The 144,179-nt window shown below is 40.9% G+C and overlaps 2 protein-coding genes across 9 annotated transcripts; both read right to left on the reverse strand.

Moving 5' to 3' along the window:
- Positions 1-1,468: 1,468 nt before the first annotated feature.
- ANKRD46 (ankyrin repeat domain 46) lies at positions 1,469-32,897 on the reverse strand. Of its 3 annotated transcripts, XM_057737321.1 has the most exons (5): positions 32,797-32,897; positions 12,585-12,685; positions 9,457-9,794; positions 8,086-8,244; positions 1,469-3,472 (listed from the first exon to the last, which is right to left on the reverse strand). In XM_057737321.1, exons 3-5 carry the CDS (start codon positions 9,765-9,767, stop codon positions 3,256-3,258), a joined length of 687 nt encoding a protein of 228 aa, XP_057593304.1. In that variant the 5' UTR covers positions 9,768-9,794; positions 12,585-12,685; positions 32,797-32,897; the 3' UTR covers positions 1,469-3,255. The 3 variants fall into 3 exon arrangements, with proteins under 3 accessions (XP_057593304.1, XP_057593305.1, XP_057593306.1); XM_057737322.1 differs by lacking the exon at positions 12,585-12,685 and having other exon boundaries at positions 32,797-32,894; XM_057737323.1 differs by lacking the exons at positions 12,585-12,685; positions 32,797-32,897 and adding an exon at positions 10,014-10,148.
- Positions 32,898-42,165: 9,268 nt separating this feature from the next.
- Positions 42,166-108,296, reverse strand: SNX31 (sorting nexin 31). 6 transcript variants are annotated; one of them, XM_057737276.1, is made up of 15 exons: positions 108,000-108,296; positions 107,818-107,892; positions 95,992-96,106; positions 95,384-95,506; positions 92,166-92,230; positions 80,079-80,189; positions 74,981-75,071; positions 73,922-74,009; positions 70,449-70,518; positions 62,568-62,660; positions 58,667-58,870; positions 53,689-53,802; positions 50,258-50,335; positions 45,640-45,696; positions 42,166-42,928 (listed from the first exon to the last, which is right to left on the reverse strand). In XM_057737276.1, exons 1-15 carry the CDS (start codon positions 108,063-108,065, stop codon positions 42,863-42,865), a joined length of 1,416 nt encoding a protein of 471 aa, XP_057593259.1. In that variant the 5' UTR covers positions 108,066-108,296; the 3' UTR covers positions 42,166-42,862. The 6 variants fall into 6 exon arrangements, with proteins under 6 accessions (XP_057593259.1, XP_057593260.1, XP_057593264.1 ...); XM_057737277.1 differs by lacking the exon at positions 95,384-95,506; XM_057737281.1 differs by lacking the exon at positions 95,384-95,506 and having other exon boundaries at positions 42,166-43,149.
- Between the last annotated feature and the right edge of the window lie 35,883 nt (positions 108,297-144,179).

Raw genomic sequence — 144,179 nt, forward strand, 5'->3', positions numbered from 1 at the left:
ACATTTCCTATGGTTTAAGCCACTTCAAATTTGGATTTTGGCTTCCTGCAGCAGCTGAAAGCACTTTGATACATTCATAAACAATTTCACAAATCAAAGACTGAGGCTTGGTTAAAATAAAACAATGACAAAAGGTGAATATTGTTTCTGGACTTCTGTACCACGTGGTAAAAAAGACAGCAATCATGCTTTTTTTTTTTTAAGCCTGTCGTAAATGTGAGGCAGGCCATACTGGTGGAAAGCCTGCACGCTCTTACATAAAGAAGCCAGTGGTACAAGACTCTAGTCCTCCCATTCAGAGGCAGGCATACTGTGGAAGAAGAATGGCCAGCATGTTCACACATACAGCCTGTTGGAGGAAACATGTGAAAAGCACGTTTAATTGAAAAGAAAAAATAGTTATGGTAAAAAAAAGTCTTTGTGTTCAAAGAGTTCTAAAGGGTGCACTGTGAACAAATAGGAGAGAAAAAACAGACTAAATCCCTCCTCTCATGAAACTTATCAAAAAGACCAAAAAAAAAAAAAAAAAATTCAGTTGACCCTTGAACAACAAGGGTTTGAACTACATGAGTCCACTTATACTTGGATTTTTTTTGTTAAATACATAGTATAGTACTACTACAAGATCATCTACTGTTGGTTGAATCCACCGATGCAGAACTACAGATACCAAGGGCCCACTGTAAAATTACTCGCTGAGTTTCATCTGAGTAGGTCAGTGCCCCTACTCCCTAATAACCCCTCACTGTTCAACAGCCATCTGAACTTGTTTACTGAGTATGGTAAGTGATGAGGAATGACAGGTAGAGAAGTGGGCAGTCAGATATGGTTACCTATGTTAGGTTGTCTGAACATGCCAGGGCTTAAGCTTCAATATTAAGGGTTAGCAATCCTGGGAGGATAATGGAAAAATGGTACATTATAGGAGGATGAAAAGATAAGTATTTAGAAACAGGAGTGAAAGTTTTAGTAATGCATGTTGCTGAGCTGGCAATAGGCAAGATTCTAGATGGTTCCACTGTCAGAATCATGACAGACAGCAGGGTAGAAGGAAAAGCAAACTTGTAACTGGCGATAGAGCCTGAAAGTGGAATCCCTATTCTACTATGTCCTAGCTGTCTGACCTTGGAGAAGTTACTTAACCCTCTTAGTGTCAGTTTCTTCATCTTACAGAATGGGGAAATATAGCAGGGGTGGGGTGAACATAAGGGTGAAGTGAGACAAAGCATGTGAAGTTACCTGTACAACTGGGAGGTGCTTCATCATGCTAGTTATTATCACTCAAGTCCAAAAGCAACTCACCCAAATTAGTGTCAGAACACTTATAAGGCAAACATATATGAAACTTGATATACTTATTACATCAGGTTTGGAAAAAAAAAAACACTGTTTTTTCAAACAGCCAATTGGAACCCATTTAAAAAATCCTAAATTAAAAACGACGATACATAAGAAAACAGATTGTGATTAAGAGATTATAAATGTTTATTGGTAGTATTACTGAATACTGAATGCAGAGAATAGAATACAAAGAAATCAGCACTTAAAAGGAAACATAAATCTTTAAAAAATGCAATATATTTACTTATATGTTAACCAATTTTGCTCATCTGTTTAGCATTACAAACAAAAACAAAGCTAATTCCAAACCTTTTAATCTGAATACACTTTGATTTTGAGTTCTAGTAGTTCTCCATTCTAACATCCACCGTTTTGCTGTATTTACACCAAGTGTGATTAACTTTGTATCTAACCTAAATCAGGAATTTTAGAACAGCTCTTTGAGACAAGATAAAGTCACATGAAAGAAAATGCCTCAATCCTAGATATATAAATGCAAAAGAGAAAATATTAAGAAGCAAAAAGAATCACAGAAATACCAATTCTGTTTTAAATTATAACTTCTAATTCTAGCAACAATTCAATTAGCAGTAGCTTAGATGACTGTGTTCTAAAAAATAAAACCATCAGTTCGCTCAGTACAATTTTCTGACTATACCCAATGAATAATTATCATCTTCACATCCTCTTTTAATAACCCAAGAATATGATTTAAACATAGCAGAATCATTAACAAAAGAGGCCTTCAAACATACTGCTGAAAGCTGCAATACCGTTTGGGGCCATATTTCAATTTACATAATGTTAGCATTCATAAAGTTTGACACCTAGTACAATAGTGTTCAGCACTGTTAATTCATAAACACTTCATCCATTCTTGCCATCAGAGAACAACTGATATGGATGGGACTGATAAGACAATTCTAACAGGGCCTCTAAACAGGATTGCACATAAAATGAAAAAATTATGAACTACGATACAATTGTGACAACATAGCTAGCTTATAGAACTGAATTTTTCACCATAATAATAGTACTACAGAATTACAGTGAGAGTTAAACATCAGAATTATTTCCCTCTGCTAACTACTGAGTAGAGAAAGCTTTCTGACTGCATTTTTGATGAATAGAGTATCTTTGAAATAAACACTAGGAAAAATTGAAAAGTGAACAAAATGAACTTCTCAAGTTCATTTTTCACAGATATCAACAAGCAAAGCAGCTTACAAAAAATCAAAATTATCCTAAAAACAAATAAATATAAGATCAAATAAATCATTTTTGAGGAAAATATAGCTCATTTTCAAAAGTTCTGTTTAGTTTGTGACTAGACTTGAAAATATTAAAACAAACCAAACAGATTCCAATGATACTGATTTGCTCTACAGGATCTGAAAAAAAGCACTTCAAGTTTTAAGCTGCATGTTTCATTCTCCCCCACCCCCTGCCCCTGATATTCCCCAAAGAAAGTAAATAAGAAGAGAAAAGCAGCTCTTGCAAAAATAAACAAAAACAAAACTACCAACCAAAACTAATCATATAAGACAATCTGCGAACACTTCGCTTTAGTTGGTCCTGTGTTAGGGTAAGGTCTCTGTAGCAAGGATTTCCTAGTCTCATCCTCTACGTCTCATTCTTTTGTCACGTCCATGTTTTTATCAAACAAGGCCACGCAGAGCCTTTCCTAAGAAGTCAGGCTGAGTTGGAGGTAGCTTTAGGACAGTATACTTGACTACAGTATGTAGTTAGTTCAAACAGACATGTTGTTCTTCTAAAAGGATTATAACGTGTAAAAATGCAAAAAGAAAAACATGTATAGCCCTCACTGCCTTGCACTAAGCGAAAACTCTGAGAAACTGAGAGCAAACACTGGAAGCCAGGACACCGCTTCTGCCGCCTCTCCCAGGAGCTCCTCTAATGCACCAGTTCGGGCTGGTTTTCCACGAAGGGTAGCACCCCACTCACATAGTAGGCGATGCCCAGAGACAGCAGAGCGATGACAAAGATCAAGAGCAGCACCCTCCAGAAGCCCAGATCCTCTACAAATTCCTGCCACGTGGTCCGGAAGCTGGACAGGACCCCCTCACCTTGCTGCAGGTTGGGATTGAGGAGGGAATGGCTTTCCATGGCACTGTGAGAGAAGCAAAGGGAAAAGAAAGGGCGTGAAACAACACGTTTCACCCATTTCAAAAACAAAACCACAGGCACTGCATTGCTTAGAAAAGACCAACCTTAAAATACAACGTTTACAAGAAGAAAACTGACATATATTCTAACTCATCTGTGTACTGACATATATCTGCAGGTATCTGGACAATCTACTTTTAACTATATACATTGCTAAACAGTAATGATTATGTTTCTTGGTTTAGCATCTAGAAGAGTCAAAGTTAACAATCCTTTTCTAATAAAAACGTCCCAAGCAGAAGTCTTCAAGTAGGTCAAATAAGTTGTTTCCATCAGAAACTAAAGCAAAACACATTTTGGTTATTTGAAATTTAGAAGAATTCAGCACGAGGATTCAAAATTTGAGAATTCATGTTAATGAAAATAAGCAAAGATGGGCAAATCTAAAAAATTATTATATACAGTGTGTGAACCAAAGTGAAAAGGGGATTTTTATTAATTTAGTTCAATAATCTGACCAATGAAGGGATTCCTTCTTTGAACTATAATACTCTAGTAATGGAGGCTTACTCTTCAGTCTGCTGTACACTTGGGCAGGGCCAGCCATTAGGAATTCCTCTTTAACAGGTTCCTCCCACTGGTTTTAGTTCTATCTTGCACAATAACACAAAATAAGTTTATTTCTCTTCTGCATAAAGGCTGAGTCTAGTTGAAAATCAGGTAGTACAAATACCATAAAAACACCGATTCAGGTTTTCATAACTACATAAATGAGAAATGTGACTGCTACAAATAGAATACATCTGACATTGGCGTTTGGAAGCCTGCATGGTGATGAATTCGAAGCTCTGAGGGATTAGCACCCACAATTATGTCACAACATGTAGGACCAATAATAGGATATCATTTAGATTAAAGCCACAATGACCATAATCATAGGTATCAACTATCTACTGCTGTTATTATCCTTCCTAAACTCCTTCTCTTCATATTCTTCCAACCATCTTGGGATAGAACAATGGAAACAGCACAAAACAATGTCTTAGAGTCTGGTTCATCATGCAAAATTGACAGTTTCTTTTTTTTTTTGGTAACCTACAACTTTATTTTACTTCTTGACACTGTTAACCAGAGGCCTTTCAGCTTTTACTGGCATTTAGAGTCTTCTCTGATATGGGAAGGTGATTTCATAATGGGCCAGTCTGTTTGACATCCAAACTTTTTTTTATATTAAAAAATGTTTATCTTCTAAATAGGAGAATACGTTTTCAATGGGAATCTACAACAATACGAAAATTTAAAGAAAACCCAAGCAAGTTCAAAAATAAGATTAGAACTTTGAGAAGTTCAGGAGAGGTTAATTTTGACTTATACGAAATTTATTGACTATATCTGAGTCAACATGCTCATACTTAAAAGTGTTAGATATACAGGTATCCCCCACTTTTTGAAAGTTCGCTTTATGCCACCTCACTTTTAAGAAACACCCACAATACTACCAGTATTTGCTAAATGAAAGTAATCCCAAGAGGATTTTTGCTTTCATACGAAAAAAAGGCAAAAAGCAAAAACAGTGTTCAATGTTTGTTTTGCAGCAAGAGTGGCACCACCAAGCTCCTTCCCCAGGAACTACACTCAGCATCTCAGGATTCTGCTGCCATAGAACTGCGTCTGTGAGCATCTTGCTTTTAGCTCCATTTATTTTGTGCATCTGTTAGTAAGATGAGTCCTATGGTAACTGCTTCTTCACTTTATGCCATCTTGGCTTAAGGAAAGGTTTCCTAGGAACACTCTACTTTTGGATAGTGGGGGGTGGGGTAGGAACCTGTAAAATGAGAATTTAATTGCGCATTCTCTAGGAGCTTGTGAAGTTTTCCCAGTCAGAACTGTCTATAGCAACTTGATTCAATGAAATGTTTTCTACTGTCTAGGAAACACCTGATTCTAGCATGATGGTCTGTGTGTACATGTATAATTTTTTTTGGTACATGTGTCATCTACACTGTCTCTGTCATCCCATACCTACAAAGTAAAAAGGAACTAAATTAAACTTAGGATATATGGGGGTGTGGGGAAATATTTTTCATCAACTTGATTTATAGGCCCTTAAGAAGTTATGCTATGTTTTAGGGAATCATAAGGGAACCGGAAAATACTAAATACATTCAAAATCTTGCTTTATCTCCTGTTCTAGAAAAGACTAATCATCACACAGCTATGCCACAAATGCCATGGACTAGCCAATCCCTTTAAGCTTTTTCCCTCACTTTTTTTATTGATATAATTCACATACCATAAAATTCATCTTTTTAAAGTACACGATTCACTCGTTTTTCAGCAAATTCACAAAGTTGTAGAACCATTTCCACTATCTAATTTCTGAACATTTCGGTCACCCCCATAACAAACTCTGCATCCTTCAGCAGCCACTTCCCAATGCCCCTTCCCCTGCTCCTATAAACCACTACTTTCTATCTGTTGATTACGGATGCTTCACATAAATGGAATCATATGTTATGAGGCCTTTTGTGCCTGGCTTCTCCCATGTAGCATGTTTTCAAAGTTCATCCGTGCTGTAGCACATATCAGTATTTCATTCTTTTTTATGGTGGAAAAATATTTCACTGGATAGACAGATGACATTTTGTTTATCCACTCTCTTCAGTGATGGACTTCTGGGTGATTTCCACCTTTTGGTTATTATAAATAATGCTTCCATGAAATTCATGTACAAGCTTTTGTGTGAACATGTGTTTTCAATTTTCTTGGTATATACCTAAAAGGAGAATTATTGCGTCATAGGGTAACTCTGTGTTAACTTTTTGAGGAGCTGCCAGACTGCCTGCCACGGCAGCTATGCTATCTCACATTCCCACCAGCAATGCATGATGGTTCGAATTTTTCACATCATTGGCAGTACTTGTTATTGTCCCTCTTTTTTAATTGTAGCCATCCTACCTGGTATGAAGTGGTATTTCACTGTGGTTTTGATCTGCATTTTCCCTAATAACCAATGATGCTGCTTTTTAAGCTTTTTAATTTAAGCTTCAACCACACCTTCCTATCTGAAGGACAACTAGGTAGTACAAGTATTAATAATTCAATTTTTAAAGAATAGGCTTTACATAATGCTGTACATAATGCAAATTCTCATGCTGAAGTGCAATGGCAGGTATGTGAAAGAAGTAGGAATGTTTCATACTGCATTGCTTAAGTGACTCATCACTACTTAGTTAATAAGTAATCACAACTGAGGTGAAATAAAGTATATTTCTAATAAAGAGATGCCAAGAAACTGGCTGGTATAACTGGTGTAACAAACTGGTATAACAAACTGGTATAACAAAATATACCAAGTAAGGTCCTGAAAATATACCAAGAAAATGTACATTCTTGAACATTTTTCATGGTAAAGAAGCCTAAAGTAGTTATGAAAATAAATTTTAAGTTATTTTGGAAGAACATGATCTTTAACAAAAAATAGATAACGTTATTGAATTGCTTATAGCTTTCTGACTGCCAGTCCAGAGCACACAGACGAGAGAAGAGCTGGCCAATGTGTCTCTGACTTCTTATGTCATGTACTCGCCAGTCTTCAGTGATAACTCATGAGGAGCACGCACTGTTCTAGAGGTAAAACTCTTTAATTTCTTTGGACAATAATAAGTGTTTGAAACAAACAAAATAATCCTAAACTTGAGAGTAGAATTAATGGTCCCCAAGGAGTACACCAGCCAGTCCATGAAGAGGGAGGAAAGGAATCATGGGCACGGAGGAATCACATTAAGGGTGAACTATGAAAAACAGAGAGGATTTCATCTGGAATGCGAAGAAACAATGATCCCAACAGTCTAAGAGGACCATATGCTCCTAATTCAAAGTCTTGGTCAATCTGCTACTGGGTCAACAGCTAATGAGGGCCCTGGCCCGCTGAAACTTTTGGGAGGAGACTATTAGGCTCATCACCCTTCTTACCCTGTAATACTTGGAAGGCTTGAACTCCGTGATGCCAGGAGAAAAGATGACTGGTCAACTTTTCAGAGCTCCCTGAACTATGTTCTAAACTGCTTCTGTCAGTCACTGCATCACTTATAGGAGCCCAAATAACATTTCTTCCAAGTCATGTAAAAGTCACTTTCACATCATTGAACTGTGTATGTGTTAAGTCTTGTCTTACTCTCCTCCGGTTTTACTTTTCCTCAGCACTTTAATTCCCTACCTTTGAAACTATCTTTTTGGTCTTTTTAAATATTGTCTAAGTTCTTGGCCTAACTTATCCTTCTCTTCCTTTTTTGAAATTCCATTCTTTTTGTGACCTGTCCTTAAATTCTCAGACTCCTGTTTCCTTCCCTCCTATTCAGCTCTTCTCACTTGTACTACCAATACAGCAGGCTGCCCTGCCTAGTGGCTAACAGAACATTCTGTGCATGTGGGCACGTAGTACTTTCTAATAATAGCTTTTCAATTGTAATCTGGAGCCATAAGGACCAATATAAAGTTCAAAGCAAGTATCAAAGCACTTTACTTGAAAGCAAATAAGTGTAAAGCTGACAAAAAGTTGTCATAAAAGATTCACTTAAAGTGACTTGCCCCTTAAAAAAATGACATCTTAAGTACCTTTCACTCTCAGCTGTCTGCATGGTCTCCAGTTTTGAGTGAGTTCCTCTGTTAAATCCTTTTACCTCCTGTTCTTCCAAAGATTCCAGCAATCGGATGACATCTTTATTCACTCCCCTGCGCTTTGCCAGAACTAGGGGTGTAGCACCTTGATGATTGCTAAAAAGTTCATAAAAATAAAGAGGTCATCATAGCAGTTATATTATACTGTTAGTAGCCATTTGTGTAGATCTCAGTGAGGAAGCCATGAGCCCCATTAACCCAAAATTAAAATCCAGAGTAGAATTACTGGTTGAGCTGGAACTTGAATTTGGAGTTAACCTTTTTTTTTTCCTTTTACGGGAAAAGGAAAAAATATATATATAGGCAAGAGTAGATAAATGAGAATAAATAAAAGAAAAAGAGGGCATCTTCCTAGAAATTAACTGGAAAATTCTAGATTCATTCTTATCTAATATTTATATATTTCATGAGAAGAGTGTATATATTTTTTTAAAGCCTAAGAATTAAAAAAAAACAAAAAACCCAAAACACCCAAGCTCACAATCAATCAAATAAGCTGCTTTGGTTCACCTAGCTATTTAACAACAGGAGAGAGCCCAAGTAACACCGAATCCTATAGTTAATTCCCACCACGTTTTGTGCTGTAGAAGCAGAACCATTTACTGTCTTATTCAGATTTTGGGACATTATCGCACCAATAAATTAGGGTAACACGTATCTGTAGGTTAAAGATCAAGGTCACTTTTTAAAGGGGCCTGATACCTTTCCCACTTAAAAGACAAAAGTATCACTAAAACAAACCCAAAAACCCACTACTTCTTCAAACTGTGCAGTATAAAAAGGACTGTGAGCCCCAGAGGTAACGAAGCTAGCTAACATGGTATATAACATGACAGAAGGCAAACAAGCTTTGGAATCAGGTGGAATTAGGTTCAAATTCCAGGTGTATGACCTTTGTTAAGTCATTTAACCCAGAATTCTTGTCTCAACTATTTCATCTATAAGATGAATACCTACCTTAATAGCTATTCACGCTGAGGATTAAATGAGCGAACACATATGTGCAATGCCCAGGCCGTAACAGATTTTCAACAGATGTTAGTTCTTTTCTTCTTTTTCCCTTGCCTTACAATACACAATTAATTAGTAGCAGAACCTAACCACTATTTTCATAGAAAAACTTATACTGCTTCAGCTTAAATCTAGAAGTCAGTCTCTTATTTCCTCACTCACTGTCCTCAATACCCTTCTGAACATGTCACTACACTCAATTAATGAGGAAACAAAATCAACAGACTCCAACATTACACCACTGGTTGAGAGACTAATGGGAAGAAGTGACAAGACTTCAAAAACCACAGAACTTACCAAATATCAATTTTCAGTCCATTGGAAACTAAGAATTGAATAGTATCCACATGGCCACAGAGATGAAGAGCTGTGTTTCCCTGATAATCTGTGGCCAGGAGATCAGCACCAAATTTATGTAACAACTGGCAGATGTCTACATTCCCTCGGGCTGCTGCGAGGTGAAGGCCTGTTCTGCCCCTGCTGTCACGAATATTGGGGTCAAAGCCACTTTCCAAAAGCCTCTTGGAGTAGTTAAAGTCCCCATCAATACAGGCTTGCAGCAGGGGCACATTAGTCTGAGAAGAATCATTTACAAAAACGTAGGACATTGTTCAGATGTGGTAGTTGGAATGTGCCTGTAATGAAATATGAGGTGAGTGAGATACAGAGAAGCCAAACTAAATCAAGACAATGAAGTCATTTAGAAAAGCACCATTTCTTATCCTTCTTGGCCTCCCACCTCAAATAAATTACCTCACCAAACAGAAACAACAGTTATTAATTACTATATTTTATTTTCCATTAAAATGTCTCATTTTTCGTATCTGTTGAATCAAAAATTGTAATTAAATTACCATAAAGCTGTATTTTGCTTTTCATCATATAAAGAGATTTTTTTTTTTTGGGCTGCGCCACACAGCATGTGGGATCTTAGTTCCCCAACTAGGGATCAAGCCTGCGTCCCCTATATTGGAAGCTTGAAGTCTTAACCACTGGACCACAAGGGAAGCCCCTGGATTGAGATATTTTTAAGGCAAAGCAAGATATAAGTGCTTACATTTAAGTTTATTACACTGTCAGAAGACACAGACACATGTTCCTTGAACTTCAAAGAACTACCTGTACACACATGCAAATGCTACTACTGGTAGAGATTCTTATTTAAAACAAAGTAATTCTCTTTCATATATTTGCTTCTTATTGTATTTGAGATATTCTATATGGTAAAATAGGATTATCTGCTCAAAAGTTAACTTAATCAGCTTGAAAAAACCAGTAACTTAATTCACATTCAATAAGGACTTGCTAAATGTTGTATTTAAGCATAAACTTCAAATTTTAATAGAAAGGGAAAAGCTAACAAAAGCAACAAACTAAATTTAAAAACTGGAAATATCATGAAATTAAGAATGTCCACGGGTGGGAAGCAAAGGGGAAACTGGGACGAAGTTAAGAGGAGCACTGACATATACACACTACTAAATGTAAAATGGATAGCTGGTGGGAAGCTGCTGCATAACACAGGGAGATCAACTTGATGATTAGTGATGACTTAGGGGAGTGGGATAAGGAGGGTGGGAAGGAGCCACGGGAGGGAATGGATATGGGGATATATGTATAAATACAGCTGAATCACTTTGCTGTAGAGCAGAAATTGGCACAACAGTGTAAAGCAATTATACTCCAATAAAGAGCTTGGAAAAAAAAATGCCCTTTTTTAAAATAGTATTGATCCTATTCTGCTTTGTTCTGTGGTTATCTAAATATCTGATTCTGCCAAACTCCCACTGTCTGCAGACCGAGAGATGAGAAAAAACAGGTCTCTGTGGGAATATAGAGGCGGGACGGAGAGCAGCAATTCCAGCTGTGTCCATTCTAATATCTCACCCATCTGAGTAGCCTCGCTTCACCAGCTGGTTTGTCCACACCTCTTTCATTGATACCTCCCTGTCCCCAGCAATCTCTTGGTCTCTGTGTGTGTGTGTCTGTCTGTCTGTCTTCACCCCACCCACAACTGTCCCTTCCTTGGTTTATTTAAGAAAAAGTTAAAGCAAGACAAAAGAAACTTTACTAAGAAGTTAAAGAGAAAACAAACCAAAACAAGAAAACATAAAGGCAGAGACTGATGTGTTTGTTAAGATGTTCCTTTACTCTAAGGTTAAAAAAGCTTAGTCACGGATGAGCTTGGCTTATAATTTATCAGGCAGTCTTCCTGGAACACAGATGGAACTGGATGCTAGATTAATATATTGTGCCTAACCTCACGGGGATTTAGGAAAGTATGGCTCTGCAGTTTGGTGAGATTCTTGGCCCCTACTCCTTTCAGCCTGGTTTCCAGCAGAGCCACTGTGCCTCTAGTCCTGGGCCACCTTAAGCTCTGCTGCTGTCATGGGTGCAAGGGAGAAACATTAACACAGACTGAGGGCCTGTTCTGAGCCAGGCATTGCATTAAGGGGTCTTAATGAATTTTATTTAACCTTCCTAACAAGTCCATAGGAAGATTTATTATATCTGAATTTTAGTAAGGAGTCATTGAAGGATTTTAAGTCAAGGAAATGGCATAGTCTTAGTATATTAGTCTTTCAGAAAGATGACTTTCTGGCAATACAGAGAGGCTACATTGGGGGAGGCAAGATTGGAAGCAGGGAGATCAATCAATAAAGCATTGTAGAGACCCAGGCAAGAAATGATGATAGCCTGATCTACGGCAGTGGCAGAGGGAAGGCGGCATACTGGAGAGGGATATACCAGATAGAATTAACATAACTCAGTGACCTGTTGGATATAAAGGGTGAGAAAGAGCTGTTAGGGATAATTCTAAACAAGGGGAAAATCTGCTTTTGATTAAGAATTGCAGAGATCAACATAAGCTTCAGATAGTGATACTAATAATAAGGATGCTTTTTAAAGAAATTAACCCAATGGGAAGATGTTTCTCAAAAAAATAGTCAAGAATTCTCTTTCAAGAGTAATCTCCCTATTTTCCCCTTCATTGGATTGGATCATAAAAAAAGACAAAAGAATCACGAACTTTTTAAAAATTTAAATACCATATATCAAGTGCTTTCCAAGAGGTAATGTGTTTTGGTTAAATTCTCTAAGAACAGATAATGAAAAACAATCTAGTTGGTATTTTTGGCTCAAACAGTTAAGAATTCTTGTGGTCTGCAAACTGGGATTCTTTTGAATATTGGCTCAGTAAAAACGACAAGCCTTTCTTGCCTATCTTTTAAGTGAGCATAAGCATGGTGTATTTTGTGAGTTTCTTTGTGTCCTTGAGAAACTACTAACCTACAAATTTAATAAGCCCAATGATAGATAACATTTTTCATCTTGATCACAGAACTGAATCTCTCCAAAAGCAAGGCCATAGTTCACTGAAGCTTTCACATACTGTGAGGAAGTCCACAGTAGAAAATACTCACGTAATCCTTAAGATTAGAGCTTTCTCTCAGTGGTCACGTGGCAGTTCCTCTGAATTCTTAAGAAAGTTCAGCAGAACATCCAGAAATGTGCCAGCAAGTATCTACAGTAAATAGAAAATTCACTTAAAACAAAGATGTGGTGTGAAAAAGGACTTCTTGTTCTACTAAACACAGATAACGTAGAGGGACCTATTGATACTTTCCAGAAAATGTATGGGTAAGGCATCAACTTATGAGGCTAGTAAAGTCACTGTCGAGTAATAAAGTGGTGAAAAGGAGAATAGAAGGGCTTAATAAGGAGCAGCTCTGTTGCCCACAAACAAGAGAGCATGCTCTGAAAGATGAAAGAAAGAGTCCGATTGTAGCCATCAGCAGAGGAGAAAGTGGGCTCTGAAAATTCACTCTAACTTACTAGAATTTGGAATGCATATTTTTCACATTATAAATGATGGTTACATCTCAGGTTAGCCCACTAAAGCAATTTTAGAAATAAAATGCTATTTGCAGTGGGGAAAAAAAGTAAAAACAACCAATACCTGTGTTTAAACCAAGCAGGTACACTTAAGAAAAAAAATTTCTCATCTGTCTTGAATGCTGGTACTTAAAGCACCTCCTGAGATTGTCCCCCCCCTTTTCTTTTCAGTGTGAAAGAAAACTGGCTCAAATCCATCTGCAGGCTTTTCCACACGCCTGACCCCACCCCTCCTGCACCTCAGTGCTGCCCTACCTTCGTGCTTTCACTGGGAACCCCTCAGGTTCCCCTCAGGGCACTGAGAGACATCTGGAGTCCCCTGTCTGTCCCACTGCACTCTTCTCTTGAGGGAACGTGGGGGGGAGGGGGTCATGGACAGGCAGCACGAACCACAAAAAATCAACAGTAATTTGTCAGGCAAACATTTACTGTGTACCCAAAATGTCCCAGAAAATATGCTAAGTGGTAAATTTGGGATATAAAGTCTAAATCCCAAATGTATAATTCCAGCTGAAATTCATGACTTTTACTAGCCATTCAGGGTGTCATCAAGTCCCTTTAAATAAACTTATAGAGGGAAATAATCAATGGCATTTTATGAAGCTCCGTGAACCATATGTGAGTCAGGGTGTATCACAGGGGCTATCAGCGTGAGGCTGGATGTGAGGATGAGGGCTGACAAACTGCATGTGAGGTAGTACTAGTCCCATAACAGGTCAGCAAATACCAGGATGACATGATAATATGCAAAACATCCACCCCCTTCGACTGTTCCCTAGATTTCTGCCAGTCTGTAATACCAATTTAGACAAACTTCATATCACTGAGCCACTTAATTGATTTCCTTGAAGAAATAATCTGTATTTACCCAAAGCCTATCATTTTCCTTTCCTGTCCTACCCACTAGAGCTGAGTCTTCATGACTAAAGCCTCTCTCTAATATATTAATATAAGATCTGGCTTTGCCAATGTTAAAATGGTACAGGGGTTATCCTAAAGATAGCAGGGTTTATATTATGAAAAGGATGTGTTGCTTTTTGTTTGGAGACAGAATTATAGATTATATAGTTATGTGCCCCCAAGGTAATCCTAATGTTTCCTTAAATCCATAAGTAAGACCATTTTCTGCATTTCTTTTGATATGACAAGGCCACATAAGAAAATAAAATTACAAATTTTATGTGCTTTCAAACTTAATATTACATACATGCATTAGACCTAAATTACTAGACACCTGCCAAGAAAATGTTGAAGACCCTAAATAAATCACTAGAAAGATATTAATAGCTTCCCCAAGAAGTAATAGAAATGACTAAAAATTAGGACATATAAACTATTGTCCAAAGGGTGAAGAGGACTAAAGATTTTTTAAATTAAACTTTTTATTTTGAGATAATTGTACATTCAAATTCAGTTGTAAGAAACAATACTGAGAGATCCTGTGTACCTTTCACCCAGTTTACCCCGATGGTAACATAGAGTAAAACTGCAGTACAATATTACAACCAGGATACTGACACTGATAGTCAGGAATACAGAACATTTCCATCCCTGCCAGGATCTCTGCCCTTTTACAGCCACACCTACTCCCCTCCTGCCCCCAACTCTCCTTATCCCCTGGGAACTACTACTATCTTCCATTTCTATAATTCTGTCATTTCAAGACTGTCATAGAGCCATACAGTATGTTACCTCTGAGGAGTTTTTTTGTTTTTCACTCAACATAATTCTTTGAGGATTCATCTGGGTTGTTGTCTGTATCAAAAAAAGTTGTTTATTTTTTTCCCCAGAGTAGTATTCCATGGTATGGATGTACCACAGTTTAACTGTCTACCTGCTGAAGGACATCTGATTATCTCCAGTTTTTGGACGTTATGTTAAGGCTTCTAAAACATTCAGGTACATATTTTTATATGAATGTATGTCTTCATTTTTTTGGGATAAATGGCCATGAGTGCAATTTCTGGGTCATACGGCCTAAAGATTTTGATGAGGAGATTGTTGAGTCTGAAGGTGCTCATATTACTCATGCAAAATAAAAAAAAGCAAGCAAGCAAGCAAGAAAGGTCTTCTTTGAGGTCATTTTTCTAGGTGCCAGGAGGATGAGCGGTTGTTTATGGAAGAGTTTGTAGGACCCACCATTTGGAAGGGCTGAGATGGAAGCCCTGGTCTTTACCAAAGGGAATGTGTCATAAGAACCATTCCACAAGCAGAGTTAGAGGCACTAATGTGTGATATCTTTCAAGATTCACAGAAGCCTGTCTGTCACCCTGTGAACGGATGTGGGCATACTGGAGGCTGCTTTAGAGGTGGGGAAAGCAGGAGGGAGAGAAATGTGATAGTCTGACTCTCCTGAGAGGGGCTACTTTCAGGAGTAAACAGCCCTCTAGAGAGGCAGTTTCTCTACTGTCAGATGTTAAAAGGGCTTGGCTACTCCACCCAGAATGTATTTGGAGCTGGAATGCCTGGGTTTGAATCCCACTTCAGCTACTTACTAGCTGTATGACTTAGCTAACCCCCAAAATAACAGTTACTACTCTCCTGAGGCTGGGTACAGTCCTCAGCTGTACTCTAGCTTGCAGAGTACACAGATCCCCTGGCAACACAGTAGTTTCTAACAACTGGGTGACCTCTAGTGGGGGGTAAGGAACTCCAGGAAAAAAAAAGAGAACTGGTTCCTCCTGGCAGAGGAAAAACCACATGGACAGTCAATAGTGGGAACAGTCAAGTCCCAGAAAGTCCTCTGGTTATTAACCATGGCCTGGCTCTGATTCCTAAGGGACAGTATCCATAAGGGACCGTGTCCAATGACCGGTTCAGAGGCCAACTCCCTGGTATTGTTAAAAGCAGGACTTTGGGGGTCAGATCTTAGAGGGCTAGCACAGCTTAGCATTTAAAACTCTAACTCCATGCTCTGTGGCACTGCCTAGGAAACTTCATGAGGATGGAGGCACTCATCCTTTGGGACAAGACAGTCACTCAGATCTCAGTAACAAAAGCTCCTAACTTCAAACACTGCTTGTCTCAACCCACATAACAAAACAATAAGGAGGTTTTAGTGAAAGTTTATGAGTCATCAACTTGATAAAAAAGTTCTAGTTAATATTCTTTTCATTTTATATTTTATTTTATGTTAATCTTAGGTCAATCTACACAACTTTAGGATAAGTATTCTTGATGGTTAAGAACTAATGGAGAAAACATGTTCTATTTTAACATATACTTATTCTACCATAACTTTAAATTGGTCTTCTATACCCAATACCACCAACCATACATAATGTATTGATTTATTTTTCATTTTGAAAGGTCACTGGGAAAGGCAAGAGTAAGTGCAACACTCTTGGTTCAAACAGACTGACAGCTTTATGCCTACATAGCAACTTTGATCCGAGATCAAAGCACCAGATACTTCAACAAAATTCAAGGAAAAAATGGCATACCTGAAGAGATGCGCTATCAGACCCTACTGCGCGCATTTTCTAATGCCAAAGAAAAGTACTAAAACTGAAATGACATACAGTAAGTGGAACCCCCAAATCTGGAGTCATTATACCTCACTTGGTTATTCTTACCCTTTAAAAAGGATACAGTTGTTTTTAAAATATAATAAATAACCTCAATGAACCATAAAACAAGAACATCTAATGAATTCATTAAATCCTAACTGCTTGCACTTTAGAATTACTGTTCTTAAAACCTAAGCACTGCACAGATCCACAGATGTTAGGCAAGGGAGGAAAAAAAGAAGAAATTTAGCTGTGAGCAAGTACAAATTTTAACAACTTAAACCCCTTCCCAAAATATTGATAATATATTTCTTCAGTCTGTTTATCTTCAGCAGCTATATTTCTCTAAGAGTGGTCTTAATTTCCAAAGCTCAGAAAAGTTAATGTGTCTAAGGCCATATTACTGTTAGTGGCACAGTGGACTTCAAATTTAGTCTATAATATTTGCAATATGCCATGCAGCTTCTATATAGTCATCAAGATAATCAGGAGAAAATGGTTCATACAAAGCTTTGTTGCTTGTTTACAACTGTTTTCTAAAATTCCAACAGACCATGTCTCCAGAAGACAAAAACTGGGTCTGACCTGTCTGTATCCTGAGGATTTCACAGTGCCCAACAGGATGTTTCTTGACATCTAGACATAAGACAACCCAATAATTCTTTGCTGAATGTACACTCAATTAAGTTCACTGTAACAGAATTTCTTTAAAAAATCATTTATTTATTTGGCTGTGCTGGATCGTAGTTGCGGCACGCTGGATCTTTGTTGCTGCGTGCAGGATCTTCACTTGTGGTATGCATGCGGGATCTAGTTCCCTGATCAGGGACTGAACCTGGACCCCCTGCATGGGGAGCCTGGAGTCTTAACCACTGGATCACTAGGGACATCCCTGTAACAGTATTTTAAAGTAACATTTTTTTTCTTATGACTAGTCTGTAGTTCATTGTAAAATTCTTTAAATAAATAAGAACAAAGATAAGAAAATAAGTTATCCCTAATCCTACTAATTTAGAAATACCTATCATTAATATTTTGGTGCTATGGTCTCACAGCTTTTTTTCTCTATATGAATATATATTTTTAATTCATAACATACATGCTGATGTTAAACTTTTTTACTTATTATATTGTGAACATGCTTTCATGTTACCAGTCTTCTATAACTATTTTTAACGGTTATATTCTGTATGCATGTACCATAGTTTTCTTACTGAATTTCTTAGCACATTAAAACAGAATTTGCTCTATACCTTTCTATTTATTACACAGATTCAAATTCATTGACATTTTAAGCCAATCAAAACATAGATAGTCTAAGAGAATTTTAAAATAATATTTTTGGTCAAAATTTGACTATCACAATGGGTTTTTAGGCAATGTAATTAAAAGATGTGACACAGAGGGATCTGACTGTAATGTAAGGCTGTGGAACCAATTTCATTTCTTTATTGGCAAATGGTTTTACTGTGACAGCAATCTTGATGCAATGCTTGCTTTGCTCACTATAAAACTTCCAAGATTCTGGTTTACACTTCATCTTAAACTAACCTGGATTTAGGATCCTTATTTATCTGTTTTTTTGAAGATTGTCGTGGGCCTGAGATTCACATAAATCTTATGGGTAGGATTCCAAATTTTAATCTTTGAGGTATCTAACCAAACAAAGGCAAAAAATATGTGAATATTTACTTTGAGTTCTTAAAAAAAAGAAAAGGGTAGCTCCCCTTTGAAAGCATGGTAGTAAGTAAACAAAAAAGGAACTGGGAATACTATCTTTTCAGGCTATTGCAGTACCATGAAGAACATTTAAAGGAGGAAGTTTGTAAGTAGAATCTTCTGAATTTTACTGCCAAAGCTCAAATATATAATTAATAGAAGTTCAAAAAGAGTTAATTTTAGATAGATGTGGACCAACCACAGATATATTTTTACTTTAAATTTGTGGAAAACACATATTTTTATGGCATTTCCAAGTCGAATCTGACTGTGTCTAAAATTTTTAATTTTGTGATTTCTTCAATGCCAAGCTATCAATTACTTCATAATTAAAATTTTTTTAATGCAGTAAAGTGGAGGTTAACTTCAAATGTGTGAATTGCAGATGCTACTTTAAGAAAGGCCAGTTTGTTGTGTTGAAGTTCATAGTAATAATTGAAAGGAGGCTAATCGGTATTACTTAGGTAGTGTTCTTAGAGAACAAAGGATTTATTTATGTTTATAAATATTTATTATGTTATGTTTATTACTTATAATGGAAAAGGAAAAATGATTTATTTGTATGTTTGCTATTACTCTGCAAACAACTGCTTAGCAACATTTAACATTTAAGTTATTATTACTCTAGGCACTAAGTGTTTTTCCTACAATAACTAATTTAGTCCTCATGAAAAAACCTATATGGTAAGTACTATCATTATCCTCATTTTATGGGTGAAAAAACTAAGTCCCTAAGTTTGTTTTCATAAGATTCTTTTTATATAATTAATTAGTTTAGCAAATCTTTTCATCAAAGGTTATATAAAGGGAAATATCAGTACAGCCCACATACTCTGAGTTAACTCTTAGAATTACTTCGTTAAAAGTAAATTTTTAAACTGTGGAAAAACAATAAACATCTGGAAATTTTTCTTACTTTTACAGGAAGCGTCAGTCTAGCACACATATTCTGATTAGCTCTTTGCAATCATCTCACACAAAGCAAACTTTAAGAGTGAGAAAAATAAAGTATTTGGAAATGTTTTCCACTTTACAGGGAGTGACTACATTCCTGGACTCATTATTCTCAAGTATTTCTTACTTGTTGGGATAGTGAGAAAACACTTGCCTAAATTTTTATTTTTCCATCAGGAAATCAAAACACACCAAACAAGAATTTCCGAAATATATTTCCTGCAATATCTATATTACTTAACTATTATTTTTTGCATTATTAAAATTTAGTTACAATTCAAATTTCAGAAAGATATTGGCTTAAAATAAATAAAATTTAATTTTTCCCAAAGAGCTCATTGTTTATCTTGGATTTTTTTTATTCTAATACCGTTCAGTATTTTCCAAAATCTTTACTGTGTTTACCATGTTTAAAATTCTTAGCAAGGAACCTTCTCCCACAGAAGTTTCCAATTTGTAATTATATTTATAATAAAGACATTAAATAAGTACTGGGAGGCCAATGTTAAGTCTTTCATGTACATGTATTACTTTTGTAATAATACAGTTATTTGATTTTTTAAACATCAGTTTTTTCCTAGCTACAGCAGTATTTTATTTACAGGACCTAATGGTGCCACCTTGTGGCCCACCTGGGCTTCAAGAGCAATGTGAGCATCTAGTACTGGTGTAAAAAAGCAAGAGAATTTCATAGTCACTTACTGTAATTGGGATGTAGTTCAATTTTCCTTAAAAAAAAAAAGTTTGAGACTTCCCTGGTGGCACAGAGGTTAAGAATCTGCCTGCCAATGCAGGAGACACAGATTGGATCCCTGGTCCACGAAGATCCCACATGCCATGGACCAACTAAGCCTGTGTGTCACAACTACTGACCCTGTGCTCTACAGCCCACCCACCACAACTACTGAGTGCACACAATGCAACTACTGAAATCTGCAACAAGAGAAGCCACCAGAATGAGAAACCTGCACACTGCAACGAAGAGTAGCCCCTGCTCACCATAGGTAGAGAAAGCCCATGCGCAGCAACGAAGACCAAACACAGCCAAAAAAAAAAAGTTTACCTAATATAATGCTGTATGTCAATTATACCTCAATGAAGAAAGAAAGAAAAAGGAAAGGAAAGGAGAAAGGAAAGGAAAGGGAAAAGGAAAAGGAAAAGGAAAGAAAAAAGAAAAGAAAAGAAAAGAAAAGAAAAGAAAAGAAAAGAAAAGAAAAGAAAAGGAGGAATTCCCTGGCGGTCCAGTGGTAAGGATTCAGAGCTCTCTGGGCCAGGATTCAATCTCTGGTTGGGGAACTAAGATCCCACAAGCCATATGATGCTGCCAAAACAAACAAACAAACAAACAAACAAACAAAACCCACAAGTTTACCAAGCAAATAAACAGCATAAATATGATTCCAGGCCTTTTAAAAAATCTAAACCTCATTAAACCCACCTTATTAGACTTCAGACTTCATTTATACAGCATTGTTAAAGTGCTACAAAAATGACATCCTTACTTATTCATTTATTTGGTGTTATTTTAAAATACAGGAATTACAACTTTTATAAATTATTCCTTGTTTTCTAAATAGTCCACAAAATTCAACCAGACTTCACCTCAAATAGTTTGAAAGCAAAGACTGTGTTTTTAGAAGAAACTTAAGTATTTCTATGAAATTTTAACAGCTGAAGGGCCATCCAAGATCATCTAACCTGGATCATCCAACCCAATCTCCCTGTTTAACAGATATGGATACTGAGAACCAGAGAGGCTGTAACTTTACATGCCAATCCTCACCTCTAAGGTTTTAGCCCTATTTGTGATCTATGGTAGAAATATAAGGTACATCATCTTCAATATAGTAGGTTTTCACAGTTCTCGTATAGTATGTGCCAGATGGAAGCTAGCGTTTACTGCATCCTTAATATAAGACACTCATTCTAGTGACACAGGGTGGGCACAGGACCCTCCCCAGGCTACACAACACAAGAGAGGACCTAGTGGACTTTGAAGTGTGTGGTCTGGTTGCTGGTGAGGCTATGCAAATCACTCTAGAGCTCCATGATGTTTATACTTATGGCCTAGATAGACCCTTAACATTTAGGAACTCCTTACACATCATTACTAGACCCACATCCTACCCAATGTGTTCCAATCTCTAGAGACCCTGGTAAATAATAAGAACACACAATGAAAAACGACTGAAGACAGGCCTAAGGGGCTAACTTAATTAGCCAAACCTTCAAAAATGGCATGTTTATGTATAGATATCACATGGGGTAGCAGTTATTTCCTCCTCTCCCCACTGGAAATAAGAATTAAGGATGAGGCCTTTGGTAGGAAGTGAGCACAGAGTTTTAAAGGGAGGCTTTGGTTCTTTTCCTGCTGTCTCTCCTTTGAACTGTGGGTAATCTATTTTGGGGCAGCATCTTTTGATACGCCAAGAAAAGAAAGTAGAGAGATATGCTTAGAAATGGCTTTAGGTTCAAGAAAGAGAAACAGGGATTTTTTTCCCCCACTAAGGTTTTTAATTTTTTTTGCCCAGCTTAGGAGGATAAAAATAAGTATAGGATTACAAGCAGAAGTTGTATTTTTTGGCTGGAGCTTTCCTCATGCTGCCACTCAGGAACCAAAGATGTGGGGCAAGAAGTGGGAAATGCCAGTACTGTAAAGCGGAACTGAATCAGCAGTCCTGGAAGCTTCTTTAGTAGAACAGTAATTCCGAGTAGAGGGGCAATGAGTCACAGTAATCCTCTTTCTGACTGAGATCTGGCCCCACACAGCGGATATGTGAGTTGACTCAGTTTACTTAGGCCTCATGTACTCAGGTTCTAGGGTATCTTTCAGAAACGGGAATTGGGGCTGGCAAATCCCTGTATCAGTTTCCCACGGAACCAGGCCACTGTGACGAATACAGGAAAGAGTGGTCAGTGATTAAGGTCGGAAGCTTTAAACAGCTACACGGCTCTTCCAGATTCGCTGTTTTCCAGGAAATGTCTTAGCAGAGTTTTTAACACTGTCAATTAAAATTCTTTGCTAGGTTTAGCAAATACAAACCTTATTTTCCTTCTGGTCTTTATTTTCAGTCTCTCAAAATGGTTTAGTATTTTGTCATTTGGTCTGTGACAAATACTAAAGAGACAGGGAATAATATGGTAAATGTCTTCATTTCAAACAATTTTTTTCTGTGTGAACTGTAGATGGTGTCATGATGTACTACAAAACTGTTAGGAAGAGGTTTGTTTGTTTTCTTAAGTTTGAACAATTGCTACTTTGAACGTTTGTCCTTGTACTCAAGAAAACTGCATTGTCAAGCAAAGATAATTATGATAGGAAAATTATTCTTTACAATACCATTAAAAGATAATTACTTCATGTTCTTCCAACAATAGATGGGGGGATAAATTTCTTATATTTAGATAAATGAAACAAATTACATTCTCAGAATTCATAAGCTTTGGATTTGGGAACATGATCTAAGAAATGCAATGTTTATCTTAAACTGTAAAAAAGTATAAGAACAGATACAAAAACAAACTAAAGGCAAACTTTTAAGTTCAAAGTAACTATTAAATTTACTACAATATTTTATTTAGTACATCACCCCTGGTAAAAGAAATACAAATAAATCTAAAATTTATTATGGAATATACTGCCTTTTCATACCACTTTCTTTCTATCTTCTCTGGTTCAAATTTTAGTTTTTAGTGGATGGCTTCCTGTTTCAGTTAAAAAAGATTAACCCAAGAGTTCCTCAAATTTTATCTCCACTTTACTTTGGTCTCCCTTCCTTGGACTTTGTCCTTTGGAACTTGGTTCCACTACTACCCAGATCCTAACCCCGAAATCTCTCTTAGGATAACTATCTCTGGATTATCTTTTACCTTTACTACTCTCTCACACCTTATGAAATGTCTCCCATTTACATTTCTCAATATCTCCTTTAGCCCCCTTTTGGCTACCTTAAGCAGGAAGAAATCTGTCCATACAACTGTCCATCTCTTCAGCCAGCTTCTGGTTCCTCCTAAGGCTCAAGGCAGATCACTCCCATTTCTACTAGGGAAGAAAATGCCTTCCCCATGCAGAGGACCAGGGCACACAGAAGCAAGGACAATGTGTATAAGTGTAAGGTCAGAGCGGAAGGCCTAAGGGGACTAACAACCAGATAAAAGACTAAAAATAATTTCTAGAAAAAAATCAAGAATTTGATCAAAGTTCAGTGTCAGGGTTCTACTAACCCAAAGGTACCACTTCCCTCTTAATCTAGGTAAGGTTGATGCTAGAAAAATAAAGTTAGGTGATCATAAGCTATAAACAGTGAAGGCAAAGATTTGAATCAAGAGATTTTTGCTCTGTGAATTTATCAAGAATGATTCTTTATGATAGGCACTGAGGACTACATATTAATCAAAAGATTTGTATCTTAGGTCCTAACTCTGCCATTTTCTAGGGTATGATCTTAAGCAGTCAGTCTCTAAGATCCTTGGTTTCCTCATTTTTAAAATTGGGATAACAATATCTGCCCTACCTACTTTACAGTGTTTTTCTGCAAAAGGACTTTGAAAACTATAATGCAATATAAAAGATGCTAGATTTTTTTGCTTAGTTTCCTAGTGATAGTTCCCCTTAAAGAAGTTCAGCTTGAATTAAGGGTAAAAGTATCTCCACATCTTGGTAACAACAGGTAAACAGATTTCTGCCCTGCAAGAGGCCAGGGGCAGTGACGGGAGCAACGAGTCTGGTCTGAAAGGGCAGAGTGAGCAGAGAAATCCAAAGAGACAGTAACAGTACCGTACACCGGCATGTGAGCACACCAGGCAGTTCTACACACAGTCCCATCTGGATATCTCGCCTTCACATCAGAATCACATCTAACATCCAACACTTCTCACACACCCCCCTCAACAAAAACACTTCCAAATTTCTGTCAGTGGTACAGAGTTTTTGTTGGGGATGTGTGTGTGTATCTGTGTGTGTGTGTGTGTGTGTGTGTATGTGTGCATACATATGACGCTGAGGTGAAGGCAAGATATCCAGATGGGACTCGAGTAAACCAGGCTTCTAATCACCATCCTTGACGCCTCCTTTTCTCCTGACACTGACAAAGTCCTGACAACTCTTCTTTCACTCTCAAATTTTTCCCTTTCCATTTACACTATTTCCACTCTTAATTTGGGTTCTAACAAACAACCTTATATGTGTTTTCCAATGCTTTCCTAATTGGTCTCTCAGTCTCGTTCTCTCCCCTATCGCCCTCATCCCAGTCAATCTACATTAGGCTGCCATGTTCATTTTCTCATCTTGGTGAATATATCTTCCAAGCTAAAAAAAAAACAAACTTTTTAGTGGTTCCCATGGTCCAAGAATGACCTTTTATCTAGCCTACTCCAATAAACCCCTAACCATTCTCCATTTATACCTTCATTCCTCTACAATTCATTTTCCACACGTAAAGTAAACTCTTTCAAAAGCACAAATCATTTCATGTCATCACACGGTTGTAGTTGACGGTTACTTTCCCTCAGCTCTATGAGGCTATCACTCCACTGCTTCCTGGCATCTATTATTGCTAGGAGACGTCTGCTTTAGTCTCATTGTTGTGTAAGAAAAGACTTTTTTCTTTTTCTTTATTTGGTTTAAAATTTTTCACTTTATCCTTAATGTTCTACAGCTTCATTGGGATCTATTTAGGAGGATTTACTTATCCTGTTTGCAATTCTGAGTGTATTTATAATCTAAGGACCATGTCTTTCTTGAATCCTGGAGAATTCTCATTTATTATCTCCTCAAATATTGCTTTTCACCCATATCTTCCTATTAGATACATGTTGGAAACTCAATTTATGCTTTTCTTAAAAAAAAAAAACAAACCCAAAACTTGTCTATGCTACACTGTAGGTACAGCTCTCAGCACTACCTTCTAATTCACTTATCCTCTCTGGCTGGATTGAGTCTAAAAGTTTATCACATATTAAAAAAAAAACCTCAACTACTATACTTTTCATTTCTAAGAGTTCTAATTTTGTCTTCATATCAATCTGCTCTTGTTGCTTTTTGTTTCATAATTTACTGTTCATTTTTAATAAATGCAAGTCCTTTTTCTACTTGAGCATAAGAACAATTAAAAGTGTTTGTTGGAGCAACAAAGATACTGTATAGCAGAGGGAATTATAGCCATTATCTTGTAATAACCTATACAGAAGTATAATCGGCAAAAATACTGAATCACTATGCTATACGCCTGAAACTAACACAAAATTTTAAAGCAACTATACTCAATTAAAAAAAAGAAAAAAAACTTTGTTGGATGGTTTCCTAAAATTATTTACATCAGGATTGAATTTGTGTTCCAATGCTAACATTGTTGGATGGACTTTTCTTTGCACTGAATCATTTTTCATTCATTTTGGAATTTTTGCTGCAAGCTTATTTTGGGAGAATGGTTTGTTTGTTTTTGCTCTGCATTCCTCCTCCCCTATGCTTACTTCTCCACACAGTTGCCTCCAGCTGGCCACCTGACAATGAAGTTCAGAACCAGGTCTTATAAAGGTATAAGTCTTATATAATTGGCCAAAACTATTTTTCATTCCCTTGGAGGCCCAGTGCCACCACAGTGGACACAACTGGTTGCCTGTCATTTCTACCTTTTTCTGTCCATAAGTATCCAACACTATTAATCTTGGTTGTCTGTATGTATGTTTTAAAGGGCTCAGCTCGGACTTTAAGCCATGTAACATATTACACTTGTCTAGCTATAGTGGTTTATTTAGAAGTAGACATATCCCAGTCCAATAAGAGCCTTTACTTGGAAGGCTAAAAGTGATATATTCTTTTTTTCTGATAATATGGTGTAAACATGACATTTAAAATTGCTTTAGTCATTTTGATACATATTTCAGAAGGGACAGAGAGAGAGAGAGAGAAAGAGAGACAGAGACAGGGAGGGAAGGGAAGCACACAGGGTATGGCAGACAGAGAAACAGAGCAAAGCCTTGATTAAACCTCACGGGAAGCTCATACTAACTCTGGACTTTTCAAATACAGGCATCAATAAAGTCCCTCTTTTATCGACAGTTTAAATTAGGTTTTCTGTTACTTAGAATCAAATATTTAAACGACACAGAACCTAAAGTAGTCATTACCACTTGATTCCTAATGCTATATGCTTCTGCCACTGCTTTCTAAGCAGGAAAAAAAATATTGCTTGTGTTACGCTTCAGCAAAAGACAAAGGTCAAAGGAAGGGTGGGGTGTAATGATATCTAACTCTCTTCAAGAAGGAGTTGAATTAAGGTCTAAATCTCATATTTAAATGAAACAAGTAGCACAGCAGGTTGGAAGTAACTGAAAGCTGGGTAAATTCTAGGAGCTCAGCAAGGAGGTAACTTAAAGAACAAGTTGAACTGGATACTCTGAATAAATGAGATAAGAGTAAGATCACTGCAGGGAAAACTCTTACAGACAATACCAGTGTTTGTTTTCTTTTTAAGAAAAACAACCAACAGGCAAAACATAGCCCCAAACAGGGAAGTGGCAGAAAGAGATTTACATGAAAGAAGCAGTGCCATTTGACTCTTGGAAAAAACTGATATTGGGACTAAAAATGCCACCGAAGTTTGAATGCCTAGATAAACTGTTCTGACAATGTCACACTCAGGACATTAAAAAAAAAAAAAAAAATTAACTTAGGCTAAAGGAAAAAAGACACCATAATGCAATAAGAGAATATACAGGTTTTTTGACTAGTTTTAATATACTTAGTTTAAAAAGTAAAACACAGCAGAGTACCTAATCTCAAAAACACCCAATGCTGAAAAGATAGCTAAATAAACCATTTGTGTTCCCGCACTTGTTTCTGACTGACTTGGCACCATCCCTAAATAACAATGTGCACATATCTTTTAATTGACTATGTTCAGAAATTTGTTAAAGGTGGTACTTACTGGATAGCTTACTGAATACACAGAAGTATTAGTATTTCGTTGGCTTATGAGTGTTTATGGCCACATGACCAAGGGCTAGGGACAAAAAAATCATCTATTTTTTATCAACTGGGTGTATGTCTACTGTCCATTGAACATATTTTAGTCTTAGAATTGTTTTATTTCTCTAATAATTACTGGCAAGTCAGAAGTTAAGGTTTCTAAAGACTGCAGTGAACAAAGAGGTCTAGAAAAACTGAACAGCACTAAAAAAAAAGGAAAAGTTTTTCTTCAAATTCTATACTTCTTCAAGTTCTATACTTCTGAGTATATATCTAAAGGAAATGAAATTTTATCTTGAAGAGGTACCTGCACGTTCACTGCAGCATTATTCACAATAGCCAAAGTATGGAAACAACCTGTGTCCACTGACAGATGAATGGATAAAGAAAATGTGGTATACATACACAATGGGATATTTTTCAGCCATTTAAAAAAAAAAAAAAGGAAACCCTATCATCTGTGACAACATGAATGAACCTGGAGGACACCATGCTAAGTGAAGTAAGTCAGACACAGAAAGACAAATACTGAGTGATCTCACTTATATGTGGAACCTAAAAAAGTCAAACTCATAGAACCAGAGAGTAGAACAGTGGTTGCCAGGGGCTGAGGGAGGCGGAAATGGGAAGATGTTGGTCAAAGGGTACAAACCTTCAGTTATAAGATTAGTAAGTTCTGAAGAGCTAATGTTCAGCATGGTGATTACAGTTAATAATACTGTATTGTATACTTAAAATTTGCTGAGCAAAAAAAAAAATTTGCTGAGCAGATCTTAAGTGTTCTCGATACACACACACACACAGGTTAGCTATATGAGGTGATGGATGTATTAATTAACTGGATTGGGATAATCACAATGTATGAGAATATTAAGTCATCACACTGTACGCCTTTAAAAAATCACACTGCATAAACACTACATACAATTTTTATTTGTCAATAATATTCAATGAAGCTGGAAAAAAGGAAATGGGAACAAACATCTACTTAATTTGGAAATTAGCTATTCCTTTGTTACTGATTTTATTTATATATTATTATACATACTTATATACAAAGTTTAAGCTGATCATTCTTATGTCTGTATGCTGGTTTGGAACAAAAGGATTTTATTACAAAGATATAAACCATAACTCAAGTTCTAATAATACCGAAAATAATTTTAAATAGGTAAATCTTTTTCAAACAACATAATACAATCCTTTACAGAACGCCCACACAAGATCCAATTCTCTACTTTCCTTGTAAGAAATCTAGAAAAAGTCTTTAATAGAATGTTATGGAACAAATTTGGTAGAACAAATTCAATAGTATAGTGATAATCTTAAAAGTTCTTCCATTTTTAAAGGATGAATAACAAAAGAAATTAAACATAGAGTTAATGAAAAATTCTGCACCATAAGAGAAGAGGTTCATTAGCTCTACACAGAGATAAGCAAACCACCGAAGACTATTTACTAGGGGAAAAAAAAAAAACTGGATTACGAATATTAAAAAAAATTAAGAACTAAGGGTCTGGGTAAAAAAAAGTACAATATAGAAATTGGGATAAAAAGGACTATGAAGTAGGTAAAAACATAAAAGAAAATTTAAAATCCAAATTGTAAACAGTAAGGAACAGAGCAAACGTTACAGAAAATCAAATCAGTGATGCAAAGGCCTAACAAGAAGTTTTGCAAAAGAAAGTTAAAAAGGACATGTGAAATGACTATGACAACTAGAGAGCAGAGCCAACCCCTGAAAAGCTGCCAGAGGAAAAAACAAAAACAAAATAAAAGACAAAGTTAAGAAAGTACTTCCCTCAACTTAAAAAAAAAAAAAGATTTCCATCTGTAGACTGAAGGATGCATCATCTTCTAGATAAAATTAATGGATTACAAAAAAAAAAATCAGTAGATATAACCCTAAACTTCAAATATTATAGCATTTCCAATGCTATGGAAAAGGCACATAACAAGACCATGGAAAGAGCTTACATCCATAGTAAAGATGGTGTAATTCTGGTATACACTGTATACCTTGTAGATTACTTTGTATTTGGGTAATAATTTACTGAGGGCAGAAACAAGAACCTAAACACACGCCTTTAAATAAAAAGATAGCATATTCAAAATAAATCCTGGTTCTCAATTTTTTGTGCATGTATTTTGTTTCAAATGCACAGTTTGGTGACTTCCCTGGTGGCCCAGTGGTTAAGAATCAGCCTGCCAATGCAGGGCACACGGGTTAGATCCCAGGTCAGGGAAGATCCCACATGCCTTGGAGCAACTAAGCCCGTGGCCACAACTATTGAAGCCCACACACCTAGAGCCCACGCTCTGCAACAACAGAAGCCACAGCAATGAGAAGCTCACACACCACAACAAAGAGTAGTCCCTGCTCGCCACAACTAGAGAAAGCCCACTTGCAGCAACAAAGACCCAATGCAGTAAAAAAAAAAAAAAGTGCTGTTAAATGCACAGTTTGCAGCACCACTAAGTTAATTTTAACTTAAGGCAAGAACAAAGGTAAGTGACAAAGGAATACCATCCCCCAAAGTGCTTTTATGAGCTCTGACATGAGTTATGTAAAAAGGGCGAGCTTCACTGTGTATTGGCTTTGGAGGTTAATAATGCATTACCATCATCAGTAGTAGTAGTACAGTTATTTTATTTCCACCAGTCATTGATGAAACAATCCAAGTCTAACTGCTAAGCAGGTGAAGCTGGAAATAAAATTATTTACTATGGAGATGACTACAGTGCTTTCAAACAATTTATACATGAAAAATCTATAGCTAACCTCTTCTAAAGAGTTGTGCATACTTAGAAACTCCAATCCCTCTCCCTCATTCTCTCTTTAAACCACACCAATTGGATTTTCTCCCCACTCTTCTTAAAACGCTCTTGCACTGTCACCAATGACCTTCATGTTGCTAAGTCCAAAGCTCATTTCACAGTCATCTTACTTGTCAAATCAAAGGCTTCTCTTTCTCAGTCTCCTTTGTGATTCCAACCTCTGAACATGGAAGGTCCCAGAGCTCAACCCTCACTTCTTTAGACCACATCTCATGGCTTTAAATACTATTTGCTAATAATTCCCAAATTTCTGTTTTGAGTCAGGACTTTTCCACTGAACTCCATCCGCATATAACCCCACCTCAACTGGCCTCTCAAACCTGACATGTCTAAAACTGAACTCAATTCCGGCTCCACCCACCTCCCCATCTCTCTCCATCCTCAAGTCTTCCCCACGTCAATAAAGAGCAACTCCATCCTTCCAGTAGCTCAGGCCAAAGGCCTTGCAGTCATTCTTCACTCTTTTATTCTCACACTCCACATCCAATCCATCAGCAAATCCTGTCAGCCATACCCAGAATATGACCACTTCTTACTACTCTATTGCCACCACCTGGTCTTAAACCCGATCACCTCTCATTCGGATACTGACCCAACTTCCTAACGGGGCTCCCTGCTTCCATCCTTGCTGCTACCATCCGTTCTAAACACAGGCACCAGAGTGATCCTTTACACCCATTAAGTCAGATCCCCTCATTCCTCTGCTTAAAGCCTTCCATCCACCTCCCTCCTCACTCAGAGAAAAGGCCATAGTCTTTACCAGGACCAGTTAGTTCTCACACCCACCTCGCCCTCCTTCCTCTGCTTGAACCCACTGGCCTCCCTGCTTGTCCTTCAACAAGCCTGGCAGTTTCTGGGCCTGTGCCCTCGCTTGGTGCACTCAACCTTTACGCAGGTGCACAGCTGTCCCTGACTCCTTCAGGTTTTGCTCAAAAGCCTTCTCCATGAAGCTGTTTCTTATTTCAAAACTGCTTCTGCTCCTTCTCTGGAATTCCTTATCCCCCTTCACCGCTTTATTTTTCTTCTCAGCAAGTGTTACCACCTGCCTGGATATATTTTAATTTTTAAAAAGTATTTTATTTACTGTCCCCATCCCTACCTTCCTCCAGGGGAATGTTAGCTCCAGGAGGACCAGAATTCTGTTTTGTTCCTCTCACATCCTCCGTGCTTAGAACAGTGCTTGGCCCTGGGAGGTACTCAGTGTACATTTGCTGTGGGAATGCTGAATATGCAAACTCTTAAGTCCTGATAAGGCTAAGTGATTTAGGACACTACAGCATCTAACTTCTTTCCACAAAGGGAAATACCATTTCCCTTCTGACACTGACAGCAACTGGAAATTTTTTCTCTTCCATACAGTAACACAATTTGCTCTAAATAACATGCCCCAAACCTCTTAACTCCTCTTTTCTTCAGTCTTTCAAATGCCTTTTCTACATCCTCTAAAATATTAACTTACTGTCATTAAAAACTCCTTCATTTCCCTTCAACACTACTGTACATAATATTGCAAAGGCAAAGTGAACTCACTAAAAATGGTATCAAAATACAAACAACAAAAAAAAGTAATGAAGCTCATTAACAACTAAATAAACCCAACTCCACTTCAAATCAAATTGGATCAGAGTGGTGAGGGAGTCTATGCTTAGCTTGATTATCACTATACTCCTTATTGAGCAAACATTTTTCTCATTAAACTGCTTTTAAACTAAAAAGGAGTTGGTACAGGACTTTTGCATTTAGCCATGAAAATTAAACCTGAGAGAAATCAGTTCAAGCTACAAGTCAAATTAATAAACAAACAAGTCTTCTGGAACATGTCTGGATCGGTAACAAGCAGGAACGCTGGAGTAAGAGAGAGATGAGGTTCAAATCCCAGCTCATCCTTTACTAGCTGTCTGACCTCGGACAAGTAAATTTAGACTATGTTCCTCAGTTTCCTTATCTGTAAAATGGAAACGGTACCTCTTACGGTTGCCACGAGGGTTAAATAAAGGTACTAGGTTTTACAGCACCCAGCACAATGCCATCTAGTAAGCGCTGAAGAGAGCTTTTACTATGTAATTCCCACACCACTGCTAGCCCAGCTCTCTAAGCTAGGAGCTCCCTGGTACCGCCGTCATTTTTTAAAGAGTGAGAAGCGTTACTGTCCAACGGTATACACACAGGACCTCGTTATGTCCTGTAACCAATCCCCAACACGGTGGACCGTTTTAATGAATCAACGCCTCCTCCTCGCGGCAGAGCACCGTCCTGGAAGACAACCTGCTTCCCGCACTGCATGGTAATAAGAGGCCACGCTGTCTTTTAAGCGGGGCACCTGGGGCCGTGTGCCGCCGCGACGGCCCACTCACACCTCAGCAGCTCCTGTTCACGCCTGGACCGCGAGTTCCCAGCAAACGGTCACGCACGGTCTGTGCCAACGCCGGGACACGGCGCGCCTTCCTCGGCCTGACGCCGAGAGGCCGGCCGGCGGCCCCCGACTCGGGCCTCGGACCGCGCGAAGCCCCGCGAGCACGCCCGAGCCGCCCCGCCCGCGCGGCCTCTGCCCACACAGCCCCCGGCACCTGCGCAGGCCCTCCCAGCTATCGCGAGCGCCGCAGACTCGCGAGGGAGACGCCCGTCCCGCCACCCCCGGTCTGGTTCCCCGCGGCCAGGCCCCGGGCCGGGGCTTTCCAGCGCTTCGAGGCCGGGGGGAGAGGTGTCAGTGGCTTCCGCCCGGAGGCCGCCCGCGGGCCGAGGCCCCGGTACCTTCGAGTCGGCCAAGCAGCTGCGACAGGGGCAGCACCTTCCCAGCGGCGGCTGAGGCGGAGGCTGCGGCGGAGGCTGCGGCGGAGGCTGCGGCGGAGGCTGCGGCGGCAGGCGGAGGGGAGGGGCTGGACACTGGGACGAGCGGGGGGGCCCCAGCTGGCCAGAGCGGCCTCACTGCGCCGCGGCTGGTGCTCCCCCTGGAGGCGGGCGGTCCGCACGGCGGCTCGGCCAGCTCTGAATCAGAAACTCGAGTGATTTGGGTCTGAGCTAGGCAAAGTACCAAAACTGTGGCGGGGGAGAAGACAAAGACAACCGAAAGAGGTTTCATTGATCGGAGTCCAGAAGCATTTTGCACTTTTCACGGCTTTTTCTAAAGAAACATCCCACCCCTCAGCTAAGTGAAGGCTTTAAAGGCAAGGACAATTTTACCAAGAGCTATAGGCTTCAATTAATAGTTGCTGGCCGAATTTAGGTAAGTCTTCTCTGTAACCCAAATTGATGTATTAGTAATAGCAACTAACGCCTGGCTGCTCTAATTCTAAAATATGACCCTGAGCTTTTTTCAGAAAGGGTTTGAATACTTCCGTCCCACTTTTTAGGATTCCTGGAGAAATGCAACGTGTCCAACCAAAGCTAAAAAGGTGGTAGGCTGTGGGAAGTTCATTTACTGGAAACTTTTTTTTTAGACTTCCCTGCGCAGTGATCCTCCCTCCCCCGAATTCTAGCATCCTTGCCCAGCCAAGCCACTGGGGGTGGGGGTGGGGGTGGGGGGGTGTCTCTTGTCCATCCATTCAATGGCTATTACTTAGTCAAACAGTTTGTTCCTGGAGAGGTCATGTAACTGTTTAGGATTTTTGTCAAATTTGAGAAAACCTCTATCAAATCTCTTTCACATAAGAATAAGATTTAAGGCATTTCGCATTTTCTTGTGCAGTGACTACTCATAAATATTAAATACTCTTTGAATTGATGACATTTATTAACCAGTTTGTCATTGATGTCCTCCTTAAGGTTGTGTGTTGAGTTTATAATATCTTCATTGATCCCTGTAAGTTGTGTCAAATCAGCAATTTCAACCTTCTCCCAGTGTGTTCATAGGATTCCCTCCTTTTCACTAATTGGTTTCTTTTTTTTTTTTTTTTTACTAATTGGTTTCTTAAACAATCCAAGAGCCTATTCATTTCTTCTATTAAAATGAATCTCTCTATCCTCATGAACTACTGCTTTTGTTTGATCTGAAAAAATGTAGAGATCATTAAGTGTAAGCAGTGCTGCATTGCTTCTGGAGGCTCTGAGAATCCATTTCCTTGTCTTCTCCTGCTTCTAGAGGCCACCTACAGTCCTTGGCTCATGGCCCTTTTCTCCATAGTCAAAATCAGCAGTCTAGCATCTTTTCACCTCTCTGACCTCTGCTTCCAACCTCTCATGTTCTCTAACTTTGACTGCCTGCCTCTTTATAAGGACCCTTGGATTATGATGGGCACATCAGGATAATCCACAATAGTCCCTCCATTTCAAGGTCTTCAATTTTAATCACATCTGCAAAGTCCTCTTTACTGTACCAGTTAACATAGTCACAGATTCTGGGGATTAGGACATGGACCCTTTTGGGGGAATGTTATTCAGCCCACCACAAGGGCCCTGATGCTTAAACTCCATTTCCTTCAGGTGAATCTACCATTTCTTCCTCATTACCAAAATCTATTTGGTCCTGAGTTCTGATTGTGAGAGTTCCAGCAGGGAGGAATACCAGTAATTATAACTGGGATAAGTGTTATGAAGGAAAAGAGGAGAGATGTTGTATGAAGGCAAACAGTCCAGGACCTAATTTAGATGGAAGGGCAGCAATGCCTTTGAATAAGTGATATTTAACTAAGATGCAAAGGATGAGGAATTAATTACACACTAAATGGGGAGAGTGTTTCAGACAGAGGGGACAGTATGTGTGGCCTGGGAATGACGATGTCAGAAGGTCGGTGTGGCTGAATTGTGTCCCTACCATCAAATCCTCAGCACCACCACAATGAGTGGCACACAGTTGGTACTCAAGAATATCAGCTTAGCAGTTCTTAGCCCTGGCAGCACGTTACAGTCACTACCTTAAAAATACCAACACCCTAGCCGAGACCCAGTCAGAATTGTTTGGAAGTGTGGCCCAACATCCACCGTTTTTAAAGCTGCTCAGAGAATTCTAATGTGCAGTCAGGGTTAAGAGCCACTGTGTCAGATACAACCACAGGAGTAAAGAATGAAAGAATGACAAAATATTTGCTTGGAGTAGGATTTTCTCTTAGGAGGTTTTCTTCTGTTTAAAGAAAAGAAAGGTTTTGGCCATCTTGATTATACATTCCTATTCAGTCTTAGAAAATGCAGGAAAGGCTTTCAGAAACATTGTTAAAATAAATAAGCTACAAGTATATATTGTACAACGCAGGGAATATAGCCCATATTTGCTAAATAACATTTATAATGTAAATGGAGTATAACCTTTAAAATTTGTGAATCACTGTGTTGTACGTCTGTAACATATAATATTGTACATCAATTATATCAATTTTTTTAAAAGTAGAAAAAATCACTTTGTAATAGAATGCTTATCAGAAGAGACTCAGAGTGATCTAGCAACCATCCCAGTGTAACCCGTTGTCTCTGTAGAAAAGAGATGTGTTGGAATGTAGAGGTGTTTAAAAAATACATTATATCTACAAAAGACAGGGCATTTCTTAATTTTGAGCTCTATTTCCCAGAAGGCATTCCAGTCTTTTGTAGTACTAACAAATGACCATGAGAGGGAGACATGCTCCCAGAAAGCGTGGCTTCCCCCAGTCTCCAGTCTACACCAGGCTAACAACAGTCTGGTGTTTTTAACTCTGGGCGGTCTCAAGGGGTAACCAAAGAGTGAGCAAGTCACAGGGTTAGAGGTAGGTAGCTTAAATTTATCTGTGCTAGAGTTCAGTTCATTTCAGTTGCCCAACAGCGTAAACATTTAAATCACCAGGAAAAAAAAAAAAGAAAAAAAGAAACGTGTATGTGTGTCAGGTATTGTATTTGCAAAACTAAGGAAAAAAATTGAAACCTGGGAGGATGTTTTCCTTTAGCAGCCAGCACAATTAGAAATGAAGTATCAAGCAAATCTTTCAGAAAGGGATCTCTGGTCTTTTAATTGCAAAGTAAACATCTTAGGTCTCCTTGAATTTCTGGAGTTAACTAAGATAACAAACAACTAGACCCCTTGGGAAGAAGAAAAGAGCTTGGCTACTTGCTGAAAACCCAATTTGTTATTTTTCTTTGCATTCACCCACACATGGCAGAACCACACAGGTTTTCACATATACATTAGATGAAATAATGTATGTGATGGGAATGTATTGAGTACCTAGCCCCAATTAACCTTCCCTTCCAAAAGTAAAGTAACTGATCTTTAGCAAGGGAATACCTTTTGCAAAGGTTTAAGCAAACGCATTGCTCTGCAGAGACTTTAAATGTGGCTGGTGAGATGTGGGTTCAGTCAGGGAGGCAGAATGGCTGTGTGATGGGTTAATGGATTTATTGTAGGCATTCTGTCTCACATAGCTGGGGTAGGAGTCCAGAAAGTGAGGGTTTGGAAGGAGATGTTGGAGGCTCAGATAAAAAGTTACAAACTAGTCTGCCTGAGGATTCTGGGAAGCCAAGCAGGGCTTGGGGCCCACTGAAGTGGGACCATGCAGGGGATCTTAGGACCTGCTCTCCCTGTGCAGCCAGCTACTGCTCTGTGAGTACCCCCCGCCAAGCATCTGGTGGTGGGCCTGCACTCTGCTGGTCAGCAAGGCCAGAAGGCAAGAAGAAGAGCTGGATATGGAGTGGAGGGGGACAAGGACAAGGCAGAAGCTGCCAGGAACTTGCCTTTCCATGTCACTGTGTCTGATTGTGAAAAGACTGTCAGAAGGGAACAGCCACTGCCTTGCTCTGTCTCCCAATTGTCCTGGAAAGTCCTCTTTGTGCTAATTTTAAACTGGAACCATACAGGAAAGGGGACACTGGGAAACATAGTTCCCACTTTAACCAAGGTGACAAACAAAAAACAGCACACATATAGGCTCTTACAACTGATTTTGCAGATGAGAAAACTAAGGGACGTATAGTTAGGTAAATCACCTAAACTCACATTACTACCTCGAAGCAGAAGCAAGCTCAGAATTCAAGTCAGAGGGGTAATCTTCCACTCCACTATCATGCCTTTCATCCTTCGTGGTACTTAAACACTCTAAAGTAGTTCAAGAAAATGGTATAAAAATTTCATGCATCACTCCTGAGTTCTCTTACTAGGAGTCTTTGAGTAGCCTGTGTACCACCACTAGGCATAAATCAGACTATCTTGCCTAGACTGTCTCTGGGCATCTGGGTTACAGGGGCTTTTTGATGAGAAGTTATGCCTGTGATGACCAGATTTCAAAATCATTGAGTAATGAGATATGAGCTATTAGGCATGTGATGGATCATCTTACTTGGGGTGTTAGGATTATGTGAGAACTTGGATTCCCAATCACCTAAGAAATGACTGTCCAAAGAGCACTGTTGCATATCATAGAAAACATCAATAAAAACTCTCCAAAGTGCCTAAGAAATTATGTCCACATGTTTGATCATTTCCTTTATACTTCAAAATAAGCACCAGAAACTCATAGTCAATAGGTTTGTGAATTTTCTCAGAAACGGGCAAGGAAATGCGAAAGGATAACATGGGAAAGTCCAGACTGGCTTTGCCCTTTTTCTATTCCTTTCTGGCCCTGGGTTTCTTTTCTAACCCTTTAATATTCACACTCTTTAGAGACCACACTTGTTCAGGGTTTGTTACATTTCAGCAAAGAAAAGCTAAGGGCTCATACGGATCCCCAAAGGCTCTGAGATGTCTTCTTGGTCCAAATTATGAGCAGTTTAGAAGATCCCAGCAACCTGTGCTGTTAAAACATCCGCTTCCGCCCTAGAGTGATGCTTAGCTCACCCCAGGTGTCAGAAAAATAAGTTTGAATGTAAATCTCGCCCAGCGTGAGATTTACACTCAAACTGAACTGAAATTTTAGGCTGAGAGGGATCTTAACTCTTAGTCTCAAAATGAATTCCTGGTGATCAAACAGAAGCAAAGCACATCTCCTTCTTAGTCTTGAAATATATTCCAGGAAGTGGACTTTATCAGAACTGGCCTCAGTTCCACTCTCTTCCTCTCAAAACACCGATCCTGTGGTTTCATTTTCACCTTCACAAAATTGTGATGCCACAGACAAGATAAAGTCTGATGCGATTCTTCTCCGACAGTTATTTTCTGCAAATACGACTGGACTAAAGCATCTTTTGACCTTACACTTTTGACTAACAAGAAAGGAAACTTCTGACATTTTTATGGGGATAAAAAAGGTGGATGTCATGCAAATTGCTCTTGGCCCACGCATTTGTTTTAAGGCAAATAGAATGATAAAAGACTTACAAATGATTTTTTTTTTTAAAACCCCAAAAATGTATTTTACATGTCTATCTTCCAGTCTCACAAGGTACATAAAAAAAAACAAAAACAAATGGAGTTAGTTACTTTTTGTGTTTGTTTTTGTTCTGTCAATCATCTAGCAGGATTTTATTTTAAAGTCCCAGGTAAGGGAGTTTGCCAGGACAGTAAGGTTTTAGGATTTTTCTTCAGTGAATTCACTAAGATTTCAGCCTGTCTTCATTGTAATCCCCAGACTGCATGTCACCTATTTTAATTTTGACAAATGAAAAGGAAAAAGAGGAGATGAGGTAAGACAAAAGGGGAAAAAAGAACATCTAAGACACAAACAACCCATAGTTAATTGCAAAAGACTAATACTTATGTACATAATGGATATAAATTCAGTTACCTGTAAGCATATTGGGTTTAACCACTGTGGTACAGGTTCAGTCAATATGTGAAAATAAACTCTGATGTACAGTCTTCCTATTTCCTTCCTTAACATGGTGCTATACAAGTGATGGGAGTGGAATTGCTTTCCGTCTGAGCATAAGGAGGTGTACTTATTGGCCTAGTGCTTCTGGAAAGCATGCAGCTCCACCAGCTCTTGTGAAGCAGAATCCGGGAATCAGCTCTACAATTAATTGATTCTTGAATAAAACTCCTCTACAAGTTGTTGACTTTTGCAACATGTATGTTTAATAACTGTCATTTCACTTGTCTTACTCATCATTTTTGTTGTGACCTTCCCTTGATTGGGACCCACAAGTAGCAGATTTACATCATCTCTTCCTCTGCTCACTAGACCCCATTCCAAAGGATTGGAGCTCCTCAGAAATTCTGCAGGAACCAGTTTCTAGTGAGAATAAGAGCACGCATGTGCACAGCAAAGCCAGCTCATACTTTTTCAGCCTGCTGCTCCAAGGGCCTCCACCCCAGACAACTGCCGTACCACAGACCCCATCAAATATGTGCTCATGTGGACAGTTGGAAAACCCATTAGAAAGTACAGCCAATTCTGTGTTCCCACATTTCCGGGAGAGAAACCACATTTGGTGCAAGAGCAGTGCAAAATCACTAGGGTCAGTGCCTTTAAATCAACTGAATGTCTAACCTCTTCCAAGATATTACATAAGCAAAGCCCATATGGTTAGGTAAAGACTCTGCCCTACAAAAAGTACATGGGCTAGGGCTAGACCAAAGACCCAAGCCTGCTATGTAATTTTTCTATAGCTCTATCTGTTTTTTCTTATTTGGATAATTGTTATACAGATGATTTACTTTTTAAGAATACTAACAAATAGCTATTACAGAGCAACTTATAAGTATAATTATAGCTCAATAAAGTGGGGGTAAGTACAATTCCAAGGCTTAAAAGCCATCTTATAAGGGATTATTAGTTTGCCATACTTTTTCTAAGTTAACACGTCTTATTTTGGGGTGATATGAGCCAGCAAAATGTACTTTTTCTGGACTTTTTCTCCCGGGATCACTGATGGCAGGATTGAGAGCTTCCTCATGAAGGACAAGATCAATTTCTACTCCATCTTCTACCTGAGTCCACATGGGCCCCTCCCTCAGCCTGCCTGGTGGACCACTGTCCATACTCTGCAGGAGGAGGGATGACCAAAAAGCATCTGGAGAAGTAGTTGCCTCCACTGTGGCGTTTTCTTTCGTTCTGTATTTTAGGATTATTTTGGCCATTGTTTTCCCACTGAGGCTCATAACCTACTTGGTTTTCCACAAATTAAGATCCCTTAGCTTTTCTTAAATTCACTCTGAGGGGGAACTTAAGGTAATTTCTAATTTACATATTTAACATAAAATTTTCTCCTTGATTGTGCACATGGGAAGGTGTGCAAGCCTTAAGCTCACCACACATTGGTGGCTTTGGCAAGCAGGTCAGCTCTTCAGACAAAGCCCACGTGTGCTTCCCTCTGTGGGACCCAAAGGGGCTCAGACCTCAGGGCCTAACCACAATTTAATCAGTTCTGTCCTTGTTTCTTATAATCATTTTAATGAAATTTTCAAACCCAAGTGAGTTTGCCTATGGGCAGAGTACTTGTGCCAGTTATTTTAGGAGTTTGGGCAGCAGTAGAAACAAATATGCATGTCTAGACGTGGAGAGAAGTGATATTGGTGAACGTAGATGTATCAGGAGAAAATCTGGCTGAGTGGGGACCATTTTCGCAGGTATGTGAGGAGTGAATCTATAGATTAAAGCATATGCTAATTTGCAAAGCCACGTCACACGCCTTAGGTGTTACTTGAAGGAATTAGCAGTTGCCTACCTTCATAACTCACGCTCTGGATGATGTCTTCTCCCCTGCTGGATGGCTGTGCCGTTGGGAAGGGCCTGCCCCGGCAACACCACCTGAAGAGGGAAGGCATCACCCCCAGCAGAGACCAGGTCTTACTCACCATCTCCTATTGGAGCCTGCAGCAGGGCAGGCCAGTCTGGCAGTTGGAGTTTAGGCTTTTTTCTCAACGATGAAGTGCTTTGATTCACAAGTGATTCAAACTCCCAACTCCTTCTAGATAAAGATAGGCCCAGTAACCCCCAAAGAGGCTAATAGCCCCTTCTTCTCTTGCATAAACACTGAGGAATTTTGTTTTCTACTGTCTCAGTTTCTTTATTCTTCATGGTATTTACTGTGGAATGCACTTCATTACTTGTATTTTTCTTCTCTTATTTTGATATTGATGGTGATCTCAATGTCTTGAAAAAAAACTTTAAAAAAAAATGTGTTTATTTATTGGCTGCATTGGGTCTTCATTGCTGCACGTGGGCTTTCTCTAGTTGTGGCCAGCCGGGGCTACTCTTTGTTGTGGTGCGTGGGCTTCTCTTGTAGCGGAGCATGGGCTCTAAGTGTGCGGGCTTCAGTAGTTGCAGCACACAGGCACAGTCTCAGTAGTTGTGCTACACGGGCTTAGGTGCTCCACGGCACGTGGGATCTTCCTATGTCCCCTGCACTGGCAGGCAGATTCTTAACTACTGCGCCACCAGGGAATTCCCGAAAAAAAAAAAAACTATTAAATTCAATGCTTCTGTTTTTGTCATCTTCAAATAGGGATAAATTGCTTTACTTACATTATAGGGATGCTGTAGTCCTGTATGCATATATACTGATCCCTCTTCCCTCTTATCTCCTAATCACTACCTTAATCTCAAACTTCGCTAGCACAGAGAGGGTTTGCTTATCCTTTTTTAAACACTGTACTCACTCTCCCAGCAGTGTCTATCCTTTCCTTTTACATGTGTGCCCCCATTTCTGCCTCTACTTGACTTTACTCTTTCTTCAAAGGCCCTCTTCCCCTCAGGCCTTCCTGACCTCTCCACCCCACCCTTGCCCCCGTCACTTCCTATGACACATAGGTCCACACTACACATTGGACACCTCCTCCATGCTGTCTTGGATTACTCACAATTATATATCTTTGCAACATATTAAATGGGTAACATCCAACTATTTTTGACCTGCAAAACAGCAGTTACATATGGTTCAATCTAATATATGCATTTTCTCACCCCAAATACAAATTCTCTTTGCATTCCTAGGGTCTTCAATAGATCCTTACAAAGTGTTGGCATTTTGTATTAAAAAGAAATAGACTTTGACTATTCTTGAATTGGCAAAATAGAGGAGAAGCTTCTATTTTAATCTGAAAATGCATCCTAGCCCATTAATATACTCACTGTGGCTGATTTGGGATGTTTATGATTCCCCCTTGCATAAATGTCCCACTATAGCCTAAAATATAAATACAAAACTTTATGACTCATGAAAAAAAAAAAACTTTATGGTGCTAGAAGTTATGGTTAGAGACATTGCTTTATAAATATTGTAGGGCCTTAATAAATTCCACACTTCAAAAAATCATTCACAGAATTTTCATCAATAAATTCTATGTTCAGTAGAATATATTTCATATTTATTATATAATTAGTTACACAACCCAGTTAGAAAAGAACATTAGATTATCGCACTTTATCTAATGACATTGATTCCTCTGTCCCTCTCCCTTATTGCAATCTTAATTCCATATATAATTCTGTTAATTATCATGATGCACTGAAACTGGATAAGGAAAAGTCTAGTGAAAAAGTATACATAGTTTTAAAGCTAAGGTATCTGATATCGAGTGCAAGGCCCCATTGGTTTCCAAAATAAAAATATTCAAAATAGCGTCATGACTATTGAACTGAATCAATATTCTAAGGACAGAATACAATTGCAACAGTGGAGAACCAGAAAACTGGGCACCTATTACTTTGAGTACATCTATTAGTAGGCTAAGAATTAGATAAGGAAACAAATCGGCATTTCACCACCTCCTTGCTCTGGTGCTGTGTATGGATCAGTGAAGTCCAGATTTCTTTTTCCATGATTGCATTTCTTAGAGCCACAGCTGATGAGTCATGTCTTCAGATCTTAAGCCCACATGCATTTATGGTGTTTTATATTAAGCCTTTCATTCATGCAATATCAGAACATATAAAAGGCTTCATGAAGCCAGGTAAATATCTATTTTAGGGGAAAAAGAAAAGAATGAGCCCCATACTAATTGATTCAGATTTGCCATTTGTCATTTATAAGTCACTATAACTTAGTTTGCATTTCCTTTCAATCTTGAGATGAACAGAGTTCTGAAGTCTTGATGAATATGGTCCATCTGAATGTGAAAAAAATGGGAAGGAGTCACATTTCTTCCATTGGGGGTAGGAAGCCCACTTTCAACCCCCAAGCCCTTTCAGGGTCAAGATAGCCTTTGAAAACACTTTAAAAAGTTAGACTTTCTCTTCAAAGATCTTCTTCCTTTATGGTCCCAAAACCACAGTCAACTTCAGCTATCTTAATCTTGTTTTTTCTTGGCAAAAACCTAGAATAGTCTTTCTGTTATGAAGTAAACAGAGAAGTCAGAAATATATATGAAAGGAAATAATTTCCATAACAACAATAATAGTTAAAAGGCCAAAGATTAAAATTAAAAGGGAAAAGAAAAGTTATATCTGTAGGCTATGGTTGTTTTAAATGGGGTTTTACCCTGTAGGAGCTTTGCTCCCGGGATTAATATACATCTGTTCCTGTTGAGAGTGCCCCCTACTGGTATGAAGAGGTAGGCATGTCCAGAGCACCTTTCTAGGCACTGGGATGTCTCCAGGTAGTACTTGAACTCTGCCTCTCTTGTCTTTGTCCCCCCTCTCTTAAAGACACGTGACTTTCAATTGTTAACTTCACCCCAAATCTTTAGTGTACATCCCACACAAAGTTTTAAAAAGTATTATAGTTTGAAAATATTTTAAGAAGTTATGGTTGCTACAAACCTGCAGTGAGTGAACAGTCGGCTTTCAGTGTTGATAAATCTCTAAGACAGAGCCATGGAGAGTGGGCTTTGGCCCTGGTGAAATAAATGTGTGGCAGCTCACTAGGCAGAACAGCTAAAATTTTTTTTCTATGAGAGATTTGTCTTGATAGAGAGGCCCAATGGCAGAATGGTTAAAGGAACAAACAAACTTTATTTGTTAAATAACAAATAAAGACTGCTTGGGTAAGGATACTAACTCCATCATTTATCAGCTGTGTGACCTCGGGCACGTTTCTTAACCTTTCTGTGTTTTCAGTTCCCTTGACTACAAACCAAGGATAGTAATAATACCTGCGTTGCTGTGAGAATTAAATGAGTTTTATGTGAAAAGCAATTACAACAGTGCCTAGCTCAGGATAAGCTCTCTATAAAGTTGGAATTCATATAATTGGACACCAGGCACCCTTCTGACATGCTGGCCCTGCTCAGAGCATGAGGGAGGTTCACCTGCCTTAGCATTGCTGCTCACCCATGCTGACTATTGTGTTGTCTGTTGTTCTAGCACAGTGGCTCTCAAACTCAAACGTGAATCAGACTCATCTGGAGGGCTTGCTAAATACAGATGGCTGGCTTCCAGCCCCAGAGTTTCTGATCCAGTAAGTTTGGGGCCTGAGAATTTGAATTTCTAGTAAGTTCCCAAGGGATGCTGACCCTCCTGGTCTAGGAACCCCACTCTGAGAACCACTGTTTTAGGATAATGGTTTCAGTCCTGGCTGTACTTTAGATCACCTAGGGAGCTTTAAAAAATTCCACTGCCAGACCCCTCCGATCAGTTAAATCAGAAACTTTGAGAGTGGGGCCCAGCCATCTTTAGTTTTTTGCGCTCTCCAGGTGATACCAATATGCAGCCCAAGTTGAGAAACAGCTCTGTGCCATCACTATGCTGCCAAAAGGGATGAATTGAAGTGATGGGGTGATTTTACAAAGAAACTGAAGCTTGGTGCAGTGTTTCCCATTGGAGTTCTTGCTATAAATGCTGATCTACTGAATCCATCTTTTGGGGTGAGGCCCAGGAATTTGCATTTTAATAAGCACCCCAAGAGTCCTTCATACACATTTAGTTTGTTGATCTGCCTGAAGAAACATAGCCAGTGATTGGTGGAGTTCTCACCTCCTGTCTCTGATGTAAGCGGCCAGAAATGCTGTTATTACGTAAGAGAGAGAGCTCTGCATTTAGCCTGTTTTTAAAATTTTTCTCTGAGCTTATTCACTCAAGGAAGGACCTTATATATTTATAAATACTGTACTTATATACCAACTACCTTTATATACACAGCAGGCTCTGTGACGAGCTGGACCAATAATGAATCCCATTCAAACGCTACTTAAAGGCCACCTTTATTTCGTCGCCCACGCTAGAATGTGAACCTCGAAAGGAAGACTTAGTTAAGGGCACGGCTCTGGAGTGACTGCCTGCTTCCTTCTACCATTGATAACTGTACAACCTGGAGCAAGTCACCTAACCTCTCTGTGCCCCAGTTTCCTCAACTGATTTACAAGATTGTGGTGAGGATAAGCGCACTGATCCACAGAAGAGTGCTTCGAACAGAGCCTGGCAATGAGTGTCTATTAATGCTTTCTATTATGATATTTACTGTTATTATGATCTGCACAGCAGACCTAAATGCTGGAAAAAGTAATTCATAAACTTGAAAGTCATTTTATACAGAGTACACTGCAGAAAGTCCATGACACTAAAATATACAAACTAGAAAGAGGATTTAAAAAAAAAATGCATGGAGTGGAGAAGAAAATCACTAAAGAATTTTGTGTTCTTCTTGGAAGTTTTCTGTATATAAACTCAGGAGAGTATTTCTCCTAGACCAACTGGGTGCTACAGTAAAAACACTGTATTTCTGTGATGGTTGTCCAATTGGACCAGCCTACATGGAGGATCTTCTGAGAAAGAGAATTCTGGCTTAATCTTAAAAGTAGAATGCCTTTGGTTACTTAAAGGAGAAAAACAGGCAGATTTATCAAAATTATAATATATCCATTACATAATTTTACTCACAGACCTGGCTTTGTTGACTGTGGTATGTTTTACTTTTGCCTTGTTCTGGAACTTCAATCTGCTAAATAGATTAGTAAAGTGTCAGTCAGCACAGCCAGAGGAGCAAGCACACAAATAATCTATCTAACCAGCACATTTCTCCTTCCACAACAATCCTCTTAGTGGTCCCGCAGGCTGCCAGTCAGCAGGACACCTGCTTGTCATCTGCACAGTCCCCCTTCGTTTGCAGGTATCTCAACGTTACAGAAATTGAGTCCCCAAAAGTGAAGTGAAGCTTAATGTTTAACATTGGTGGCTGCCTGCGGATTTTGTGATTTAACACAGCTTTTAAAAGGACTTCACACGAAATGAACTCCTAAATCCAGAAATAATCCACAGAGCTCCAATCCATATGCTGAACCAAAGCCAAATGGGGCTTTGATTCATCAAAAGACATCATTAATCAAGGCAAGAATCCAATGGAAGTTTAAGATACTTGAATATACCTCATGAACATAAGATAAACTTAATATAACAGTCAGGGGCCCAGCAGAAAACAGATGGCCTACTCCTGGGGTCATTGAGGGGAGTTTCTAAAAGGAACTGCTTAATGGAGGTGTGGGGAGGATTCAAGTGAATCAGTGATGGGATGTGGGAGCCCCCAGGGGCTAGCAGGGAGGGGCTGGGGTGGGTGGGGTGATTCTTGCTGCTTCTAGGCCTGAAGGGGTGAGGGGAGCAGCTGCCACTGGAATCAGAGTGGCCATAACAACGGGGAGAAGAGGTCACCTACAGGAGCTGTGGCCCTCAGTAGACCCGGCAGGGACAGCGTTAGAGAAATAAATACCCCAGGCTCCGTTTTCTCCCACTGTCCAACCTCACTGGGTCTCCCCATGGGTGACCCTGGTCGGAGGCTGGAGGTCAGAGGGCAAGGTCACATCACACAAAGGTCAGACTCCTAGCCAGGGTTTAGGGGGTCCTTAGACTCTTCTTACAGAAAAAGACCTACTATTAAACAACCATGCATTATGTGCATATCTCAACTTATCACTCTGTAATCCTGCGTACTTCTTTACTAACTGCCTTCCTCCTTCAACAAATAAACTTATTGATGCTGGAGTCTCCTCAGTTTCTAGCCACTGTATGGGAAATACAGGCATTTGCAAATGATAGAATGTGGGGGTGAATTAAGTCGTTTATTATTGCTTTTTATTCATGTAAGACTATATAGTGGGACGTTACAAAATAAGTGGCATAAATGACATGAAACTGCAAAAGAGCATTATCTTTTAACATAATTTTGCCATAAAACACATTGCTTTGAAGGATACATAAGATTTCCTTTAAGTTAGTGTTATAGAGATGGTCATATATTTGAAGTCTATCTCAATAATTTAAAAAAATCATTATTAGGTCTCGGTAAATGAGAAATTAATGTTCTGATATCTTACATGTTTCACAATTATTATTATTATTTCACAATATTACATTATAGTTTGTAAGTAGTCTTGTGCAATGAAATACAGACGTTGGGGGAACCTCTCAGCATTCTCTTCTAGTCTCTTTCCCCTTCCCCTCCCCATTTAGAAATAAATAAAATAGAACCCAGTACAAATGTTAAGCAATTTCTGATATAATCTGTTTCCCTGACTTATTTCAATAGGCTTTATATATTTTATATGCTGGGGTAATAAAGTTGGGGGGAAGCTAATCATTTTTTCCTAATGCAGTGTTCCTGCACTCTCTCTCATCAACAGAGTTATCAACAGAGTTAATAACATAACCCTTCATTCCTGCACAGTAACCTCCCCCTGGCTCTCTAAAACTTTGTCCTCCTGCTATGCTCAGACCATTCTTGTGATGGCTGTAATGTCAGTACCTTTTGTTTTCTGAACTTCACCAGCTGTGCAAAGGCTGCTGTTCCTGGGACATCAGATAGCACTGCCCTTGGTGTTTCCCCTTCTCATCCCATAATAGAACCACACTTCAAAGTACCCATCTCTGAACCCCATGGCCTTTTACATAGTCTGATCTTGCCCCAAATGAAAGAGGAGTGGAGAGAGAAATGTATATGGCAATGGTAGTTGGGGAGGGGATGGGAGGTATGAGGCAAGCTGGAATCAGAAGGCCTCCTGTTCTCTGCCATTTTTCAGAAAACCAATGTAGCAATTCAGACCCACTGAAGATGGTAGAGCAGATAGTAACATCATGGAGCCACCAGCCCAGCCCCAGACGGCCTACTTCTGGGCTTCTTTTAGATGAGAGAGAAAAAAACTTTTATTTTGTCCAAGACACTTATTTTGTCTTGTTTTGTTTTTTTTGTCATAGGCAGCCAAATCTACTCCTAATATACTTTATTTTCAAATAAAATAATCCTTTAATTCTGTTCTAGTTAAAAGTAGCAAATATTAAAAAAAAAAATTTAGGTTTTTGTGTAGCAGCATAGCTCTAAGAAGAATGTTACACTTTTTTTTTTCCCCTTTCTGGTTTTCAATTAATACTGTCTTAAGAATTTAACACGTTTTTTGTTGCATGTTTACATTTTTCTTTAGTGCATTTGTTTGACTTCAAATTTTAAGAATCTCTTCATAAATGGTTCAAGTTTTGGCTTTGAAAGCATTGCCTAAAGCTAACTAAGCTAATTAACGTCAAGTTAGCACTAAATTTCTTCTTTCACTCCTTCCTTCTCACCAGGGTAAATCAGTACTATTTAATCTCCCTAGGGACCATCTGCTTTATTTATGGGGCTCATCTGGTTACAGATTCCTCAATTTCTCTTTCCCCAGATTCTGCACAGTTCTCAAAATCTTAGAATTTAGTCTGCCTTGTAAATTAGAGACCTCTGTATCTTAGTCCATACAAGCCTTCTGTAAGCAATAGGTGTCAGTTCAGACCTTATGTGTTTACCTAGAAAATGAGTGAATGTCACAGTCAAACATTTACATGGCTACTTTCAGCTCCATAAATGACTTGTTCTCATCAGCAGTGCTTTGTGAGGAGGTCCAGAACGTAGTCAAAGTTCAAACAGCTGATCTGTCTGTTCTGTTTCCCTTCCAGGGCCCCATTCTACCCAGGGGTTTGTAGATGAAATTCCAGACTAAAATATGGGCTATTCCTACAACATTCTCTTGAAATGTGGACTATTCCTACAACATCCAGTTTTTAAGAGGAAGGGTCTTAGCTTTTCTTTCTAAGGACCAAAATAAGGAAAGAAATAAAGAGTTTGTGGAAATAAAACTTGTTGAGTATTTGGATAAAGCAATACCAGGTTTATTGACTACCATGCCGATTTTGGTATCAGCCACTGGGATAAACTATAGATTTCAATTTGCATGCAAATCTAAGGAATGTGGTAGCCTGGTTGTTTTTCTTGAAAACTTTAAATAGATTACTACCTTCTCCTATTATAGAGCAAACTCTTTAGCTACTCATTGTACAAGTATTTCCTGCATCAAGTAGCTTATACTTTATTGAACCACAACTGAGAACACTTCTTTTTAATGGGGCTACAGTTACTTTTCTGTCTCTCGCTACATATATATACACACATATATAAAACATGATCTATGTTTATGTTTATACATATTTATAATGTATAATATCTATAGGAGCTTAAGAGGGTCCATCCTGCCTAGGGGGCTAGATTTTATTACTCTTTTAAAAAGAGCATTCTTGATTCTTTTATTGCTTTGATTTGCTACTCTCTAGTACGTTTTGAAGTGTTCAAATACCAAGGGACAGTGAATTTTATCTTCCCTGGGAAAATATTTTCAGTTCTAGAAGAAAGAGAAATAAGTATAAAATGCAAGTTTTTTCTTAGAAAAAAGCTGCAAAGTCAAGTAAAGATCAATGTTGAACTAAAGGTATCATCCACCCTTTTATAAAACACTAAAATTATATGAAAACATTAGGGAAAGTTTTCAAATATTTTCTGTTGTATTTTTAAAGACCAGTGTACTATTTTACGAGAGAATTATGTTTATAAATGTCAACCAAACATTAGTATTTGTAATCACTTTTAAAAATCAAACTGTACCATCTTATTTGGGACAAGTTTATATCATGATGGTGACAAGGCAAGTAGAAAGTTTAAAATCTCAGGACCTCTCTTTACAGTCCACCACCAACACTTTCAGTGAGTAACTAGGCCTTTGTTGAAGAGATGGAGACTAGAAAAACAAAGTAAATTTTACACTGAGAAAAAAGTTGAGACCTTCTTTTACTCCATGGCTTCTCCCAACTGCTAAAGGAATTTTGATTTGGCACAGTGGAAGTATCAAGAGGCTCTGAGTTCTTTCTAGAGACAAAACTGCAAAGCTTATGTAAACTTATCGCTGCTGTGTTAACAATCTCTCAAGATCCTGTCTTTATGATGTTGCTTTTACGGTAAATCTGGAATCTTCCATTTTGGGGAAGGCAGAAATAAAAGGATACAGAATACAGGGTTAGAGAGTTCTCAGCGATCCAAGGACGATTTTTCTTTGGAAAAATGGCTTGAATTCTGAAGACTGAGCTCCCAGAGGGCAGAGAGGCTCACTTCCTCCCTTGAGGACCAGACTTGCTGGCCCAGGGAATTCATCAGTGTAGTTTAGTGTCAGCTGATGGTGGAAACAAAGTGAAACATATACACAGATAAGAGCACTTACCATTTCTGGATTCTCTGCAGCTTGCTTTACCATCTTTTCTGAGATCATCTTTTTTAAGCAGCTACTCAGCAAAAAAGCCTAAGAAACCCAGAAATAAAGAACTCTCTCAATTCAAGAGATCATCATTCTCTTTCTTCCCTCTTCATACCGCAAAGCAGATTTTGTGCTCTGCCCTCCAATAGTATGCTTTTAAGAATTTAGAGTTCTTCTTTAACTTTCATTAATTTGCATAAGATGTAATTAGCAAGTAACCATAAATTTTCTTGATTACATGGGTATATTTGCAGTAATTTTTTTGAAAGATAGATTAAGGGACTTCCCTGGTAGCGCAGTGATTAAGAATCCACCTGCCAATGCAGGGGACACGGGTTCCAGCCCTAGGTCTGGGAGGATCCCACATGCCTCAGAGCAACTAAGCCTGTGCACCACAACTACTGAGCCCATGCACTGCAACTACTGAAGCCCGAGTGCCTAGAGCCTGTGCTCCGCAACAAGAGAAGCCACCTCAAAGAGAAGCCCCAGCACCCCTCTCTGCAACTAGAGAAAGCCAGTGCAGCAACAAAGACCCAATGCAGCCAATAAATAAATAAATAAATAAAATAAATTTTAAAAATAAACAGATAAAAAGATAGATTAAAAATGACCAGGATCTCATTATTAAACTTTTCCCCCCTTACATTCCATTTTTTTTCTATTATTTTGTAAACAGCTCATGTCTTATGAGCAACAAATAATAAAAACTGGCTTATAATTGCAATCAAACCAACTGATGATGGTCAATCTTATATTTAACTGTATGTATGATGATTGAGAGACTGATTATTAGACCTGTTTGAAAGAATATATTAGTACCTTATAGCTTTTACTGAACTAAAGACAAAATTAGTTGTTTGAAAGAATATATTAGTACCTTATAGCTTTTGAAAGAATATATTAGTACCTTATAGCTTTTACTGAACTAAAGACAAAATTAGTTGTTTTTCTGCACTTTCTTATTTTTCTGGTATTTTTAATTGTTCAGTTTTAATCAAGACTGAAGTTGCTCCAACATCACCTGTGGGTTATTGTTGGCTCATCACCGTTAGTGTCAAGACACATGTGTCATCCATCCTGCTGCACAGACGCTGGGGCTTCCTTCTTCCAGAACTTCACCCCATGTGCTAAATTTAAGGTTCCCTGTGATTTTCCCATTTGCTCCTTTCCCACAAATCCCTTTTCCCCTCTTTTTTCTGCTCTCAACTTTTGGCTTGTTCTTTTCTCATTCAGTCCTACTGAGGTCTGAGACAACTGAAGCTCAAAGCTTGAGGCTACAGAACTTCAGCATAAATTTGTGTTCATGAATGGTCACTGAAGGGGGCGGGGGGGGTGATGTAGGAGAGGAGGAGGGAGGAGAGGGAGAGAAAACTCAGGTTGGAGTGGTAGCCAATGTAGAAAACTCTTGGACATAGAAAGCAGAATTAGAGGCCAAATGGGCTACATAGAGGGAGCATTTCAAAGTTTTGCGGGACTGTAGAGCATGATGGGTTGCATTTTACTTAAGGGGAGAGAAAGGAGGCAAGAGAAAAGAAAGGGGTGCCACCAATAAGGAAAAAAGTCACAGATGTGGGGTCTGAACACAGAAACAAAGTTTGCCTTCCTGGATTAGCTAAGAACTAACCCTGTTTATCTGTGCATATATGTAACCTACACAAAACCAGGGTATGAAATAGTTAAACAACAAAACCTGAGCTGATGCAGCTAGGAAGGGTGTTTAATGGTGTCTCGCAAGGTGTGGACTGATTCCATACTCCTATACAATGTACAGAGATATGCAGGTTAGGACTCTGCTATAAGCCAGGTAAGGTTTATTAAATATAAAGGGACTGAGCGTCCACTTAAAGAGCCCAGGAAAGATTTGGGCCCCAGCCCTGTTTTGTATTTGTAAGGCACACAAGCCACATTTCTGCCTTTTGCAGATGTAGCCCTTGGGTGCATATCAATAAACCCACACTCCAAAGGAAATAAGACCTTACCAGGAATCCTTTAAAAGGATGTTTATTGCACCTCTCTTTAGTGGCTTAAACTCATTTGCTACAGACTAGATTAAAAGACCATAATAAAATTTAACTACTGCACTTAACATTCTGGGGGAAGGGGGTGGTTTCACTGCCAAAATCTCTCTGTGTCTTTCCAAGTGACTGCAGATCTTGCCTCAGCAAACCATCCTATCATTTCCCTAATAGATGTTTTCTATATAAGGTGAACCTGGGGAGCCATTTCTTTAACCTAGGATGTTGGTTTAGTACTTTGTGTTTTTCAGAGGATGTTGATATCTATTATCTCCTGATCACCATTGTACTAGCAGAGAGTTGAAAGGGAGCTTTGGTTCCCTGAAACCAGAATGCTCCGTGGAGCACAGAATGGCGTGTGATCTCAGGGACTCAAGTTGAATATAATGTGGATGCAAAGATTATTTTGATATTTTGGTTTCACTTTAGAACCTTTGTAGTTTTGACTCCAAATTGAAATAGTTATCTCAGAAAAAGAATTTTCAATTGGATTTGGCATTTAGAAAATTAGATTTTTTAATGGATTTTAAAATTTCAATTATTTCAAATTTACTTCAAATTTAATTATTGCTACTGAACAGCCATTGTCCCTTCTTGCCTCGTAACAGAACCCTGATTTGGGGATGACAATGTACCCAGCTCTAGTCAATGACTCACGCTTGTTCTAAACTGATCATGAATCCTGTTCCTCTATGCTAAATGCTTGATTCCCAGACTCCCTTGCAGCTAGGAGTGCTCATGTGACCCAGTTCCAGCCAATGAGACAAAATGGAAAGTCTACTGGGGGGCTTCTGGGGTAAGGCTTTTGCTTTCCAGATAAAAGGGATAGCTTTTACGTACTTCGTAAAGGACAAAAGAATTATAGAGATGCCAATCATTGACCTCCAGTATTCTTATTAATGAGAATATAAAAATCTGTATTGTCTAAGCCAAATATAGCCCCCCACCTGTTTTTATAAATAAAGTTTTATTGGAACATAGCTATACCCATTTGTTTAGGTATTGTCTGTGGCTGCTTTTGTGCTACAACAATAGAGTTGAGTAGTTGCAACAGAGGCCATATGAACCTCAAAACCTAAAATATTTACCAACCGTTTCTTTGGAAAAAAGTTTACCAACCCATGGTCTAAGTCACTGTTGGTTGAATCTTATGTTACTTGGTAACTAAATTCATTTCTAACTGATATGAACGTTTTGGTGAGTAGTGAAGTAAAATAAAACAAAAACCAAACAAAATAAATGATATTACAGGCCCAAAAGAGCATGTGTAGCCTACTGGAGTACTCTACTGCAGTTGGGTTAGGGTAAAATGCTTTGTCCACCCTAGCATGCAAGACAGCATTTGGGCACAGAAGGTTTTCTTGCTCTGCCCTAAGAACTTACCTGTTTGGTAGAAATAACAAACCACTGCCAGTGACTATCCTCGTTATACTGTAGCCTGAGCTCTAAGTTCTGGTTGAGGGTGTGCTGGGGCCCATCCGTATCCAGTAGAGTCCCCTACAAAGGAAAAGATATTATTTGATATTCAGTGGAAATGTGAGTGGCTATTATGTGCTGGGAAAAATATCAAAACAAGTGAGACAATTCCTATTCCCAAGAAACTATAAATATCAGTGTATTGGGGAGCCATGAAAATAAACAATCATAGTTTGATATAGTAAGTGTCATAAGGGATGCAAACACAGGTCTGTGGAAGTAAGCAGGATGGACACCTAATCCAGACTAGGATGTAAAGGAAGGCTGGCAGTGGGGAGGAGGCGGGGTGTTATAGGAGTAGAAGTGGAAACGAGCCAAGTTTGTTATGTGTTTTTTTTTTAGGGGGGGAGGGGGTGATGGTGTCAGGCGGTTCCTGGTAGAAGAAAAAACAAGTGCAAATGCACTGAGGCATGTCTGACACATTGGAGTGTGGCTGAAGCACAGACTGCGAGGCATGGGGGGACTGGTGAGAAAAGAGGCTTAGAGAAGTAGGGCAGGACCAGATCCCGAAAGCCTGGTAGGAAGCACCTGTGATTTTTGCTATACAGCATCTATCTCTTTCTCTTCTACTACTGGAGTTTCAAATTCCCTTGGGAAACATTTCCCTCTTCACTGTGGCTCTCTAGGTAGGACTGTCAGGAATGCTGCCCTCCTGGAGGGTGGCACACGTATGGTTTGTGAATTATTTCTCACTAAAGCTGTTACAAAGGAAGAGAATGATGGTGTGCTATTGGTGGAGGGATAGACACAAAGATCAGTGAAACAGAGCAGAGAATCCAGAAACAAACCCACACAAATGCGCACAACTAATTTTTGACAAAGGTACAACAGTAGTTCAAATGAGAAAAGATAGCCCCTTCAACAAATGGTGCTGGAGCAATTGGACTTCCATAGGCAAAAAAAAAAGGGAACCTTGTTCTAAATTTCACACCCTATATGAAAATTAACTCAGAATGGGTCAGGGACTTAAATGTATATAACCTCTAACTATACAACTTTAAAAAAAAACCCAAAAAACCCTGGGGGGAAAATCTTCAGAATTTAGGGTTTGGCAAAGAATTCTTACACTACACACACACACACACACACACACACACACACACACACACACACACACACACAGATGAATTAGACTTCATCAAAATTAAAATCTTTTGCTCTGCAAAAGGCCCTCTTAAGAAAATGACTTAGAGGGCTGGGACAGGGAGGGTGGGAAGGAATCGCGGGAGGGAGGGGATATGGGGATATATGTATAAATACAGTTGATTCACTTTGTTCTACAGCAAAAACTGGCACAACAGGGTAAAGCAATTACATTCCAATAAAGAGCTTAAAAAAAAAAGAAAATGAAAAACTGCAAAGTGAAAGAAAATATTTGCAAACCACATACCCAACAAAGGACTAGTATCTAGAATATTTTAAGTACTCTCAAAACTGAAGAGTAAACAAACAATCCAATTGGAGAATGGGTGAAAGAAATGAAAAGACATTTCACCCAAAAAGATATACAGATGGCAAACAAGCACGTGAAATATGTTCAACATCATTAGCTGTGAGAGAAAAGCAAATTCAAATCACAATTAAATACCATTACACATTTATCAGGATTACTAAGATAAAAAATAGTAAAAACACCAATTGCTGAGGAGGATAGAGACTGGATTGCTCGTACATCGCTGGTGGGAATGTAAATTGGCACAGCCCCCTTGAAAACAGTTTGGCAGTTTCTTAAAAAATTAAATATGCAACTTCCACATGACCCAGCAACTGCACTCCTGGGCATTTATCCTAGAAAAATGAAGACTTGTGCTCAGACAAAAGTCTATATGTGAATATTTATAGAAGCTTTATGCATAATAGTTAAAAACTGGAAACAGCTAGATATCTTTCTTTGGGTGAGTGATTAAACAAATTTTAGCCATTCCCTACCATGGAATACTGCTCAGCAACAAAAAGAAACAAGCTACTAAAATACACAACAAGCTGAATGAATTTCAAAAGAATTATGCTAAATAAAGAAAATCCCAAAAGGCTACATACTGTATGATTATATTCATGTAATATTTTATTTTTTAAGGTAATCAGTTCCTTTCTTTTACTTATATTTTTACCCCCTAAACGCAGTCAATTCTTATTATTCACAGAGTCATGTTCTATACCATAAACAGTAAATTAGTGGGTACTGAAACACAGCCCAAGGGGAAATATAGGTTTAGGTTCCTGCGAACCTCTGGTCACAACATTGTCATCAACTGATCAATACATAATCTTATTTTATGTATGTTTGTTTTTTCAATTGAGGTATAATTGATGTCCAAAAAACTGCACATGTTCAATGTACACAATTTGAAAAGTTTGGATGTATGCATGTATACATGAAATCATCACAACAATCAAGTAATAAATACATCCATTACCTCCAAAACTTTTATATAATATTCTTGAAACGATACAATATGAAAACAGCAAACAGATTACTGGTTGCAAGGGTTTAAGGAGGGATGGGGGTGGGAGAAAGTGGATGCAGCTATAAAAAGCCAACATGAGAGATCCTTGTGATGATGGAAATGTGTTGACTCTTCACTGTATCAATGTCAATATCCTGGGTGGTGATACTGTACTATAGTTTTGTAAGATGTAATAACTGGAGAAAAGTGGGTAAAGTGTATGCAGGATCTCTGAACCATTTCTTTCAACTGCATGTGAATCTGTAATTATGTCAAAATTAAAAGTTTACCTAAAAATAATTAACTGTTTAAAGCAACAATAATTATAGCATGAGGCTTATAATATATGTAAAAATAAAGTATGGCAACAAATACCACAAGGGACAGAAGTGGCAAATACAGGTACATTGTTGTATGGTTTGTACACTTTTTGTGAAAAAGTGTAATACTTGGAAGTAGACTCAATAGGTTAAAGATATATATTAAAAACTCTTAAGTAACCATAAATTAAAACAGTATAGCTGAAAACAAACAAAAACCAATGATGCAAATGAGTAGAATCATAAAATAGTCACTCAGTCAAAACAAGGCAGGAAAAGAAGGAAAAAAAACTGATAAAACTCAAAGAAATGGACAAATCTACAATCATAGTTGAAGATTTTAACACTCCTCACAAAAACGGACAGAACAAGTAGAGAGAACTACATAAGCATAGAGGCTGTCTGAACACCATCAACTGCTTGACGTCATTGATATTTATAGACTTTTACCTAATAGTGGCAGCATATATTTACATTCTTTTCAAGTGCACATTGAACATTTCAAGACAGACCAAACTTTGGGCCACAAAACAAGTTCCCATAGTTTAAAAAGACTGAAATCATATGATGTATTTTTTTCTGACCCCAAGAGGGAAAGAGTGGCTCAGGAAGAAGGGCAAGGAGGCTATGGATTTCATCCAGGCAGGAAATGTTGAGGCCAAGCTGTGAGGGCAGAGCAAAAGGGAGCGTTGTGAGGGATGGCAGGATCACAGAATAGACCAGGCCTCCATCAGCGATTAAAGGTATAAGGTGGGGGGGTGGGGGGATAAATCAGGAATTTGGGATTAACAGATACACACTGCTATATGGAAAACAGATAAACAGCAAGCACCTACTACACAGGATGGGGATAATATCTGATATCTTGTAATAACCTATAATGGAAAAGAATCTGAAAAAGAATATATATATATTATATATATAACTGCTATATAACTGAATATATATATATATATATATAAAACTGAATCACTTTGCTATACACCTGAAACACTCTAAGTCAACTATATACTTCAATAAAAAATTGTTTTTCACAACATGTAAGGTAAGAGAAAAGCTAGAGACTATTTCAAGATGACTGGTTTGGCAATTAAGGAGTGTGGTGGAAGTTCCTTTTACCAAGGCAGGGAACACGGGAGGAAGAACCCTAGGATGGGCATGAGAAGGAAAAGATGAGTCTGGTTTGGGGAAAGGTTGAGTTTGGGATGCCTATGAAACACTTGGTGACGATGTCAAGAATGCAGTAGGAAATACTGGACCTTCTGACAGGCATCTGTAATTGATTTTAGGGAATATGCAGAGGTAAGATGTTAAAAACGGAGCCTCAGGAAGCACCAGCATTTCAGTAGTGGTCAGAGGGAGAGGCAGCCCACAAAATTAAGGGAGGAAGCAGGGGGAGTTTTTGAAAAGGAAGATATGGTTGACAGTACCAAATGCCGCAGACAGGCCTAGTACTGAGCCAGCTAAAAGATCCCCATGGGTTTCATGAATTTAGCAACTGGGTATTATGATTGCTCTAGTAGCACTTGTCCTCTACTAGTTAACCTCCATTTCCTGTGTAAAGAGGATAATCCCTCTTAGCTCACTCGGTTATTTTTAAGAATTTAATTAAATAGCAGATGTGGCATTGCCCAGCACAGCACCTGGTACAAAATAGGCACTCAATAAGTCTGATCAGAGGGTTTCTCTTGGGAGGAGATGGCAGTGTAGGTATGATGCCAGGGATCCTTAGAAATAGCTCTGTTGGGCAGCATTCAGTTTCCGAGCATAGAGATCTTGTCCGTACTGAGTACATATTAAGTGCTCAATAAATGGTAGCTATTATTTCTACATGTTGTTATTACTTTAGACACTCTTCAATCAGTAGAGAAGCCTGCAGTGGGAAGGTGGGAAGATGGTTGTCTCCACAGCAAGGGTGGGGAACTTGTACCAGATCATAGACAGGTTTTACCACTAGGTGATGCTTACTGTGGCTTAGATGCCGGTCCACCCAAGGTACTGATTCAAATGGCAAATCTGTCTCCCCAATACCAGCACTGTCATCCAAGAACACTAGGATTTTAAAATCATGGATGGAGGCTTTAAATCACGGGTAAGGCAAGGTGCGAAGATACTCACAAGGAAAGTGACCTGCCAGCACTTCACTCTGTTCATCTGGAAAATGACGTCCCGGGTCTGGTTATCAGGCAGGGTTATACAGCAGCTGATCTCATTATTGCCAACAGAAAGCATGGCCCCGCAGCCCGGTTCTGGGTAGTCACAGGTACAGGGATCCAGCTGCACGTACCCATAGTGCCGTACCTCCTGGGACAGCTCCAAAAACTGCTCCAGAGAGGGGTAGGGGTCAGAGGAAGCAAAAGACCACTGGAAGCAAATGAAAATCTCATGCCAGAAGCTACTGCCATCGTAACGTAACACATGGCATGGAGTCACAGTCCGAGCACCTTTTTCTTCTGGACGATACACATGAAGACAATGCCCCTTGCCCTGAAAACCAGGGCTGTCCACATTCATGGTGTGTCCTGCCTCGTTGACCATTGTGTCCCTGTTCCTGTCACAGCGCTCAGACATAGTGGAAATAAAAATATTCGATGCGCGAATGAAGAAGGAAGAAAAGAGTAGAATGAAATCGAGTGAGTAGTTATGATTCTATCTTAGCAGATTAGAGCAGCAAAATAAACAAAAAGTGTATATTTAAAATGCTGTGTCTTAAAGAACTAAGCTGAGATCAATGTGTGAGGAAAGTAGTTCCTTTTTACAGGCTGCTTTATATCCTGGTGGTATTAATTGTCAGAGGCAGAGTTTTTGGAAATGGCAATGAAATGAGGGGAAGCTTGAGTCTTCTCTCTAAGGAGAGTTCCACAGCCCCCAAAGCGCCAAGGGAATGTTTAATGTTTTATGTTAGTGATGTTTAAGGTTTAGCTTTTCCCCCTTGCTTCTGATGTTATTCAAGAACAGAGGACAGCTGCAGTTCACACCTGTGGTCCTGGCATCCTGTCCTGTTAATGTCTATTGAAGCCTTTCCTTTTTTTTTTTTTTTTTTAGCAAAGTGATTATTAACAACTGCATTCAAATAACCTCATATCAGTTTAGTGACCTCCACTTTGTTCCTCCAGCCTTCACCATGGTTCTGCCTGATGGGGTAGGAGATGTGTGTGCAGAGAAGGTAGTTCTCTTTACCACATGGTTAAATCAGAAGGACCACCCAGTGGCAACCTGGCTCTCTCCCAATCCTTCCCTGAAGCACTGTAACTTACACCTCCCTTTCAAGGGCTTCATGAGCACCCTCTGATAAAGGGAAATGTGCTGAGACACATGTGGAGAGGGACAGCTGACTCTTGCTACCAGGTGGCAGGAGGATTCCAGACTACTGTCCCTCCTGACCACATGCTGGACCAGCTCACTGTCCTGCAGCCCATGCATTCAACTTAAGAGATGTGTTAAGCTGCTGGGCCTCCCTTTTGGTCAGTGGGAAACATCAGAAATGACAGGTTGTAAGTAGATGCTTCCTACCTGTGTGGGTGGGGACAGGGGCTGAGTAACCCTGCCACAGAGCCTTTAGAGAAGTTTCATGGCTTTTACTCCAGAAGTTATTTTTTATTATACGGTATAAATCTTTGTTTATTTTATTCTTTGGTAACACAAAAAATTTGTAATAAACTCTTGGATGCAATGCTCTAAAAGAGATGAAAGTATTTGTTTAATTAAAAATTAAGCTCCATTTCTCAAGAAAGTTGGTGATGAATATGTCCCTTGCTCAAAATGCTGGCTGGCATTTGCCATTCAAAGGGAGTGCACTGATATTACTGACTGAGTGAAAACCAGAGGACAGAAATCTAAAAGGATTATCTATTTGAAAATTAGTTCTGGTTTTTTTTTTTTGGTTTTGTTTTGGCTACACTGCACAGCTTGCAGGATCTTAGTTCCCCAACCAGGGAATGAACCCAGGCCACAGCAGTGAAAGCACCGAGTCCTACCCACTGGATTGCCAGGGAATTCCTGAAAATTAGTTCTTTTAAGAAGTACTTAAAAGGGACTTCTCTGGTGGTCCAGTGGTTAAGACTCTGTGCTCCCAACGCAGGGTGCACGGGTTTGATCCCTGGTCTGGGTACTGAGATCCCGCATGCTGCATGGCGTGGCCAAGAGAAAAAAAGTGCCTGAAAAGGATAATTTAACATGTATAACTGTATAATTTAACACGTATAACTGGTATGATTATATATTTTCGTTTAGATCAGGGTTTGGCAAACTCTTCTGCAGAGCCATGTAGTAAATATCCTCAGTTGTGTGGGCATATGATCTCCATTGCAACCACTCACCTCTGCCACTCTAGCACAAAGGCAGCCTTTGACAGTACATACAGGAATGAGCGTGGCTGTGTGTCAATAAAACTTTATTTACATAAATAGTGGCCCATGGGCCATAGTTAGCCTCTCTCTGATGTAGATCAAATGACTGCTCCTTTACATTAATTTCATTCATTTTCAATTCCAAGTGTTCTTGTACACGTACAGAAAATAAAGCAATAGTTGTTAATGTGTTGACTCCGTTAGCAGAACTTCACAAACAAATAATGCCAGTTTCATAGCAGTATTCTTAGATGCTTCAAGAGAAAATCATTTGTTAACTTGAATGATGGTTCAATTTTTTTTCAAATGAAAGAAAAAAATAAAACCTCACACATACCCTGTCCCAAAGCAGTATGTATGAGTCTGACAAACAAGACATATTTTAACAAAAGAAAGGGCCTCTGTTTCACTGTGTTATCTTTTTTTATTCTTTATATTTGGCCAACCATTAAAGCATTGATTTTGAACAAAGTGCAAAGAAAATTTAGGGGACTAAATTCATGCATTCAAAGCAAGGTTTTTAAAAGACCACTATCAAAATAGTATGGTAAAATCAGGTAAAACATTCAACACGGGAAATAAAATTTGTTTTGTGGCAAAAATACAAAAACAAATCTTGGTAGAGAAAAGCAGCATGGTCAAAAACAACATTCTTACTAATTAAGAAGTTTATAGAGCAGAAATGTCCTTAGAATTGGTAACTGTATCCAAAGTAGTAGCAATATGCTATCCATCAAAATAGAAGCAGTAATTATAAAAACTTACAAATACACAGAGAAATTGAACTTCAAATTTCTGAGACAAGGCTGTGATGGAATACCAAGGGGGGAAATACTAAATTATGGCAGTATATGCTTTTTCCCTTTCTTTGCAGCTCATCAATAAAATTCTCAAAATATGGTAGATTTTGAAGAATTACTTTCTATATCAACCTAAGTATAAATGAGTTCTCTAAATTTTGTTTGCATTTTCTTCAAAATCAGTGCTTTGGTGGTGAACACTGATAAAGTATAAAGGATTAAAAAAAAAAAGACAACACAATGAAGCAAAGCCCATTTCTTCTGTTAAAATATGACTTGTCAGACTCGTATACACTGCTTGGGGGTATGTGAGTTGGTACCATCTTTACAGAAGTTTTAAAAATGGACATTTAGAAATATATCCTAAAGAATAATAGAACATGTATTCAAAGACAGAGGAAGTTGGCTGCTCTGTCCAGGGACCTTCAGCCAGGAACCATACCAGGTGTTGGGAACACACAGAGTGTCCATAAATTAGACTCAGTCCGGGGCCTCATGGTACTCACTGCCGAAGTGATTTATAGCAGCAAATCCTGGAAACAACCTGACTTCCAATAATAGGAAATTGGTTAGCTAAATGATAACATAACCCTAAAATGGAATACTCTGTGTCATGAAAAATGATGTTGAGGGTCTATATTAATTAACTTGGCAAAGGACTCACAATATATTGTCTGTATTTTTTAGAATCTTTAAACAATAAGCCTTTATTAATTTTATAAAAATGAAAAATCAATGAAGGTATTCTCTTTTTAAAAAGAGCCCCATTTTTAGTGCTTGATGGGTTTATAAATTATAGAAACAGCTCAATTCAATATGTTTTTTTAACTCCCTTCCAAACGATTTCTCTTGGTGTAATATTTCATTCACCTTAGTTTGGTTGTCTTCTTTCTGGAGAGCCTCTAATTTCTGTCTCTGCACCTCTGTGGGTTTGGTCCATTCTTTTTCAATGTCCTGTATTGCCTTAAAACAATATAAGTTGTAAAATTAGCAAACTTAACAGAAGTGAATCATTAAACAGAATGATTAATGTTTTGTTAATCTGACAAAAACATACTTGTGTATGAAAGGCTATAAAAACAGACCCAAGTGGAGATATATAAGGATTTAGCATGTTAGAACGATTGCTTTTTAAATTAGTTGGACGTGGGAAGCAATTGCTCAATGCTTTGGGGACAACTGGTAGCACTTAGGAAAGAAAATAATATTAGCTTTTTCCCCATACCACCCAATCAAATAAACACAGATAGGTTAAAGATTCAAATGTAAAAACCATAAAAGAAACAGAAGAAAATGAAAGGTGAGTATTTTTATCTGATCTTGTGATAGGAAGTACCTTTCTAAGATACAAAGATAAAATGTAACATAAATGAATATATAATTACACAAAAACATAAAACACCTGTATGGAAAACCACCAAGAACAAAACTAAGAAGCAAATGGCAAACCAGGGGAAATGACTGCATCATACGTGGCAAAGAGTTAATCTTATTTATGTAAAGCAATAGTAAAAATGTAAACACCCCTAATAGGAAAATGGATAAAGGATATGTATCAGCAATTAATAAAAAGGAACTCCAAGTGACAAATATAGATTGACTCTCACTAGTAATCAAAGAATCTGTTTGCCTCTCAGCTTGGCAAAGACAAAAAATATATACAATATTCAGAGTTGGCAAGGGTTTGGAGAAACAGGAAGTTTCATATAGATGTGACGCAATTTAAACTGGTACAACTTTATGGAGGTGACTTGGCATATAAATCTAAAACCATCTACAGGAATATTAAACATAGATGTGGGGAAAATGTATTGATAAGGCTATTACTACTATTGTTTGTAATGTTGAAAAATGTTCAACTATTAATAGTGGCAAACACATGTATAGTGCTTACTATATGTCAGGCAATATTCTAATTGCTCTAAAGCAAAAGCCAATCCCACCCCCTCCCTTCTGGTAGCTACCAATTTGTGCTCGGTATCTGCATTTGTTTTTGTTTGGTTTTGTTTATTCATTTATCTTATCATATTATTTATTACTTAATTTATATTTCAGTGAAATTGTATGGCATTTGTCTTTCTCCATCTGACTTATTTCACTCAGCAAAATACCCTCAAGGTCCATCCATGTTGTCACAAATGGCAGGATTTCATCTTTTTTTATGGCTGAGTAGTATTCCAGCCAAGGAATGCTCAGAGCCACCAGAAGATGGAAGGGGCAAGGAACAGAAACTCTCCTAGCACCTTCAGAGGGAACATGGCCCTGCCAGCACCTTGATTTCAGACTTCTGGTCTATGGAACTGTGAGAGAATAAATTTCTATTATCTTAGTGTTCCTCCTCCCCCCACCACCATAAAGAAAAAAGTCAATCCTCATAGCCACCCTATGAAATAGGTACTATTATGAAATGCCCCAAAATAGGTGATCGAGTTTAGGTACAACCAAATAATAGGTTATGCTATCATTTAAAATTATATAGAATATTTAACAGCATGGGGAAAGTCTATGATGAACTGATATGTGAAAAAATGTCATTACAAGATAAGGGCATAGTAGTAGATCCTGACTTTTATAAAACAAAAAATATATATAAAACAAAACCCCAAAGACTGTGTATCCACACTTAGGAGTCAAGAAAATGGATGTACATATGAGTGAAATGTAGTGTATGAAATAAACACACCAAAAAAGTTGAGTTTATACGCATGGTTGATTTAAGATTTGAGATCATGTTTCCTTTTGTTTTTGAGCTCTTCCAAACTTGCATATTCTTATAAGATGAAAACAAATTTTACAACTGAAAAACAAAAGTGAATACACTGTTAGGCCCTTTTTGCTTGGCTTTGGGTAACTACTACCAGCAAGTGTTCCCAAAGTCCAACTCCCTGATGGGATGCTCAGTTCTGTTTCCTAATCTGCACCGCAGATTTAAGCAGAACAACACTGGTCTCAAAGACAGAAATTACCTGAAGACAACTGCCCCATGGATTGTCCTGAAGCCCTTAGCAACTTTTTCTGTGCTCCTCCCTTCTTTTCCTGGCACCCAGCCTCCCTTCCCCTTTATTCTGCCTGGCCCCAGGGGATCAGCTTTCCATCTCATCAGTACATACACTTAGCCTGTGCTATGCTGACATCATACTTTAAAAGAGTTTTCCATTGGTCCCCAGACTGCTAACACCTCAAGGGAAGAGCCTGAGTCCTCTGCCTCAGTGTATCTTGTCCAATGTCTTATGTACAGCAAACCTGCAAACAATTCTTTGCCAAATATCAGCACTTATTTGTATCTTAGTGGGAATGTAAGTCTATATGTTATGTCCCTCATATCACTGAGGGACAGGTTATGCCTTACCTCTAAGAGGAGAAAGAAAAGCTGAATAAACTTTTGATGTTGCTATTAAGGTTGGGGAAAAGGAGATGGATTTAGAGAGGAGTAGAAAAATAACTACTATTTGTTGAGAACCTGTTTTAAATAAGTTTTCTCATTGACTTTTTCCAAACTATTAGGTGGGTTAGGAACATTTACCCCCATTTTACGGATGGGTAAAATCAAGGTCCAGAGAGGTTATGACTTTCAAGACAACCCAGTAAGTAAGTGGCAAGAGTTGGATTAAAACCCAGATCTGACCACTCCATGAAGTCCTCCTCCTGTTGCCCAAGACACTAAATTCTGACAATGTAGGCAGCTACACACCCCATTTCTCATTGTTGCCAACTGTTCCTAAAACTGAAGCTAGATACCACACCAGAATGGAATCAGCATGAGTGTGAAGAACAAAACACCTTTTCTTGCCAGAATTCTACTTATCTTAGACCCCTGTAAGGACTGTTAGAACAGGGCAACAGTGTCAAAGAGAGACATGGCTAAATATACAAGGTAAACAGCAATCATGGCGGTAAGTAGGTAAGCACTAACCAAAGATGCATCAGTCATCAGCAGAGGACCTGGGACTCTCAAACACAGATTTAAATGTCCTACAGGAGAGGTAACATAACTGTTTTTGTTTTACTACCTTTGAAAACCTTTGACCCTGATTATGACTTCACAAGTCATCACTCAAATGTATTACATACAGCACTTCACTCCAGACAATGAGAGACAAGTTTAGATAAATGTCTCTACTCAGTTATATGGTTCCCTGAAGACTGGCTGATAGAGGCTCACGCAGAACCTAATTTTTACAACTGCATGAAATCACATAAGTCACGGTTTTCATGAGCTTCAATCACGCATACTCTCGTGCCCTCTGCAAAGGCTGTAGTAGTGAGAGATGCAGAGTGCATACCTTTTTAAATAAGGCACTTGGCTCCAGGCAGTTGAGGCACAGCAGAGTAAGGCCAGGGATGCAGGAGCAGATTGGGCCCATACAAGGGCACCGAGCCACGGGGGTATTACGAGGCTAGTGGTCAGCCCACACTCCCCTCACCACACCACGGGCCCTGGTGCAGGGCTGGGCCTGTCTGGGGGAAGGGGCACATTTTTCTAATTTGCACAAATTGTAAATGGGCCAGTGGTGGCTCCGCTGAAGTGTGGGCCCAGAATTGACTGAGCCTTCAGTATTTTTTTAGAAACTCCAGAAACTTATCCTTTTATAGGCAATCTCCCATTTTATTTAATGTCATTCAAATTTTAAAAAACAATAAGGGGGCTTCCGAGGTGGTGCAGTGGTTAAGAATCCGCCTGCCAATGCAGGGGACACGGGTTTGATCCCTGCTCCAGGAAGATCCCACATGCCGCGGAGTGACTAAGCCTGTGCGCCACAACTATTGAGCTTCTGCTTTAGAGCCCATGAGCCACAACTATTGAGCCCATGTACTGCAACTACTGAAGCTCACGTGCCTAGAGCCCGTGTTCCACAACAAGAGAAGCCACGGCAATGAGGAGCCTGTGCACCACAAGGAAGAGTAACCTCCACTCACCGCAACTGAAGAAAGCCCGCGCACAGCAACAAAGACCCAACACAGCCAATAAATAAATAAATAAATAAATAAATAAATAAATAAATAAATAATAATTTTTTTAAAAAAAGAATAAGGAAGGAAACACCTTATGGGAATCCACTTGGTTGCTGGGACATCACTGCACATGCTCGCTTTAAAAAAATAGTGTTCCTTAATGGTTAATTATGATGGCACTGTTACTTATCAGAAGAACTTTTTTAAAAGGATGATTGCTTCTCACTCACTCACATATCCTAAGCACCCAGGACACAGTCTGTGCCCTTAGCCATTCAGAGTCCAGTTAGGGAGATATATCTGTAAACCAGTATTCACACTGAGTGGGAGCGCCATGATGGAGGGCAGAACAAAATCCCATGGGGGCAGGGAGGGGGGAGGTGTTTTCTTTTTGGAGGAGGCAAAGAAGGCTTCCCAAAGGTGGTGGCAACTGTGGTTCCCTCCCTCCTGCTGGCCTTGGGCCTCCTTTCGATTTCTCAGTGGCCCCGCTTGAATTCAAGGAATGTTAATGGCACAGGTTATTATGACATCAACTACAGTTTTTTGAAGACTTTGCCAGGCAAAGAGCTAAAGTTTGAACATCAATCTGTTAAAGAAGAAAGAAGAAAACTTAGAGACTATTAGTTCAGTCTCATTGCTTCACAGGGAGACATTGTAGTTCCAGTTCCAGAAGGATTAAGTGGCCAGCCCAAGGTCACCCAAAGAGAGAGCCAGTGACAGAGCAAGGGACAGAATGCATTTTTGAAACTACAATTCAGTGTGCTTTCCATGAAGCCAGCTTTTCCCCAGCTATAAGCAGAGGAAACACCATCAACATCTCTCTGGTTTACAACTCCTTAATGAAAACAGGTAAATATCATGATGCTAGTAGTTCCAAATTCTCACTACCCTGTATCCCTGGAGATCATGCCACAGAAACAATATTAGAATTAGGTGATGCATTCTCAACCAAGGATACGCTAGCAAATAAACCAGACACAACTAATAATGTATCATAACAGCAAGGATAATATGGCACTGAGCCTCAGGAAACATTTAAAATGGTAAATTATGTTCCAGCTCATGTCACAGGGGTGTAAGTGCACTGCACATGGTAATGCATGGATCAAAGTAGGATATAAAAAGAGCCCAAAACAATATTCTAGCCATAAAAAACACAATAGTGAACATTAACTATTTAATAAGTGATATTTTGATTTGCCTTCTTAGAATTTAGAAGATTTTTGTGGAAATCATTTACTAGATGGTCTTGGTCTCTTAAAAAATCATCTAAGGAGAAACGCGTACTAAGGTTGTGACTCTTCCTGTAACACTCTGGCTGCTGGGGTCCACTGTGTTTGCGCAGCCATGCACCCAGTTTCTCTGCCCTGTGCTGAAAAAGCCAAGGTCCCTACATGGGGCTGGTGGTCTAGTAGGGGAGATATATACACAAATGATGCTCTACTTTTTCAAACTGAAGATACCATTGATTTTATGATTCCATGATCTTGTGTGACACTAGGAAAAAACACTGCCAATTAAATCACGACTCAGTGCCATGTGGCAGTCCTGTGCAGTGCATGAACTGCTCACGCCAGTCTCTCCCAGCTGGTAATTCCTTTCCTTTCTTCTGAGATTTGGCGATTTCTCTCGCCTTCAGCAGCACTGCTCAGCCTGTGCTAGGTAGTCCTTTTGCTTGATCTTAGTATAAAACAGAGCAGTTGCCTCTCTCTGGGAACATAAACACCTGGTTGTTCCTCTGCAAGTAAATATGGAACATGGAACTGTGGTCATTTCTTCAAAGATTAACACGTGCTTTTCCAGTATAAAAGGGAACCCTGCCACTCAGTCATTGCCTGTCCATATAAGTGATAACTCCCATTCCATGCAGAATCATACTTTTTGCAGTAATTTTAAATGACAATTAGACTCAACACATATGTCAACAACACACCTAATCCAACTAAAGGGAAAACAGTATGAACAGCTATGTATCAGTTAGCTGTTGCTGTACAACAAACCACTCCAAAAATGAAGACTTGCTTAAAAGAATCCAATTAAAGCAATGCAATTGCTTAAAACCAAACCAAAAGTCACCTAAGGAAGTACCTGCTTTTCCTCTTCTATGCTCATTCCTAAATCAAAGCATTAAAATCTACCCTTTTACCTTGTTGCTATTACCAAAGTACTGCAGGAGGTTCTATTAATGTTTCCTTGTCCCCTTGCAAAGCTCATTAAAAGTAATGTTTGATCTGACACTTCTCTCCTGTCTTCAATTCTACCTCCTTAGTTTATGAAAAGCTACAGAGTATAGCAGCTTAGAACCACACTAAATAAAAGCCACCTGCAAATGTGTTGTTAAATCCCTTTTCTAAATGCTCCACATCTAAGCCTACTCAATCCTTTGTCAGCCAGCTTTGCTTCTTCTTCTTCTTCTTAAAAACGGAGATGGTATCAACTAACTGCCTGGGAGAATTATTATGAAGTGTAAATGAAACAATGCGTTTAAAACAGTTAGTACAATGTTGGGTCCCCCAGGAGGCTTAATGCTAAGGTCATGCCAGCAATAGTTCTAGTTTCTGGAGATACAGCAGTGAACAAATTTCCAATTTCATGGAGAAATCATTCTAGTAGGGAGAGAGACAGTAAACAAAAATTTTATATATAGTGAAATTGTGGAAAGGCTAAGGAGAAAATAAAGCAAGTACAGCAGGATGTGGGGTTTAGTCTGAGGGAAGAGAAAACCTTGGGAGGGTTTGAACAGGCCAGGAATTCAACCCACCATTCTGGGGCTTGAGAACAAACTGGGGGATAATCGCATGGAATGCCTAAAAAAGAAGCTTCCAAACCTCCCTCCCAGAACTGTCAAGCCAGGCCTGGGAAAGGATCAGGCCACTCGCAAGGCTGAACAGTGGGGAAGAGGGTGGGAGGTGAGGTGGGGGTAACCGGCGGTGCATAACAGAGGCAGCATGTACTGACCACAACTTTCACCACGTGAGTCAGGAAAGGAAAGGAAGTCAAACTCTAAATGTACTTTTCTGGAGGTTGAGGGGCAAGAGTAAGGTAGGACTGATTACATAATTTGCAGAGCCTAGTATAAAATGAAAATGCAGGGTCCTTTGTTAAAAAAATAAGAATTTCAAGATGTGACAGCAGAGCATTAAATAAGCCTTGGGCCCGTCTGAGCACAGAGGGCAGAGGTCAGTGCAGCCCCACAGGCCGCTTGCCCTGGGGGCAGATACACTACTTGTTGGTTTAGGGAAAAAGAAGATTATGCTAAAGTGAGACTTAGGGACCATGTGTGACTTTAAACTAGCAGGGATATCCTTTCCAGGCTCCTGTAAATTAGCCTAGGTGATGGAGTGTTGGCTGCCAATTCAGAGACATTGTTAGAATGGAGGTGGAATTCTTTTCCTTCTAAACGCAACATCTTGAAAAATTTTTATTTGTTTATTTATTTTTATTTATATTCTATTTATCTATTTACTGTGGTTAAAATATACATAATATTTATCATTTTAACCACCTACACGTGTAAAATTCAGTGGCACTAAAAACACTGACACTGTTGTGTAACCACCACCACTCTCTATACCTAAAACTTTTTCATCATCCCTAGCAAAAATTCTGTACCCACTAAACAATAACTCCTCCCCTCCCCCCAGCCCCTGGTAACCTCTGTTCTACTTCCTGTTTATATGAATTTGCCTCTTCTAGGTATGGTGGTAGAATTCTGAACTGCCACACATGTTCTGTAACGGTTTCAAACCCAAAAGGCCAATAATATCTCGTGTTCTCATAGCTCTTGGTGCCTCTCACCTGCATGTAGATCAAATCTACAGCTGCTCTGCAGTCCATCAGCCTGGAGTCGAGGGATGGGTCCAGGTACCTGCACGATTCAAGAGCATTCAGTCAGTTCATGACACGGCTAATGGGCACACCTGGGAGTGCGTGCTCTCTGAAGTGGCGGCCCTTGATGCCTCGAACCAAGGCCCCCTTTTCTAGCAAAGCCACAGTCCTCAGCTTGCCTAGTCTTCAACTGTCCTTCCACCTCTTCTGTTTCCTACTGTCTTCATATTGCAATCTAATCTGGTGGGCTCTGAGAGTAGAGATGCAAACGAATAAAGCTTTAAGGGAATGGTCCACATCACTGTTCACACCCAGCCCCACTGCTGGCCACCAAGTCTTTACGCCCTCTCCCCAGTTGCAATTCCTGGCATAGCCACCCGCCCTGTATCCCCATCTCAGACCTCCTTCCCCCTCCCCCATACTCTACATTCCAACCCTGTTTTGTCTCCTCTCCCTCCACCCGGAAGACTGCTCCCTCACCAGCCTCCTGCCTGGACTTATCTGCCTCTCTCACAAGCTCCATCCTCACGTCCTCTCCTCTGGTCCCTACTCCCCAAGGCTGTGTGAGAAACCCACCACCTGTGCTTCCTCCACATCCTGAATGTATCCTGATTGCTGCTCTGATCAAGCTGATCTTGACACCAGGTGTGAAGACCCCTTAGCCCAGGGGCTGGGTCCCTATTCAGACGTGCCCCTCTGGACCTTGGCAAAGGGACTTGCAAATAGCAGGGCTAACAGATCCAGAATCAGCAGGATGAAGTGAAATTACAGGTACCGTGTAAGCCCAGTAACATGCTAAGAACCGACAGAAACCGTCAGGAGAGGGTGCGCCAGGGCTGGTCTATCACCCGTCTGAAAGCAGAGGTGAGCAGAATCACGGCCTTAGCAGTGGAGGGGGAGGAGAGGATGGGACTGGCATAGAGCAGGAAAAGGATGAAAATGTTGCTTGAAGATCAGCTTCACTCTAGGGGCTGGGGAGGAGCAACTGAAGCATTCTTCCTTATATTTCACTTAGTTATTTCAGCCCTGCACCCCAGGGGCCTCTGTGGCAGAGAATAGCAACTGCTGCACCAGATGGAGAGCCCCCCGACCCATCCCAGACTGGGGCTCTGAGAGGCCAGGGAAGGCACCCTCTGGTCTAGAGGGAACTACACCGTCTTTGGAGAGATGCACCAGGGAACTCACAGACAGAGAAAATCCCTAAAACTCAACTAGGTCTCGCTGTGAGGCCTCACCTGCTGGGAATCCCACAGCTAGTGTTAATCAAGAGAGCCTCCCTGTTCCCACCCAGGAAGACCTCACTCTGGACAGAGGACCTGGCACCTGTGGGATCCTACCTCCAGGCTCTCCCCTTCCAGTGACCTCATCCTCAGCACTAACAGCTCAAGTGGGACCTCCTTTCCTCCCAGTTCCCATGAGCAAAGGCAATCTGCCCAGATCTAAGATACAGGCTGGTGATGGGGTAGATAGTTTGTCTTGGACTTATGATCAAGAATTTATCTATTTAACGAAGATGCAGGCAAAGCCCAATTCCCAATTCAAGCTTCAAGGTGAGGGACAGAATCCTCATCTCTTCTTTGATCTCAACTTCTCTGGAGAGTTCATGGACAAAACAGTCTAAGCCCCAAGGATTTTTTTTTTTTTTGGAGGGGGGGTTATCATTACTATTATCGATATAACAATTAAAAACATGGCCAAAACTTATTGAGCATATAGGATTACTTCATTTAACTCTCACTATAATCCTATGAAATAGACTCTATTATTATTATTCCCATTTTATACATAAAGAAACTGAGGCTTAGAGAGCTCTCTCTATTAGTTATTAGCTAATATTGGCTAATAACTAATAGCTAAAGTTATTCAGCTAAACCCTGAGAGTCACATACTCAGACCCCAGGAACAACTGTGCTTAGCCACCTGTTATTATAGGCAGCTTCCAGAAGAACAATTATTCTCTAAACTCTCAGACAGAATTGCATCCTTTTCCCCTTCTCAGGGCTCCATGCCACAGGTTTTGACTATTTCTCAGAATACTTCTGAATAGCAGTATGTGAACTTCTAGCCTTGCTGGGAATCTTCTTCCAAAATTCAAAGCCACAACCTGGAGCTCTAGCAAGGCATCACAAGGTCAGGATAACTACTATTCCTTGATGTCAAAATGCCTTTCTTTAAAGCTTCTGGGGACTTCCCTGATGGCGCAGTGGTGAAGAATCCTGTCAGTGCAGCGGACACGGGTTTGATCCCTAGTCTGGGAAGATGCCACATGCCAAGGAGCAACTAAACCCATGCGCCACAACTACTGAGCCTGCGTGCTGCAGCTACTGAAGCCTGTGTGCCTGGAGCCTGTGCTCCGCAACAAGAGAAACCACTGCAATAAGAAGCCCACGCACCGCAAGGAAGAGTAGCCCCCGCGCTCAACTAGAGAAAGCCTACACGCAGCAACGAAGATCCTACACAGCCAATAAATAAATAAATATTTTTTAAAAGATTATTTTAAAAAAAGAAAACTTTGTTCACATTACAGAATAACTGGGCTGGGAGAGAATGAACCAAAGAAGCAATCCAATACAGCCACAGTAATAAACATTGGGAATTACAGATTAATTCCCCCAGGCCCGGGGTGGGAGTGTCCTGCTTCTCACTGTTATTTGCATTGTTCTTCAGGGGACCCCTTGTTTCTGGGAGAGATAAAAGTATTTTCTGCAAAAATAATGCAGATTTTTTTTCTCGATTGCATCCCATCAATCTAGAAAAGTAGGTCTGGCTCTAGTAAATAACCATGTATTGGTGGACTCCTTTAGGCATGTAAGCCATATAAGTAGAGTTCAAATTCACTGCCCGGGAATCCCCTGGTGATCCAGGGGTTAGGACTCCTCGATTTCACTGCTGAGGGTGCAGTTTCAATCGCTGGTCAGGGAACTAAGATCCCGCAAGCTGTGCAGCACGGCAAAAAAATAAAAATAAAAATAAAAAATCACTGCGAATTGGCTGAGTCCACACTTTGCCTTCAGGGAATACCACAGTTCAGCAGATAAATCAGACTTGCCTGTAATTATCAACAAAGTCCTTCAACTAAATACAGTCAGTCATCTATTCCAAAGCAAATCCATGGCTTGTAATTCCTCACCATTACCTGCTTCAATCCCCAACCCCCCTACCCCCAGCCTTACCTTCATGGCTGTCATTCTCATGATAATATCCCTCAAGTTTTTAACCTGAGACCGGTGAAAGTCATCCTCAACATCCTATTCTTTAGGACAAATGTTCTGGTTCATCCCCTCCTTTCTCTTCTTTAATGCTTTCCTCTTCACCTTCCCCAAGCTGCTGAGGTCCCTCCAGCTGTCAGACTGTGAGCTGGATGTGGTGAGATTCTGACAAGTTCTGATCAGCAAAACTAAGATATACTGAAATACCTTCTATCACGATAAATGCTTACTCACCACTTCCTGAGTCCAACCTTGCCGTTTTCCACTTCAGAACTTCGAAGGCTAATATAAGGGAGTTCAAAGTCTGCCAATTTTTTGATGACTAGAGAAAGGGAAAAGAGTTTTATTGGTTGACACAGCACAGGATGTTTTCATACAGTGCTTGAAAATGAGAAAACAGCATTACTATTGAAGAATAATAATATTGTCTTGCATTTTTATGTAATTTATAACTTTCTGAAGTTCATTTAAAAAAAAAAAAGTAGCATTTGATCCTCATAAAATACCAGTGCCTTGAGTAGGGGACATTTTCATTGTGATACAGATAAAAAAAACTAGGGTCCAGAGAGGTCCAGCGCCTTCACCAGCACACCACAGCTCCTGGTGGCCAAGCTGACACCCAAACCCCTTAATTTCCAACCTCCAAATCACCTCCCCACAGCTTCTGAGGACATATATAAACTACTCAGAGATAACGGATACCATTTCACAACAAAAAAAAGTTGCAATATCTAGAAACGCACTGTAGAGAAAAGCAAAAGCTATATGAAACATAATATCACTGGTTCACTATCTCACTGCATGTATACTTTTTAAAGAATCTAAGAACTTATTTATATCATCCACATTTTATAACAAATATTCCTTAGCAAAGAGGTACAATGGTCTGATGGGATCTGCTGATGCCCGGAATCGGGCACTCCATCCACGAGGGGGTTGTGATGTGGCTGGAGGCCAGCAGCCGTGCGCAGGGCTAAAGGTGCACCGGACGGCAGCACTGGGGCTCAGGAGGCACAAGAGGAAGTGTGGTTACTGGAGAGAACTGCTGTCTTGCTTCTGACCGCCCTGCCTCTCTGGAGCTGCTCACCCCCAGCTCACCCTGAACAAAGGCACGATCCCCCATCCCCAAACGTCCAGTTCAGGGGCCGAGGGCCGCAGCAGAGACCACACACTGGGGGGTTCCCCGGGGGGTGACTGGCCCCTCAGCTGCAACCCCACACTTCCTGGCTGAGTGCCTGTCCAAACCTGCCCACCCCGTCTCAGGCTGCCCTGCATTTCCTTCTCTCCTCTTACCAGACAGCTGGCCGTCTTTGTAAAACTGAATGAGAAATAGTCCAAAGTAGCCCAACAGCTCCCGACACAGTCCAATTTTGTGTGACACCACCTTTAACCAAAGATGAGAAAGATGAGGGAAAAGTTAGCAGTGTCCACCTGTAAATATCAATAAAAAGAGCTTTAAGGAATCAGAGGGACATCAAGAGAAATCTTTCCCAAATCTAAAAATGGTACATATTCATTTTAGAAAATTTAGAAATTACAAAACATTACAGCAAAAATAAATAAATAAATAAAAATCAGTCCCTCCCACAACATATGTGAACTGGTCCCAGCTGAGACTGGTTTGTCCCATCTGGGATGTAGACTGGTCTCCCAGATCGGTTTGGTCTTTCTTGTCCACTGAAGGGTAGTAGCCATTCTCCAGGATCATCAGTCCTTCTGTAATACCTGCCCCTGGGGCTGGATTACCAGATACTGGGGAAAGGGATGTTCCCACCACTGGGCTGGCATATAAAAGTATACAGGCTAATGTCCACCTATGATGCTCCAGGCCTGCTTCTTCTCTCTGATGTCTGCTGTGATGGTCAAGTCTAATTTATGTGGCTTTTGCTCAGTGAAACCACAGATCCTTGGCACAGGCTGCCCTCATTTCATATTCCTCTCTGACCTTTACCTCAAACAGCTTTCATTTCAACACCAGTGATTTCGTTTTTATCAACTGGTCTTGAGGCTGTAACCTTGCAACATTTCACATCCATTCACTCTGCCTTAGTGCCGAGACCAGCTCGGCGACTCGAGGTGAGTGACGGGTGCCGCAAGCTTGAAGAAGACACAGACACAGACTGAAGAGAAAAGTGGGACCGGGGGGCTCAAGACCTCTCGGATCAAGAGCCCCGCTGACTCATCCCAGGCTGCTTTTATTGAGTTCCTGGGCTAACATTCTCAGGTTACACTCATAAACAATCAAAGGCCTCACATGACTGAGGCAATTATCTTTGTTTACTTCCTGGGTCTGAGTTGAGCAGGTGTGGATTTGAGCTGGGGGTGGAGAGCAAAACAGCCCTGGGGGTAGGAGACCTCTCTCAAAAGGATTAAGGGTCTGTGCCCCACCCGTGTTGGCCCCTCTGCGACTGTGCCTGTCTTAGGTTGTTCCTCCCTTGAGGAATCTTACCCGTCTCTGGCTAACCAGTCATCCTCCAGGGCCAAACACGGTGATATAAGGAAGGTTCTATGCACCACCCCTGTTGGCCCCTCTGCGGCTGTGCCTGTCTTAGGTTGTTCCTCCTCTGAGGAATCTTACCCGTCTTTGGCTAACCAGCCATCCCTCAGGACCAAACAGGGTGATATTAGTCTCCACGCCCCGCACCCTCAGCTCCTCCACTGCTCAAGCAGGATATTCTGAATCCCATTGCTCGGCCCACATACTTCAACACTTTCAATGCTTCAAAAAGGTTCCAGAATGTCTTCCCACACCTTAGCAGGAACGTTCATGCTTCCACAGGCTGTTTCCCTCTCCACTCAGCCAGCCCACCCCCCTTTAAGGCTGGGTTCCTGGGTGATTTCTTTGCATGTCTAGTTTGAATTTGCTAGACCACCTCTGCAACAGGCGAGGGTCCACCTGTACGGCTCTGGGTATGAGCTGATCCGTTGACCATGGCTCCAAGTTCTCAAGGTGTCAGTTGTATAAATACCAGGCTCAAAGTGGTACTTTTCTTGTCTGAGATCTGTAAATGACCTTGTGAGACAGTCTGATTAGGTGGATGATATGAGTGGATATTCTCAGTATAGCTCTGAAAATAAACAAGAGCCTGGGAACTTTTCACAACTCAATGTTTATCCCCATTCTCCTTTCTACCTCATTCTCTTCCCCATGCCCTTGCAAAACAAAAACAAAAAACAAAACAAAACAAACCCCTGAACCAAAACACAGGGCACCTCTGTGTGTGGGGCTGAGTGTGCACCAGTGGTAACAGATCACAAAGTCATCTTTTCCTAGAGTAAGTATGAACCCATGTCCACTGAAATTAGATTTCTCTCTTCTCTGACTCATTCAGTGAAAACAGCAAGCTTACATGTCAAGGAAGATAGAGGAGTGGGAAAAAAGAGAAGGAGACACTTTCTATAATTTGTAAAGACATACATACAAACACCTGGAGAGGAGAAAGTGGCACAAAAAGAGCCACAACAGTGTTTCCTTCTTAGCCAGTATTAACAATGCTTCAAAACACAAACACCGCCAATAAAACTACATTAGCACCAATGCATGGAAAACGAAAAAGAGATTTTAGTTTTTTGCTGGTCCTTGAAGAGCCCATCAGGATGGCTGGAGAAGCAAAGTGAGTGTGGTGACAAGCATGCTTGAGAAGATATGAGCAACAGTTTTTAATTACAAAATGTAAATTACATATTTATGTCAGCTAGAGAATTTCCCAGCCCCTGGAAGAGAATTCATATCTGTGCCTGGCCAAGTGCTTGTTTTACCATATAATAGAAACTCCTTCACTTCATTTTACTTCCAGTGCTAATGATGTCCATGCTGTGAGTTTGAATTTTCATGAGCCAATGGGATGGAAGAGGGGAAGTACATTTTTCTGAGGTTAATGTACCTCATTCAAATTATGCTATTAGTTACAAGGGGAACTGGACAAAACAGGTGGCACCGTGGGGCCCCAGACTTACTGCCCTGCTCAATACTTCCTCAGCCCTCCCCCAACATCAATACCAATCATGGTAATGAACCAGACCCGCCACTGCTGATGGATCGTGAGCTATTCCTGTAATTACTTAAATATCATTTCAAAAAATTAAATAACTTACCCAAACTCACACATGGCAGCTCTGAAATTTGAATCTGGGACTTGTCCTAACCCCCACAGATAGGAGACCCCATACTCCCACCAGCAGCCAACTTTGGCTGCAGTTATGTCTAGTTTGGCCAGCGAGCCCAGTGTGTGAAAAACACGTCAGTAATTGTGCCCTGGGGCAGGGCAGCTGCTCCCCATTTCTCTGCAGGCCCAAGCATTTCCAAACGAGCTTACGTCCTCAGCTGCACCCCTGCCTCACCTGCCTGGCCCCAGAGACATCTGAGTTTGTGATCCTCACCCTCACTATTACTGAACCCTCCTCCTCCTCCTACGTGTCTGTCTCCCGCTCTGTAATTCCTGGGAGGGCAGTTTATGGAACTGTGTTTTCTGTTTGGTGGTCTCTTGGTATCAATCCACCCAAGCGTGAAGCATCAAGGGCCTTTGCTAATTTCTAGAAAGATCATTCCAGGAATCAGTACCGATTAGCAAGACTGGACGCAGGGAGACTAGTTAGGGAGATGCTAGGGGCATGGGGAGGAAGAGGAGGAAACGGAGAGGGGGATGAACAGGAGAGAGATGGGATGTAGCGTCAGCAGGATTTGGGGGGTGAAGGAGGAGGAGCCAGGGTAACTTCTCAACGATGGCCTCAGCAACCACGTGGCTGCTGATACCATGCAACCACGTCACAACCCAGGGGCCCAGAAAAGGGTGTGTTTAGTGACTTTAGCAGGAAGAAAAGTGCAAAATCATCATTCTCGAGCAGAGCAGGATCCGGAGAAGGAGTATTTCTTCATCTGGGTGTGCAATCAGGAGGGCACAGTGGGCTCAAACCTCCAGGCTGGGAAGGAGAGCCACGATGCAGGAGGAAGCCCCCACAGTCTCAGCTAGAGGCAGGCTCCAGAGCTGGGAGCCCAGCAGGGAACACTTCTGGTCATTGGCTCAGAAGGTGGCAGACGCCAGGACCCCAGCATAAGAATCTTCCGTCCTTGGGAAGGTCCTAGAAACTTTCCGACTTCCTCCTGTTTATAACTTCCTATTCTCCCTTGAATGTTTCTCTGGAAGATTAGAATTTGTGAAAGAATTTCAATCTAAAATGGAACCGGAGGATGTAAAATGGAAAACCCCACAAGCGTGCCCTCAGGAAGACAAGACTTAAGGACGGAGAGGCTGATTTCCTGTAAATGCCTAATTCACAGAACACTGATAATACTGGAGTTTTCTTGAATGATCGGGAGTTGGTCCAGGGTTGCCTCATATCAGCCTTGGGAAATTTTGCTCATGGTTTCCAGAGACCCAAACAAGATATGACCCAGGTCAGGTTGGTCTCATGAAATAAGTGAAATTGAGCTTTGTTTGTCTGACCGAACTGGTTTTGTCTGCTCGGGGAATTTTCAAATCCGGTCTCCGTTTGTTTTGATTTTCACGGACTCCAGCTGAACTCTCTCCTCTTTACATTCCCGGCCCATAAATACAGCCTCCCCCAAACCCTCAGTGGACACGCCAGCAGCCTCTCCAGTTTGTGTGTCCCCAACTGCAGTTCCTCTCTCTTCCTGAATACGCTCATCTTCTTGACAATTTTCAGCTGCCTCATTTTACCTTTTCATTTAAGTTGACAAACAAAAACCCTCCAAAGGAAAGGGACATGGGAGCCGGCCCTCGAGCAGTGTGTGGGTGTCAGCAGACGGAGTCCTCTCTGAAGCCCAGCTCGGAAGGGCCTCAGGGACAGAGCTGGTAACGGCTGCATCTGGAGAAGGAAGGATGCTTTCTGGGTCTCGTCCTCTGAATCCTCACAGAACTGACTAGACTCAGATCTGGCCCTGTGAACCCAGAATTAGAAGTTCTGGGCATCGTCTTCAAGGGTTTTCCCTGTGAGGGAGGAGGGACCACTCTTTCTGGCTTTGACAACCCCACTGTCACTCTCTGCCAGAACCTGTCACCAGCCCACCTGGGTAGACTCATCTGGCCTCCACCCCCCTTCCTGGTCCCAACTATGGACATCCCATAATAAAGCATTTGGCATATTTGCAGGGCACATCCCTAGCTGAGTTCCAGAGAGCCAACAGCAGCCTCAGGAAGGACCTGGAAAGTTGATGCCCACAGCAGGGGAAACAAACAGAGACCCTGGGGACTGGCTGTGGCTGAGATGCCTCCATCAGTCTCTCAGAAAAAGGCAGCACCTCTACCGACAAGTCATCCAGAGTAAAACGATAGACAGGAAGCTTCTGCAAGGTAACCATAACCTAGTCCCTGCCTTCAAACAGAATGATTCCTAAATTCAGTTCAGGGGCTGGAATTTAGATAGAATTTACCTCTAGGACTCTTTCGGCAGTATCTGATGTTAGAATTTCAACTTTAATGCTCCTTCCATCGGGCAGAAATATATCCAGAGACACTCTCTTGGTAGTGATGCTAAATGTGTCCTATAAGCAAAAGGAAGCACAATAAACTTTGGTGCCCTCCCGTGGGGAATGTTGCTGTGGGAGACAGTCAGCTTCCTCTCCTTGGGCCCTTGGGGAATACAGTATCCAAAGAAAATAAAAGCCAAGTGCAGAGATTTGGGGGATTGGTTTGGGGGTGGGGGTGAGGAGGGGGTGGAGAGGAGCCCAGGCAAAGCAATGACATGCAGCTTGAATAATTTCCAAATGAAGAAGGCATCTAGGGACTTCCCTGGTGGCACAGTGGTTGAGAATCCGCCTGCCAATGCAGGGGAAACAGGTTTGATCCCTGGCCTGGGAAGACCCCACATACTGAGGAGCAACTAAGCCCGGTTGCCACAGCTACTGAGCCTGTGCTCTAGAGCCTGTGAGCCACAACTACTGAAGCCCAAGCGTCTAGAGCCCGTGCTCTGCAAAAAGAGAAGCTACCACAATGAGAAGCCCCCACTCGCCAGCAATAGAGAAAGCCCGCGTGCAACAATGAGGACCCAGCACAGCTAATAAATAAATAAATTAAAAAAAAAAAGAAGGCATTTGTCTTAGGAAAAAAGCTTTTGATAAAATTATCCATGTGACTCTTGGTCATCCCAGATTTTTTTTTTAATTTATTTATTTTATTATTTTTTTTGGGGGGTACACCAAGTTCAATCATCTGTTTTTATACATGTATCCCCATATTCCCTCCCTCCCTCGAGTCCCCCCCACCCTCCCTCGAGTCCCCCCCACCCTCCCCATCCCAGTCCTCTAAGGCATCTTCCATCCTCGAGTTGGACTCACTTTGTTATACAACAACTTCCCACTGGCCATCTATTTAACAGTTGGTACTATATATATGTCTGTGCTACTCTCTCGCTTCGTCTCAGCTTAACTCTCATTTTGAATATTTCCAGGCATCCCTAAAAGTTCGTGATATGGAGTAATTTATGATTCTGCTACAGGAAAACTCTGAAGTTGCAAACTCTGAAGCCCATGTAGGGATCAAGTCTCTATCTGGTAAATGGGCACCCAGTTGAGGGGCCAATGCCCCAGCCCAGCACAGCCCTGACCGCACTTACACGTTTGGCCTTCTGTGAGGGGATGCGTACGAGCCAGAGGTGACTGCACATCCAGGGACCTGTGAACCTCTCAGAGGGAGGGTTCTAGTGTGTTAGAGACATGCTAGAGACACAGGAAGCCTGCCAGGGTTCAGGAAAGCACGAGGCTGGGGTTGGTGCTCAGTTACCACAGACAGAGGGGCCCTGGGGGGAGGCAGGGCCAGTGGCTGCCCACGCGGGCCTCCCGGGGTGGCTGCATCTGGGGGTGCTGCTCTCAGCACCTCCGAATGGGAGCCTGTTAACCCAGAGCTGCTCCTCTCTGGGAGGCTGGTCCAGGTCACAGCCGTTCCCATCTCATCTTCCACGATGGACTAAACCCGAACGCAGCCACCGCGTGCCGTGCGTTCGCGTCTCTCCTGGGCATCGAGAACGGCACTAGCGATGTGTCATCCTTGGGAGGACTGAGAAAAGAGCCACCCAAATCATCTTCTGTGTTCTCAGCTTACTATAGAAGCCAGAATATTAGTAATCAGCAATACAGTGCGTGGGGATGAGGGTGGGGTGGGGAGAGGGGGGAGGCAGTATCTCTTTCTAGCGACCAGAAAATTTGCATCCAGGTCACCTCCTTCCTGGTATCGGTTTGGGAGAGGGAACATCCAAATGGCTGATCAGAAGATTGTTTGGGGAGCACAGGGCTGGGCCTCAGTTCAGCTGACCAGGTGAGACCCCTGCCCCTCAACAAGCAGCACCTCCCCCCTCCTCAGTCCTCCTGACCACCCTCTGCCATTCACAGACACAGCAGATTAGGCCCCAGGCTTTGTAGGGAATCAGGGAATCCAACAACCCAATCGCATTGCCCAGGTACCTCAAAAGGCCCATTGCGTTAGCGACGGTAAGTTATTTTTTCCTAATTTTGTTATCCAAGGGCAAGCTTTGACTTTAAATTTTAACCACTCTCTCCCTGAATCCACCTACTAACAATTACTAAACATCTATGATTTTGAACCTAAGTATTTTTTTAAAAATTTTTTTAAGAACTTTTATTGAGATACAGTTAACATACCATAAACTGCATATATTTAGAGTATACAATTTGGCATTTCTTTTCTTATTAGTAATGTATATATGGCAATCCCAATCTCTCAGTTCATTCCCCCCCAACCCTCCCCACTTTCCCCACTTGGTGAACCCAAGTATTTTAGATGAGAAAGGCTGCTGTTTTCCAAATTCAAAGGATTGGTCCACAAAAGCCGTGTATGTTTGTAAATGTGTTAATATCTACGTATACAGGCAACATGTAGAGATAGCATCTCATTTATGAGTTAATATAATATCTATGTATGTATTACATACAAATATATTGTACGATCACAATAGTGATAACTGTACTCTGCGCTGCGTCACATATAGTAGCTCATGTAATTCGCATAATAACTCCATGAGGGACATACACTTATTAAGCCCCCTTTTTCGGATGAAGTAAAAATTTGCAAAGGTTAAACAACTCCCCCCAGGACATACTGCTAGTTGGTGGCAGAGGCAGGATTCAAGGCCAGCTCCTCATGACTCTAGGGTCTGGGCTCAGCTGGGGTGGACCCATCTCCTGGCTGGTCCAGGAAGGTCGCTCCAGCACTGCCTTGGAGCCAGTGCTTGCATCCCCCCCACGCCCACCCCGCCATTCACGCTGAAGCCCTAACTAACCTCCAGTGCAACGGTATTTGCAGATGGGGCCTGTGGGAAGCGATTAAGCTTAAGTGAGGTTCTGTACCTCATAATGGGATTAGTTAGTTTCCTTGTAAGAAGAGATACCAGAGAGTTTGCTCTCTCTGCACACATGCCCAAAGAGGAAATTTATTTCTCACAGTTTCAGGGATTTCTGTTCTTTAAGCTATCCAGTTATGGCAGCCGGAGCAGACTAACATATCGTAACAATTATAGTGCTCCTTCCATTCTCCAAAGTGTCTAAGTTTGGATAAGCAATATGGCCGCCATGTTATCTCCATAGTACTGGTATAAGGTATCACGTTATGCCGCCTCCTCCACGTAAAATAAGTGTCCGTCTGCCTGAGTGAATTTGACACATTGATCACCGTGTTGGTCACTTTTCAAACAGTTCTGTGGCTTCTCCCTGTCAGTACTAGCCTCCAAATCAGCAGATGTTGAACCAACCACCTGCCAGGTTTTCCCTTCAAGCATCCAGTGCTGGGACAACCCCCCTCCTGGGATCCTTTGAGAATCACTCCAAGGCCTTCCACGGCACATCAGGGCCACTGGTTCCCCACCTCCACAGCATAGGCCCTGAGCTCCCCTTACACAACCTCAGCCACACTTTACTTCTACCTTCCCGGGGGAATTCTGGCAGATTTCCCCAGTTCCCCTGCAATTATGATAACTGGTAACAGGAGGGCCCTCCAGACCCCATATCTAGCAGAGTAGTCAAGGGTCAGGTGTTTCCCCAGAGCAACTGTTGCAAATAATCTCTTTCTAGGTACACATTTGCCTAGGTCTCGCGTTCTTAAAGGTATTTGGCCTGGACTCACAAACAACTCTTACCTCAGAGGAAAAACACTCTTGAAATGAATGGAAAGATGTCATTGCCTTTTGATATGATTTAAGGAAAAGCCTACCATTAATTTGTTACTTCAGTGCACTCCCAACTCAAACTATATTGCAGACCAAAAGATACCTAAACTATATAAACAGCATGATACAAATGCATATCCGTATTAAATCCTTCTGCAAAAGAAAAGTGAGGAAGCAGATTGCATTGGTAGAGTGGGTCAGATTACAGATGGCCCTGAAATCAGACACTCGAGGCTTTTATTAAACAGACAAAAGGGGGTTGTGGTGATTCTGGATGAGGGACATGGAAGGATGGAAATGGAAAGATCTGTCTGGCACTGTCATGAGACTGAACTAGAGGAAAGACTGGAGGATGTGGGGGACTTGAGAGAAGTTGGTGGCAGTCATCCGCTCGCGAGGTACCGAGGGCCTAGGCTAGACTGTGGGGTTAAGAAACCCATGATCCACAGAGCTGCTTGGTGCCAAGCCTAGCTCTGCCCTCACCGCACATGACCTTAGGTAAGCCCGGACAGGTGACTTCCCCCTGTGTACCTCATTTCCTCAGCTCCACAGTAAGGATGGCAGCAGTGGAATGGCACTCATTGCAAACGCTCAAGCTGTATGGTTTCACTATTGTTAGCAGCGGGAATGAGGAGGCTGTTACACAGCTTTGATTTCAATTCGTGGCAACAGATAAGAATTAAAGGAGTCAAGAAAAGATTCAGGAAGATGTCTCCCACACTCATATCTCACCAAGTGCTGAGTCCTGTGTATTCACATCTTTAACTGTCTCTTCAGCCAGTTTACTTCCCTTCATCACTAGCCCTTTAGTCCCAACTGATATGTCCTCCCTGCTAGACTCCTGCAATGGCCTCCTTGTTTCCATTCTTGCCTCCCGGCAAGGCACTCTCCACACAGCAGTCAGGGAAATTTTTTTTTTTTTAATGCAAACCTGAAAATGTACCTCTCTTGCTTAAAACTCTCTAATGTCCTTACATTGTTCATGGGACACTAAAAGGAAAAACACTGGTTTTCTCTACTCTGCTCACATCAACACTGCTGGCACTAATTATGCGGAGCTAGCACAGACCACACAGATGAAGGACCGAGTCCACGAGACTGCCCCTCCCCCACTTGAGAAGCCAACTGCAAGTCCAGGCCTCCCACACTTCTGATCCACTCACTACAAATCTGGGATTCCCATGAGCCCTTATCAAGTTTGATAATTTTCTAGAATAGCTCATGGAACTCAGGAAAGCTCTTCACTTACTGTAAACCATTTATTATAAAGGATACAACTCAGGAAGAGCCAAATGAAGAGAAGCACAGAGCAAGGGATGTGGGTGCACCACTCTCCCAGTACCTTTACATGTTCACCAACCCAGAAGCTCTCTGAACCCCATAGTTCAGGGACTTTTATGGAGGTTTCATCGTGCAGGCATGATCGATGATTAACTCAATCTCCAGCCCCTCTCCCAAACCAGGAAGCCAGGGGGTGGTGCTGAAAATTCCAACCTTCCAATCATGCCTTGGTCTTTCTGGTGACCAGCCCCCATCCTGAAGCTCCATGAGGGACCCCAGCCACCAGTTATCTCATTAGCATTCAAAAAGACACCCTTAGCACTCCAGAGATTCCAAGGGCCTTAGGAACTCTGTCAGGTGCTCCTATCACCCACATCACTCAGGAAACTATGAGGGTTTTTGGAGCTCTGTGTCAAGAACCAGGTTCAGAGACCAAATATCTATTTCTTATTCTGTCTCAGAGACCCAACCCTTTGCCACTGGTCAGGATGAGACAAGTCAGTTGGCAACTGCTCTTCACTTTCCTTCCTCCTTCTCTCCAGCAACTGCTCTACAGGTTGCCTCAGCCGGTGGACCTCTGACTCCATCAGAGAGAGGGAGGAAGGACAGTGAGGGTGCTCTCCTGCAGCTGGGGCTACCAACCTTGAGGCAGGGGCCCTGGCAGGAAGAGGCTCTGTGAGAATGGAGCCAACACAGAGAAGAGCAGGGCTTGGCTAGGGAGTAGAAAGAGCATGCCAGCCAAACTTCCCCAGCTTTTCAGTTAAATGAATACATTTCCCTTTTCTGTTTGTCCCTTGTGATTGAGAAAGGCCTGACTAATATGGAAGAAGTTGAACTCCACTTTCCCTATGCTAGATGTTCCCTTGTTGTATGCTCTTGGCCTTTTTATACATAATTTGTTTAAAGCTGAGTCAGATGGCTGCTTAGATGATAAACTCCTTCAGAGAAGAGATTATGCAGTATCTTTATTTTGAAGAGTGCCCTGTGCAAACAGATATTTGAATAATCTTGGTGCTAAATTTCTCAAAATGATCCAAGTGAGAGGATCAAAGGAACTATGATAGCGGCATCTAAAATGGCGCATTTAAAATTCATTATTTATGCACATAACCTCCCTATCGAGCCCCCCACTCCATATTTCCAAGACCTCTATTTGAGAAGAGAATATTAAGATTAAAGTCTCCAGGGACTTCCTAGGTGGTGCAGTGGTTAAGAATCCACCTGCCAACGCAGGGGACACGGGTTCGATCCCTGCCCCAGGAAGATACCACATGCTGCAGAGCAACGAAGCCCGTGCACCGCAACTATTGAGCCTGCACTCTAGAGCCCGTGAGCCACAACTATTGAGCCCATGTACCGCAACTACTGAAGCCCATGCACCTAGAGCCTGTGCCCCGCAACAAAAGAAGCCACAGCAATGAGGAGCCTGCGCACCACAACAAAGCGTAGCCCCCGCTCACCGCAACTAGACAAAACTGTGTGCAGCAACGAAGACCCAACCCAGCCAATAAATAAATAAATAATTTTTTTAAAAAAAAGATTAAAGTCTCCAGTGTTCTGTTTGACACAGCAACACTGGTTTCAGCTGGGCAGCCTCCTCTCCTCAGGTAACCTCCACATGGAGCGAGGTACGAAGTTTAACTACTACCCAACGCTTTGCCATTGGTTAGAAGGAGACGTGTTGGTTGGCAACCAGCCCTCACCTGCTCACCTCTGCAGCTTGTCCTCTCAGTTGCCTCAGCCAGTAGAGTTCTGACTCCCACTCTACTTCAACCTTCCCCACTTTCCCCAAGACTCCAACCACATCTACCTCCTCCCTCATCCCCACTGGGTGACCTCATCTCTTATAAGTCAGAGGAAACATCAAGAGGGGATTCACTGTACTTCAATTCACAAACCTCAGACCTGCCTGTGTTCTCGTCCAGTCTTTCTCTCTGTCTCACATTCAGTTTAAGAGGGGTCCTTCTTCCACCCATTCCCAGTTCGTGTTTAACCCTCCTTCCTCAAGGATTTGGTCCCGTTGATGATCAAGGCCAATCCCACCTACTCCCATCTCCTTGTCTACTGACTACTTCCCACCAGCAGGCAGATTTACTCAAATCTCTCTCAACTCAAACAGCAGAAAGACAGGGACTTGGGGTGGATCACCTGCAAGAAAAGAATCTGACTGGTTTGACCATGGGAGAAGTTCTGTTTTCAGCGCTGCTGTGGGTATGGATAGAGCCATATGTTTAAAAACAACTAAGCATCTTCTTTTTCTTTTAAATGATGCCATTTTGAACTCCAAGAAAAACAAATGTTGTTCAAGAAAGTAAAGGTAATCATAAACATAATTTGTTTAGTAGTAAGAAATATTTACGTATTATAATGATCAAAATATGGACTAAGGATTAATTTTTTTAAAATTGTGACATAAAACTGGGGAGAAGAGGGAAACAAAAGAAGGTGATACAACAAAGTTAAATCCTCATCCTGCATAACAGGATGGATCATGTTTACAAATTGAAGAACAAGGGAAAGAGATGTATATCATTCACCTCCAGTTATTTAAATATCTAAAGAAAAAGCTAAAAGATTTGAAAGCCATTGCCTCTGGATAGCAGGAGATGTTTATAATATAATCCTTTCTAGCACTGTTTTACTTTTAAATCCTTTTTGCACAAGTTTAAAACTATCAGCATATTTTGCTTTGATTAAAAAAATCAACATTTTTAGAACAATATGGTAAAGAGGAGAAGTAATACCATTGAAAAACCTTTGTATTATGAGATAAAAGCAAGTGAACAACAGATAAAACATTCTAGGTTTAGAGTGGTGGTCGAGGAAGAATTTGGCTCTATTTGTGATGTTTGAATTTTACTTGTACATAACATATATAATTTATATATAAAATGTAAAAGCCATAGAAAAATACAATTAGAGGAAAAAAGCCAATGTTCATATTGTAGGAAAACAAAACTTAACTCATCTTGATCTAGCACAGATCAGGAATTAAAACACACAATTCACACCAGTAAACCGAATGCACTTATCTTTAAGAAATCTCGAAATCCTCCAATGCCATGGTCTGCCTTAACACATTTTAAAATATGCGCTAATTCTTTTCAAATCCAATTTAACACCCTGAGAAACTGTTTAATTTATCAAAGAAGCTCCATCAGTGTGCTTTATTGATATTCTGCTCTGAGGCAGAAGAATGTCTGGTAGCCATGGTGCTTACCCTGTGCTTTATTACCCAAGAAAATCCATATTTGGACTCACCAACCTCTAAATTTCCATCACACTTAATAGTCGGCCCTAATCATTTCACTACAAGGGACACAGGGAACATTCTCAAGAGGAAATGGGAAACGGTCATTTCCCACAGCCCCCAGAGCCCCCAGAGCTATGGTGGGCAATGCTTCCCCAATACATAAATTGCCCCTAACTTCCTAGGTACACAAAAGCCACTCCAATACCTTTTTAGTCTCCTTGTTCTCAAGTGCATTGTTCACACTACAGATTAAGAATCAGGAACATAAAAAGTGTTTCGTCTAAAGACTTTGGTTTTGCCTTTTCAAGAGTCCCTTCATCTCAGAGGCAATTGCAGAGCAAAAGCACAGCGCGTGGTAGGTGGTGGGGGCCGGATGCACAAAACAAGGGGGACCTGGTGAGGGGCGGGGTTGCGGTGCTGCCCCCACTCTAGAATAATCTCATGACATCGATGGGTCCAGGCTCCCTGGGCTCCTCCTTATTAAGATGTGGGCCCTTGGACAACTTACTTAACCTGAAAAAGAGATGCTAATAGCAGCGCCCTCAACAAGCTACGAGGGATAAATGAGACACCACACAGAAGGCAGCAGGTCTAGCCCAGAGTGAAAGCCCTACAGAGGCAACCCCCTCTGATGACTGCAGCCTGCCTTTGACAGAGGCTCCTCGGAAGGCTCCTACGTGTACTCACATTTCTAACCCAGTGCGTCCTTGCCCAGAGACAGGAAGATGTGCTTGTACTTGCTGAGCCCTGGAGAGCCAGGCCCGTGAGCATGTGATTATTTGGCAATAACCACTGGGAAACTGCAGGCCAGGCACTTATCAAAGGCAGTGAAAATATCTAGGTGGGGTCTGCATAATACTGAGGTGGGGAAACTTCCCAATCCCTGCTCTGTGGGCTCCTTTAATGGTCTGGCAAACCCACACATCACCATCTTTGAAGAAGTTGAAAATGGTCCCAAGTCTGAACCAATGGGTTTTCAGAGAGGCTGCCAAGTCTGGTGAAAACTGGATCTGGTCAGGGAGGAGGGAAGCAGAGGTACAAAAGTGCAGCAGGCAGGACTCAAGCCACACAGCAGATGTCTTAATGCAGTTCATCGGGAGGCACTAGGTGGGTCTGGCAGCACAATTCTGGGCCCATCTGACACCACCTAGCGTCTGGGGAGAGATGTGCAGACCCACCATCTTTGCTAAAACAATCTCTCGGCAGGCTGGGAAAAGGGAAAAGGACTGGTGTTGGTAATGGCAGGAGGACCTCATAGGCGTTAACATTGGCCAGATGACATTTAAGTGCCTAAGAGCTCTGGCTCACTTAATCCTCCCAACAACCCTAAGAAACAGGAGCCATTCTCCCCATTTTAGAGATGGGGAGACTGAGATACAAAGAGACTAAGTAAACTGCCCCAAGCCACACAAGTCGAAAGTAGGGCAGCCAAAATTTGAACCTTGGCCATCTCACTTTAAGCCTGCACTCCTAACCACTAAGCCAGTCCTGAGGCTGATTAGTCAGCAGGATGGTTGAAGATGTGATCTTGATAAGATGAACTGTGGTTTGGGTTTCACTGCAGACACACTGCTTCAGCCTGGGGCAGAGCGTTAGTGAGAAAGTGCTCAGAAACAAGAGGCAAGATCCAGAAGTAGGGCAGACAGCTTTCAACAACTCAGCTCCTGCAACTCCCAACACTGTGGGTCAGTGAACAGCGGGCTCACTGAATGCAGCTCTTTTCAAAGTTGAGGGATCATCTGGAAAGAACCAGAGGCAAAAATCCCTCAAGAAAGGAGGAAAGAAACGTGACCAACTAAAGGTGAAAAATATATCCCCCCAAAATGATGCCACTGAGGAGATGAGAATAATGGCTGTATTAATCAAAATAAGGCTTCTCTGAACTTAGACTTCAAAGAACAGATCAAGGCCTCAAGAAAGAGGTAAGCGAACAGAAGGACATAAAAGGAAGCTGGCCGTGTTCACGGAAGCAACAGAAGTGAAAAATAAAGGCATTGCAAAAATGAAAATCTCATCAGCAGAAGCAAGAAGAGACATTGCAAACTGCAGCTGGGGCAAAAGGCAGAGTTATACAGATTTTAAAAAAGGACACTAAAATCAGATAAAACTCCTCTAAATTATCAGGAAAGAAAAGACAACCAAATCAAAGCTACAAAACATTGCCACTCCATGAATGATTTTTAGAAACTGCTGAAAACAAAAACCTTGACACACACAGAGATGACAGAACCAAGGCCGATTACACCTCCGTGCATTCACACAGAATGATTTGCAAGATGTAAACTTTGAAAAACAAAGTTCAGAAAGTGGGTAGAGAATGTGCTTATTTGCAGAGCAGAAAAGGAAATGCATACATATGAATGCTTGTATTTTTGCGGAAATGTGTAGAAGGGACACACGTTAAACTGTAAACAACAGTCTCTGAGGAGGGAGCCTGGAGACCTGTCGGGGGAGCCAGGTTACTTTGATCATAAACCCTTTTGTGCTGTTTGAATGTTACCACCATCATCACCGCAACAACAAACTTTTCAAAGGAAAGGAAAGTGTGTTATACACACACACACACACGCACACACACCTACCATTAAGTATATGTGAAAGTACGAGCAATTATACAACAGGAGGCTCTGGGTGCGTTTCTCAGTTCGGTGGATCAGTACGTTTATCAACACACTTGAACCACTGAGTAAATGTAAATTTGCTCCCATTTTTACAAGTCTGATCAAGGCATCATTCCTCACTGAGCTAAGAGGCCAGTTCAATAACATCATATCATTGAGCAATTTCAACCCTTCTGAAGCTCTTCCATTCAGTCAAGAACATACATGCAGGCATAAAAATGTTCCCACGTGTACCACCCAAATTGGTGCTGTGCTAAACAAATGTACTTGGCCAAGTTTTAGCCTCTAGGGGGCAAGTGGCCAGTGGTTCTTTAAACCAACAAAGGAAAGGGAGATGCAGTCTGTCATTCTGTTGAGACTGAATTTTCTCCATGATCCAGTAAGGTTAGGGGCAGAGAATATATAAGTAAGAGCTGACATGGCTATTACTGTTGTTCTGAGGTCTTTACTGTCCCACACTTGGAAGTCCCAGCTATACAAGTAGGCTCCCTCAGCTGTCACGGGGGCCCTTCATCATAAAAGGTTCTCTTCTTCATGCCCAGTTTTGAGATGTACAATGCTTAGGCTTCAGAAAGAAAAAAAGAAAGAAAGAAAAAAGGTATCTCTTTCATTAAAATGGGCAAAAGATCAAGTGACACACCTAGTTTTCCATCTAGAATCTAACCTTCCAAAAGAACAAAATAGGAACCATCTTGCCATGTCATCCAAATGAGTATTTTATCTGAACCCAGGCTCTGTAGGGCTGATGGCCAGAAACACACACATGGAGACATATTCTGCAGTAAAATAATGACTTTAGTCAAGAAAGCAAGCTTGGACTTCCCTGGTGGCACAGTGGTTGGAAATCTGCCTGCCAATGCAGGGGACACAGGTTCAAACCCTGGGAGGGGAAGATCCCACATGCCTTGGAGCAACTAGGCCCGTGCACCACAACTATTGAGCCTGTGCTCTAGAGCCTGTGAGCCACAACTATTGAGCCCACATGCCACAACTACTAAAGCCCACGTGCCTAGAGCCCGTGCTCTGCAACAACAGAAACCACCACAATGAGAAACTTGCGCACCACAATGAAGAGTAGCCCCCACTTGCTGCAACTAGAGAAAACCTGTGTGCAGCAATGAAGACCCAATGCAGCCAATTATTAATTAATTAATTTAAAAAAAAGAAAAGAAAAGAAAAGCAAGCTTACCAGCTGCACCAGTTTTAAAAAACCAACGAAGACATCACTTCTCAACATGTTTGAGTCCACGGTTACTGAAAAACAGGGACAGGAAACCAGGTTAGCACAGGGCTGGGTTGCCCACTCTATTAAACTGCTCTGTCCTCCAGGGCACCCTCCAGGCCTTGCCAGTGCACAGCTGCCTCCCTGAAGACAATGAAGCCTGAGCCTGTGACCTCACAAATCCAAGAAAATCTACAAATCCGGCCTCCTCCAGGCAGCCTCGCCGAAAACATGAACCCATCACACCAACCCCAGGTGACTGTTTCCAGGAATCCTACTTTACTCATGTACACTCATCGCCCAGTATCCTTCTAGCTGCCCTTACTAGAAGGATGATGAAGTCAATACGAGGAAGCAATGAGATCTAGAAACTTGGACCTAGACTCCCACTTCAGTGAGATGCTTGGTAATTTGAAAATTTTAAATCAACCAAGAAACATTGATTGAGAGTACCTCTTTTCACAATGGGAGCTCTCAAGAGGTTACCAAAAAAAAAAAAAAAGCAATTATAAGTCTGTCAGAGATTTAAACTTTCATTCTTCTATACTTATAAGAGCATTTTCCCCTTTAGGTTTAAAGCTCCAGACACCAATACCCAGCGCTGTGGCCAGAGCAGATGGGCTGACACTTTCCACTGAGGACCCCACACTCACACGTGAGGTGCTTCTCAGCGGCTTCCTACTTCTTATCTTCCTCCCCACAAGTCCTCTCCTGGACCCTGCACTTGAGCTAAACTTATGCACTTTCTAAATCTATATTAAATGTTGGGCTTTCCTGGTGGCGCAGTGGTTAAGAATCCACCTGCCAATGCAGGGGACACGGGTTCGAGCCCTGCCCTGGGAAGATTACACATGCCATGGAGCAACTAAGCCCGTGCGCCACAACTATTGAGCCTGTGCTCTAGAGCCCGTGAGCCACAACTATTGAGCCCATGTGCCGCAACTATTGAAGCCCATGTTCCTAGGGCCTGTGCTCCACAACAAGAGAAGCCACTACAATGAGGAGCCTGTGCACCACAATGAAGAGTAACCCCCGCTCGCAGCAACTAGAGAAAGCCCGTGTGCAGCAACAAAGACCCAACGCAGCCAATAAGTAAATTATTCTTATTTTAAAAATTTTAAAAATAAAGTATATGATTTAATGATCTTTAAAAAAAAAAAAAAGAATCTGCCTGCCAATGTAGGGCACATGGGTTTGATCCCTGGGCCGGGAAGATCCCACATGCCACAGGGTAACCAAGCCCATGCGTGCCACAACTACTGAGCCCACATGCCGCAACTACTGAAGCCTTCAACCTAGAGCCCTTGGTCCTCAACGAGAGAAGCCACTGCAATGAGAAACCCTTGCACCACAACAAAGAGTAGCCCCCACAACAAAGAGTAGCCCCCGCTTGCTACAACTAGAGAAAGCTCATGTACAGCAACAAAGATCCAATGCAGCCAAAAATATAAAAACAAATAAGTAAAAAAATTTTTTTAAATTTTTAAAAAATACAAAATTAAAAAAAAATCTATATTAAATGTCTTTTTGTTGCTGTTTTACTGATTTTGTCAAATAACTTCTGCCAGCATTCAAAATGAGCACTGACTGAAGTCATTTCAGGTGTGCTTCCCAAACAATGCCACGTTTTTCAAAATGAAGTAAGAGTGTGTCTCTGTAACAGGAGGAACTTTTTTTATAAAAGGTATTCCTTCTTTTTTAAAGAGAGTAATTTAAGGGGGGGAAGCTCTTATCTTATTTTCTGGAATATATGTGGCACATATGCAAACTAATCATTATAATCCTTAGCATGGATTCTCGGGAATGGGGAAAGCTGTTGAAAATGTGTTCATCCAACTAGTATTTACTGTACAATTGTTAAGTACCAGGTACTATGCAAAGCACTTGGTATATTTTAGCTCACTTAATCTTTACAACAAACCCCGAATAAATAGTATCTCCATTTTACAGATAAAGACACTGAAGCTCAGAGAAGGTAAGTATCTTGCCCCAGGTCACACAGCCAGTGAGGTGCAAACCTGGGACTTGGACTTGACTTTAGGTCTGAATAGAGCCTGTATTCTCAGCCACAACACTATGCTGCACTGTCTCCTTCCTTTACCTTCCAGAGGCATCCTGACTATGGATAAAGGCCAGGCCTGGAGAAGTGACCCTTTAAGCACGGTGATCATTTGTGAAAAGGCCAGTTGTTAAAAGGAGTATTTCACAAAGATGTGAGAAAACAAATCAATTGATTTCATTTCAATTTTGAATGAAAATTCAAAAGCTATTACATTTTGAGCTTGAAAGGGTTTATTTAATAGGTTTAAAAAAAGGTACACTCTCCACTACAAAAGATGAATGGAAAATAGATGACTTCTAGAATTTCTATTTACTATGCCTAAAAACAAAATGTGCAGCCCTGAGAAATAATTTGGTAAATCTATAATTGCTGACCTAAAATGATCTGTAAGATTAATATTTTAAGAGGAACAAAATCAACATACAGAAGAAAAAACTTTTTTTCTTTTGTTATTAAGGACATGAGTGAGATAGTTGGTAAAGTTTGAATAAGGTCTCTATATTAGATAGCATTATTATACCAACGCTAATTGCCTGATTTTGATAACTATACAGTAGTTACAGAACAGAGTGTCCTTGATCTTAGGAAATACACATAGATGTATTTAAGGGTAAACTGGCTTGTATATGCAAAACAAGCATCTCAAAAAATTATATATAATATATATGCATACACACAGTCATAACACAAACACAGACATGGGAAAGTGAGAAAGAATGAAAAAGCAAATGTAAAATGTTAACATTTGAGAAATCTGGGTAGAGTATACAGAAACTTTTGCATTAATTTTGCAACTTTTCTGTAAGTCAGAAATTCTTTCACAATAAAAAGTTAAAAAAAATCAGATACAGAAAAGTGTATAAAGTAAGGTTCAATTTGTGTTTAACCAACAGGGATGTACATCCACACTAGAGTACACAGGATGGTTTCTGAGAAATACACCAGCCACTTGTAATAGTGTTCTACTAGAGGCTTAGGAATCTGAGGGGGAAGGGAATGTACCTTTCATTGTATACTCTTTGGACAGGTTATATTTTTTAAAACATTTTATGTCTGTACCATACCATTTCCTTCTTCTCAAACCTTTAAATATTTGAATGCCAATGTTTCTACTTCTCCTCACCCTCCTCCAGTCTTGCTCTGCATACACTTTTCAGGAGCCCAGCAAAGGGCCAGGACCTCTGTACTGCCAGCCTCACAGGACCAGAGCAGAGCTCTGAGCATCCCTGGTGCCTTAGCATGGCTCCTGGGGAAGACAGAGATGGAATTACCAACTCTGGCACTGTCAGTAAACACCTCCAGTAGCTCCTGAGAGCTTTCATGTAAACAGCTTATTTTATCCCTTTATTCAGTCTTAATCCAAATGATATCTCTTTAACTTCTCCCATCAAAGCCAATACAGAGTGCCCAGGGGGTGAATCTAAACAAAGCATTTTTAAATCATACAAAGACCACATATTGTATGATTCCATTTACATGAAATATCCAGAACAGGCAAATTTATAAAAGCATAAATTAGTGTATAAAGACAGCGGCTGGAGGAGAAGAGAAGCAGGGAGTGACTGATAATAGGTATAAAATTTCTTTTGGGGGTGTTAAAAATGTTCTCAGATTAGATAACGGTGATGGTTACACAATCCTGTAAATATACTAAAAACCATTGAGTATATATATATAAAATGGGTGACTTTCATATCTCAATAAAGCTGTTTTAAAAATTCAAATACCTACCATTTTGCAAATATTGTTCCAACTGGTCCCTTCTCTCATCAGCCATAGATGCGGTCATTGCAAGATAGTACTTTGGTGGAAAGGGTGGCAGGCAATTTCCAAATACCCGCCTCAGCTGAAAGATCCAGGAAACACACGGTTAAGGCAAAGTGCCCATAATTCAAGGTTGGCGAGATACCAAAGCCCCCTCTTGGGGCAAGTCTCATTCCAGCACTTTATTTAAAATTAACCCTCCCTAGTGGCCAAAAGGAAGGAAAGGGGATACCTTGATTTTCTTAAGGAGAAATTTATTTCACTATAGGTTTCTAGATATTAGACATATCACAGAGTGATGACTCCAGTCTTATTTTGGTAGATTTGGGGTACATTTTAATTTTTCAACTGTTTTTTTACAAAACGGACACCAGTCACATCATACAATACTCCTTAATTCATACCTTTAATTCAGTAGTATCTGTGATATCAATGATAATAGTTAGGAATTTAATTCTTCCACCCCACCTCCACCCAATCTGAACATAACAGCAGATGTTTACAGCTGTGCTATTTAATTCAATACCTACTGACAATGCAGCTAGTCCGAACTGAGATGTGCTATAAATGTAAAATACACTCCAGCTTTACACTTACAGTGACAGCATGAAGATAAGATACTGCATCATTCTCTTTGAAATAGAAGAAAGGAAACCAGTAAGAAACCCAGGGAGTTTTTTTTTTATATCCCCATATCATTCATGTATCCACATAGGCAGAAAAATAAAAAATTAAATGAGAAACCAAGGAAAAAAAATTTGGAGAGTTTTTGTAAATTGATGTGAGATGAGAGAGAGATGAGAGAACATAAGAGAGGGGTAAAATGCATGACTATGTACAGAGAAACTTGGGAAACTTGAGAAGAATGTGTTCAGACAGCGAAAAATGCAGATGGAATGATCAACAGAAGACGCGGAATGTGAATTAGAGTGTAAAAAGGAACTTGGCCTGTATCAGGAGAGGCATAGTGTACTTTGAGGCCAGAATTTAATTTTTTTTTAAGAACTTTTATTGAGATACAGTTAACAGACAATAAACAGCATATATTTAGAGTGTACAATTTGGTATCCCAATCTCCCAATTCATTCCCCCCCAACCCTCCCTGCTTTCCCCACTTGGTGTCCATATGTTTGTTCTCTACATCTGGGTCTCTATTTCTGCCTTGCATTTCCTCTTTCATAGTTGTTAGCATTTGCCTTATGTATTGAGGTGTTCCTATATTGGGTACATATATATTTGTAATTGTTATCTCCTCTTCTTGGATGGATCCCTTGATCTTTATGTAATGTCCTTTCTTGTCTCTTATAACATTTTTTATTTTAAAGTCTATTTTATCTGATATGAGTATTGCTACTCCAGCTTTCTTTTGATTTTCATTTGCATGGAATAACTTTTTCCATCCCCTCACTTTCCATCTGTATGTGTCCCTAGGTCTGAAGTGGGTCTCTTGTAGACAGCATATATATAGGTCTTGTTTTTGTATCCATTCAGCCAGTCTGTGTCTTTTGGTTGGTGCATTTAGTCCATTTACATTCAAGGTGATTATCGATATGTATGTTCCTATTATCATTTTAACTGTTTTGTTTTTGTTTTTGTAGGTCCTTTTCTTCTCTTATGTTTCCTGCTTAGAGAAGTTCCTTTAGCATTTGTTGTAGGGCTGGTTTGGTGGTGCTGAATTCTCTTAGCTGTTGCTTGTCTGTAAAGCTTTTGCTTTCTCTGTCGAATCTGAATGAGATCCTTGCTGGGTAGAGTATTCTTGGTTGTAGGTTCTTCCCTTTCATCACTTGAAATATATCATGTCGCTCCCTCTGGCTTTCAGAGTTTCTGCTGAGAAATCGGCTGTTAACCTTATGGGAGTTCCCTTGTATGTTATTTGTCGTTTTTCCTTTGTTGCTTTTAATAATTTTTCTCTGTCTTTAATTTTTGTCAGTTTGACTACTATATGTCTTGGCGTGTTTCTCCTTGGGTTTATCCTGCCTGGGACTCTCTGCACTTCCTGGACTTGGGTAGCTATTTCCTTTCCCATGTTAGGGAAGTTTTCAACTATAATCTCTTCCAATATTTTCTCGGGTCCTTTCTCTCTCTCTTCTCCTTCTGGGACCCCTATAATGCGAATGTTGGTGCATTTAACGTTGTCCCAGAGGCCTCTTAGGCTGTCCTCCGTTCTTTTCATTCTTTTTTCTTTATTCTTTTCTGCATCAGTGATTATCACCATTCTCTCTTCCAGATCACTTATTCGCCCTTCTGCCTCAGTTAATCTGCTATTGGTTCCTTCTAGTGTATTTTTCATTTCAGTTATTGTGTTGCATATCTCTGCTTGTTTGCTCTTTAATTCTTCTAGGTCTTTGGTAAACTTTTCAATCTTTGCATCCAGTCTTTTTTCAAAGTCCTGGATCATCTTCACCATCATTATTCTGAATTCTTTTTCTGGAAGGGTGCCTATCTCCTCTTCATTTACTTGTTTTTCTGGGGTTTTATCCTGTCCCTTCATCTGGTACAAAGTCCTCTGCTTTTTCATTTTCTCTGTCTTTCTGTGGCTGTGGTTTTCAGTTCCTCAAGACAAAATACTGCTGATACTGCTCGATACTGCTGTCTGCTCTCTTGTGGAGGAGGCTATCTAGGACTCTCGTGCAAGCTTCCTGATGGGAGGGACTGATGGTGGGTACGGCTGGGTGGGCAGAGCCCAGGGAGATTTTAACATGGTGCCTCTAGAGCAGGAAGGCTCAGTGGGAGATTGGGATACCAAACTGTATACTCTAAATATATGCAGTTTATTGTATGTTAACTCTATCTCAATAAATTTCTTTAAAAAAAGTGAAAGCAGGTCTAAGAGAACTGAGACTGCAAACAGGTAAGAACTTTAATTTCATGACCTTGTCAAAATACAGAGTGTTTAGCAAATATTTACCTTGCATAGGCCCTACCTTCAAAATACAGCCAGAATCTGACCACTTCTCTCCACTCCCAATGCCATCACCCTGGTCCAAACCACTGTCATCTCTGCCAGGCTATTGCAGTAGCCTTCCAACAGATCTCTCTGCCTCTGCCCTTGCTCCCCTTCTGTCTATTCCTAATGCAGAATCGCAGATTACACCTTAGAAATGTAAGTCAGACCATTCCTCTGCCCTGTGCAACATCCCTCATGGCATCCCATCTCACTCAAGTACAAGCCAAAATCCTTAGGGTGGCCCAGAAATGTGCCATTTGATAAGATGTCCATCAGCCACCTGTGATTACTTAAATGTAAACAAATTAAAATAAAATAAAATTTGAAATTCAGTTCCTCAGTCATACTAGCACATTTCAAATACTCAATAACCACAGGAAATATGGCAATTTGCCACTGGATTGGACATAGATATAGAGCATTTCCATCAGCACATAAAATTCTATTGGACAGTGTTGATCTAACACCTAGAAAGGTTATTAACTGCCTGCCTGTAGGTAAGATACAGATCCCTGATGTGTTTTGTTTGGTCTGCTAGACTGTTGTTTGATTTACAGAGAATTTGAATTTGATGCCAACATTTTATAATTTAAAAATTTAAAAAGTTATCCTGGAGAGAATACAAAATGGTACAGCCACTTTGGAAGATAGTTTGGCAATTTCTTACAAAGTAAACATAGTTTGACCACATAATCCAACAATCACACTCTGAGTTTTTTATCCAACAGATTTGAAAACTATATCCAAAAAAGCCAGCATACAAATGTTTATAGGTGCTTTATTCACAACCATCAAAAACTGAAGGCAACCAAGATGTCCTTCAATATGTGAATGGATAAACAAACTCTGATATATCCCTACAATGGAATATTACCCACCAATAAAAAGAAATGAGTTGTCAAACCACAAAAAAAAAATGGAGGAATCTTAAATACATTTTGATAAATAAAAAGCCAGTTTGAAAAAGCTACATACTATAGGATTTCAATTGTATGATATTCTGGGAAAAAAGCAAATTACAGAGAGAGCAAAAACATCAACAGACATCAAGAGCTTGGGATAGGGGGTGTCGAATTGGTGAAGCACGTGGAATTTTTAGGGCATTGAAACTAGTCTGTATCATACTGTCATTGTGGATACGTGATCCTGTGCATTTGTCAAAGCTACTGAACTTTACAACACAACCTTAATGTGCACAAATATTTAAAAAATCATTTAGGAAGTGGGGGAAAACCCAAGATGGAAGCAGAATGTGAGAAAACAATTTAACTCTACTACAAATATAGGAAACAACTGCAGTGAAGGGGGTGAGGGAAAAGGTGCTGACCCAAGTAACTCTGCAAATGAGTGGAGTCTGTGACACTAAAGGCAAAAGAAGCTGTACAGAAGCTCTGCATTCTACTTGATAAAGCTGTTTCCTACATGGGTACAGCTTAACAAGTCTAATGCCACTATATGTGTGTACAGAAGGAAATAATTAAGTAAATGGATGGCAGGGGTGGGAGTCAGATTTCTCACTGTTGGAATGAGAGTTTTCAGATAAGTAAAGGGAATAGGTTAGAGTGAGCCACGTAGTAATGGATTATTTTCGGAGATATTGGTATGCACTCATGTTTAACTTAACATAGATACAGATGGTTATACATAAAAGTATTTATAGACGTGCATATATACATGTATATTTTCTTGCTGTGACTGCTGAGAGCGCCTAGAAGCAACTACACTGTGGTAGCAGGGAACACAGCTGGTGCCCAGATCTTGGTTTCTAATATCATTCTCCAATAAAAGCAACTAGGGCGTCATGGAGAAATGGTTGACTCTAGGACCAAGGCAGGAAATATACAAGATGAGTCCGGGTCATCTTGTAGCACCAGAGAATAAGAAACGTGCAAAAGAAACAGAGAAAAGTCAACAATGGGGTGTGTCAAAGAAACACAGGAGCAAACTGAAAGAGCTCCCATAGGACAAGCTGGAACAGTCTGAACGATAAAGTCTTATTGAAGCACAACCCAACGTATAAAGAAAACGTCCAGGAGTCCACACAGATATAAATTATTGAAAAAATAAATTGGATAGAACAGACAAATCTCCAGCAGAGAAAAATCCCAAATAATGTATGTAGACACTTATCCCACAAGGAGATGGAACATAAATTCTCACTCTTTAAGTGTGGGCTGTGCGTGGTGACTTCCCTCCTAAGAGCACACTGTAGAAATGGAGGGGAAAAGAGTAACTTTATATGGAGAAACCTGACAAACACTACGTCAACCAGGTGATCAAGGGCAATATCAATACTGTTAGATCGATAGCAAGTGCCCCAGACATGATATGATTGGAGGCACTTGGCCCCTGTGGTCTTCCTCCTAAAACCATAACCCCAGTCTGCTCACATGAAAAACATCAAATTCCGATAGAGAGACATTCCACAAACTACCTGAGCAATACTCCTCAAAAATGTCAAAATCATTAAAAACAAGGAAAGTCTGAGAAACTGTCACAGTCAAGGGAGTCTAAAGAAACATGACAATTAAACGTCACATGGGACCTGGATGGGATCTTGGAAGAGAACTAGAACATTAGGTAAACACCAGAGAAGTCTGAATAAATTATGGGCTATAGTTCATAATACGGTATCAATACTGGTTCATTAACTGTAACCAAAGTACCATAGTCATGGAGGACAACGGGGGAAACAGTGCAGGGTAGATGGGAGCTCTGTACTATCTTTGAGATTTTTAAAAAATAAACCTAAGATTGGCCCACAAATATAATGGTTGTGTAAAAAAGAAAAACTGGAAAAAATAAATAAATAAAAGAAAAAAGAAAAACCGACATTCTGGCTTGTCTTGGAAAATCCGAAGGTCTGGAATCACCTGAGTGTACACACACGCAGGCCGTTTCCACCGCACCCACCCCCCTGCCCCCGTTAGAGCGCCATCCCAGGCGGAGTTGCTCCAACGACCTGGGATTTATACACCTCATCTCTGCGAATTCCATTAAGTAGAAGCAGGAATTTGTCTTCTTTGCATGCAATTATTTCTTGATTAACTGACTGAGTGATCTTTAAAAGGCAATTGTCTTCCTTGGCCTGTGTTCAAAAACGCCGCAGATGCTCCCAAATTGGTTGGAATCACAGCAGACTTGAGCCAAAAGGGCTGCCTGGGTTACCCATCTGCAGGGGAGAATCTGGGGGGAGCCCTATGGCCAAAAGCCAGGGGGAAAAGTCAACAAGGATTAAGGTCCTAATACCCATACCAGAGCAAAAACTCCCCCAGCAGGTTTTACACCCTGAGCTGACTTGGCAAGAATCTTTCCCCTCCTTTCTCAAGCACTGGTCTAATGGGGGTGGGGGCAATGAACCCACAATAAACTGAGCAGTTGAGTCTGCCAAAAGTCAATCACCAACACCAGAAGGTCTTCAATTCTATTGCAACATAGTATTTTCTATCAGTCTCAAATAGCACCTAGTTTAACTCTTAAAAGCACTAGCATACTGAGGATTATCAGGAATTAGAGTTTAGCCCCATCACTCTCTCAAAATCTGTTTTGAGAGATGAAAAGGAAAAGACGCCTCTTCTCTTCATTTATTATGAGATGTTTTTGCTTGTTTGCTCACGTCGAAAGACCACGTTCAGATAACATATTTTTTTGATCCCAGCACAATCTCCTGCTCCAATTTCTCCATCGTACAGTTTTGCCTCGTAACATGCAGAGAACTTTACTGGCCAATTGAAAATATCACCTCCTTCCTCGTTCCATGCACGTACAGCCCCCTATTCCTATCCCACAGTGGTGACCTGGGCCAAGTGGAATTACGGTCACAAACACTGTCCTTTTTACAGTGTCTGTTTCTAATGTTGACTCATTCATCCCATCTCTCCAAGGCCCCTGGTAATAAAAATCTCAGATTTTCCAGATAAAGGGCCACAAACTCAAAGCAGTCTGGATTGTGATATCTTGTACCAAAGCACATCAGTCTTGTGTATTATCCCATTTCTTCCTCAAAACAGTCCTGTGAGGTAGATGACCATCACTGCCATTAACACTGCCATCTGCTGTTCCGCCTTGACAGCAGAGCACTCTCATAACATCCTTCCGCCTGACAACAAGGTTACTGGACAGTAAGAGTAACCTGAAGCTCAGGCAGCTGAAGTGACTTAAACCAAGATCCTAGAGCTGCAGAACCTGGATGCAGTCTTTTTACTACTTTTTCCTTCTCACCCTCTTTTCCTCCTGTCCTCCTCCTCCATCAGATCTCTATTGGGCATCTCCTAAAGCAGGATTCTGCACTGGATACACTATGCCTATAGCCTTCATTCATTCCTTCATTTAAGTATTTGGGTTTTTCAGCTAAATAAACAGGGAAACAATATCTTCATACGAAAAAAGGGAACATGACAAGGCCTAAATACAAAGTGGCACAGGAATCAGAGAAAGGCATTTTGTGGAATCAGAGAAAGGCATTTTTTGCAACCAAGGGGGACTTCCCAGAGGAGGTGAGGCTTGAGGTGAGCCTTGAGAAAGGGCTGGTCCCTAACCCACGGGCCAGAAAGCAGGGGTCTTCCCAGAAGGGTGAAGTGAGCCAGGCAGAGGCAGTGGGCCACTTGATGAGAACAGAGGGTCTGAGTCAGGGAAAAAGGGAAGGAGGCAGGCTGAGTCAGCACTCGGCAAGGAGGAAGATGAGCCAGTGCGTAGCCTTCCTCTCTCACTGAAGGATCCTTCGCAAACTTCCCTAGCTTGTCCTCATTGCCATGTCTGATGCTGGCAGGGTGTTTTCAAAGAAGCAAGCATCCTTTCCACACACTCCAGCCTCACTTACACAGGATGGCCAAAATAAGCCATTAAAGGTTTCCTTCACAGATTTCTTTAAGTCCCCTTGAGGGAGGTGGTGCAGACAAGGGCATAGATCAAACTGGTTTTATTCATAAAAAGGCACAGAAAGCAGTCAGGTCAGTCAGTTCACAAGGCAGTTCACTCAGCAGCGGAGGGGAAGCCGCCAGATCTTAAGGGACCCTCAGTGGGGACCAGGCTGCCAGCGATGACTTCAGAGAGCTCAGGTCACAGCTGACCTCTGGGAAACACAACCAGCTCTCCTCAGGTCAGTCTTATATGCTTTAGCCTCCACACAGCTTGGCTGAGAAGGAGCAGGGGCCACTTCACCTGGGCCAGGTTCTCCTCAACTGCAGAGTTCTCCAATATACAAAACAGAAATTCTATTCATAAATCCAGAAATAACACGTGCTGAAGTCAGAGTCTTCACTTAATTTAACATAGTGCTTGGCATTTAATAGGTACTAGTAAACATTCTTGAGTAAATCAGTCAATTCTATTAAGGTGAAATTTCTGTTCTATTGTGGTGCAGAACCTCCCAGGAAATCAACTAGAAATAAACTTATACTCACCAAACATATACAATAACACACACATACACACACACACACACACACACACACAAACACAGATGGGGCTTTTATATTGTTTCCCTTTTTTGTAGTGCTTAGTATTAAATCAGATTAAGAATTCTGAGCCATTTCACATCTTTCATGGAATAGAAAGAATAAAAACTAGCTGAGAAGTGGCTGGGAGAAGTCACCCAACTTTTCAGTCTCAGACTTAGGGTTGCCAGATAAAATAGGGGATGTCCAGTTAAGAGTAGGCCAAATATTGCATGGGACATACTTATACTAAAAAAAGTGTTTGTTGTTTGTCTGAAATTCACATTTAACTAGGGATCCTGTATTTTTATTTGCTAAATCTAGCAACCTTACACGAACCCTTCATCTATAAAATGGGAGTAACGGTAACGATTGCAACACCAACCTTACAGGGGCTTCCTGTGCGAGTGGAATAAAACCCTGTGCCTGGAACTTTAATGACAGAAATCGGGTCTTATTGTCTGGGGCTAGAGGTGGAGGGAGGGGATCAAGGGCAAAGGGGACAGGGAACATTATGTGTGTGGAAACTTATCTGTTGGTGGTGGTAATTGTATACATTGACCAAAATTCATCACACTGAATACATAACATTAGGGAATTTTATTATGTTATGCCTAAATAGAGTAAAAGGATGTTAGTTTAGGGTGCAATTGTTTTTCTGATGCAATTTATTTTGTCAGTTTGATAAAGAACCACAAAACGTAATGGGTTAGAGCAGGTTCTGGAGATCAAATCCTGGCTGCAACACTTACTAGCAGTATGACTGTGGCAAGTTGTGCCTCAGTTTTCTCATCTATTAAATGGGGCTAATTATAATCCTAACTCAGAAGACTGTTGTAAAACTTAAACATGATAAGACATGGAAAGCTCTTGGCACCAACCTTAGCACAGAGTAGCTGATATTAGTTATTGTTTTAAATGAATAATAATATCAATAGCCATCTCCTAAGATCTAAATAGTTTCTTTAAAATGAAGTTATTCCAGGATTTCCTTGGTGGTAGAGTGGTTAGGAATCTGCCTGCCAATGTAGGGGACACGTGTTCAATCCCTGGTCCAGGAAGATCCCACATGCCACAGAGCAGCTAAGCCTGTGCACCAGAACTACTGAGCCTGCACTCTAGAGCCCACATGCCATGACTACTGAGGCCACATGGCACAACTATTGAAGTCCATGCACCTAGAGCCTGTGCTCCGCAATAAGAGAAGTCACCACTTTGAGAAGCCCACACACTGTGAAGCCCCTGCACCGCAACGAAGAGTAGTGCTTGCTCTCTGCAACTAGAGAAAGCCTGCACGCAGTAACAAAGACCCAATGCAGCCAATAAATTTAATGAATTAATTAAGTTTGTTTAAAAAAACAAAAAAAATGAAGTTATTCCTACAGAAAAGGGAAACAACGACACGTGTAAGGTAATTAGAAACTGGATAAAGAAATCCCCACTTTAGAAAGTGCAGGGTGGTGAGGGGGAGGTTGGGGTGGGATGAATTGGGAGATTAGGATTGCCATATATACATTACTAATAAGAAAAAATATATCAAATCGTACACTTTAAATATATGCAGTTTATTGTATGTCAATTGTATCTCAATAAAAGTTTAAAAAAATAAAAAATAAAAATTCTCTCACAGAAGAAATTATTAAAAAAAAAAAGAACTGGCTTTATATCTCCACTTCTGGACCTTGTAAGATTGGATAGGTCTGAATTTTTCTGAAAATAAGTATTTTCCTGAGTCTATTGGTTAATAAGGACCTGATTCAGGAATTCTTCAAGTCTCTGAGTCAGTAAATGTTTACTGAGCATGTAAACCATGTGCCAGGCTCTGTGAAATACTGGTGTCTAATCTTCATAACTGCCCTGTGAAGTTGACATCCATAACCAACTACCTGATTATTTCTGAAAGGAAAACTGAAGATCAGAGAAGAGGTGAAGTGTCCTGCCAAGAAGTGGTCAGTCAATCTCACCCCCTCCCTGCTCTCCTTGCTGTTTCCTGCCTTCCACCTGTGATGGTAACCTCCCCAAACACACCTCACACACAGGAAGACAGATGAGGGCAGGAGATGATCCTCAAATTCCTCCTCCAAATGCCTAAACCACCTATACTTTCTCTTCCTTTGAGATCCACGTCTGCCTGCCTCTGTAGTCCTCCTAACTCCCCAGACATGTTTCGGTCACAAGTAGCTTGTCATCCTTTATCCATGCGCCTTTTATTCAGCCATTGATAATCATTCCTAAGGACCTGTCAGCTCACAGGCACTGTGTTAGGTGCTACCAATTCAAAGACAACCACAAAAATTAACTGACAACCACAATATACCTGTTTTTGTTGACTCCAAAGAAACTTAGTCATACCTTGAAAATGGACTTTTCCAATGCACTATGATGTATGAGCAAGAAGGCTCACTGCAGTGATATTTTTAATAGTAGAACAATCGAATTGAGCTGTCCATTAACAGAAAATGGTCTTAAAGGAAACATGATGTATTTACTCACTAGAAAGGACTCTCCCCAAAATGTTAATAGCTGTTGCCTAGGCAAGCCTCTTTCTGTCTTTTTTCTCCCTCCCTCCCTCCGCCATCCCTTCCTTCCTTCCTTTCATTCTCTTTTTTTCTCGCTTTCTTTCTCTCTTTCTAACTTTAGGTATGTGCTCTTTGTAATCAGGATACAAAATCTTTAAAAACAAAACAAAACAAAAAACTGTGTATGACTGTGGGGGAAGGGTAAAGCTCATTTCAAACTTCCATGTACTCCTCTAACCCACTTTGAAGACTTGCAACACTTCCTTATTAGGAAAATAAAACCCATTAGGGCAGGCTAATAAATCAGTCTGCCTCCTGTAAGAAAATGCCATCAGGACATCAGAGTGAGAAACTAGAGTGGGAAATGGACTTCTGACTTGATAAGCCCTCTGTTTCCTGGGTTTCCAGCCCTCCCCTACTTGAAGCCTATGAATACCCTCGTTTGAAAACAAAAGTAGAGACACACCTTTTTAAAGGGGAGAAAATCAAACTCTGAGAGAAAGGAGATTAAATACCCATGTACAAGATTCCTAACACTACACCTTGATCTAGACTTGGTTTGCTCATTTTGAACAGGGATGTTGTTCTGGGGGAACAGCTGGCAGTGAAATGGAGCCCAGGTGGGGCTGGTGGGGATCACTGGGCTGGAATGGGTTGGGATAATTACCTGCGCGCTGTTCCCTCATCTCACAGCTGGAGGTGATTAGAAGCCATAGCATGTATTCATTGAGCTGTACGCCAAGCAATTCACAGTTAATCTTTACCACGATCCGGATTAGGAGCCTGAGGCCCTCAAGAGGTGCAGTGTCTTGCCGGAGTCAAGCACCCAGAGCCCACCGGGCGCACTTTTCCCTCAGGTGGGCGGGCTGGTCCCCGCCTCGAATCCGCTCACCTGTTCGTTCCAGCGATGCAGCTGGCTGTAGCGCACCTTGCAGAACAGGAACCCGTCCAGGTACACGGAGTACAGCTGCAAACAGAGACATCACGTCTCGATTAGCCGAGCGAGGTGAGCCACCGCCCCTGCCTTGTCACCGGCCTCCTCCCTGCCCAGTCGGACCCCGACCCCCCGCGCACCACGTAGCGGCCCCCCAGCGCGTCGGTCCGCTGCTGGGACACTGGGATGCAGAAATGCATCTTCATGGCTCGGGCGCAAGCCCCGGAACAGCTCTGGGAACCCGACCCCTGGCGGCGGCGGCGGCGGCGGCGCGGTTAGCAAATCCGGACTCCGGGGTCAACCCGGGAGCTCGACCTGCTGCGGCGGCGCGGTCCTCTGCTTTGAGCCCCGCGGCTGTGGGTGCACCGGGCTGGCCTCGCGGCCCAGGGCGGAGCTCTGCTCCCGCTGCCTCCCCGACTCAGGTGTCCGCAGCTGGGGCCGGCCTCCTGGTCCCCGCCCCGCTCCGGCTGTGCAGCTCGAGTCCCGACAAGGGAGGGAGGCGGAGCGCGTCCACGGCCAAGGGCTCGGGCTCTGTCCACAGCCCAGAGCCAACCTGCACCCCAGGCAGGGCTCCCAGGTGTTGAGGCGGGGCTTGGGACGGAATTCAGGGTAGGGAGACTCTAGAAAGTGGCAGTGCCTCCCTCGGGCCAGCGGTTTCACCCTGGGGTCTATGGACTCCAGGGGGCTCTTTGGGAGAAAATTGTGCTTGGACGACGGGTGGGATGATGGAATTCTTCTGGTGAGAAGGCCCAGGGTTTCATCAGATTTTCAGAGCGTTCCTTGAACCCACAAACGTTAAAAATCGTTGCTCCAGAGGCCTAGATGTCCCGTACAGCTGCCACATGAGTAATTCACTAACTACTCCTGACCCGGCTCCAGCCTCTCCGGTCAGGCTTCTTGCTGGGGCTTAGGGAGTGGGGGACGCACAGCCGAGAAGAAACCGGTCTTCTCCAAGGGTCGGTCCCAAGGTGGCAGTCCAATTCCTGTGGCCTGCAGAATGTCCAGTCTGCCTTCCACTGGGTCTATCATGAGAGACAGAGACAGATCACATTCAGACTGACCCTCAAACTCAAAATGTTGACATTTTCTGCAAGTCAGAGCCCTGACAGGCTTGGAAAAAGTTTGTCCCATTACCTGCCAACACTGCCTGCAGTGCACTGTGAATTAAGATTTTCAAAATATGCGTACATCTAGTAATTACCCTATGACTAGAACATTTATATTAGGTTCAGTTTTATGTGTTAACATTTGTTACATATAATACTTAAGGCAGTGGTCCCCAACTTTTTGGCTCCAGGGACAGGTTGTGTGGAAGACAATTTTAGCACCGGGTGGGGTGGGGTGGGGGGATGGTTCAGACAGTAATGGTAGCAATGGGGAGAGACAGATGGAGCTTCCCTCGCTGGCTTGAGGCTCACCTGCCGCTGTGGGGCCTGGTACCTTACAGGCTGCGGACAGGTAGCAGTCCACAGAACTGGGGTTGGAGACCCCTGACTTATGGTATGCCGCAGTATTTATAACCCTGCTTTAGTATTTTTAAAATGCTAAATATTTTTCCTTTAAAAAAAACAAACCTTTTTTTCCCCTTAATATACCAGAAACTTCAACAATTTTTTCCCCTTAGTAAACCAGAAAACTTATCAAATGGAAGTGGTTTGGGCAACTCTTGATCCCCAAGAAGCCTTAATTTCAAATAGGTGCCAGCACCCAGTTAGCTGGGTTCATAGAAGCCCTTTGTTCTTTGGACTAACCATCCCAAGTTCTTTCAACAGTCTCTCATTTTTAGTTGCTGTGGAAAATAATCCTCCTAATTCTCTTAGTTAAACCAAGATCGTGTTCCTCCCGACTTGTGGTGGTCCTCAGGGTGGAGGGAGGGTGGAGGGAGGCAGTAGTCACATGTGTGTCTGTCACAGGCAGGCACTGGGCTTTCTCCATGCTTCCTGCCCTTCAATCCTCCCATAACTCTTCCAGGTGAACCTTAAGAGCAACAGCCTACCAGTGACAGGCCCAGAGAGTGGAGTAACTTTTCCAAGGTTGCAGATCCCTTTCTCACAGGTCTGAATCGTTTCTTCTAGGATTTCATCAGAATCATGGAAAGTCCTTAAAGATGCACGTCACCACTGGGTGAGAGCTGGGAGCCTGACATGGGAATCTCAGCCGCGGGAAGGAGAACAGCACTGCTGAGCCCCTCTTTGCTCTCACAGGCTTGCTGGTTGCCAGGCTCTGATGTACATCATGCCATCTAATTTCCCCAGTAACTTTGAGCTGGGAACCTTCGACTGTTCTGGTTTTCAGAAAAGGGAATTGAGACTTGGGGCCTTAGAGTTAGGAGGCTGTATAAGGCAGTGGCTAAGAGCATGGCAGAAGGAATTCATATCCCAGTTCAGTGGCCTCTAGCTCAGGAGCCTCAGGCATATTAGTGGATTCTTAAACTGCACTTTTCTCCTATGAAATTGTGTTAATAACTCTACCCACTTCAAGAGAATTTTCATTCCAGGATCGATGGGCCTTAGGGTTTTTCCTTTGCCTTTGGGCCATCTCTGACCTGGAGGACTGCTTTATAGCAAGGCCAGGGGTGTCCCTGAGTTTCCTCTTGACTGGAGGCTGATTAGGTATGCTCTGGGATCCCGTCCAGTCTTCAGGCAGCAAAGTGGAGCACCCTGGTCAGGCCTGGGAACTTACTTCTAACTGTGAATGGCCTGGGCCCTGGCTCAACCCTATGGCAATGTCCAAACAAGGTCATTTCCTTCCTTTAATGCCACACTTTTAGTTTTGTTCTTTCTCAGGACTGCTTTGGCTATCCGGGACCTTTTGTGGTTCCATACAAATTTTAGGATTGTTTGTTCTATTTTTGTGAAAAATGCTATGGGAATTCGTGATAGGCACTGTGTTGAATATGTAGATTGCTTTGAGTTATAGGGACATTTTAACTATTAATTCCTCTAATCCATGAACACAGAATATCTTTCCAATTATTTGTGTCTTCTTCGATTTCTTCCCTCAATGTCTTGTAGTTTTCAGTGTATAGGTCTTTTACCTTCTTGGTTAAATTTATTCCTTTTTATGCAATTGTAAATAGGACTGCTTTCTTCTCTTTCTAACAGTTTGTTGTTAGTGTATAGGAACAACAAACTTTTACATATTGATTTTTGTATCTTTACTGAATTCATTTACTAGTTCTAACAGGTTTTTGATGGAGTCTTTAGGTTTTTCTGTGTATAATACCATGTAATCTGCAAATAGTGACAGTTTTACTTCTTCCTTTCTGATTTAGATGCCTTTTAGTTCTTTTTTTTTTCTCCGATTGCTGTCGCTAAGCCTTCCAATATTAGGTTGAATGAAAGTGGTGAGACTGGGCATCCTTGTCTGGTTCTTGATCTTCGATGAAAAGCTTTCCGTTTTCAGCTTTTTTCATTGATTATGATGTTAGCGTGGGCTTGTCATATGTGGCCTTTATTATGTTGAGGTATGTTCCCTCTATACCCACTGCATTGAAAGTTTTATCATAAATGAATGTTAAATTTTGCCAAGTTATTTTTCTTCACCTATTGAAATGATCATATGATTTTTAAGTCCTGTATTTTGTTAGTTTGGTACATCATATTATTCAATTTGAGATATTGAACCATCCTTGCGTCCCTGGAATAAATCACACTTGATCATGGTGCATGATCCTTTTGATATATTGTTAAATAAGTTTGTTAATATTTTATTGAGGATTTTTGCATTTATGTTCATCAGGAATATTGGCCTGTAACTTTCTTTTTGTGTGGTGTCCTCTCATTTTGGTATCAGGGTATTGTTGGCCTTGTAAAATGAGTTTGAATTTGTTCCTTCTTCTATTTTTGGAAGAGTTTGAGAAGGACTTGTGTTAATTCTTCTTTAAATGTTTGGTGGAATTCACCAGTTAAGCCATCTGGTCCTAGACATTTGGTTATTGGGAGGTTTTTAATTACTGTTTCAATTGACTTACTAGCAATTGGTCTGTTCAGATTTTCTATTTCTTCATCATTCAGTCTTGGTAAGTTGTATATTTCTAGGAATTTATCCATTTCTTCTAGATTGTCCAGTTTGTTGGCATATAATTGTTCATAGTAGTTTTTTATGACCCTTTGAATCTGTGGTATCAGTTGTAACATCTCTTATTTCTGATTTTATTTGAGTCCTTTTTTTTTCTTGGTTAGTCTAGCTAATAGTTGTTAATTTTTAAATCTTTTTAAAGAACCAATAGTTTTGTTAATCTTGTCTTTTTCCTCTTCTCTATTTCATTTATTTCTGCTCCAATCTTCATTATTTTCTTCCTTCAGCTAACTTTGGCCTAATGTGTTCTTTTTCTACTTCCTTGAGACATACTGCTAGGTTGTTTGAGATCTTTCTTTTTTCAAATATAGGCATTTATAGCTGTAAACAAACTTTCCTCTTAGAAATGCTTTTGCTGCGTCCTTTAAGTTTGATATATTTCCATTTCTATTTGTCTCAAGAATTTTTTAATCTCCCATTTGATTTCTTCTTTGATTTCTTCTTCTATTGGATGTTCAGAAGAGTGTTGTTTAAATTCCATGTATTTGTGAATTTTTCATATTTCCTTCTATTGATTTCTAGTTTTATACCATTGTGGTCAGAAAAGATACTTGGTATAATTTCTATTCTCTTGAATCTTTTTTTTAAAACTTTTAATTTTATATTGGAGTATATCTGATTAACAATGTTGTGATAGTTTCAGATGATCAGCAAAGTGACTCAGCCATACATGTACATGTATCTATTCTTCCCCAAAGACCCCTCCCATCCAGGCTGCCATATAACATTGAGCAGATTTCCTGTGCTATACAGTAGGTTCTTGTTGATTATCCATTTTAAATATAGCAGTATGTACATGTTGATCCCAAACTGCCAAACTACCCCTTCCCTCCCACCCTTCCCCCTGGTAACCATAAGTTCATTCTCTAAGTCTGTGAGTCTGTTTCTGTTTTGTAAATACATTCATTTGTATCATTTCTTTTTAGATCATGCATATAAGGGATATGATGTTTCCCTTTCTCTGTCTGGCTTACTTCACTCAGTATGACAATCTCTAGGTCCATTCGTGTTGCTGCAAATGGCATCATTTCATTCTTTTTAATGGCTGAGTAATATTCCATTGTATATATGTACCACATCTTCTTTATCCATTCTTCTGTCGATGGACATTTAGGTTGTGTCCATGTCTTGGCTATTGTAAACAGTGCTGCAATGAACACTGTTGTACGTGTAGCCTCTGGGACCATGTTTTTCTCCAGATATATGCCCAGAAATGGGATTGCAGGGTCATATTGTAGCTCTATTTTTAGTTTTTTAAGGAACCTCCATACTGTTTTCCATAGTGCCTGTACCAATTTACTTTCCCACCAATAGTGTAGGAGGGTTCCTGTCTCTCCACACCCTCTCCAACATTTATTATTTGTGGATTTTTTGATGATAGCCATTTTGATTGGTGTGAGGTGATATGTTATTGTGGTTTTGATTTGCATTTCTCTATTAATTAGTGATGTTGAACATCTCTTGATGTGCCTCTTGGCCATTTGTATGTCTTCTTTGGAGAAATGTCTAAGTCATCTTCCCATTTTTTGATTGGGTTGTTTATTTTGATGATATTAAGCCTCATGAGCTCTTTGTAACTTTTGAAGATGAATCCCTTGTTGGTCACATCATCTGCAAATATTTTCTCCTAGTCTGTGCATTGTCTTTTTGTTTTGTTTATAGTTTCTTTTACTGTACAAAAGCTTTTGAATTTAATTAGGCCCCATTTGTTTATTTTTGTTTTTTATTTCTATTATTCTGGGAGACAGACTGAAAAAGATATTGCTGCAATTTATATCAGAGAGTGTTCTGTCTATGTTTTCCTCTAGTATCTAGTCTCACATTTAGGTCTTTTTTTTTTTTTTTTTTCACATTTAGGTCTTTAATCCATTTTGAGCTTATTTTTGTGTGTGGTGCTAAAGAATGATCTAATTTCATTTTTTTACATGTAGCTGTCCAGTTTTCCCAGCACCATTTGCTGAAGAGACTGTCTTTCCATCATTGTGTAGTCTTGCCTCCTTTGTCATAGATTAATTGACTATAGGTGCATGAATTTATTTCTGGGCTTTCTATCCTGTTCCATTGATGTATATTTCTATTTTTGTGCCAGTACCATACTGTTTTGATGACTATAGCTTTGTAGTATAGTCTGAAGTCAGTGCACCTGATTCCTCTAGCTCTGTTTTTCTTTCTCAAGATTGCTTGCTTTGGCTGTTTGGGGTCTTTGGTGTCTCCATACAAATTAAACATTTTTTTTGTTCTAGTTCTATGAAAAATGCCATTGGTAATTCAATAGGGATTGCATTGAATCTGTAGCTTGCCTAGGGTAGTAGAGTCATTTCGACAACATTGATTCTTCCAATCCATGAACAAGGTATATCCTTCCACCTGTTTGTGTCGTCTGATTTCTTTCATCAGTGTGCTATAGCTTTTGGAGTACAGGTCTTTTGTCTCCTTAGGTAGCTGTATTCCTAGGTATTCTTTTTGATGCAATGGTAAATGGGATTGTTTCTTGAATTTTTCTTTCTGATCTTTCATTGCTAATGTATATAAACACAACAGATTTCTGTGTATTAATTCTGTAACCTGCAACTTTACCAAATTCATTGATGAGCTCTAGTAGTTTTCTGGTAGCATTTTTAGGATTTTCTATGTATAGTATCATGTCATCTGCAATAGTGACAGTTTAACTTCTTTTCCAATTTGGATTCCTTTTATTTCTTTTTCTACTCTGATCGTTGTAGCTAGGACTTCCAAGACTATGTTGAATAAAAGTGGTGAGAGTGGACATCCTTGTCTTATTCCTGATCTTAGAGGAAATGCTTTCAGCTTTTCACCATTGAGTATGATGTTAGCTGTAGGTTTGTTGTATATGGCCTTTATTATGTTGAGGTAGGTTCCCTCTATGCCCACTTTCTGGAGAGTTTTTATCATAAATGAGTGCCGAATTTTGTCAAAAGCTTTTTCTGCATCTATTGAGATGATCATATGATTTTTATTCTTCAGTTTATTGATGTGGTGTATCACACTGATTGATTTGCAGATATTGAAAAATCCTTGCACCCCTGGGATAAATCTCACTTGATCATGGTGTATGATCTTTTAATGCATTGTTGGATTTGAATTGCTAGTATTTTATTAAGGATTTTTGCATCTATGTTTGTCAGTGATATTGGCCTGTAATTTTCTTTTTTTGTGGTATCTTTTTTTGGTTTTGGTATCAGGGTGATAATGGCATCATAGAATGTGTTTGGGAGTTTTCCTTCCTCTGCAATTTTTTGGAACAGTTCAGAAGGATAGGTGTTATCTCTTCTCTAAACGTTTGATAGAATTCGCCTGTGAAGCTATCAGGTGCTGGACTTTTGTTTGCTGGGGTGTTTTAAATCACAGTTTCAATTTCAGTACATGTGATTGGTCTGTTCATATTTTCTATTTCTTCCTGGTTCAGTCTTTTCTTTTCTTTTCTTTTTTTTTTTTAGAACTTTTATTGAGGTTTGGTCTTGGGAGACTGTACCTTTCCAAGAATTTGTCCATTTCTTCCAGCTTGTCCATTTTATTGGCATACAGTTGCTGGTAGTAGTCTCTTGTGATCCTTTGTATTTCTGTGGTGGTGGTTGTAATTTCTCTTTTTCATTTCTAATTTTATTGATTTGAGTCCAGTCCCTTTTTTTCCTGATAAGTCTGGCTAAAGATTTATCACTTTTTTTTTAATCTTTTCAAAGAACCAACTTTTAGTTTCATTGATCTTTGCTGTTGTTTTCTTTGTCTCTGATTCATTTATTTCTGCTGATCTTTATGATTTCTTTCCTTTTACTAACTTTAGGTTTTGTTTGTTCTTTCTCTAGTTGCTTTAGGTGTAAGGTTAGGTTGTTTATCTGATATTTTTCTTATTTCCTGAAGTAAGATTGTATTGCTATAAACTTCCCTCTTAGAACTGCTTTTGCTGCATCCCATAGGTTTTGGATTGTTGTGCTTTTATTTTCATTTGTCTCTAGGCATTTTTTAATTTCCTCTTTGATTTCTTCAGCGATCCATTTGTTGTTTAGTAGCATATTGTTTAGCCTCTACATGTTTGTGTTCTTTATAGTTTTTCTTTTCTTGTAGTTTATTTCTGATCTCATAGCTTTGTGATCAGAAAAGATGCTTGATATCATTTCAATTTTCTTAAATTTACCGAGGCTTGCCTTGTGGCCCAGTATGTTGTCAATCCTGGAGAATGTTCCGTGTGCACTTGAGAAGAATGTATATTCTGCTGCTTTTGGATGGAATGCTCTATAAATATCAATTAAGTCCTTCTGGTCTAATGTGTCATTTAAGGCCTATGTTTCCTTATTGATTTTCTGCCTGGATGATCTGTCCCTTGATGAAAGTGGGGTGTTAAAGTCCCCCACTATTACTGTGTTGTCAATTTTTCCCTTTTTGGCTGTTAGTATTTGCCTTATATGTTGAGGTGCTCCTATGTTGGGTGCACATATATTTACAATTGTTATGTCTTCTTCTTGGATTGATCCCTTGATCATTATGTAGTATCCTTCTTTGTCTCTTATAACAGTCTTTAAAGTCTATTTTGTCTGATATGAGTATTGCTACTCCAGCTTTCTTTTGATTTCCATTTGCATGGAATACCTTCTCCCATCCCATCACTTTCAATCTGTATCTGTCCCTAGGTCTGAGATAGGGCTCTTGTAGACAGCATATATACACCTCTTGTTTTTGTATCCATTCAGCCAGTCTGTGTCTTTTGTTTGGAGCATTTAATCCACTTACATTTAAGGTAATTATCGATGTGTATTCCTATTGTCATTTTCCTAATTGTTTGGGGTTTGTTTTTGTTTTTGTAGGTATTTTTTCTTCCCTTCCTCTTTTGTTCTCTTCTCTTGTGGTTTGATGACCATCTTTAGTGTTGTGTTTGGTTGATTTTTCTTTTTTGTATGTATATCTATTGTAGTTCATGGGTTTGCTGTTCCCACGAGGTTTTGGTATAGCTGTCTATATATGTACAAGGTTTTTTATTTAAGTTTCTGGTCTCTTTCCTGCCTAGAGGAGTTCCTTTAGCATTTGCTGCAAAGCTGGTCTGTTGGTGCTGAATTCTCTTAGTTTTTGCTTGTCTGTAAATCTTTTGATTTCTCTGTTGAATTTGAATGAGAGCCTTGTTGGGTAGAGTATTTTTGGTTGTAGCTTCTTCCCTATCATCACTTTAAATATATTGTGCCACTCCCTTCTGGCTTGCAGAGTTTCTGCTCCTTCCCCCTGGGTCCTGGTGTGCACAAAACTTTGTGTGTGCCCTCCAAGAGTGGAGTCTCTGTTTCCCCTAGTCCTGTGGAAGTCCTGTAGTCAAACCCTGCTGGCCTCCAAAGTCAGATTCTCTGGGGATTCCTACTCCCATTGCTGACCCCGCAGGCTGGGAAGCCTGACATGGGGCTCAGAACCTTCACTCCAGTGGGAGAACTTCTGTGGTATAATTGTTCTGCAGTTTGTAGGTCACCCACCTGGCAGTTATGGGATTTGATTTTATCATGATTGCACCCCTCCTACCATCTCATTGCAGCTTCTCCTTGGTCTTTGGATGTGGGGTATCTTTTTTGGTGAGTTCCAGTGTCTTCCTGTCAATGGTTGTTCAGCAGTTAGTTGTAATTTCAGTGCTCTCACAGGAAGAGATGAGTGCATGTCCTTCTACTCTGCCAGCTTAAACCAACCCACCTCTATTCTCTTGAATTTGTTAAGACAATTTGTTTTGTGGCCTAACATGATCTATCCTAGAAATTATTGTGTGTGCACTGAGAAAAATGTGTATTCTACTGCTGTTGGTTGGAATATTCTATGTATGTCTGTTCATTCTGTTTGGTCTATGGTGTTGTTCAAATCCACTCTTTCCTTATTGGTTCTCTGTCCTGATAATCCATCCATGATTGAGAGTGGGGTATTAAATTCCCTACTGTTATTCTATTGCTGTTTCTCATTTTAGTTTTCTTATTATTGCTTTATATGTTTCAGTGCTCTTGAGTTGATAAATATTTACATTTGTTATACCTTCTTGATGAATTGACCCCTTTGTCATTATATAATGATCTCCCTTGTCTCTTGTTAACATTTTTAGCTTAAAGTATATTTTGTCTCATATAACTATAGCTACCTTGCTCTCTTTTCATTACCATTTGCTTGGAATATATTTTTCCATCTCTTTTCTTTTAGCCTGTGTGTCCTTCTATCTAAAGTGAGAGTGTCTTTTAGGGAAAATGACATAAGATTTTTTTTTTAATTTATTCAGCCATTCTATATCTTTTTATTGGAGAATTAATTCATTTACATTTAAAGTAATTATTAATAAGTAAGGACTTACTATTGCCATTTTAATTGTTTTCTGACTATTTTGTATGTCCTTTGTTCCTTTCTTTCTTGCTGTCTTCCTTTGTGACTTGATGACTTTTTGTGGTAGTATGCTTTGATTCCTTTATTGTAATCATTTTCATACCAACGACAAGCTTTTCCTTTGTGGTTACCATGAAGCTTACATAAAATATCTTATAACATCCTATTTTAAGCTGATAATTAAATTTGATAGCATGTAGAAATTCTATGCTTTTACTTCTTCCCCTCACATTTTAGGTTATTGATGTTACAATTTATCAAAGAACATTACTGAGTTCCTTCTGTGTACCCTGCACTAAACATTGCTCAAATATGTCCATGAGATAAGTATAATAATAATAATAGCTAACACTTTTTAAGAATTTACTCTCCCAGGCATTGTTCTGAACACTTTACATAAATGAACTCATTTAATTCTCACAACAACCACATGTAGTAGGTACTAATATTATCCTCATATATAGATGGGGAAACTGAGGCACAGGGGAGTTGAGAAACGTGCTCCAAATGGCTGAATTTGTAAGTGGTGGAGCCAGGATATGAAGCAGGCAGTCTGCATCTACAGCCCATGTTCTAGGAAATTGCTTTTCAACTTGTGCCCTGTGAAATCTGTACCATTACTTTACCATCATGCCCTTTATAGTTTTTAATTCTTAATGCAGTTGTAAGTGAATAAATTTTATGGTGCTCAACCTCTGAATCAATTCTATATTGTTTTTAAGGGGTATTTTAATTTACTCTGTGCCTGGCACACGGTAAGCATTCAACAAAAGCTTAACATCCTTCAGTCAAGGACTACTTATTGACTGCCTCCTATGAGCTGGGCACAGCAGTGATAGATTCAGTATCCTAACATCAGACAACCTATAGCCTAGTTTACAGATTTTTTTTAAAAGGAATTTCTGTAGTGTGATCCTTACTATTACCAAACAAGTACACAATTTACTGCTTTTTAAGCCTTTTAAATGTTGTTTGGATATAGCCCCTTACCCATGTTATGTAATCTTTTTGGTCCTTTTATATATAGTGCCCACACTCTTTTGAGGATGTGGATAATGAGGTTGAGCTTTCTGCCTCTCCTGAGTCCTTCACACCCTTGGGCAGTAGGGTCCATTAGCGAGCCAGCTGGGTGGTTCCTAATGGCTGGTGCTCTCATATACACTGCAGGGACCCATCCAATGTGTGCATAAGTGCCCTTTGCTCCCTCTTTTCTTATAGCCCAGTCTCTGGGCACCAGTAGTCAAAGCCATGGGCCATATGAACAAAGGTACTTGAGCAAACATGCAAGAGATTCTGGGTTGGCAGGTAGCTTTTTTGAACAAATATACTGAGGTATAAGAGGCATAAGACGAGGGGTGTGGAATTAAATTTTCTCACCCTGGTTTTCTTCATTTGTCAGCATTCTCTTTAGTCCCTTGAGGTTCAGACAGGTAAGTCAGAAAGGTGAACTGGAGAGCTTGGGTTGTGTGTCTTTGTCTTGACTCTATCTGTATTGGGCTGTATTGAGTGTTTTGGGTCCCTCAGAACTAGAGAGAACTACAGAACTACAGAAAAATTAGAGCTGCAAAATTATACTAATGGGTAGGAATGAAATATCCATGGCTCTGCTGGGTGATTTTCTGATCTGGAACACCTAAACCCAGAGACTGACTGTAACCAGTTGGATAATGTCCTCCCCAAATTCGTGTATACCTGGAACCTCAGAATGTGACCTTATTTGGAAATAGGATCTGTGCAGATGTATTTAAGGTTAAGAGTTGAGACGAGCTTCTTCTAGGTTAGGATGGCTTATTCAATTAAAGTGTCCTTACAAGGCACAGAAAAGGTCATATAGATATGCACGTAGAAAGCCATGTGAAAAGAGAGGGAGAGAATGGAGTTTTGCTGCCACAAGTCAAAGGATGCCTGAGGTCACCAGAAACTGGAAGAAGCAAGGAAGTATTTCCCCCTGAAAATAATAATAACACAGGCTAACCCTTATGTGGTGCTCACTCTGGGCCAGGCGTGACTCTACCTGTTTACACATACAAACTCACTTAACCCCCATAACAACTGTATGAGCTTGGTTCAGTTGTCATTCCTGTTTACAGGAGACCAAACTGAGGTACAGGGAGTTTAACCTTTGTCCGAAGTCACACAGCTTCTAAGAGGCAAGTCGAGATGAAACCCAGGCTGTCTGGCTCTAGAACCCTCCCCATGACTTTTCCAAATCAAAATAACTTTTCAGTCAGCACCTGCTAATGGAAGGAACTCTAGAAAATCAAGGACCTTCAGATTTTGGGTGCTGATGAGGCAGGCTGGGACCTGGGACCTGGGACCCTTTGCTGCAGTGCTTGCACCTGGACACACCTCTCCTCAAGCAACAAAATACAAAGAAACTTTATGGGACTAAAACTAACTGCATGCATGCACAGTTGGGGCAAATTCTGGACAAAAGACTCAGAGAGACCAAAAAACCCAATTGCTGTTTTTGAAGAGCCTGGAGCAAAATCAGGGAGTCGGGAGCAAAAGCAGCTCCAGGAAGATCCCACATGTCTTGGAGCAGCTAAGCCCGTGTGCCACAACTACTGAGCCTACACTCTAGAGCCCATGAGCCACAACTACTGAGCCTTTGTGCTGCAACTACTGAAGCCTGGGTGCTTAGAGCCTGTGCTTCTCAACAAGAAAAGGCACCGCACTGAGAAGCCTGCACACCACAACGAAGAGTAGCCCCTGCTCACCGCAACTAGAGAAAGGCCTGTGCATAGCTACAAAGACCCAAGACAGCCAAAATTAAATAAACAAATAATAAAAAACAAAAAGCAAAAGAACCTTGCGTGAATTTCTTGTCTGGCCTCTCATCAAATTCTATTGATTAAGAAGGCCAAGAACTCTGGTTGGTAACACTGACGTTAGGAAGAGATTACCCTATGGATGTGAAACTGCAGGGAACTGGGCGTTGCAGAAGTGTACCCATCGAGGGGGCCTGCGAATACACTGCTGAGGAGCTCAGTTCCGCTCTGGCACCTCTGTGCAGGTACCATGTCAGGGGCTGGGTTGGAAGGAGGGGTGGGACTGACTGTGAGGCTTCACTGCCTGGTCAGGGGAGGCAGAAAAACACTGAAACACCAGCACTGCAGTGAGTTCAAGGACAGAGGGACACCCCATGCACAGCAACAGCACGAAGAGGGGACATTGACGCAGCCAGCACGGAGAGAGGTGGGAGGCAGCGGAGGCTTCCTGGAGGAGGGAAGGTTTGATGCGGTCCTTTTGGGATGAGAAGTTAACTGGTAAGGATATTCCAGGAAGGCAGAGCAGCAAAGATCTAGGATGACTGGGAAAAACAAAAAAATCAAGCAACTAAACCAAACCAAAACAAGGAGTTTATTGTTACAGGAAGGCTTGAAGAGGTACATGTTGGGACTGAAGAGGGAGGCAGGTGAGATCTGAAAGGCGTCACCTCTGGGCCAAGAAGCTTGGAGTTTGTTCCGTAGATGAAGAGCTACTGAAGGTTTGTGAACAGGGAGAGGATGCTGTGGCTACATTTCAGATGAGTCCCTCTGGTGACTGCACTACTAAAGGCAGTCAGACCAGCAAGGAAGTCTTCGGCAAAAAGAGATTCTAGATCAGAGGTCCTATAAGGTGCTCCTCAAAACCTGGGTGCCCTACTCTAAGAGTTTGGGGTGATATGGCTTGTGACAATCCCCTCCTGGGCTGTCAACAGAGTACTTTAGTGTATAGAGGATTCTGAGAAGCCTGCAGCAGAGGAACTGAACTCTTTGGGGTCTTCCCTGTTCACACTCTGAGGAGCTGATGTCCCGGGAAATGCTGTCGTTGTGCCAGAGAAGACAGGGCAGTGTCCGCAGGGATAGATTTAAAATATGAAGGAGTACAGCACAAACTATATACTTCGTTAGAAAGGGCTCCTGTTCTCAAGCAACCAAGGGATATCCATTCAAGGCACTGGTAACTTTTTATTTGACCCTAAAATGCTTTGTAATCCTTTCAAAATATATTGCAAAGTTTGGCTAATTATACTTGATTCAAATTTTAAAGGAATTTGTAGGCTTTTGTTCCCTTTCATGGGAGGAAAAAAGAGGGAAATTTGCAGGACTCAGATTGATGGGGCATGGAAAGTGAAGAAAAGGAGGTAAAGGAAGTCCCAGGCTGCCTCAGGGTTTGGGTGGGAGAAGCTTGATGGACTGTGGGGCCGCCATCCGGGGAAAGAGCAGGTAGGGGATGGGGGAGTCCAAGCCCAGTTTGGATGTGCGGAGTTGGATGTGCTGGAGAGAGAGCCAGTTGGAGGACTCAGATATCCAGGCTGGAGAGGAGGGATGAGACCGTGAACAGGAATACAGGTAGAGGCCAATGTCACAGGAGAGGATGCCGTCACCTAGTGAAGGCACAGAGGGTGAGAAGTGGGCTCATACTATGGAAACCTGGTAAAAGCTGCTAGGTGTGGTCAAGGCACCTAGAAGACTTCCTCTGGAATGAATGAAATTGGAGCTGTAACCTAGCCAATTTTACTGAACTGTGAATGTCTGAAAAAGGATGTAGAAACCTAAGGCCACTGGCTGGTGGAAGGGCAGCCAATGAGCCCAGGCTACTCCTGTCTCTCCTCCAGGATCTGTCCAGGGGAGGAAGTGACTGATACATCCTGTACCTGTGGGAGTCTAATCACTGGAGTTGTGAGGCAGGGGACCATCATCAGCCTTTTTACAACTGGGATGAGGTATCACTCAAGACCATCCAGCTTCCTCTGCTTTGACTTGATGCTCACCACACAAACTTCTGATTAGTAACTTGGGTTTCTGGGTATGCCGGCATAGGGGTGGTGCTCTGGACAGCTCAGCCAGCAGTATCCTGTCACCAAGAAGTGCCCTGCCCTTGGTGGTTCAATAAATGAGGCCTGGCCAGTACATCAGCCTCCTGGGAGCCTGGTTCACGTGTCCTTTCTGAGCCTGACCAATTCTAGGTACTCAGGCAGGCCCGTGGTGATCTCAGGAGACATTTGTGACACTGTGTGAGACCCGGAGGGGGCAGGCCACCAGCACCCACTTTGGCAACGTTCCCTAAGGGCAACGCAGCTTTGTGGAGAAAGCTAGATGGTTTGATGAGAGGGATAAAGAACAAATGACCTTTTGTAGAGAAATGGGGTATAAAGTGGAAGCGTGCTGGTGAATTCTTACAGGTGCTGTAGATGTCAACCATGATTATAACACAAGCACAGACCTTGAACATCAAAGACCACCCAAAGCATTACCCCAAAGCTACAGTGGAAAGGAGTTTGCTGCCTGCCAAAGGGGATGGGACTGTTATTAGGAAAAGTTCATCCAGGTCGTAGAAGAGTCTGAGCAGCCATTGCTGCCTAATTCTGATGGTGATGACATTAAGCACAGCTCACCTTGTGAGGGCTCTCCCAGCGCCCAGCACCGCCTACCTTCGTGTGCTCCGCGAACCTCGTCTGCACGTGACCCTGACGTAGGCGCCACGATTCCCACTTGACCTTTGAAGAAACAGGCACGGTGAGGTTGAGAAACTTTCTTAAGGACACACACCCCATGTCCCTCATGGCCTCCTCTGGCTGCCTCTCTCCTCTTCAGAGACTGCCCATAGCCCCATTCTCTGCTTTCAGGTGCAGCTCCCATCTCCCCTGCCCTGCAGCATGTGCGGGAGGGCTGGTCACTTCCCCCTTATACGTCAGTTTTCCTTGTGAGATACCGAGTGCCTCCAGGGCAGGGCCATTTCAGAAACGCGAGCCTCAGCTTTGCCTTTGCCCAGGCCTGCCTTTAGGTTCACGTGGGAAGTTCTGAGAGCAGGACAGGAGTTAGTACACAAGAGGGAACTGTTCCCCTAAAGCGCTGTAAGTTACAAGAACACAAGCAGTACTACCTGAGAATGCCCCAAACCAAGCATCTTTTGAAAAGGAGATCAAATACTATGGAGCTTTGACATCTTAATGTTACCGACCCAGGTTCCTGGACTCTTTAATCAATAGAAATTGCTAAGAGGCCAGACGAGGAACTCAGGCAAGCCTTCACTGGGACTCCTGCTGCAGCACGAGGGAGAGAAAATCAGTAACGGGTGTCCTAGCGTGCTCTCCAAGGTGAGGCGAGTGGTTCCCTTACATGGGGTGAGGCTGTGAGCAGATGGGTGGGTCAGGCTGGAGGGGTGGCTTAGGCCGTCTGCCCGCCCCCTCAGCGGTGCCGTGTGCAGGGATCACGTACAGTCTCCTGCTTTTGCTTCCAGCTCCTCAGAAGTGAAAACTGGATTTTGGGGGATTTTTGTATCTTGTTCATAATTTGTCCCAACTGTGCATGTACACAATTATTTTTAGTCCTTATAGTTTCTTCATATTTTGTTACTCAAGGAGACATCTGTCCAGGTGCAAGCACCACAGCAAAGGGTCCCAGGTCCCAGCTCGTCTCATTAAGAGCCCCATTCCTGAGCCTTTTCTTCCCCTCATCTTGCCAGTTTATTAGCATCTCATATCTTTAAATATCAACATACGTTCGCCACCACCTGTGACCCATGACTATTGTGAACGTATTCACCAGCCCGTGACATTTGGTTTCGGCCCAGGCAGCGCTTCTCAGCCTCGACTGCCCATTGGAATCACCTGGGAAGTTTGTAATACTGAAGCCTGGGTCCCACCCTTCGGGATCCTGATTTAATTGGTTTGGGGATACATTCCGGGCGTTAGGCTTTTTTTTTTTTTTTTTTTTTTTAAGTTTCATGAGGTCCCATTTGTTTTATTCTTTTTTTTTTTGGCACACGGGCTTAGTTGCTCCGCGGCATGTGGGATCTTCCTGGAGCTGGGATTGAACCCATGACCTCTGCATTGGCAGGCGGATTCTTAACCACTGCGCCACCTAGGAAGCCCAGGCGTTAGGCTTTTAACACTTCCCAGGTGTGAAAGCTACGGGATGGTGAATAAAAGTCATCATGGCCAGAGCCCCTCATAGCCTTTTAGGATTCTGAAGGTCGTGTTTGGCGCCACCTTGCTCTCTGTGAGATGACATCTAATCTTGAAGCGGTGGCTCCCTGGGAGGCTGCTTTGAGAGCTTCATCCACGCTGCTTGCTGGGATAAAACTGAAGTCAGTGAAGCATCACCTGGGATTTTAGTCAACATCTTTTTCATCCATTTGCAGAAGGAAGATTTGCTTCACACGCTGCTGGGGACCTCCTGAGGGAGGTGAGTGGATGCTCAAAAGCTGAGCAGAGGCGTTGGGGAGGAATAAAAAGAGTTCACATGTCTGAGTACTTCCTGTGTGCCAGGCCCTGCTCAGAGCACTTTAGAATATCCATTCACTTAATTCTCATACCAATCCTAAGAAAGAGATATTATTGTTTCATTTTACTGATAAAGATACTGAGATACAGGGAAATTACCTCTCTTGCCCAAGGTTATACAGCTGGTAAATCCCAGGATTTGAAATTCAGCTGTTTGGGCTCTGCAGTGAAATGTAAGACAAAAGGACAGTGGTGGGGCACGGCCAGAATGGACACATGAAATGCTCCTGGGGTCACCATATTTCTAGAAGGTTCTTTGCAGTGGCTCCTGGTCTCGGTTTGAGCAGGGATGGCCATGACCTGGTGACAGCTGTTTCATCACTTCTGGTGGGACCCAGTGACTGATAGGCTTGGAAGAATTCAGGGTCCAATACGATTAGGTTCAAGTTGAGTCATACAGGTAGAAAACATGTTAATTCAAGAAGAATTGAGATTTATGTATGGATTACGGAGCAAAATCTAGCATTAAGGGACATGAGGAGGCTTGGGGACAGCATTCTCTCATTTGGGTGTCAGGGGGCATAGTGGGACCTTCCTGAAACTACCCAGGGGCACAGCTCTCAGAGACGGATGCCTGAGCTGGCAGCTCATACTTAGAGGCGTTTTAATTCTTTTTCTGTTTGTTTACAGCTGATGGTCATCTTTATTGGTTAGAAGTAACAGGAGTGTTTCTTGCTTTTCCGAACAAAGGTAGCAATTCCATACCAGAAATACTTTGTTTTTTTTTAAGTTTCTTATTGCAAAAGTGATGTCCACCTGTAGAAAATTTAAAGAATACAGATAAGCCAAGAGAATAAAGTAAAAAACTTAACCCTAAGTCTAAAAATAACCACTATTAGTGTTTTGGTTTATACCTTTCGGCACATACATGGTACAATTTTAGTTTGTATCTTTCCAGTCTTTTTTACTCTGGGTTTATAAACTCCCTCTCACCCCTAAAATGAGGTCTTCTAACAAGTGCTGTTTCCTGCAAACACCCCTGCAGACTCTCTGGAGTGATACTGAACAATTATTTCTTTCTAACACAAAAGGTTAAACCAGGCCCCGCTAGGCCACTCAGCAGCAGGCTTTAACTCATCAAAGGGTAGAGGCCCCTGGCCAGAAGGAAGAAGCTTTGATAGGTGGCAGAGCCTCCGCCTGGAAAATTCCTATATAAGATGATCCCGCTAACACTGGCTGTGCCCCTCCAAGTGGTCCAGCCTCGGTCCCTCAGACTCTGACATCTCTGAATCCCTCCTCTTCACAGCCTGATGAGTAACCATAAAAATGAGTTAACAAAGGTATTCATACAAAATCCATAAATCCAAGTAGTACTTGTAAAAGGGCTGCTGTAAGAGGTGCTTAGTAGCAACTTCTGCTGGCAGACCAAGTCCTGGCATATGCATCAAATATTCAAACGAGTGCGGCTCACGTCACTCCTTCGTGTTTGCCTAACACCGTGCAGTGTCTTGGAGCACTTTGATGAACGTCTCCACTGTCAGCCTTCACAACAACCCAGAAAGTCAGGTAGATGTAATTTCCATGTTACTGATGGAGAACATGGAGGCTCAGAGTTTGTGGCTTATAGGTCTCAGGTCAGAGGACTAGTAAGTTACAAAATCGTTAATTCTCAAAAGTAGGAGATGACTAGAAAAGCTCATGTAAACCAGGGATAACCAATAGGACTAGAACTGAGTGCTGACTCTGATCCAGTAGTGACCACCTGGGGCACTGTGCTAACAAGGGTGGGATCAATGGGAAATTGTAATGGCCGACATTTTTCTTAAGCAGTTTTATTGAGATTTAATTGACATACAAGAAGTCACACATTTGCGGTGTATAATTTGACAAGTTGTGACATATGCTTACACTCCTGAAACCATCACCACAGGCAAGATAGTAAACCAGCACCATCAGAAGTGTCCTGTGCCCCTTTTTCTTCCCTCCACCTCTCCCTGCCCCCACCCATTCCCAAGCAACCTCCGATGTGCTGTCACTATAGATTCGTTGGTTTTTTCACGAGTTCTGTATAAATGGAATCGTGTCGTTTTTTGATTTAGGTTCTTTCCTTCGGCACGATTATTTGGAGATTCATCCAGGTACTTGTGTGTGCTCATAGTTTTTCTTTTCATTGCTGAATAGTATTCCATTGTATGTATATACCACAGTTTATCCATTGGCTTGTCGATGGGCACTCGGGTTGTGTCTAGTTTCTGACTTAAGAGCTGAACATTTCTTGAGTCCTTACTTTGGGCCAAATACCCTTTTAAGTGCTTTATATATAGCAAGTCGCTTAGTCACTGAGCCAATTACAGGATATGAGGCAGGTACTCTTGGCCTGCTTTGCTGATGAGCTCACGAAGCACCGCAAGGTTGAGTACACTGCCCAAGGTCGTGCAGCAGTTAGAGGGCAGAGCCAGGATTCAAACCCAGACAGCATGATTCTAGAGCCAGCATTCTCAACTGTCCTGCTTAGCTGTTACCAAAACGTGGCCACCCCGGTCATAGGTGGGGGAGATGGCAGTTGTATGTTGTGTTTGCAGTAACCAGGCTCTTAATAACTGCCATCCTTTGTCATCTAAACGGTCCTACCCCATGCTTAAGTTCCCTTATACCATCCATTTCACGTGTTCATTGGATGGAAACTATTTCTAGCTATGAATTTGTTTAGCGCTAGAAATTTCTGTTGCAACAATAGAGTGTCATAACACAGCTGGCCTTTTTAAAAGAATACTTTTGACTTTTGAAAATCAACGAAAATCAGGAACATATGATTGCCACTGAATAGTATCTTTGTATTTGAAAATTTTAGAGAATTAACGCTTTTCCTGACAGTACAACTGGAAATGACCCAAGCGCCCTTTTCTGAGGGCACAGGGCTTTCTTGAAATGCCTTTTCGGAAAAGCTTTGTTTCTGCTTTTGATTCTTTTTGGCTCCTCTTCCTCTTCCTCAGTTGTGAGGATACCATGTGAACTGCAGTGATACCCCACAGCTCTGCAACAGAGCAGGGCTCTCCCTGCCGCTCGAAAATGTATCGTTTAAGGGTTCACATATAAGAAGATTTTGTTTCTTCAACAGAAATGAGAGCCACAGTTCCATGGCTGGCAATGAAGACAGTGTGTTACCAGCCCGATCAGGACACACTGTAAACAATAACTGCCCGGGTATGCCCCGCCTGCCGAGCCTGTCTTACTATTCAGCTATCGGACTTTGATTTTGGTAAGATAAACATGAACAACCAGCTTTTCTGCATCTCTAGTCAGGGAGTTGTAGGAGCAAGACTGAGCTGGTGGTTCCAGCAGTGAGCTGGTCCAGCAAGATGGACTGGTATTCAGCCAAGGGAGAGGATGTTTAGTGGAGATCTACCACGTGTCTGGCCCTGGGCCGTAGGTACCGTGGTGACTGTGCAGATGTTGTTTCTGTGGCCATACAGTCTCAGACATTCAGCAAGAAAAAAACACAACAGACTCCAAGCAAGATTCACTCTATGCAGGACAAGCGTAGAGCATGGAGCATGTGTGGAGTTGGGGCAGGGGGGTGGGGGTGGGGTCATCCTTGAGTCAGAGGCAAAGGCAGGGCTTCCCTGGACCAGGGACAGTTAGCTGAGACCTGAAGTGTGAGTAAAGATTAGTCAGATGAAGGGCCTGTGAAGAGAGTGAGAAAGAGAAGTGTTTAAGGTAGAAAAACAAGCAAGTATGAGGATGCCCTTAGTTCTCATGGAGAAACAGAAATAAGACCATTGAACTGTAATGGAGGAGTAGGAGGTAAGATGGGGCTCAGTGAGGCCTATTGTGCTGGCAAGGAAAATGAGGCTCTGGGAAGTGCACTAATGTACCGACACTGTTTTTTTAAAGACAAGAACCCCCTTTCCTAAAAAGTTTTTATTTATTTATTTATTGGCTGTATTGGGTCTTCGTTGCTGCACACGGGATTTCTCTAGTTGCAGTGAGTGGGGGCTGCTCTTCATTGCGGTGTACAGGCTTCTCATCACGGTGGCTTCTCTTGTTATGGAGCACTGGCTCTAGGCACACAGCCTCAGTAGTTGCAGCACGTGGGTTCAGTAGTTGTGGCACGTGGGCTCTAAAGTGCAGGCTCAGTAGTCATGGTGCACGGGCTTAGCTGCTCCTTGGCATGTGCGATCTTCCCCGCCCAGGGCTCGAACCCATGTCCCCTGCATTGGCAGGCAGATTCTTAACGACTGCACCACCAGGAAAGTCCCCACCTACACTGTTGTAGCTGGAACTCACAATCATCACTCATCTTCATACAGCATTTGACCATGTGGTCCCCCTTTATTCCTGTAAGTCCTTAAAAATATGCCCATTTTGGAGATAAAGAAACTGAGGCTCAGAAAAAGTTTTCTCAAGATGATGTAGCCAGAAGCATCAGAGCCAAGACTTAAATGATGAAGTTCTGCCTCCAAAGCTCTCACTGCCTTGGCTGCAGCTCTCAAATTTGCATCGAGTGTGAAAAAACTCTGAGAAGCTTTAAAAAAAACAAAACAATTCTCTGACCTCAGCTCCAGATTATCTGAGTGGGGCCTTGGGCAAGTCACTGATCTTGAACCACTTCAGCTTCCTGATCTGCAAAATAAGGGAGCAGATCCTCATTTTCTATAGAGAGGTGAATAGATAATGCCTAATGTCAAAAAATAAGTAGCATTACAAGCGTGGTATTTGGTGGCATGGGGGTTATCAGCCAGGTACAAGGAAAGACTGCCTCTCGGAAGAGTAAGATGGGTCTAAAGACAGCTGTTTTGTCTTCATAAACCTTTTAGGATTAGTTGACTCTCTAACCTATATGCAACTCAAACATTTTGAAAATTTAAAAAATTTTAAATTAAATGGGAGTGGGGTGTGGACTAGATAACCTTTAAGACCCAATCCTCCTCTATCATTCTGTGCTTTGTCAGAATTTCAAATTAAAATTCAAGTGCAAGAGAGGCATTACCTGTTGTGCTGATACTGTGGAACTGGTTAACAGCTAAGAACAAGATGGCAAAAAGGAAAGGGGAGGATGTAGCATATTTACTGAGCCCAGACGACTGTGCTGAGCACATTTCTGTCTACATCTCACTGAGCTGTCATTGCAACCCTGGGAGGTGGGTTGTTATTGTCCCTAGTTTAAAGATCAGGGGAGTTAACTAACTTACCCAAAGAGACCTAGCTGATGAGGCTCAGAGCCTGGATTTCTGGATTTGATTGCGAAAGCCTGTGATTGTTAATTATGTTGACCTTTGATTGAAGTCAAGGGCAATTCTTACCTCCCCACTACCTCTCCCAACCCCCTGCTTCAGCAGGGATGACCCACCCCTAACCCTCACTATGCAGTGTGTCTTCCTAGTGATCTGATGTGAGGAGAGAATTTAGAATACCTATAGGAATAAAGTGTTAGATAAGAATTCCTTAGAGGCAAGTAATAGAAATCCACTGGAGATGTAAACAAAGAGTGGAAATTCACTTAAATATACAGGACTTCTTGAAGAGCGCAAGAGCAGAATACAGCTGGATCTTGGGAATCAGTGGATCTTGGAACTAGAATGTTTCAGAAATTGTCTCTTTTCTTCTTTCTGTGCATCTGCTAATAAATAATAATAAAGCTGCCTGACAGCCCCTCCACCCCCGTGTTCATGTTACCTGTAACAATTCCAGCCCTAGAGAGAGTGCTTCAGTCCACTAGGCCCTGGGTTGAAATCCCAGGGAAAGAGAATTTGGGTGGTCCATCACTGGTTCAATAGGCTATACCCAGAGAACGTGACCATAGTATACGAATATGCCTGCTACGATTCGTGTGTGTGGGTATGTGGGTGGGTGTAGATCAATTCCAAAAAGAGAAGGTAGAGGCATTTGCTCATAGGCTTTATAAGTCTAACCTATTGGAACATAACACCATAGAGTTCACCTTCCCTTTCTACTCCTACTTTGCAGAAGAAAAAAATGTCAGTAGTAATGATAAAATATCATTGAACAAGTAAAAAAAAAAAGTTAAATTGTGACTACAACTGATTTTTGAAGCATGTATTAAATAATATTTTTTTGTTTGCATGTGTCAGAAACCAAACTCAACAAAAGAACATTTAATGCTCATGTGAAGTGGGAAGTATAGATGTTAGATCTGACTTCAGGCACACCTGGATTCAGGAGCTCAAGTAATATCTTGAGGACTCTACCTTTCTCTCTTGCCGCCTCTCTTTTCTGCCATCCTCTCCACGTTGGCTTCATGTGTAACTTCCACAAATCCCTGCTGCCGTGAAGCTGGGAGAAAAGACTACATGCAGCCCTAGCGTAAAGCTCACCATCCAGGAAGAGGGCTCCTCAGTGAGAGGAGCCGGGGGCAGCAGCACCCCCTAGAAAGCATCTTGGAAATTTGTGGGGATGTTTCGGGTTGTCACAATGATGGTGGGGAGCTACTGCTTGAATTTCATGCTGGACATCCTCCTTTGCAGAGCAGGCGGTACTCCTATGCAAAAAGGAATTCTCATGTTCTAATGTCCCACTGAACATTCGTGTAGGTGGAAAGCCTATTTATAATGAACTGAGCCTAGACTTAACCCCATTTTGTATATAAGCAGTCATTTGCACAGTTATCTTTAACTGAGGTGTATACAACATAATGACATAACATTATAGTTTCAGGCATACAACATAATGATTCAATACTTATATATATTGTGAAATGATCACCACAATAAGTCTAGTTAATCACCACACATAGTTACATATTTTTTCCTTGTGACGAAAACTTTTAAGATCTATGCTCTTAGCAACTTTCAAATATACAATATAGTATTATTAACTATAGTCACCATTACATTATATTCCCATGACTTATTTATTTTATAACTGGAAGATTGTGCCTTTTGACCTCTTTCACCCACCTAGTTCACCCTCCACCCCTGCCTCTGGCAACCTATGAGCTCAGGTTTTTTTTTTTCCATTGTTAGATTTCATAAATAAGTGAAAGCATATGGTATTTGTTTTTCTATGACTTATTTCATTGGCATAATGCCCTTGAGGTCCATCTGTGTTGCCACAATGGCAAGATTTCCTTCTTTTTTTTTAAGGCTGAATATTATTCCTGTGTGTGTGTGTGTGTACACCACATCTTTTTATCAATTCATCCATTGATGGAAACTTCCATGTCTTGGCTATTGTAAAATAATGCTGCAGTGAACATGGGGGTGCATATCTTTTCAAGTTAATGTTTTTGTTTCCTTTGGGTAAATACCCAGAAGTGAAATTGCCAGGTTCATATGGTAGTTCTTTTTTTAATTTTTGCAGAAACACCGTACTATTTTCCGTAGTGTCTGAACCAGTTTACATTCTACCGACAGTTCACAAGGCTTCCCTTTTCTCCACATCATCACTAACACTTGTTATTTCCTGTCTTTTTGATAATAACCATCTTAAAAGAAATGAAGCACCTCTCATTGTGGCTTTGATTTGCATTTCCCTGATGATTAGTGATCTTGAACATTTCTTCATGTACATGTTAGCCATCTGTATGTCTTCTTTGGAAAAGAAGGTCTTCTGCCCATTTTTTAATTAGACTTTTTTTTGCTCTTGAGTTGTATGAGTTCTTTACATTTTAGGGTGTGAGTCCCTTGCCATTATTTTCTCCCATTCAGTAATTTGCCTTTCATTTTACTGATGGTTTCCTTTGCTGTGCAGAAGCTTTTTACTCTGACATAGTCCCACTTATTTATCTCTGCTTTTGGTGTCACATTCAAAAATTCATTGCCAAGATCAATGTCAAGGAACTTACAGCCTCTGTTTTCTTCTAGGAGTTTTATGGTTTTAGGTCTTATGTTTAAGTTTTTAATCCATTTTGAGTTAATTTTGGGTATGGTATAAATTAGTGGTCTAGTTTCATTCTTTTGCATGTGGCTGTCCAGTTTTCCCAATACTGTGTATTGAAGAGACTGTCCTTTCCCCATTATATATTCTTGGCTCCTTTGCCATAAACTAATTGTGTGGGTTTCTTTTGGAGCTCTCTATTCTGTTCTATTGATCTGTGTGTCTGTTTTTATGCCAATACCATACTGTTTTGATTACTAGAGCTGTGTAATATAGTTTGAAATCAGAGCACACGATACCTCCAGCTTTGTTCTTTCTCAAGATTGCTTTGGCTATTTGGGGCCTTTTGTGGTTCCATGCAAATTTTAGAATTTTTTCTATTTCTGTGAAAATTGCCATTGGAATTTTGATAGGGATTATGTTGAATCTGTAGATTGCTTTGGGTAGTATGGACATTTTAACAATATTTATTCTTCTAATCCATTCTTATGGAATATCTTTGCAACTAGTTGTGTCTTCAGTTTCTTTCATCAATATCTGATAGTTTTCAGTATATAGGTCTTTTACTTCATTAGTTAAATTTATTCCTAAGTATTGTTTTTGATGTTATTCTAAATGGGATTTTTCTTAATTTCTCTTTCTGATAGTTCATTATTAGTGTATAGATCTTGTAACTTTACTGAATTTGTTTCTTAGTTCCAACAAGTTTTTGGATGGGATCTGTAAGATTTTCTATACTTAATATCATGTCATCTGCAAATAATGACAGTTTACTTCTGCCTTTCTGATTCGGATGACTTTTACTTCTTCCTGCCTAATTGCTGTAGCTAGGACTTCCAACATTATGTTGAATAGAAGTGGCAAGAGTGGGCATTCTTGCTTTGTTCCTGATTTTAGGGGAAAAGTTCTGTTTCTTATTCTAGGGGAATTTTTTTCACTGTTTTTTGTTTTTGTTCTTGTTTTTTGCCTTTTAACTTGATGTTAGCTATGGGCTTGTCATATTTGGCCTTTATTAAAATAAACCCACTATATATGTGCGGTACCCTTCCTCTATACCCTCTTTGAGAGTTTTTATCATAAATCGATGTTGAGTTTTGTCAAATGCTTTTCTGCATCTATTGAGATAATATATGGTTTTTATCCTTTATTTTATCAATGTGGTATCATATTGATTTGTGGATACTGAACCATCTTTACATTTCTGGAATAAATTCTACTTTATCATGTATGAGCCTTTTAGTGTATTGTTGAATTTAGTTTGCTAATATTTTGTTGAGGATTTTTACATCTATGTTCATCAGGGATATTGACCTTTTCTTGTGGTGTTCTTATCTCATTCTGGTATCAATGCTGGCCTCATAAAATGAGTTTGGAAGTGTACTTTCTATTTTTTAGAATAGTTGAGAAGGATTGGTATTCTTCTTTAAATGCTTGGTTGAACTCACTAGTTAAGCCATCTGGTTCTGGGCTTTTGTTGGGAAGTTTTTAGTTACTGACTCAATCTCTTTCCTACTAGTTGATCTGTTCAGATTTTCTATTTCTTCATCATTCAGTCTTGGTAAGTTTCTAGGAATTTACTATGGGATGTCCAATTTGTTGGTGTATGATTGTTCATAGTAATTATGATCTTTCATATTTTTGTGATATCGGTAGTAACATCTCCTTTCATTTCTGATTTTGAGTCCTTTTTTCTTGATGAATATAGCTAATGTTTTGTCAGTTTTATTTTTTCAAAAAACTAATTTTTAAAAATATTTCCTATTGTGTTTTTAGGCTTTATTTCATTTATCTCCACTCTGATCCTTGCTTTTTCCTTAATTCTACTAACTTTGGACTTCATTTGTTCTTTTTCTAGTTCCTTAAAATGTAACATTGGGATGTTTTACTTGAGATTTTACTTGTTTCTTTATATAGGCATTTATTGCTGTGAACTTCCCTCTTAGAACTGCTTTTGTTGCATCCCATAAGTTTTGGTATGTTGTACTTCCATTTTCACTTATTTCAAGGTATTTTTTTATTTCTTCTTTGACCATTGGTTGTTCAGTAGCATGTTGTTTAATCTCCACATATTAGTGAATTTTCCAGGTTTTTTCCTGTAATTGACTTCTAGTTTCATACCATTGTGGTTGGAAAAGATGCTGACATGATTTCAATCTTCTTAAATTTATTGACTTGTTTGTAGCCTAACATAGGATCTGTCCTGGAGAATGTTCCACATACACTTGAGAAGAATATGTATTCTGTTACTTGGATGGAACCTTCTTTAAGTGTTTAAGTCTATCTAGTCTACTGTGTTGTTTATGACCAATGTTTCCTTCTTGATTTCTGTATGGTTGATCTATCCACTGATGAAAGTGAAGTATTGGGGACTTTCCTGGTGGCGCAGTGGTTAAGACTCCGAGCTCCCAATGCAGGGGGCCCAGATTTGATCCCTGGTCAGAGTTCGCATGCCACAACTGAGACCTGGCACAGCCAAATAAATAAATACTTAAAAAAATAAAGAAATAAAAATCAAAACCTGGGGGATTCAAGCCAAAGGCTATTGAGAAAAATGTTTTTAAAAAAAAGTGAAGTATTAAAGTTCGCTACTATTATTTCTCCCTTCAGGTCTGTTAATAGTCTATTTAGGTTTTCCTATGTTGGGTGCATAAATATTTACAAATATTATATCCTCTTATTGGGTTGATCCCTTTATCATTATGTAATGCTCTACTTTGTCTCTTATTACAACATTTGTCTTAAAGCCTATCTTGTCTAAGTATAGACACCCCAGCTTTCTTTTGGTTTCCATTTGCATGGAATATTTTTTTTTCATCCCTTTAGTTTGGGTGTATCCTTATATCTGAAGTGAATCTCTTGTAGGCAGCGTATAATGAGTGTTTTTCTTTTCTAATATCTATTCAGCCACTCTGTTTTTTGATTGGAGAACCTAATTCATTTATACTTTATTATTGATAGGTATGTACTTGTTGCCTTTTTGTTAATTGTTTTATGGCTGTTTTGTAGTTCCTCTGTTCCTTTCTTCTCTTGCTTTCTTTGTGATTTGATGATTTTCTATAGCGATATGCTAGATTCCTTTCTCTTTCTCTTTTGTGTATTTACGATAAGTTTTTGTTTTGTGGTTACCATGATACTTACATAAAACAACTTATATTTATAACAATATTTTAAGTTGATAACAACTTAAGTTTGAACACATTCTAAAGCTCTACAATTTTACTCCCCACCGCTACATTTTGCTTTTGATTTCACATTTTGCATCTTTTTCCTTGTGTATCTCTTAAATTATTGTAGTTGTTTTTACTACTTTTGTCTCTTAACCTTCACACTTGATTTATAGGTGACTAACCCACCACCCTTACAACATTATATTATTCTGAATTTTACTAATATTTATCTTTATCAGTGATATTTTTTATTTCATATGTCTTCTTGTTACTAATTGGCACCCTTTGGTTTTAGCTTAAAGGAGTCCCTATAACTTTTAAGGCCAGTCTACTTGTGATGAACTCCTTTAGCTTTTGGCTTTTCTGGAGAGCTCTATCTCTTCAATTCTGCCTGGTAGAGTATTCCTGATTGGCAGTTTGTTTCTTTCAGCACTTGACTGAATATATTGTGCTACTCCCTTCTGGGTGTGTAAAATTTCTGCTAAGAAAAAAATATCTGCTGATGGTCTTATGGGGGTTTCCTTGTATTGATACATAACAAGTTGTTTTCTCTTGCTTTTAAGATTCTCTCCTTGTCTTTAACTTTTGACATGTTAATTGTAATGTAACTTAATGTAGGTCTCTTTGAGCTCCCCTTATTTAGAATTTTCTGGGATTCCTAAATCTGGATATCTGTTTTCTTCCCTGGTGTGGGAAGCTTTTTCCTCCATTATTTCTTCAAATAAGTTTTCTTCCCTTCTTTTCTATTTCTGGGACCCCTATAATGTGAATGTTGGTCCACTTGATGTTTTCCTATAAGTCTCATAAGCTTCCTTTATTCTTTTTCATTGTTTTTTTTTTTTCTTTTTGCTACTCTAATAGGGTAAGTTCCACTGCTTTTTCTGTGAGCTTACTAATCCTTTCTTCTTCTGCGTCTAGTTTGCTGTTGAACCCTTCTGGTGGTATTTTTCAGTCCAATTATTGTATATTCAGTCCTGTGACTTGTATTTGGTACTACCTTATATTTTCTATGTTGTCATTGAAATTCTCACTTTGTTCATCCATTCTTCCCCTCAGCTAGGTGCGGATCTTTGTGACCATTAATTTGAACTCTTTATCAAATAAATCCCTTATCTCCATTTGATTAAGGCCTTTTCCTGAAGTTTTATCTTGTTCTTTCATCTGGAACATATTCCTCTGTTTCGTTTGCCTTGACTTTCTTTGTTGGTTTCTATGCATTAGATAAAACAACCACCTCTCCCAGTCTTAAAGGAGTAATCTCATGTTGGAGATGAGCCTTTTTTTCAACTCTGCCTACCTCTATTTGTCCTCAAACATTTGTGCACCATTTTTTTTTAAAGTGGTTCCTAGTAGTTGAAAGTGTGTGAAGACCTGTCAGTGTCTCAAAGGAGATGATCTCAGTCAGCACCTAGATTCAGGCAGCTTTTAAAGTATGCAATTTTTTTTTCCTGGGGGAAGGCTGAGATGGCTGTTTCTGTCTGCTCTCTTTGCACTGAGCCCTGGGGTTGTAGCCAGTTAAGAAATTGTTTCTTTCTTTGCTACAAGCTTATTTAACTTGTGAACATAAGCCCCGATGACCACCACAGACAGGTGATATAGCAATGTCCTCTAGGCAGCAGCCACAAAAACCAGGGTAACAGATGTGTGTACAAGCTCCCTGCCAAGAGTACCTGCACTCTGAAGCATGACAGAGAACTAATGCAAAGATAGCACCCATCCTCTGAGGCCTCTAGAGAGGATTATGGATGGCCTTAGGTGTGTGTTTAATTAGAAGCCTGCACCTCAGACCATAGCTATGAAGATAAGCTAATAGACCTCTTTCACAGAAAGGGCTCCTCAGTCTGTTGCCTCTCTGCTGCTCTACTCTCCCTGAGGGTGGTGGCCAGTTAAGAACTCTTCATTTTTACAGTTCTGTGGGACCTGCAAGCATGAGCCCCACTGGCCACCAGAGCCAGATGATCTAGAGGAGTCCCCTGGATGGCAGCCACCAAAATAAGGGACCAGAAGAGTATACAAGCTCCTTTCTGGGAGATACTGGTGACCTGGAAGGGGGCAGAATGAGAGAGAGCAAAGATGCAGTACCTTGACCCCTGTCCCCAGAGAGGACCTCAGTAGACCCCTAGATATGCTGTGCAGTTTTAAGATACACTGAATTATCCATGAATATTACCATGTGTAAAGTGAGGGAAAAATTATACTTTCTTCTGTTTGGAATTTTACCAAGGACTCTTCACCATTTGATATCACATCAGCAGATATCACAATCACTAATGGTATTGGAGGTACCATACAGCTCACCTGTACATGTCTCAGTCTGTCACTGTTTTGCTCTCAGTGATTCTAAGTTTGCGGCAAGCATCTGATTATCTTACATCTTCAGGGTAGGCATGCCCATGCATGTACATACTGATGCATTATTATTCTATTATAAACAGTTTTTATAAACTTATTCTATTTTTAAGAGCTATTTTTTTCTTTTGCTTTAGCGTTAGGGCAACATATTTTTTAAATGGCATATGTATTATCCAAGAATTCCCTTTTGGTGTGTTAAAGGGATAATAACAAAATATTTATAAAAAGGAAATGTTGGCTTTAAGAATCACTGCCCTAGAGGAAGAGGGCAGCCTGCTCCCTTCTAATGAGCATCAATTTGCCAACTTGTAGTGAGGACCCTGATGGTCTAGAATGGATCAGACCCCACCCCTGAATCCAGGCTCACTGTGGCTAGAAGATGGACATGCTCTTCTTGGCTAGCTTGGGTAGCTGAACACCCTTGGGGTAGGGGCAAAGGAGGGAGTCAGGGGAGGCAAACTCCAAGTTACACAGCCCCACTAGGGAAACATGGGTTGGGGACAGGGTCCCCACAGTAAAACTGGAGTGCTGTTTCTGCATGAAAGCAGAAGCAAAACTGGATTGGCTAAAGTGACAATTAGGCACAAAAATAAATACACACGACTTAGAATCTAAGTGATGGAGAAGTGTTGATAAAACATTCCCTACCACAGCCTCCAGGGCTGACAACACAAACCCACAACGAACCAGATTGCCAAGGATGAAAAGAAACAAAGTTATTGTTAAAATGCAAGATAAACTGCAAAAGAAAACCATGATCTTCTCTAAACAACACTGATGATGCAATAACAACAAAGCCTCCACCTAAAATTGGCAGGAATTCCAGCTATGCCTGTGCACACACACAGTGGGAGATGGCAACACCCGAGAGCAGGGTTTGGCATCCAGGCTCCTCCGTTGAATATTAAATCAGTCCCTAGGAAACAATAACAAAGCACCAATTTCTGTAACCCTTGGCTGCATATAAGCAATTGTACATCATAATGGAACTCTAGGGAATTGTATCCACTCTCTTGTAAGAACCAAGGAAAGGACGGCATTGTTCTTGTCAACTGGTGGCCCATCTGACCGTCCTCCTCATGGGCTGCTGACTGTATCTTTTATAAGACAAGGCCTCCATAAATGTCACAATTCCCAGATGGTTTTACATGGAACTTGGGAGTGAACATTGAGCCTGGAATACTGATATTCTAATTTGTTGTTGGAGGGGGCTATACGTAGTTAATAATTTTCCTTTATTCAGTAAACATGTATTAAGCATATTCCATGGCCTGGCACAGTACCTAGTGATACAAAGACTTGAGAATCGTAGTCTAGTGGGAGATCACAATCTACAAACAGATGTGCTGAGCGACATGGTGGGCTCCTCCCCACCCCCACCCCCACTCCACTCCACCCCATGCTTTCCAATCCTCTTTTTCTTCTTGGACCCACCAGCTGTCTTCTGCCTCAAGACCTTGTGTTTTTTGCTGTTTTCTCAGCCCCCGATATTTGAGAGATCCCTTCCTCTCTGCATTTAGGTCTCTGCATAAATGTCCCCTCCTCGGAGAGGCCTTTCCTGACCACCTCAGCTGAAATAACAATCCTCCCTTTCCTTCTCAGCCTTTTATTCTCTCATTCCCACCTCTTTTATTCCCTAACCCAGTTTGATTTGTCATTATATTATCCGTATCTGATGTTAAAATAATGGTTAATTTTTCTTGACTATTTTTTAGTCATCTGAAATTAGTCTAAGTATTTCACACGTATTCACTCTTTTCACTCCTCTAACAACCTTATGCGTTGGTACTACCTTGCTATTATAATTCCTTTTTTATACATGAAGAAACTGAGGCAAGAGAGGTTAAGTAACTTGTCCAAGGTCACACTGAGCTGGGGTTTAGATTCCAGCCAGTTCAAGTCTGTGCTCTTAACGGCTAAGCTATGTGGCGGCTCTCCACATTGTCTTTGATCTTCTTGGCTCTCCACTGTCTCATTCCTGGACGGTAAGCTCCAATAGGGCAGAGATGTGTCTGAGCCACTGTGTGCCTCCAGGGCCTAGAGGGCTGGCTTGTCCAGGGTGAGCACTCCACGAGCACGGGAGGACTAAATGATGCTGCTGAGTATGCCCACCCTGGCCCCCAAGTCCTCCAAGACTTTCAAGAGTTTCTGAATCGCCCAAAGATTAGAAAGACTTGGGAGGTTGTGGCCAGCACCCACATTTGTTGAGTATCCGTCCTTTCAGCAATGGGTCTCTACCCTGGCTTCACAGTGCCCTCACCTGAGAGCTGTCAAAATTCCATTACACCAGGGTCCCTGCATGGGACACTGGCCTCCATGTTGATAAAGCCCCACAGTGGATTCCACTGTGCAGCCAAGTTTGAGAACCACACCCATGACTGAATCTGATCAAGTGGTGAAACAATCGAGGTGGAGATTAAAAATATCTGATTGACCACTCATCTTGGCCTCGTCAATGACAAGATACCCCCTCAGTTCACCTGGGGTGATAACTGTTTCCTTTCTGGATTTGCAGATTTACGCCTGGAACGTCTTAAACTTAATTTTAGAGATAATGAAGTTAAATGCGTTGTCATATTTTTGTGTTAAATTTAGAAATGGCCTGTGTAATATTTATCACCTGGTACCTGCAATGCTTATAATGTTTAAAGGGACGTGGCATTGTAGGGTATCCAACATATTAGCTCTGTGTTTCCAATGTAAAATAATTGAGTAATCAATTGTTGACTTTAGATTTTAAGTTAAAAAGTCTAAAAGAATTTATCCAAGTTTACTAACAATACTGCAGTGTTTAAGACAACTGGCAAATCCCTTTCATCACTCATTTGATTCATTAGATTTTCTATGGTTGTTTAAGTATTGGAAGGTGATCCTTGTTAGTCTAGCAGTTGAGATCTAGAAATTGAACATATGAAATGTATAAACACAGATTAAGTTATTTACAGAACTTGAACTAAGTTAGAGAAGGGACTAATGTTTACTTTAGAGATAGGCTTGATTCCTTTCTCTCACATCCCATTCTGATCCATCAACAAAGCCTGTTTGTTCTTCCTTTAAAATATATCCAAAATCCTCCTTCTTCTAGGCTTCTCTACTACATCCACCCTGGTCTAACCACTATTATCTCTCACCTGGATTAAAAAAAAATACAGGCTTAAAACTGGACCCCCTGCTTCTACCCCCAGCCTCTATTCTCCAGGTCATGACACTCCTGCTTCAGCCTTGGACAGCTTCCTTTCTCGCTCAGGACGCTCATTCCCACCCAGTGCTCCTGCTTTTCTGACTGATCTCTTACTGTTCTCTCCTTTGCTCACTTTGGATTCATGGCTGAGCCAAGTACCCTCAGTGCTGGGGCCTTTGCACTTGCTGTTCCTCCAGCCAGAAATGCTCTTTTCCCTGATGGCAATATGGCTCCTCCCTTGCTTTCTTACACTGAGATGTCACCTTCTCAAAGGTGTCTTCCCTGACCACCCTGTGCAGCACCCTCCATGCCCTCCTTCCACCCCTTCACTCTCTATGCCCCTTGTCCTGCTTCATTTTCTTCATAGCACTTTCCACCATGACAGATTATATGCTAGATATTATGTTGATTTTTTTTTTTTCATTTTGGGCACACACACACAAAAATGCCTTCAGAGGTACAAAACAAAACAAAAACAAAGAAATAAAACCCTCACACTGAGATGTCAAAAGGAGATTATATAACATTTAGAATGGTTTCAACACTAATTATTTTATATTGTTAACATTGATTATTCATTTGTTTAAAAAATACAGAGCAGTACTATGTAAATAACAAACACAAAGTGCTTACCTGCTGGTAGGCATCATTCTAAGCACATTAACCACTTAAGTCTTACCATGGTTGGTATTACTACCCCCATTTTTCAGATGAGGAAGTTGAAGCACAAAAAAGTTGTGTCTTCCCTAAAGTCCTACAACCAGAGGTGGCAGAGCAGGAATTCTAAGCCAGGCCACCTAGCTCCAAGGCCAATGCTCTTGGCCACTTTGCTAGACTATTTTAGCAAAGCCTCCTTCCCTGCGCGACACAGAGGAAAGGTCTCGGCTTGTCTCTGCCACCAGCGGACAGAATGTCCTTGGACAAATGGCTTAACCTCCATCCTGTTTGCACGATGGCTTCTTCTCAGTTCATCTTGATTAAGTGACATCAGATAACAGAATTTTCTGCCTATGAAGAGGTGCCACAGAGAACTGCATAGGAGGAAATTGGTTAGACATGAAATATCTGGCTCACGGACCCACTTAGAAATGAGACCCTTTTTCCAGAAAAATTAACGCGTACATAAAACTTTGTAGACAAGTTCAGGTGACATAAATTCCCCATAGCCCTGGATCCCAGGTTAAAAAACCCTAATATAAACAATAAATCTCAGACCCTGGGAAGAGTTCTGAGGGAATGTGGGTCCCTTTTTTTTGAAGGGGTTTTGGAAATAAGAATCAGTTGTAGAAGGTTTGAAATTGTCTAAAAGTGGTTCAGTTGTAAAAAGGGAGAATAAGGATCCTCAGCCCTTCCCAGACACCCTCCATGTGTACCTGAGTCCCTCATGCAGGACATCTCAACCAGGGCACTAATGACAATTTGACAGGATTAACCTGTGTCACAACAGGGGCTGCCCTGTACCTTGAAGGATGTTTAGCAGCATCTCTGGCCTCTCCTACTCCATGCCGGGAGCACTCCTCCTCCAGGCGTGACAACCATAAATTTCTCCCCACACTGCCTGGTGCCCTGGTGTGCAAAATTACCCCGATTGAGAACCACGGACCCAGGGGAGCACTTTAAAAATGTCTTGTCCACACAAATACTTGTACATGAATGTTCATAGCAGGATTGCCCAACAGCCTAACACTGGTAACAACCCAAATGCCTACCAAATGATGAACTGAGACATAAAAGTGGCCTCTCCGTGCAAAGGAATATTATTGTCCATAAAAAGAAATTGAATATTGATACATACTACAATATAGATGAACCTTGAAAACATTTTACTAAGTGAAAGAAGCCAGTCACAAAAGACAGCAAATTATATGATTCCATTTATATTAAAATGTCCAGAATAGGGAAACCTATAGAGACAGAAAGTAGATTAGTGGGTACCTAGGGCTGGGGTGATAGGGGGATTAAAGAGTGATGATAAGTGGGCACAGGGTTTTTTGAGGGGATGATGAAAACTGTTCCAAAATTGATCATAGATATGGTTGCATCACTCAGTGAATATACAAAAAAACCACTGGATTGCACATTTTAAATGGGTGAATTGTAAAATATGTGAATCATATCTCAATAAAGCTGTTAACAAAAAGAA

Source organism: Hippopotamus amphibius, chromosome 5 (genome assembly GCF_030028045.1).
Source record: "Hippopotamus amphibius kiboko isolate mHipAmp2 chromosome 5, mHipAmp2.hap2, whole genome shotgun sequence".
In the NCBI taxonomy this organism is placed as follows: Eukaryota; Metazoa; Chordata; class Mammalia; order Artiodactyla; family Hippopotamidae; genus Hippopotamus; species Hippopotamus amphibius.

What these genes read in the sequence shown, in the direction of transcription:
- ANKRD46 (XM_057737321.1), bottom strand. Translation starts at nt 9,767, where the DNA reads ATGTCCTACGTTTTTGTAAATGATTCTTCTCAGACTAATGTGCCCCTG. An exon ending in GGACTGAAAATTGATATTTG is followed by an intron (nt 8,245 to 9,456) that starts GTAAGTTCTGTG and finishes TGAACTTTTTAG; the next exon opens with CAATCATCAAGGTGCTACAC. An exon ending in CAGACAGCTGAGAGTGAAAG is followed by an intron (nt 3,473 to 8,085) that starts GTACTTAAGATG and finishes CTTCTCTCACAG; the next exon opens with TGCCATGGAAAGCCATTCCC.
- SNX31 (XM_057737276.1), bottom strand. Translation starts at nt 108,065, where the DNA reads ATGAAGATGCATTTCTGCATCCCAGTGTCCCAGCAGCGGACCGACGCG. An exon ending in TAGATTTGATCTACATGCAG is followed by an intron (nt 62,661 to 70,448) that starts GTGAGAGGCACC and finishes TATTGTTTTAAG; the next exon opens with GCAATACAGGACATTGAAAA. An exon ending in AAGAAGACAACCAAACTAAG is followed by an intron (nt 58,871 to 62,567) that starts GTGAATGAAATA and finishes TCTCTGGAGCAG; the next exon opens with TTTTTGGAGCTGTCCCAGGA.